Genomic DNA, 121,544 nt, shown 5'->3' with positions numbered 1-121,544 from the left:
GCTGTTCTTCAGAAGGTGCTTCCCCGAAAGTATTACATAATGCAAAACTTAAAGAGTAAATATAACAAAATGGACCATCAAAACAGAGAGAACAGATATGAGGGTTAAGATTGTTATTAACTTAGTCAAATAAACTCACCCAAGTTGAAGATCAAAAGTTTAATCAATAGATTAAGAAAAAAAGCTACAGGACCAGTAAGTAGCAAACACAATAGAGACTGGTTACCTCAAAGGCAGAAATGTCAAAAGAAGAATAGGATTCGGAAAGCACATTTGTCTTGTTAGTTTTACAAACCAATGAATGGCAGTAATTAACTACTGCTCTAAGATCTGTCAAATTTGGCAATGAAGGAAGAAACTGTTCCTCTTGTCAATTTTACAAAACAATAGCTCTAACTAACTAGCCTCCAGATCTCCAATGTAAAAGTCATCAATCATGTCAAAGACTCGGGTTGCATGTTGTGGCCTGACAAATGGAAGATTGACAAGATGTTAGGAAATTCACAGCCATACCGATATATTACACAAACATAAAAGAAAAGAAAACGGAAATTTTGGTTGTGATCCAAATTGTGATCATGAAAGACAAAATTCAACCAAGTGTTGATCATACAATTGTAATTATCAAGAATATGTATTACACTTTGCATGGAATTCTAAACAGAACAGAAATGCATCATTTTTTATTTTTTATTTTTGTTGATAAGTTGAATAGCAATGCATCATTAAAAGAAAGATTATATATAAGTACATATTTGGAGGATTATGAGAGAGATCGAGATATTTCACAAGGACAAGAAGGTAAATCAAAACCAGTGAGACATTTTCTTTCGAAATTCTATGGAACAAGGAAGATAAACAGGAAAAAAAAATTGTTTCCTACTGCCAAAATATTGGGGTAAAGTAAAATTCTTTAGCAAAAAAGGATGGATACCCATAAAACCCTTCGGTTGAATCATCGCCAGCATGTGCTAAGATGGCATCACCACCTGGATGTTCCTCTACGTATGATGTAACATCAAAAACCTACAGTAAAGGAAAAGAAAATTGGGCAAGTAAGAGAACGAGTACAGAGTCCTGAATGCATTAATTTCAGGTAGTTTCAAGTTTCAAATGAAGCACCAAACCACAGTAAAAGGTAAGACCTTGTCCTTGATGATGATCCAGCAATCAGTTTTCTTGTTATGCAAAGAGACTTCAGCTTTACTGTAGATTTTGGATGCCTAAAAGCAAAACAAAATGCATAGTTGGACGGTCATGAAATAGTCATCGAATGATTAAAGGCAACTAAGAACATTGAGAATTTTTCATTTTTAGGGTAAAATGCACCTACACTAGCTGTGATTCAACATAGTTCTATTGACATCTCCTAGGTTTACAATTCCTCTAATCACACTCTTTCTAGTGTCCAATTGTTCTAATCAACTAATTTCATCCACTTTTATATTAAAAGCTTCAACAGAAATTAGTCGTATGAGATGCACGAGACCCCACAAACACTTATCCACATCTTTCTCTCCAATCACACACACGTACAATATCCATTTTTTTTCAAATGACTAATTAATAATGATTTTAACAGAATGCATTAAACCATAGAGGGGATAAATGCATTTTACTCTCTCTTTTTCCAATGAAGAAGTACATAAGAGTAACAGACATCTTAATTCTATACTTCAGTACCGTACCAACAATGGAAGACATGAGCAGTTTAGTATATAGCATGTCAATCAAGGTTTAATGCAGTATTGCGTGAAGCTCAGGCTAATGGAGCTCATGCATCTTCATCAAATATGGATCTCTTCATCTAGAAATCAAGTCTATCCCACTTAAGCAGCTATGAACATGGAGCAAGCTCTATCTGAACATCCCCCTCCGTCCTCCCTCTTTTCCCCTCACCACCTCTCCAATGACAAATCTTGACACAATGAAGTTGGTTTACTCACTTCCTTTACATCAATCCTAACCTGCTTCTAGTCTCCAACTCAAGCGTATTATAAACGAGTCAGAGTTTACATTGTTTCATATAAACAAAAAAGAGGGTTCTAGTTTTCTTTTTTCTAAATCCATTTTGAAACTTCAAATTTCTTTTAGTTGGAACCTGCAAAAACAAAAACTTCGCCAAACCAAGCCTAAACAACGCATCACCTTAACTTTTCAGACTCCAAAAAAAGTAAAATGCTAGAGCTACTACAAGCTTCACTACAAAATTTATGCAAACTAATGCGGCATCAACCGTAGCAACTGCTACATCAGCAACTTAAAATTTTTGTTTCCGCGTAAGTTTTTATTAACAAATGCTACACCGCTGCGCTAGTTTGTAAAAAATATGTAGAGAATTTTGTAGAGTCTGTAGCAAAACTCTCAAAAAAAAAAAATAACACATGAGATAAGAGTTAAGACCCAAAATGCTTTCTATCAACTTCCTCGGTTTTCTCAACAACCAAACAGAACATCAACTCATATCATTTAAGTATAAATCTGAAAGAATTAAGTCTGAAAAAGAAAAAAAAAGAAAATATATATATATATATATATATATCAAGAAAGATTAATAACTTATGGAGTGTTTACCTTCTTATTGCTAGCATTTGACTCAACTTTTTTCGAAAGACCTGCAGTAATTTTTATTTACTTTTATCGAATCAAACATGATGTACACAAACATTACAATTATCCTACATGATTGTGTTCAGTCACAATATAGAGGGTAAAGAAAATGAAAGTGATAAGATAAAAGAAACAAGCAAGCTTACCAGATTTACGGTCTCGCGGGATCAAAATTAGAAGTCCCAAAAAGACACTCAGAATCAGTGCCAGTACAACTATCATCATATCGTACAGCTTAGCTTCCATCACATTTAAAACGAATCAAATAAAAAGCATAATACGAGAATGTGAAAAAAGCCTAAAAAGACAAGCTTTCAGTGTAGCCAAAAACTAAATCTAACAGATATTTTAAGATCAAAAAGCAATATTATTTTAAATCTCCTGGGATTTTCTTTCATATCTATCCCAATCATCAAGTTTTAATTCAAATATTGCACATACACTATTTATTTTTTTGATAAGGCCTTTTTACTATTTTCAACCAGCGGTACCCTCAAGTTCAACGTTTTACTCAATACCCATTATTGCCAGCCAAAATCCAAATACACAGAGCACCCAAAACCATCCAAAAATTTAAAAGAAAAAAAAATGCATTATTGAGTAGGTTTCTGGGTTTATATATAGACACATAAACAAATAGAATTACTATAAAGTAGATTTCGATTCAAATATATGGGAAAGGTTTCGCATTGCAATTACCAGAGTTAGATGGCTGTCCTGGCCGGCGGGGATCGGAGGTGGCCGGTGAGAGTGAGACAGTGGTGTTGGGCTCTCAGCTTCTGCTCGTATGTGTTTCTTCTCAAATTCGCTGGCTCAACAGTCGCAGAGTTTAGAGCATTACTAGCGGCTTCCCTACAAGGAATCTGTTCCATAAATTTTAGAAAAAATTTTAAGAAAGTCAAAAAAATCATCCCACAACAGGTTCCCTACAATTATCTGTTCACCTCCCATTTAATTGTTTATTCTAAAAATATAATCTCTCTCTTACTTTATCTCTTTCTTTTCTTACTTTTAATTAAAGTAAAAGTAACAAAATAATATTTTAATGATATAGGGAAAAATGAAAGGAAGCTGCTGTAGGGTATTTTTTAATCGGGAAGCAAAAAGTAGTTTTATTTCCTACATTTAGAGAAAATGAAGAGAAGGGGAAGGGAAGCTGCTAGGAATGCTTTACACGTGGGCTTCTCCTTGCACGGAATGACAAATCTACCAGGAGTGTACAACAGTTGTAAACAGTTGTAATTGTACAACTATTGTGCACAATTCTCGAGACATGGGATTCCAGGTGCCATGTCTCTAAGAGCATTCCTAGCAGTTTCCCTTCCTTTTCCCTTCATTTTCCCTAAATGTAGGGAATAAAACTACTTTTTGCTTCCCTATCAAAAAACACCCCACAGCAGCTTCCCTTCATTTTTCCCTATATCATTAAAATATTATTTTGTTACTTTTACTTTAATTAAAAGTAAGAAAAGAAAGAGATAAAGTAAGAGAGAGATTATATTTTTAGAATAAACAATTGAATGAGAGGTGAACAGATAATTGTAGGGAAGCTGCTGTGGGATGATTTTTTTGACTTTCTTAAAATTTTCCCTAAAATTTAGGGAACAGATCCCTTGTAGGGAAGCTGCTAGTAATGCTCTAAGACCTTGCATAACAGTTGTGCAAGAGTCATTTTCCATTTACAAGTGGGGGCTGATACTTGCACAACAGGTTGTGCACAAGTTGTTGTGCACCAAACTTTTCTCAATCTACAATTGTGCTCGCTAAATATTTCCTATAAAATTTTTTTACTGGCGATAAAGAAAAATTAAGAAATTGTGAAATACAAATTATACGATAAATGTTAAAATGAAGACTCATGATTTGAGTAATTTTAGAAGTCTCTCATGTGTCACTTTTGTGTCATTCCAAAAGTGAGATAGCTTTTAAAATCACCATTTGATTAAAATTTAATAGTAATCAATCACAAGTCCAATGGTGATTTTAAAAGTTACCTCATTTTTTGAAAGACACAAGAAAAACTTTTAGTATTACTTTGTTTTTCTTGAGTCTTCAAAACTAATATTACTCCTTTTAACATTATCATTGTATCAAAATTCAATAATAATTTATCCTATAAAACATCAATTTTAGGAAAATTCAAAGAGAACGCGAATGTTCCTTTCAGCATTACTCGTGAGTAAGGTTGTTTGCTCGAGGCTTTTTTGTCTGAACAAGTAGCTTGGGTGAATTGATACTATTTTTCAATTATAACATTACCATTATTCATTATAATAATTTACGTTTAAGGATTAAATATATTTTTAGTAGTTATGTGTTGCCTCGTTATCAGATAACAAACTCGTTTGTAAAAGTATCATAAATTGTTCATGTGGACGGACATCTTATTAATGTAATTGGTACTTTCACCTATGTTCCATCTAATAACTTAACGGCATGTCATGTGCTTTGACTTAATAAGTTTACATTCACAGGCAAAAACGACCATAATAAATTTCATTATAAAGAAAAAGAAAAAAAAAAAAAAAAAAAAAAAAAAAAAAAAAGGTCTAAATGAGTAATTCTAGACACCACCATACTCATATCCTTTTTGTGCCATTCCAAAACCGATGTGATTTTTAAAATCATCAATAGATCAAAATTCGATAGTAATTTATTACAAATACAATAATGATTTTAAGTTTTGGTGAAATACAAGAGGGGCATGAATATTAGAATATAACTAATAGCATTACTCAATTCTAAATACCTAAATTTCACCTTCACATGAAAGATAAAACTAACAAAAGAGAAAACTCTCATTTTTTTTTTTAGTGTTGTGCGACACTCCAAAAGTGAAATAAGACTAGAGCTTGGACGGCACTATTTCACGTTGTCACTGAACTCTCTCTTTCTCCACGAGAGTCATTAGAAGATAAAGGGCAAAACAAATAATTTTGTTGGGACAAGAAAGAACTGATATCACTGGATTTGTTATAAACTAAACCAACATCTATAGTACTCCGTAAATATCGAAGTATCAATTTTAGTGTCAGCCAATGAACCTTGCTGAGGTTAACTATGTAGCGACTAACAACAATGACTAGGTGTAAAATATCTGGACGAGTACACGTCATAGCATACATCATGCTTTCAACTGAACTAGATTAAAAAAACATGTGACTTGAATTGTTCCTTCTCCTCCTCCTCACTCTATAGCTGGAATGAGCAAGTAAAGTACTCATTGGTTTAGAGTTATGCATATCAAAACGTTCAAGTACTTTATCAATGTACTTTTTATATGACAAATACAATTCTCACGCATTACTATCCCTATGAATCTCCATCGTTATACTATTTTTTCACAGCACTCGAATCCTTCTTCGTTTCAAACTCCGCACTCAACATATTTCAATCTTATACTTATAGTGTAAGCATCCAATCTATTACAACATAGGCCCAAGACGGTAGACCCATAATATTACATCTCATCACACAATTTGGGGGAAACCCAAGTTGGGATGGAGCCTAAGTAATAACAAGACCCATTACAGATAGGGGCCTCTTGGGCTTTATACAGTATTCTATATCAATAGCAACCATATTGGGAGAGCTCTGCCACAGTCTGAGGGTCCCCATCTCGTAAGCAATTAATGGGAGGTATAGTCAAGGTTTCCTGATTTCCATAAGCATTCCAGCAGAATGGATCATCCACCAGTTCCCCTTCATATGGGAGAAGCTCCACGTCCGAAAGTGTGATATTTGTGCAAGCAACCGTGTCACTGCATGCAAAATGTATGGGGGGACTGCGCACATCATAGGTGCCCTTTATGTTCCTGAAGGCCACGTCCGTGACATATACAGCTGAAGTTTCGTTTAAGCAAGCCTTTGACAAGCAATAATATTGGTCTATGATTACGCAGTTCATTACGTTCTCCATTTGGATGCTGTCGAATGATATGCCTGTTACAGATCCCGTCCCACCTTGCCATGTCTTGATCCTCAGCCCATTGTCTGATTCCTTAATGACTACGTTACGAACTGTTATGTTGGAAACGCATGCCCGAGAATTGTGCACTCCAAGGCTTCCAATGCTGCATTAAACAGAGGAGACTAAGTCAGGCACGCTAAAAGAGAATGAAGTCACTTGGTGATTTGGGGAGCCTCGAAAAAGCTATATATATATATATATATATGAACTTCATTATTGGATTCTAAATTATTGTCTTAAGTTGATCAGTGTTATTCCCCTCTATTATATGGCTATGGCCCATGGCCATTTCAGAGTTCCATTGAAATTACATATCTTTTTACCTTTTTAATGTTTCCTTTCTCTCTTCACGGCTTTAGGAGTGAACCCCATAAATTGGGAAACAAAAATCGTTGCTTCTCTCTTTACTTCCGTTGGAAAAGGCATTGTACTCCTAAATAAGTTACCATAGTTCCTCTAGCTAGTAGCATGTTCCATTCTCAAGTCCTCCATACATGTGCTCAAGTCACGATATTATACCACCTTCCTGCCTTTTCCAACGGAAGTAAAGAGAGAGAGAGAAGCAACGATTATTGTTTCCCAGGCCAATTGATGGGGTTCACTCCTAATTCCTAAAGCCGTGAAGAGCGAAAGGAAACATAAAAAAAAAAAAAAGAAAAAAAAAAAAAAGAGAGTAATGCTATTGCTTTCTGTATGACAATTAAAACAATTTCAACTGTTAAAGCGATTATTAAATGATGCAGATGCTGCCTGGCTTTTTGGATAAGATAATGAGTGCCAATCTCGCCTGTTGCTTTTCGTTTTTGGCTCTTTTATATGGAGATACCTCCAAGATGCTAGTGGATCTATTCTAGTGGTCACAAATTGTTTTTCCTTGAATATGCTTTCAGATGAGTTGAACTAAAAAAATGGTATTGTTATAATATTAATTAAATTATTAAAGTCATTCATTCATATAAGCTTAATTAAATAATGATACTAGAGCAAATTTTACTTGTTGGAGCATCACTTATTAAGAGAGAGTTTGAGAATATTAATTAATTGATTATATCAATCATTTCCTACTGACTTAAACGTTTTGAATAATTTAACGTGAATCACTGAAATTTAGTGAGACTGAATTGCAATGAATGCAAAGTAGCTTAACTCAAGCAGTTCAGTTGGTAGCTAAAAAGCAGGATTTCAGCTTTCAATTTGTATAAGAAAAAGGATGAGCACCTTATCCCGTGACTAGGCCCGCAAGTGACACCCTCGATGTCAACATCTGCGCACCCAGGTCCGATCGAAATGCAATCATCACCTGTTTAAATCAAATTGCATTATTACATCTAACACATAATACTACAAGGCATGCATACAATAAGCCAAACTGAGTACGAGCTAGAGACAGGATTATTGCCCTACCATTGCTAATCATGGAGTTGTATATTCCAACAGCCTTAGTGTTCTCAATGTGGATCCCATCGGTATTGGGGCTAAGTTTAGGCGAAGATATGGACAGCTTTTCTATCAGTACTCCATCACAGCCATCGAATTTCATATGGAACTGAGGACTATTTTGGATCCGTAAACCGCTGACCACCAAATTGGAGCTCAAGAAGAATCTAATTAACTGTAAAAGAAAGTAAATAAGATTGAAATTAGGACGGTTAAAAATATCAACTTTGTTAATTAAATATCTGAATTGGGTTTTTGATGATTCTACTTACTGCAGGGGAGTCGCATGGTCCTGGCATTGTCGATCCATTAGGACCCTGAAATTGGATATTACTAGCATTTTAGTGACGTAATATTTCATTTCCGTGGAAAGAGCAAACACATATAATTGTGTTAAATCACCTGTTTTTACAAATTCCTATTTAATAAGTAGGGCATATTTAATTGAAATATAAGTGAATTAATGGGAACAAAATTCGAGTTCAGGACTTTTAATTCTAATAACATGTTAAATTATCGCTTTTCTCAAAAGCTTCTGCACATAAAAAAATAATAATAATAAAAAATAATAATAAAATAAAAAAGAGAAGATAAATTAATACTGAAAAACTTTCACATAGATGGCTCACCCGGTGTGGCTTGCATGGGAGAGCCCACCACTCCTGGCCATTCCCTTCAATGGTTCCTTTCCCTGTGAAAGTCATCTGGTCAAGTCGGTAAAACACAAGCCATTGCTTACGGCTATCCGCTTTCGGCCAAGAATTTGGTCCCTCCGGTGGCATTAGGACCCCATCCACCTTTTCACAGACAAAGCTTAGTGTTAAATAGTCACTTATATATCTAAAAGGATAAACCGATAAAAATAGCTAGCTAATTTAATCATTAGAGATGAATGATGGGGAGAGTGCTTAAACTAAAGACATTTGTTACTATACCATATTAAATTATTATTATTTAAAAGTTTAAGCCGATAAAAAAACCTGTATAGGCCGAAATTTTGTATATAGCATTCTACTGAATGAAATGAGCAGAAGAACGAGGAATCTTTGTTCGAATACTTACTTGAAATACAAGTCCTGGCTTGCATGGCCCTGAGAAGATTGTTGAAGTAATTTTGAAACAATAGTCTGCGGGAGCCAGGACCACTCCCGATTCTACTGCACAAGCTGCTTTCCATGCTGCTATAAATGCAGGAGTGTCATCAGCAGAACCGTCTCCAACTGCCCCAAAAGATGTTACATCGAAAACACAGCCTGTGTTAGAATTCCCGGGATCATTTGGGTACGGGTCAGAAGAAACAGGAGGAGTAACAGGGGATGAACGCTTTGGAGGTTCAGGGGGTGAGGCAGGGGAGCTTTTGTTCTTCTCCTTCTTGTGGTAATGGGATCTTCCTTCCACATTGTTTGAGTTCTCGAAGATAAGGCTCGCCGTGACCCAAATGACTAATAGCGTGCGAGGAAGGTCCATGAGAAGCAAAGCTTTGAAGGCTTATCTGGGTAATCTTCAACACTCTGAAGAATGTCTGTCAATGTTTCAGCAGGAACCACCACAGAATGCTGGCCAAGTGTTCCACTGAAAAAGTGACAAAAACGTTCAACACTCGGATTTCTTATTGCAGAAAAGTTAGAAAACTAATGGATGAGAAAGAAGAAATAGAGTTAACTTCTAGAGGCCTCAAATAAACTATCCTGGCAAGGACCAGTTGAAGCAGAGGCTCTTATTTATACTCAACGAAAAGTTTCTCAGAAGAACTGTTCTCATGCATAAGGTTGACACGTGTCAAGTTCAGGTAGACTAAAATGTTATTGTCTTTAGGAGAACGGTTGGAGGCTTTTGAGTTTTGAAGGGGTTTTGAATCCTGGCAGAGTAGTGTTTGTTCTTAAGTGGATTTTTATCTCTGATCTCACTTTTCTTTCTCTCATGCTACTCTCCTTATTTTGCTTCAGTGCCATGTGGTCCAAAGATCTTATGTTTCTTTTTCCTTTTTCTTTTTCATTTCTTATATCACTTTCTTTTTCTTTTCTTTTTTTTCCTACTCTTCTTTTTTAGTGGCTTGAAGCTGTGAGGAATTGCATCTTCAATAGTACTTTGCTCTTGTGAACTGGTTTGAGGCTCTTATTTCCTAGAAAAGGGTGCCAAAACCAAATGTGTTCTTCATGTCCTCGTATCTTGAGCTGTGATGTCATACGAGGCATCTCTCCTTTGCACTCTTTTCTGTCTCTCCCCCCTCTCCCTCTCTCTCTCGTGAGCTAATTAACTTAAGCATCGAATATTGATTGAGATGTTTTATTCCCACAGGACATTCTTCTGAAATTAATTAAGGCAGTGTAAATATCACATTTACCATCAATCTATATCATAAACCATATTTCATGTGATACCAATATATATTATTGCTGTTCTTTCATGAAGTCTTTTATTGCGAAGAGAGAGAAAGAGATCATATGATACTTTGAATATTATGTGGGGATGAGAGAATAAAAAAACAGCGCAGTAGCAAATGGGTGGATGTGGAGGTTTTAACGTAAAAGCAATAGGACTCGTGACTCTTTCTTGTTGTTTTGCCTCTTGTGGCCATGGAACTATGGAAGTAGTAGGAAGCATGTACGTACGTATAGTAGGTGCGGGAGTGGGGACAATAGGATTAAACCGCCCACGGGTGAATCCAAACCCGATGGGCCCATAAGCCAGAAACCCCTCTCTCATGAAAAGGCTAGAACCTTTCCAAACAAACTTTAAAATCTCACGTGACTCTTCAAACCAACTATACACACAACAACAACAACAACGAAAGCAATGAAAGAACTGAATTCACCTGAGTCACGTTACAGGATTCTAGGGAGCTTGGGAATTAGCTTCGGTCATGACCATGCAAAGCCAGCCAATGGTGATGTGTTGCAATAGCATGTTTTTTTTCTATTCAAATGAGAGAAGGGAAAAAAGGAGATTACAAAGGAGCGTATTTCCCGCTGTTAATTCTATTGATCGAAGAAAGAAATGTTCAAATTGGTTGTGAAAAAATGTGAATTGGAAGAGGCTTTTTTATAGGGGGGGTTAATTGTTATTACATTTTGCTCGAGAAAAGATGGCCTGGTAAATGCATGTGTTTGTCTCTGTCTGTCACGTGTACACTCTCACGGGCGGTTCCTAGCTGTGATTGAGAATTTGGAGTGCACTTTTTCTGTTGCCTGACACAAAAGAGTGATGATTTTATGTTTCATGGTCTTCAGCTACGACACGTCGGATTCAGCTACATGCACACCACGTACGCTCTCTCTTATTGGTTTCTTTTGGTTGTGGGGCCCGTCTGGGTAGGCTACGAGTGGGGCCTGCCACCCGTTGTGAACTTGTGATGGAAGAGAGGGAGAGAGAAGGGTCTCTTCTCGAGCAAAATTCACATGCTGCTATAAGTTGATTTTGCTGAAATTTGAGATGACCATCTCTAGATCCCTCTCTCGCTATGGGAAGATGGAGTGGCGGCACGTGGCAGCTGGGATTTCACGGGTTGGTGTTTCTGTGTCACGGGTGACAGAAGGATTACGTACTAATTACGGGATTATTAATCTTTTAGATACCCTAAACTTGTACTTACAAGTTACAAGACAACAAAATAGAGACAAATTTACAGAGACACAGCATAAAAATAGAGGGCTGGGCGACGATCACGAAGAGATATTTGGTGGTCTGATTTTATTAAATCCCGCACCTATTTTTCAAAGCTATTTTTGTTGTATATGTTGTAACGATTGTTCTAGTTAACTGCAATACACATAATACGAGTAATTTGATGCATTTGTCTTGCGTATTTGCATTTTTAGTGTTTATTTATGTAGTTTAATGTAATTTTCTTTACACGTATCTATAAAAATAATAATAATTAAAAAAAAATGAGGTTAAAAGAGCAAAATACCTATGGATTGCAAATTAGTAAACCTTATGTTAGTGAGAACTTGACTCGAATTCTATCCCTAAAACGAGCACAGCGATTGATTTTAATTTTCATTAATACCTCATACTTGTTTGACTCTTGGGTGAAAACTTGTGCTCAATACAGCACAGCCATGCAAAATATGGGAGTGGTTTGGTAAAATGTTGTAACATTCTATTCACTTATCAAATTAATACTGATATTTTTCTCAAAACAAGTTAGCTAATTAATGGATTTCTCAAAACTTTAACATCATTAACTCATTTTTTAACACAAACTACAAAGTTCTTCTCAAAATTAAACTACTTTTTTTAAAAAAAAAATAAAACACAAAATATTTTTTCAAAAAACAAATGTTTAAAAAATGGAGATGTTGTGCGGTGGTCACTGCCTCACGAGTCGCGGGCATCGGATGTGGCCGCCGACCAATTCTAGTAGCCCTATAGTGGCCGCTTGTTAGACCTGGCAGCTACTTCTAGGACAGCTAGAGCACCGCCACAGTGGCAGCACCGTCGCTATAGTGCTACCATTTTTGAACGTTTTTATGTTGTAAAAATAATTCTCAATTTTTAAACTTTTTCAAATCGCTTCTAAAAATTTATTTAATCAATTTTCAACATTTCTCAAATGTGACTTTTACCAAATCAATTTTGAACTTTTACTTTTTTTGTTTTTCAAAATCCAAAACTCAAAATTATAACAAATGAACTATAACGTACCTTTTGTCTTCAAGCCGTTGAGGAGCGTGAAGCGCAAAGAATGCCAAGTACTATTAAACTGATTAGTCTATTAATGTGGAGGCTCAAAAGCCCGTGATGCATCAGAACCACTTACAATTGGGCTTCGTCTGTGGCCCAGGGCCCACATGGACGTTGTATAATGCGTACACGTAGGGAACTTTAAAAGTACAATAAAATAAAGCCTAGCTAGTGTATGAAAACTTTAATATAGTATCTACTGAGCTGCGGCCGCCGGCAGTGGTGTGAAGTAGAAACAGGCGGACAGGAGGACGGCCAACTAGAACAAGCAGCAACTTTTGCTTTGTCCAGTATGACGCGCGTCCTTCTTCATCGGAAAATATGCTTGCATGTTGTCCTTTTTCTCTCACCAGCATATGCGTACAGCATATATAATGGCTTAATTATGACTGAATCTCAAGGAGTTGGCTGAACTGTTAACGGCTTTGAATTTGATGGTATTTCATTATTTCTATCAATTTTAAGGTTTCATTTTTATTTTTTATTTTTTAGTGTAACAATTTTTGGAGGCCACGCTAGTAACGAAGTCAAGTCTTACCTAATTTGTGTAGAAGATACTTAACAAGAGTTTAAAAATTTGTCCTTTAGGTAAATATACAAAATGACCCTGTCTTTAAGATTTTTCGTTATAAAAAATAAAATAATAGACAATGGCTATGCTCATAGTATTGATTGTCTTCTCTTCTTCATCTTGAAGGTAAATGTAAACGGGTGTATTGCCATTTAACACCAATAGATCATTTACTTCCAATGTGACGAGGGCAATTGAAAATCAATGGAGATGCATTTGAGCTTTTCTTAGTTCCCTCGTCAAAATAAGATATCACTAGCCCAACCCTAAGGGGTGGCTCAGATGGTTAGGACCTAGGACGGTATGGTATTTTTCCCTTCTAATCTCAAGTTCGAGTCTTGATGGGAGCTACTTTTTTTTTGGAGCAGCCACCCCGACATAGCCCATGATTCAAGGCCTCATTTCTATAGTGGCATTGAGAATGGGGCAAAAGATGAGTTTATAGATCTTTACTAAACCTCTACGCTCAGCTATGCTATCACTATGTGTAGGCCAGCATATTCTGAAATATTGTTCGGCTACAGGTGAAATAGGATACCTCGTATAAAATAAAAAAAAATATCACTGGCCCGCTTCAAGTGGCCGAGCAAATTCGGTGCACCCTTGACTCTCCTGGCACACCTAGTAAGCTGACACGTTGCAATTACAAGTAATGAGCATTGTCGGTCAAGCCGGGTTATACTCGGCATTAAAAGTGAAATATGTATGATAGAATGATAGGGATATAAATATCTGCTTTTTTGCCGTTTAAAAATGTGAACAAGCTATAGAATTTTGCTGCAGGAAGTAAAAGAAGGGTGAAGCTAGCATAGAAGTTTATGTATAGCTTGTGCACAACCTTTATTTTTAAAACCTACACGTGTTTTAGTTCAAATTCCCTTCCTATTTGAGTTTAAGCTCAACTGCTGCTTTCTTTAGGAAAAAAAAAAGCCCTACCTTATGACCACCTGGAAATTGATGGAGACCTCCTTTTTCTTTTTATTTACGTATGAGAAAAATAAGAAAAATAAAAAAGAATAATAATAAGGGTGAGGCAGCCCAACAAATACTCCAACAATAAAAAACTAAAATCCTATTGAGAATGAGTCAAATGAATTATCTGAGCCATTGAATTATTAGCACACTGACCAAGAAAGATGTCGCCTGAAACCACAATTTTTGTGTGTGGAAAATTAAGAAAGAATTAATACAAACGAGTTGGAAGGATTTTCCCGTTACGATGGAAACCTAGGAAGACAAAGAGAAACCAAAATGTCAAGAAAAATTGCATGAAAACCTTTTGACCCCATCCTATATTTATAGAATGTGAAAAAAATAAAGTGACTTTTAAATTTAACATGCATGTGTGTAACGTATAACAAAATATTATAAAAGTATAATTTAAATGACACAAATATTTTATTAATGAAGTGAAAACTCAATTAAGAGAAAAATTGCATGAAAACCTTTTGACCCCATCCTATATATATAGAATGTGAAAAATAAAGTGACTTTTAAATTTAACGTGCATGTGTGTAACGTATAACAAAATATTGTAAAAGCATAATTTAAACGACACAAATATTTTGTTAACAAAGTGGAAACTCAATTAAGAGAAAAAAAAAAAAAAAAAAAAAAAAAACTCTTCAAGGCAGCCAAACACAGGATATCCACTATTCAGAAGACAAAACTAGTTACAAAGCAATAGTACTTACATACCCTTACGTAGTGGTCGTACCTTGAACTCTGACGTGTAACCTAATACGAACGCATCTCAACCAAGTCACTTACTTGAAGGGATATTTAATAGAATCATTACCTTATGGCTTCTCCCAAAGATAGACTTCACACGAACACAGTAACAACACTTCGGCAATGGGTTGAGAGCAACCGGATCAGCACAACAACTCCTAAAATATACTCTCTAAGCACTACGGAATTCAATACCAAATTCTTACAAATTACATGCCTAGAGACCTCTATTTATAGGCTACAAAAGACCTAAATCAAGTCTGAATCGATTTTCTCTAGGCAGCGTCCGGACGGTAGCTAAGGGTGTCTAGACGGACAACTAGGAAATCGGCTTTCTAAATTCGCTAAAATTCTTTCCTGAATAGAACCGCATCCGAACGGTGTTGCCCTAGCATTCTGACGGTTGCACTTCTGTTGCATGCAATTTTCATAATAAGGACTGAGCGTCTGGACGATTGTAAATCTTTTGCACATCTTGCCTTATTAAGGATAGCGTCCGGACAGAATAACCATGTCGTCCAGACAATTATAACTGTCTTCCCATATATGTGTTTGGAAATGAAATCATTTTACTTGTCGAACACTGAAAGGTGTCCGGACGTGTTGTTGAGATGTCCGAATGGATGCAACCTGGAACAATTCGAAGCTTTTTTACACGTATGGGAGTCCGGACGAAAAGATCTCGTCGTCCGAACGGAATACCACGTCGTCCGGACGGATGTAAGTGATTTGAACTTCACTGTCTTGAATTTTGCATAGAGTCTTCTTGAAGCACATAACCGAAGTGTAGACACTAGACTCTGAATATAACAGTATTCCTGATTAAAAAGCAACATTATATAGAAGTGATATTGTCCAACATAATGCAGCCAATCACAAACTAACATAATGCAATGCAACTATTCACCTTGTTTTTCTATCATAACTCTTCATGGAATTTATCACCTTCCATGTAGATGATTTGGTGTGGGGATGACCACAATTGTTATGGTGTGATTATCCCTTACACCATCATATTCTACTCACATTATGACATTTAGTGATAAACTTACTTGAGCATGATTACTGTTAAAATATATGGAAAATATATATATTTAAGTCAATGAGCTCGATGTAGCTCTTTGAGCTAATTCGTAGTAGTGGATGTAAGTGTCTAACAACGAACTACCTGTTAAAAAAAATGATATATAGAGAGATTTGTGTATAAATCTAAAATACGAGAATAAAAGTGGAAGCAAAGAGAGAGGAAATAACACAATGAATTACAGGTGGTTCGGTGTTAGACACCTATGTCCCCCATTACGAATTATCCATAAGGGTTACATTATTCTCATTAACTTATTTGTCTACAATACAAAAGTCCTTATTTATAATGTTTAGAGTAAATACAAGTAGGGTAATCAAATCCCACTGATTTGATTACAATCCCAATATTTGATTACAATTAACCTAGAAATAGGAGAATATTTCAATATTAACCAAATATAGAATATATGGAAAATAATATATGTTTTTCCATATATTCTAACATCCCCCCTCAAATTCAAGGTGGAAGATTTTTGAAGCTTGAGTTTGAAATAGAAAACAAATGCCAGTGGTGAAGACTGAAGGATGTTGCCGAAGGAGACAAGAGGCTGGCGGGTGGAAGGCTAGCAACGGCAGTAGGTGACAGTTGGTGATGAAGACTGATAGCAGGGTCGACTTGGGCCAAACACCAAAAGGACCGACAACGGGCTAAAAATTGAAAATGGGCTGAAAACGGGCCAACAATGGGCCAAAAACTAAAAGGAGTGAGCCCCACTTGGGCTATTGTCAAGTTGGCGCACCGAACTCGACTCGCACAAGGCACACATGAAGTGATCCACATGTTCTTCTTCTTCTTTTTATTTTTATTTTTTTAATTTTAATTATTTTTTAAATGGACTAACTGCAGGCCAATAAACCGAAAAGGGGTCGACTAGGCCAAAAGCTGCAAAAAGGGCCAACAATGGGCCAAAGACCGAAAATAATGAGCCCTACTTGAGCTGATGTCGAGTTGGACTCGAGCATAATGCGATCCTTTTTTTTTTTTTTTTGAACTAAGGTTGTACAAATGGGGTGGTTATAACAGTTTCGTAACCGACATCCGCTTTTGAAGGCTATTATAAAGAATCACTAACCGCCTAGGGTTGAGGAGTTAGGGACTTAGCGGTTTTAGTGATAGGGGTAGGCGGTTAATAACAGCTAACCACCTACCCTTATATATAAATAATAAAAATATTTATATTATATATTTAATATAAACAAAAATAAAACTTTGATACACAAAATGATGTATTTATTTTTATTAAATAAATAAATAAAATCTTCCATCTACTATATTTTAATTTTTTTTTTCTCTCTTTGATACCAAGCAAAGATTATACTTGGGATCCCAGTTTATTATCAATATCTTAAAATCTGCAAAAAGTTCAAATACCTTTGAGCCTTTAAATCTAAGATTCCGGTGCCTTATTCAATTTTTCCCAAGGTTCTATAGTTCATCTTTAAGGTAACAAATTAATGGGGTTTGATAGAAATCTCATCGGCCAAATGGGTATTTGAATTAGTAAGTTTGTTATGTAACTTATACCATTTTTTTTTTCTTTTTCAAGTTCATTTATGTGTGTGGATATATAATTATTTACACTTTTCTTAGTATATATTGTTTACTTTTACAGATAATGAAGGATTACAGTGCATTTGTCAATGGATACAACATTGATTCTTTCAATTACTTATATGATAAGCTATTCTTTTTTTAGAAAAATAAAAATTTAAAACAAGTCAAAAAACCAGCCCAAAAGTCCACATATAAAAAGCGGTTATCAACCACCGGTTATAGGATTTAATAACCGCTAACAGCCTAAGTGGATGGTTGTTAAAATTCATTAACCGCCTTAGGCGGTTGCGATTATCGGTTATAACCAATAACCGCTAACTGCAACTGCTTGTACAACCTTACTTGAAACCCACTGGATGGATTTGGATCTGGTGCATGCATGTACACTATAATTCTCGTGAGCTTGGCTGATTTGAGTTCTAATCTGGTGTGGGCGAGTATAGGAGAGCTTGTGAGCATGGCTAATGGGCATTATTTGGTGTGGGTGGGTCCATCAAAATGAGAGTAGGACCCCTAGATTGCGATCCAGTGTGGCACGTGCTGTAGAAGAAGAATATACATGCGGGCTATGATCCAATGTGACGCACACACTGGTGCAACTGCGGGCTAAGATCTTGTATGACACGCAAGAGGCATGACGAATGAGCTTGGGCGCGTGTAGGCGCGTGAAACAACTATAGTGGCGTGTGCAGGCATGCAGAGGTACTTGGAGGTGTGTGGAGAGTGTGGCTTGTCAGAAATAACCTTCTTAGGGTGCATGAGGGCTCCGGATGTGGTGGTTTTTGTTGATTTTGGCGGGCTTGTGTAGATCTCACACATATAAGGAACAATATAACATAAGGCCTAAAAGGCTGAGATCTGAAGAGGACAGTGGATGATCGACTGTGAAGGACGCATGCAAAAACTCTGTATTAGTAACTACCATGTGGAAAGCTTGAAAAATCGAAGGACAAAGCTTGAGTCCACAGGAAAGTGGCTTTGATTTCAAGTTGAGATTTGTGCAGAAATTTAAAATATGAGAATAAAATTGGAAGCAAAAAGAGGAAATAATACAATGAATTATAGTTGGTTTTGTGTTAAACACTTACGTCCACCGCTTCGAATTAACCCTAAGGGTTACATTGTGCCCATTTACTTGTTTGTCTACAATACAAAGGTCCATATTTATATGGTTAAGAGTAAGTACATGGTAATCAAATTCCTATTATTTGATTACAATCCCAATATTTTATTACAATTAACCTATAAATAAAGAATATTTCAATTTCAATCAAATATCTAACAATTACTTTGGTACCAATAATTATTCCATATATGCCAACTCTTGTATATGATTCTACTATATCAACGTAAAATCATGATTGGCTTATATTTGTGCACACTTTGTCGCTAGACTCATTGTCTTATATGACTGCACCTTTTACCTTATGCTTTACCATTGAACACATATTAAATGTAGAGAAATATTACATGTACTTAAACTTTTACAAAAAGAGCCTTACTCATTGATGTGGAGCTTATTCATTGGAAATGATCAAAACAATTAATAAAAAAAAATGCTATGGGTACCAAGGAATAAGCTCCACATCATCTTAGTAAGGCTTCATTTGTAAAAGTTTAAGTACATATAATATTTCTCTTAAATGTAACTTCATTTCACTATATTTCAAGCGAAAGACATCAAATTTTTTTATTTATTTTTTTTGTGGTTAGGAACATAATTTACACTCATTATTCCACAATCGATGACTTTAGTCGTACATGAGTCCATGTGTCGACCTGCGTCGAACTTTTGATCAAGTACTTAATCTAAAGTCATTATTCATGATTTTTTCCTTGATACACTTTTTAGCGTCTTTTACACTCTCATAGCATGGATATTACACTATCTCAACAAAATTCATTTTAGTGGATTTTACATTTTATGTGAGATATAATACATGTACCTCATTAGTGTCATTTCACTTTAATTGACCAATTATGTTCCCTTTTAGGCATAGGTGTATGTAATCGTTCATCCAGGCATCCTCATATCTGTTTGACTATGCGCTAATCCATGTAGCTATCACTTAGGTATTTTTTAATCTCATTGGCACTATGTGCCCTTTGAATTTATCCATAGGCCAAACCTTGGCCATAGAATCGACCGCCATCTCTATTAAGGTAATAAATTCAATTTTAATTTCACATTTTTGCAATATATATTGAATATATGGATAATTTAAATCCATGCGTTTGTTGTTTGAGTTATGTGCTCCACTTGTTAAAGAGTTATGTCATATGCCTTTAATAGACCAGTTATATCCCTTATTAGTTATAAACGTATGTGTCAAGGCATTCTCATATCCTTTCGACTATGCATTAACCCACGTAGCTATCGCCTAAGTATTTCTTAATCTCATTGCCACCTCTTCATTTATCAAGAAGCTAAATTTTGGTCATAGGATCGATCATCATCTCTGTTGAGGGAATAAATTAAACTTTAATTTCACACTTTTTCCACTATATCTTGAATATATTGGTAATTTAAATCCACGTAATTGCCCTTTGAGCTGGTTGTCACAAAGTACATTGATTGGTCTGTCCACAAAACATTTAATTCGGATTGCATTACTTATCGCTATCATGTATGATGCATACTCATTTTCCATTGTAGATTTATCAACACAATAATGTTTCTTGCTGAACCAATGAACAATAATTCCATTAAACATAAAGACATAACCACTAGTTGACTTTATGTCCCATGTATCTCCGGCAAAATCTACATTTGTGTATCATGCAATTTCTAGATCACATAATCTAAAGCATAAACCCATATTGCTAATGCATTGCAAATATCTAACTATTCGCTCTACCGCTTGCTAATGTGTCTTCTCTCGATTTGACCAATATATGCTCACCAATCATACTGCATGACAGATGTCAGGCCTTGTCCTTGTCATGATATACATGATACTACACACAATTTGTACATGGAGGATTGTTTCCATTTCTTTAATCTATGTCTCATCTTGAGGACACATTGTCTTGCTGAAGTGTTAGCCCTTTGAAACACGTGTATTTAAAGGTTTACACTTATCAATCCTAAACCTCTTAAGTATATTTTTTCAAATATTTCTCTTGATCCAAGTATCATAATTTTGAATTTTTGTCCCTATAAATCTGTATTTCCAAGACATACGTGGCAATATCCATATCTTTTATTTCAAATTTGGAGCCAATAATAATTTTGTTTTGTTTATCAATCCGGACAATTTATGGTCAGCGATATGTCATCTATATATAATGACAATATGGTCAGTTTGTCATTGCCCTTCCATATGTAGACACAGTGATCTAAGAAGGGGTTAAGGGCTTTGATAGACTATACATAGGAAAGCTATGATTATATATATAACACGATTTTTCTTGCATTAAAATACCAGTGATTGTTACCATAATTATACATCACAATTTATTTGAAATAAACTACATTTTTTTTTTTTTGGCATAATAGCAAAAGCAATACATGTTATATTTGTGAAAACTCACGTTTGATACTCATGGACTTCTTTTCCATATTCGTTGACTTATTTTCCATGTAATGGAGGCAATACATGTTACTTATTTTTTAGGGTTAAATACTCCTCTAGTCCATGAGTTTTGAAGACTTCATTTTTTAGTCCCTGAGTTTCAATTTGCATCACAGATGATACATCAGTTTTGGAAAATGACCAAATTAGTACCTCGGTTAACTTCTTCGTCTAAAAACTAACGGTCCGCCACGTGTCAACCCCAGAAGTTGACACGTGACACTATATAAAAAAATTAAAAATTAAAAATAAAAAATCTTGCAAAATTAATTAAAAAATTAAAAAAAAATTGAAAAAATTTTAAAAAAAAGGGTGGCTCAACCACCCCTTGGATAGAAAAAAAAAAAAAAAAAAATCGGGAAGATCGGTTTTGCCCTTGGGGGTGGCCGAACCACCCCCAAGGGCCACGGGGGTGGTTCGGCCACCCCAAGGGCAAAACGGAAAAAATAAACCCTAAAATTTAGAGGGTTTGGCCCTTGGGGGTGGTTCGGCCACCCCCAAGGGCAAAACCGATCTTCCTGATTTTTTATTTTTTATTTTTTTTGTCCAGGGGGTGGTTCGGCCACTCCAGACCGGCCGGCCACCTCTTTGGCCAAAATGGGGGTGGTCGGCCACCCCCATGGTGGCCAAGGGGGTGGCTCAACCACCCATTTTTTTAAAAAAAAAAATTTAAAATTTTTTTAATTAATTTTTAAAGATTTTTTATTTTTTATTTTTAATTTTTTTATATAGTGCCACATATCAATTTATGAGGTTGACACGTGGCGGACCGTTAGTTTTTGGACGGAGAAGTTAACCGAGGTACTAATTTGGTCATTTCCCAAAACTGATATATCATCTGTGATGCAAATTGAAACTCAAGGACTAAAAAATAAAGTCTTCAAAACTCAGGAACTAAAAAGGTACTTAATCCTATTTTTTATTGTAAAACATCTCGGTGTTTTGCAGTCTTGCATGTTGCCAGATGGTAGAGTGAGAAATTATTTGAGATGAAGAAACCAAGTGAATGGTTCGTATTGTCAGGTTGGGTTAGCTAGTAGGAAACTGTTTATGTGATAGATATGTCTGCTTGGAAGCTCTTAAGTCTATAATTAATGATACATGTTATGTTTCAAGATTTACTGATAGAAATCTCAGATTATTTAATTTCGCTTTACGCTTTAATACACTATAATAATTAGAGTAGCATGATGAATTCGGTCAATTACTAGTCAATTGATTTGATGACACCAATAACACTCAAAGTTAAGCTAATATAATTATTTAATTTTGTAAGCGTTACAATATCTAACAGAGTGGCATTTTTGTCACAGTCTTGTACTTGAGAAAAATACATATATCTTATTCAAACTACCATTCAATAGTCAATGACCCCCAAGAACTACTAATTGTGTTAATATCCCTCTCAAACTACCATTCAATAGTCAATGACCCCCAAGAACTACTAATTGTGTTAATATCCCTCTCAAACTACCAAAACATGTCAATGTTCCCATAAGACCAACAAAAAGACAAAAATGAACATAATTTTTTTTAATAAAACAAAAATGTCCTTATAAATTAAAAAAAAAAACTAAAACTAAAACTAAAAAATAAAAATAAAAACTATTTTTTTTTTTCAGAAAATAAATTAAAAAAATGAAGGAAAAAAGGAAAAAAAATTAAGAAAAACCAAAATTAATAAAACAAAAAAGAACGAAAAATTGAAAAAAAAAGCGAACAAAAAAAAGCATTATTATTATTACTATTACTATTATTATTTATTTATTTTTCGATTTGATTTTTTGTATAAATTTATTATTATATATATTTTTTTTAAAAAGTTTTTTTTTTTAAATAAATAATTTTATGAAATGTATTTTTGTCATTCGGAAGAACATTGGCATGTTTTGATAGTTTGAGGAAAGATATTGACACAATTGGTAGTTTGGTGGGACATTGACAATGACGTGACTAGTTTGAATCGGTTAGGAATCACGTTTCATGAAACGGAGGTTACTGGTTCGAATCCCCTTTCTTCATTTTGGGTAGACATTTAAAAAAAAAAAAAAAGACAGAGGTGATAGTTTGAGAGAGTTACATGTATTTTTTCCTTTGTAGTTTGATGTATTTGTGACACTTGTCACTTTGGGGGATTTTATTGAAAATAACTGGTAGTTGAGGGGTTTTTGTATATTTTTCCAAAAAAAAAAAAAAAGAAGAAAAGACCAAAAACGGACCGCCGATATATGCCACTGACTCGGGCGCCTTCGTGTAATTATTACACAAAAGAAATTTCAAACGACCGGCCTATATATGCGTTTCGCACAGGCTCACACACGGTTTCTCTATTCTATTTCTCTCGTTCACGCACAGAACTGTCAATTTCGCTAGGCCTCTTTCTGTTTACAGGTGACAGATATACAAAGCCTTTGACATTGAACAAACAAACCCTAAAGTTTTGATACGAATTCTCAGACTTCTATGGCGATTCTCGGGCCTCGATCGTCGTCAATTTGTGGATTGATCGGTTTGTAAGCTCATTCCTGTTTTAGCCGATAGTACGAATCGGCTTGATTCGTCACCATGTTCGAGGCTCACGTACGGCTCTAAATATAATTTTTCGTTGTTTTATGGCGATGATTCTTTTGAATTTACCTTTGATAGTTTGTGAAATTTGACAAAGAGCTTGAATTACTGCATTGTATATTACGTTTTAAATTGTTTTCGTTAATTTTTGGTGTGGTTGTTGTTTGGATATTGGCATATTGCTAAGTGTTTATGGAGTTTTTGTTTGGCAATGTCTTGCGATTGCTTCATTTTCTTTTAACTTTGAAATATGCTATCATTTTTTATCTGTTAATTGGTTGGTATAGCTTAATCTTACTTGGTGATTTTGAAACCGGAGCAACTTAGCATCGGGAACTGATTTAGTGGGGTTTGAAATGTTTAAACATTGTAGAGTAATAGGAAGTGACTCCTCAGTTGCATTGGATACACTAGCGTGCATGACGAGGGGCGTGAAGGTTAAAATGAACCTAAAAGTCCAGTACTCTTTGACTGAGAATAGTTCAAGCTGAATTTGGACTAAACGTCCCGTTGCAAGTGTTGCTATAGGTTTTTGTTTTTCAATGATTTGTCAAGACCAGTCCGATACATTTTAGTGGAAAGGATAATTATACTAGGCGATTGCAAGTCCGATCACACTTTCTGGCTCAAAGACACTTCAAATACGAACTATTTTGCGAAGATGAGAAGGTTGGAATAAATGAGTGGCAAGACAAGAAAGGACGAGATTTAAAATTGGTGCAGTTTTGAAAAGTGAAGAGTAACTCTTGTGGGAAGAAGATAAGAGAATTGTGGCTGAAATGTCTGGGTTGTGTGATATGCGTAAAGATGATCAGTGGTTACTCCCTAGGGAATAGAATATTTGGAAACAACGGGCAGATTTCCCTTCTATTATGAAAATTTTGCAATTGGGATCAGAATTCATACTAAAGTTCAAATTGTGAAATAGAGTTCTCCCAAATGCTTACCTGTGTTGGTTATTTGCTAGCTGATATGAAAAAGACTAATGAACCGAGGTGTTATGAGAACTTGAGTGGGATCACAGTTTTGCCCCTTAGTGCTGCAATGAGAATGCACATCAAAGTTTCTCTGTTGGGAATTTATATCGCAATAAAAGGAAATCGCCTTCTCAATCACTTTAAATAGTTAGGTACACTTAGCTCCTTTTGCTTTCTTGCAGTCTTGCTTAGGCTCTTGTAAATGTAGCCTGCACTGCCAATATTTAATTGGTTTTAAAAAGGTTGGGTGAAAGGTCAAGAAGAATTTACCTTGGTTGCATAGTTTTTGGGTCATACAATCAACTTTTCGCCTGCCAAATTCTCAAATCTAGATTTGGCATGTGCACTATAGCACTAGTTTTTTTTTGATAAGTAATTGCAATTATATTATAAAAAGCGCAAAGGGGCGCAACCCTTATACACGGGAAGTATACAAGAGAACCTCTAAAAGGGACGAACAGAGAATAAATTTAAAAAGTCTACATAAGTAAAAGCACTCAAATTATGATAGGGCGCTATCCAAAAAAATAAAGTATTGAGCAACCGCTTCCGTAGCTCCACCATGGATGTCTTTACATCTTCAAACAGTCGAGCATTCCGCTCCCTCCAAATACACCACAGCAAGCACAAAGGAGCTAACCGCCAAGCCTCTATAGCATGACCACCCCCAATCGCCGCCCCCCAACTATTCAGCAACTCCAACACCGTTCGTGGCAAAACCCACTCAACCCCAAATAAAATAAGGACGTAGCTCCAAAGAGCCTGGGCGACCTCGCAGTGAAGCAACAAGTGATCAATAGACTCCCCACTCTTCTTACATAAACAACACCACTCTATAACTATCACCTTCCTCTTACGCAAGTTATCATGCGTCAAAATTTTGCCCAAAGCAGCTGACCAAACGAAGAAGGCCACCCTTGTTGGAGCCTTAACACGCCAAATGTTCTTCCAAGGGAAATACGGATCAAATGGGCCATCTTTCCTAATAAGCTCTTTGTAGAAGGATCTCACCTAAAAAAAACATTTTTTAGAGGGATTCCACACTAACCTGTCACCCTCCCCAAACTATAGCACTAGTTATACCATACAATGATATTCCTTGGATAATCCCAGCTACATAAAATTTTAAATACAATGATATTCCTTGATACTCACTAAAAGGTTTGCAAACATTTGGAAATAAAATTTTAAATTTCAAAATGCATGTGATACTTCTCGAATGCTTATAGATATGTAAAGGACACACCTTCACTGTTAGGATAGTCCCTTTTAAATTTTAGGTAGGAGTTAATTATAACAAAAAAGAATTTGGGTTTATGGTATGCATTTTGAATTTAGGTTTTATTTATTTTATTTTTTTCTTTGGGGTTCTTTTGTAGACTCCATATGTACCTAGGTTTCTGTGCCCCTTTTGGCTCTTTTAAATATATTTGATCAATTATCAAATAAATTTTTTCCTTTTGGTGTTAATAGGAATCTTTTTCTTGCAAAAATTAGGAAAACTTTATTGTGCTTAATTTACTTTGAGACACAACTACATAATATTTAACAATGTGACACATAATTTCATAAATTGTACATACAGATACATGCATAACATTTGATCCTGGTGTCTAACAAGTTTTTTCGGAGTCTAGACTATGTGCTTGTGCTTGCTAATCTCTTCTGATTTTCTTCGTTTTCTCTTCATCATCATCATCTTGTGATTTAAGACGAGTTGTGCAAACAAATTCCTATTACATCGTTGTTCTGGAGTTGTTTTACTTAACTTTTCTTGGAAATGTGGATAAAATAGTTGCTTATGATCTTTGTCTGTAGGTTCTGCATTTGCTTCGAAGGTACTTGGGTGAATATGTCCATGGGCTCTCAGTTGAGGCTTTAAGAATCAGTGTCTGGAAAGGTTTGTCCTCCGATCTTCAGTGTGCTTGTATGCCATGGTTTACTGTTCCTTTTCACCTCTTCCTTTAAGCTAGGATTTCAACAATTTGAGTTGTTGTTTCCTGTAGAAGAGGAAACATTCCTCTAATGAATTCCTTGGGAACTTCTATAGTAAATGGAATATACAGAATTTTGATCAATCAAATATCGCAAAGACATTTGAAACTTTATATCTTGTATTTTTTTTTTGTCAAACAAAACATGTTTACTGGATATGTGAAACATGCTGGAATTCATTGGTACAAATGCGTTTTGACTTGTTGCTATGGCATTGGCTGACAAAATCATGTCAGCTTGGTCAAGATTATTTACTTTTTTGAAGTTAAAGATTTTTTTTCCCCCTTATGAAATGTGTCTTATCCAATTTTCACAGGTGATGTTGTTCTCAAGGATTTGAAATTGAAGGCGGAGGCTCTCAATTCACTAAAACTTCCAGTCACTGTGAAGGCTGGTTTTGTTGGTACCATAACATTAAAGGTGCATTTGGTGTTATTGCTTGCACACTTGTTTTTGTTTTCTCCATTAATTCTATTTTTTAATCATTCTTTTAGTTGGTAGAATTATTTGTTAAGTATTTTCAGATGGATGAGCATTGCTCTTGTCTTTGTAATCTGTAATTTGTTTTTAAGCCATAATTATTACATGGCTGATATAAAATGTACCAAATCGCAATCCTTCTTATAGAGAAACTCATTATATTTTGCTGTTTTCACATTTGGTTTGATAAAGTTTCACTTAAAATTAATTTTTCATGTTGACTGCTGTAACATAAAAAGATAATTGTTTTTGTGAAGAGAAGTTTTTGTCGCGGGGGAGGATACTTTTGATGTCTCCTTTGGCACGTTGTTAGGTTGTTCCTTCACATTACTGATAGTTGTCTCCTCTGGCACATTGTTAGGCCGTTCCTTCACATTACTGATAGATACATAGAAATTAAAAGTTTTTTCTCTTATCAGCATATTACTATCGTATAAAAAATGTGAATTTGAAAGTTTATATGCATTATAGATTGAAATATTCTGACCCTTGTGAAGAAAAGATTTTTTTATAGTGGGGAGAACACTTCATGTGTCTCCAGCCCTTTATGCTACAATAACAGGATTCAATGAAATTTCTTTTTAGGTTGTTCATTCACATTATTGATGGTACTTAGAAATTAAAAGCTTTGCTCTCAAGTCTATTACTATTGTATACTAAATGAGAATGTGAAATTTGAAATATTCCAAGTCTTTGGGGAACTTGAAAAATGTAAGAAGCACCCAAAGACGGTGTTGTCAAAGCACTGCGAGCTGTCACAACATCGTCAAATAGAGAAGCATCCATCTAAGCAGCTTTGCCTACCTTCGATCTCCGGTGATATCTCAACACCGATTTGGACTCGAACGGGTAGATGGGACCCCACACTTCGACATTACTGGAAGAGAAAAGCGGAACCTCTTTCCCAACATAGCCGCCCCCAAAGAAGAGACACCGAAGGAACTTGACCTAACTTTAGAGAAGTCGAGTGCCGGAGAAAACCCATCAGAATCCGAATCCACCTTAACAGCAGCATCCACATTCTGACCAGCTCCTGACGAACACCCAAAGGGGACACCCACTGCTTCTAGAGGCGGAGCAGAGGCAGAGGAGGCTATCGCAGAAGGGGACCCAAAAAATGCCGAAACAGGACCAGAGATCTCCGGCAACGACATACCTGGAAACGCAAAGGCTTTCAAGGGAGAGGAGGCGTGCATAGAAGACTCTGGAGCAGAAGAATCCGGCCTAGACCCTGCCGGCAACAGAAGAGAAGCCGCAACTTCTACTGCTCGTTCTGCAAATCCCTCGGAAACAAGCGAAGAGAGATCAGTGGCTAACGACGTGTTCAAGCAAGAGCTGGCACCTTCAGGAGGAAAGGGCAGCGGCCTCGCAGGAGTGTCTTTAGGACCTTCAGACATTTCAAAACTGGTTGGAGCAAACAACCTGCCACCCATGGCAATCATCGTCGTCACCTCTGACCTTTGAAGACCCAAAACCCAAAGAGAACTCAAAACCTGCTTTGGGATCCAAAGGGAGCCCTTGACTCGTAACCTCAGTATGCTTCTTAGTTTTGGGCTTCGTTACAACCTGGCCTAGGCGAAAACATTTAAAACTGAAAGTGGGTTTTAGACCTAGCTTGAAAGCAAACGAACGACCCAACAACGATCCGACCCATCATCCTCACTAGAAGGTTCCTCCATGTTCGCAGATTCAAACGAGGCAAAATCTTCCTAGTTGATCCTGGTGTGCCTTGGGCAGAGAGAAAACGTGCTGGATGTTCCTTGCCCCGCGGTTTCAGCAACAAGTCCTTGCCCAGTGGTTCCTTCTCCATCACAGAGCAGTCTGGCACCAAACTCACCTCCTTCGAGGCTGTTGGTCTCACCGCCGGGATAAGATCAAGGTCACGCATCTCAACCAGCGGAAATCGTAACTTGATAGGGCGACAAGCCTTTGACCTCACCACCTTCGTGAACGACGGTAGAGCGCCACCCATAAAATAATAATAAAAATAGTGGAAAGAATACATGTGGTGGCCTCGGTTTGTTGATGCGGATCCGAAGTTGAACCTTATCTAGTTAAGATTGAGGCTTAGTTGAGTTCAGTTTAGCTTTGTATACTTTTAGCTAGGACTTTGGGGTATTGATGGGTCGTGAGCGTTTCAATAATAAAATAAACCACTTGTAATAGAACAAACCTTTGTAGGATGAGAGCCCCTTTGATAAGGATAAGTTGTAAAACCTAACTTTTACAGCCTCCAATAAGATATTGACACATTATCCAATCACACAATAATCATTAAACATGAAAACACCGGAACCTTTTTCTCCAGAGATTATTCATTTTTCACTCTTAATTAACCCCTTTCCTGTGTTTGTCTTCCACATCGAGAGAAACCAAGAGAGAGAACAACTTTGCTCTTACCGGTGAGGTTGAGCCGCCATAGTTTCTTCTTTTTTCTTCGATAGACTAAATAGAGTTTATCGAGTAGAATTGTTATAAGTAGAATCTTAAATAAATACAACTACTGTAACAGAATATCAGAGTGTAGGGACTCCTAAACCCACTTTCGAGAAAAAAACTTACCACCTAGGAATTATAACATGAATCAAAAGCTATAGGTTTATTTGTGGTAGGACTTAGGTATGGTATTCTCGTGTTTATGAAGCTATCTCCTTTGTCTTTGACGTCTTTTGTTGTTTTCGGAACATATTGCTGTTTTTGTTTATAGGAAGGTGGTCTTTGGAATCCCATCGCTTGTTTGAATATTCAAAACTTTTCTTGATCATTTGCTTGTCTAAGATTTAAAAGACAAAGGTTTCACTTTCTAGAAACCTATAGCGTTTGTGGAGCAAGTTTACTTGTGATTTGTGGCACTTTCAAGAGGTATGACCCGGGATCTGAATCTGTCGAGGGGTTCCATTTGCTTGTCATGGTTGATTCAGAAATAGGCCTAATTTTAGGCGACATAGCTGAAGAAACTGTCGCTAAGAAATTCAAAACTACAACTTCTACTACATGTATCTTTGATTTCGCGGTGGGAGCATTGTTTAGGCAATACCCTTTATTCAACCTTGCACGTTGGCATTGCAATGAGGGTTTACTGTCTAAAATCGTCATTTTTTAATTTGTTAAGGATTTGGTGTTTTCATATATATTATATATATATATATATATTTTTTTTTTTGTTTTTTATTTTTGATGACTTGTCTACTTATAAGTAGTTGCTGTAAAATGAGGGGTTTACAACCCATCCTTATAGAAGGTATTCTCTTGCAGGATAGGGTCTATGTGAGGGTGTCGAATCTCAAGGACTGTGGGCTATAGTTAAGTTACTAGGTTAACTTTAATCTAATTCAGAAAAGATATTTGATTTTGGTTTTTAATTGAAACTAAATAAAAATATAAAAGTAAGATAGCATAGAGAAGATATAGGGGATTGATTTCATCACTAACCTCATAATAATGGTAAATTGCATTTAACATGAAAATTTCACTTACATGAATGATATAACTCGTGTGTTTGTCAAGCACCCAACGATGTCGTCAATAAATTTCTTTTATTAAGAAATAAGCATAGCTTATCTTTCGGTAAGGTATGAATGCTTCACCTAAACTAGGGTGTAGAACAATTCACCTTTCTTAGGCATGAGCTATCAAATCTCCTAATTAGCATATACGCAATCAAGGAATAAGCATAACTCATCTCTCGACAAGTATAAATTGATTTACCTAAATTAAACTAACTAGGGTGTAAACAATTTATTCTTGCTAGGCAGGGCCTATCAAACCCTCTTGAATTGTGTCTATTCATACCATTGTAAAATCATCGTTCACATAATCACAGAAAATATGAACGTTGAGTTCAATCAAGATAAATAATTTTCTAAGACAAGATAAAAGGTTTATCAAAATTGAATATAACCATTAAGAAATAATCTCAAGATTAAACAACCATCATTCATAGTCATAGAATTCCCAAAGAAAAACACAATTACTCCATCATTACTTGAAAAAGGGCTATATCAATACCCTGGATGAGTTAGCCGCTCATGGAATTGCTGGAAATTGTCTTTGTCAGAGAGAAATCCATCCCAAGAAGCTGCTGGAACTTTGAAGCACTTTTCTCCCTAAAACTAGCCACTAATCCTATTGATTTCTATTCTCTATTGTGGCATTCTCTTAAAGCATGACTTAAAGGTCTATTTATAGAGTACAAGAGCAACCGCTAGTCCAATTCGTGATCTTCTAGGACTTCTAGTCCAAGTAGGAAAAGTAAAACTTCTTTCATTTTTTGATTTTGACTTATTGTCAGTTTCTGCTGCACGATTGCGCTCGATCCCATTTAGTTCTGAGCTCGAGCTCATGTTGCACTCGAGCCTATCTTGAGGTGCACTTGAGCGTAGGATGTGGATTGAGGTCTGTGCTTGAGCTTCCTGATGTGCACTCGAACTTGATGTTTTGGGTAATGCGCTTGAGTTCAGTGTAAATTGCGCTCGAGCTCATTAAGCTGGGTGCGGCATTTGAGCGGTTGAGCCTAGGTAAGCTGCGCTCGAGACCTTTGCCTTGTAAAATTCTGGATTTTGCTTTTGCTGCTTTTGAAGCTTAAAAGCCAAAGAAGTATTTGTGTTTTTCCTTTAGGTCCTGATAAAAACAATGCAAAACATCATATCACAACTAAACTAAGGGCCTAACATATGCGAATTAAGGGGCTTGAATATGCAATATTCAATACTCATCAGGTATCATGCTTTGAACTCATTTCTACTGGAATATGTTCTAAATTAATTATGTAGACTTATTGGTAAAGGATGGTGTACTGATGGTGCAGAGTTTTGTTAATTTCAGTTTTTTGTCATCATATATGTTTCATGTGTTCTCTTGTATACTTTTTCTGTGTGCAAGGGCTTTGCCTCTTCTTCTAATAAATTATTGTTATTATCCATAAATATTATATATATACATATAATTTTTTTTTTTTTTTTTCATGTTTTGGATATGGATTTTGTAGGGAGTTATGCTTTATGAGAACTGTTTGTAGGAACTCAGTTATTGCCTAATCTAATTTCAGCTTTCCCATAGCACAAAAAAGAAAATGGAAACTCCCAGAAGTCATTTTCCCCCTCTCCTTGCTTTCTATTTTTTTTGATAAGTAAAAAGACTTCATTAATGAAAGCGTAAGGCGCCCTTAGGTACACAGGCAATATACACAGGAAAAACCAAAGCTAACCCACAAAAACCCAATAGAACCAACAAGAACAAAACAACCCATCACCCACCAAAGAACAATACAACCCACCACCCACCAAAGATAACCCAACTAACAACAAAACAACCCACGACCCACCAAGGCGCACAAACCTACAACAAGTGTGCCTTGCCTTTCCTACTCCTAGAGGGATCTTTCGCATCACCATAATTGATGGAGCTATGCAGGTTTAGAAGCTCCCTTTTTCCTTTAGACTTTTGGCGCGCAATCATTTTCTCCCGCTGAAACTCTTCTTTCATGGCAACCCTAATTGCCAGGGCCTCCTCCCCAAAAGCCCCTTCCAATGCCCAAACCAAGGGCAAACCATCCCAATAATCATCTTCCTCCTCCTCCTCCTAAACTACGATCTCCCCATTAGGATCAAAACCGACAGGCCAACTCTGAGATTGGGAGAATCCATTTCCCTCAACGGAACAAGGAAAGATGCCGCCACTCGGAGGAGAGGAAGGACCAACCACCCCAATGTCCTTGACCTTCCGCGGCAAAACGGGAGGGACAGAAACAATTGGGGCAAGATTAAGAAAACCTTTCCTAAAAAGCCCCTGTTTAGCTGGAGTCTGAGTCTTTTTTTTTTTTTTTTTCGCATGAAACTCTCCACCCGTTTCCTTAAAAAGAACAGGTTTTGCGGACAGCTTTGAGGCTACCAAAGAGTCAGATAACAACCCATCATTCCTTACCACAGTCTGCCCTGCCCTGCCCTGATCTCCCTAGCCCTCCTGTAGTATTGCTTAAAAGGGTGGCTTTGCAACAAGGGGGAGGGGGAAGAACGAAGCTTCTTCCCCAACTCAGAGGCCCCTGAGAGAGAATGAAAAGAAGAGCTCTTCCCTCTCCTTGCTTTCTTAAGAAATTATAAATTATGGAATGAACTTTTGTTCTCGTAGCTCTAATTAACTAACTGCTAACACTGCCTTCTATGACCCGTATTGTGTTTTAAGTATATAGATAATATTTTTGCACATCAACACATATAAAAAGATCATTTTTTTTTTGGTAAGTAATAGCAATTTATTGAAAAGCGCAAAGGGGCGCAACCCTTATACACGGGTAGTACACAAGAGAGCCCCTAAAAGGGTCGAACATAAAATAAATTTAAAAAATATACAAAAGTAAAGACACTCAAACTATGATGTGGCGCTATCCACAAATATAAAGTATTGAGCAACCGCTTCCGTAGCTCCACCATAGGTGTCTCTACATCTTCAAACAGACGAGCATTCCGCTCCCTCCAAATACACCACAGCAAGCATAGAGGAGCTAACCGCCAAGCCTCTTTAGCATGACCACTCCCAATTGCCGCCCCCCAACTATTCAATAACTCCAACACCATTCGTGGCATAACCCACTCAACCCCAAGTAAAATAAGAACGTAGCTCCAAAGATCCCGGGCGACCTCGCAGTGAAGCAACAAGTGATCAATAGACTCCCCACTCTTCTTGCATAAACAACACCACTCCATTACTATTACATTCCTCTTACGCAAGTTATCATGCGTCAATATTTTGCCCAAAGCTGCTGACCATACGAAGAAAGCCATCCTTGTTGGAGCCTTAACATGCCAAATATTCTTCCAAGGAAAAAATGGAAGAGATGAGCCATCTTTTCTAATGAGCTCTTCGTAGAAGGATCTCACCTCAAATAAACCTTTTTTAGAGGGATTCCACACTAATCTGTCACCCTCTCCATGACGAGTCGAAGTGGAATATAATCGGTCGAAGAAAGAAAGGACCATATCCATCTCCCAATCCTGGATTTGTCGCGTGAAAAGAACATTCCACTGAATTACACCATTATGGACCACCAAATTATCTGCCACCAACGCGTCTTTGTTCCTTTGTCTAGTAAAATATTGAGGAAAGGAACATGCATTTTAAATACTCCTTGCATTTTGTGTAAACCTGGTCACGTTATGATTTAGTAAGATTTGTGACTTAACATTTATAATTCAAGCCAATTTTTCTAAGGATCTACTTGATGTCTATTCAAGTTGTGGCTATTGTGAAGTTTGGCTTAGATTTGTTCACAATGGGAGATCAATGTGGAGGCTTAAGGATAATTATATAAATAAATTGAAAAAAATTGTTGGAAGTATTACATAATTAAACTTTCATTTTCTTGAATTCGGAAAGTTTATATAAGGATGTCACTAATTTATGGAAATCTAGACTGTGCTTTTAGTTTCCTAATGTGCTTTGAAATATGATGTTCATGGTCTAATTTTTTGAAATTTCTTTCATTTTATTTTTCCCTTTATAATTACAGGTTCCCTGGAAAAGTTTGGGCAAAGAACCTGTGATTGTTCTCATTGATCGTATCTTTGTTCTTGCTCATCCTGCTCCTGATGGTCGGACTCTCAATGTAGGATGATATTCTCTTTGATGGAAATAATTGCTCTTGTTATTGCTGATAACTAAAGAAAGGTCAGTCACTTCTTGTCTGAGTTTATCTTGTTTTAATGCTCTTTTCAGGAGGAGGACAGGGAAAAACTTTTTGAAGCGAAACTTCAACAAATTGAGGTAAAATGCTTTTGTACAGGTGTGCGCATGCATGCGTGTCTGCTTTATATCTTGTAAGAGGAACTCTAGGCTGTTTGCCATATTTAGGTTTCGATATGTACCTTATAATTTTGGTTCCCTTTCTGTTTTACCCTCAGAAGTATACAATAATGAAATTGTATTTGTAATAAAAAAGTTAGTTCCTGTAAAATAGTGACTTCTTGATTGATGTGGTTTACTATTTGCATTTCAGTGTTTCATGTCCAGTTACTTGTCAAAAAAGTGTTTGATGTCCAGTTGAACTTCATGAGACTTTTTGTTTGTCTACCCCTAATTCCTGTACTCTCTACTACTTGCCTTCTTTCATGGCTTGTGTTATTTCTTGGAGAAACTTCACCTGTAATTGTATAAATAATTTATATGCTCCCTTTGTTTTTTCCTGATATTTTTTTTAGGTAAAGAATTTATTTGAGCAGCGATAGTTAGTCTAAAAACTTTAGATCTTTGTTTGTGCAAAGTGTATGTTTCTCTATGTTGTCAAACACAAGATGCTGAAATTATTATATTGTCAGAATGAGGTGAGAACAAATGTGATCTCCGCCTCTTGATGTCTAATAAAAAACTATTATATGTAAGACTGTGATATCTCTCTCTCTCTCTCTCTCTCTCTCTCTCTCTTTCGCTCTCTGCCCTAGGAGTGGCGCGTGAGAGCGCGTTACGCTAGGGGTTTGCCCTGTTTCGCCTATCAGATATCCGGTTGCTGTGCGGGGAGAGTCTCTTGAGCGTCAGGTGTTTGTGGGTAGAAGTCTCTTGCAAGTTTTGGCAAAGCAACCTCACAGCTTGGTCATAAAGAGAGGTTCTGCATCCATAAGAGATCCTTTTCCAAGAAGTTTGCGTTTCTTTGGATTTCAGCCATGTGAGGTGTGGTGGTGGGCTGTTGCGAACCCCTTCGGGGGTTGTCGTGTGAGGTAGGGCATGGAGAACCGATTCTTTGTGGAGGCTAAGTCCTTCATCTTCTCGGTGGTGGAAGGGTCATTTGAGTTGAGGGTGGCGGAGAAGAGGAAAGGATTCTCAAAATGGATTCGGCTGGGCTCGGGATGCGTTGCTTGGTTACTGTCGATGGTGGAAGAGGTGTTGCAAAATCCGGGCTTCGAAAATTTTGTTAAATCTTTCAGAGAGGGCTCGAAGGTGACCATCGTTCGGAGAGGTGGGAATAGCTCCGACCGGTTCTTGGAGGTGGCGGTGTACGCTGTGGGTGGTCGGAGAGGGATGATTGTATTTTCTGAAGGCCGTGACGGGCGGGGTTGGGGGCGAGTTTCTGGGGAGTTGAGCAAAATGTTGGTTTTCTTTGGTACCTCGGTGTTGTCGTCTTCTTTTAGTGGCGTCCCGGTGGGGAAGAGTGTGGGCAAGGCCACGGGTGTTTTGTCGTTCTCAGAGGTGGTGGGCTCGCCGGTTGTTGGCGAGCCTCTGGTTCAGAAGGCGGCGGTGGTCTGGTGCGAGGCGGAGAAGATCTTTTCGCTGGATCGGGAGCGGGAGCCCTTCCGGCAGGCGGTGGATTGTTATGTTTTGGAAAGGTCCTCCTTCGGTCCTCTGGGTAAAGGCCTTGCGGTCGAATGCTACGCTCTAGAGAGTTCCTCTCCGGGTAAGGACCTTCTTGCGTGTTCCAAGAAGAGGGATGCAGTCGATGTTGCTGAGGCTGCAGGTGACGTTGCAGTGCAGGAGTTGGGGATATTCAGGAAGCTTCTTGATATTTTTGAAAAGTGGCTTCTTTGGGCTTGTGCGCATAGGTCTCATTTGGGCTGGGTTTCCTCTGATGGGTTGAAGCGTAGCATGGGCAGGACTAAGTGTTGCCTTGGGTTGGGCAGTATGCGTTTTAGGGCTAGGTCAAGAAGGGTGGGCTGTAGGTCTTTTTCTAAAAAGACCAGGAAGTCGGGTCTTAGAAGAGTGGATTACTTTAAGAAGGCTAAGAAATGTGGGTTAGCTCCCCATCTTTGCCACCTAGGTGTTTCTACTTTTGTAGACTTTCTTAATTTATTAGTTGTTCCTCCTGTTTAGGGGCTCTCTTGTATACTTCCCGTGTATTAGGGTTGCGCCCCTCTGCGCTTTTTTATTGAATTTTAAATTACTTATCAAAAAAAAAAAGAAATGTGGGTTAGCTCCGGTTCATGGATCTGACGCGGGTATGAGTTATGTTCCTTCGGGCTTGGGTGCCCCGGGGCCGGAAGTTGTGGGTTTTTCTTCAGCCTCTCTTCCGGAGTCAAAAGAGCGTTCCTCTCCCTTTCCTCCGGTTTCTTCTGCCACAGAGATTCTCGGGGAAAAGTCCTCTACTCCGTTCAGTTTTGAAGCTCCTAACGTGTCGTCGTCGGCCGTTACTTCTGGTTCCGAGGGCGTTGGTGTCTCTGTTTTGGTGAGGTCAGCTCTGGGTGGGGATCCTCCTTTGTCGCCTTCGTCTGAGATGGCTCATTCTCCGTCTCTCTTTGTTCCAGCTCTCAGCGTTTGCTCTTCAGGCGCGGATGCTCTAGGTGAAAGGCTGCGTTACTCCCTCCCTGTGATGTCGGAGTCTGACGCGCCTATTTACCCGTCGGAATCCAAGTTGGTGCTTTCATACTCTTGGAAGAACAAGGTTGGCAAATTGGATAAGCATCTGCTTGCAGAGGCTCTTGAGACTTTCAGTGCTCCTAAGGAGCTTTCCAGGCCAGTTTGTGGGGTTGTCTCCAAGCCCTTGTCAACTCGTGCAAAGTCTACGGCTGCTCAAGGCGAGGGCTATCAGCCTATCCTTCAGCGTGGCTTCCTTCTTCCAAGCGGCGCGGCTCTTCCTCTGTCAGAAGTGGGAGTGGTTCCACTCTTTTCGGTCCAGTCTGTGCTTGGGTGCCCGACTTTAATGTCTTTCTCAGAGGTGGGCAAATCTTCGCGGGGACGTGGTTTTGAAGAGATTGGTGATCCTCCCGGGGCAGCGATTGATCTTAGCTTCTGTGTTAATACTTTAGGGGTCTCCCACGAGGAAAATGTGAAGGGCTTTGTAGACTTCATGACTCTAATTGATGCGGAACATCGTCTAGAGGCTTCAGTTTCCTCTTCTAAGTTTAAAGGGAGTCGTGAAGTGAAGAATTGAGAGTGCTCGATTAATTATGATGCTAGAGGTTTTGGTTCTAGTAGGGGCAAGGCTAAGCGGCCTAATGTGATGTATTAGTCTCGGGGTTTTGTGGGCTGGTTTTGTAGGGGTTTTGTGGGTTTCCTTCTGTTTGGGTTTTTCGGGTGTTTTTTCCCTTCCCCTCTTTCCTTTTTTGGTGTCCTTTTGTATACTTCTTGTATGCTTAGGGGCGCCTTTACGCTTTTTATAAAATTCTCTACTTACTTATAAAAAAAAAAGCATATGGTGAATGTAAATACAAAGCACATAAATTAATAATCCAATCAAGCAAAATTGTTTATGGCCTGTAATTTGCCTCCTATTTGGATTGTGTGTTATGGTTATATTGAAATTCCATACTTGTGTTCAGGATTCTTGGTCTTGGATTAAAAAATATGCTTTTTTACTATTGCATATCGGAAGAGACTTTGCAGCTTTGATCCTTGATAAAAGTTTTTAATGCTCTTTTTTTTTTTTGATAAGTTAAAAAATAAACAAATAAATGTATGAGCAGATGAATGCAAAAACCGTATAGGGTGAGACGGCAAATGCAAGCATATCTGCTCCTGTCAGTACCCTAAAGCACTGATAACAATTTCAGCAACGAAAAGGGCTGATTGCGCTACAAGCATATGATCAAGCGCATCAGTGATACTGACTGATTGCCTTCTTCAACAAACAATCTTGTCATTTCTACAAAATGCAAATAACTTGACCCAATAAACCTAAACCCTAAAAGCAAAAGAAAGATTCTTTCAGAAGATGAAGAAGCTGATCATCACAGCGGGTGATAGTTTTTAATACTCACATATTGCATGCAGGAAGCAGAGTCAGCAACCCTGGAAGCAATATCAAGGTCAAAGCTAGGAAGCGTAAGCTTATAAATTCAATACTTCTTTTAGTGTGTGAATCAATGATTATTTAATAGAGCTACTTTATACTTGTTAGGTGTTATTATTTATTTTTTGCATGCCTTGTCATATTTCAGTAGACCTTGTTATGTTTATGATTATTATGATTATTATTTTTTTCTATCAGAAGTAACATGTAGGCCTTGCTGATTATATATGCATTGGCAATTTCTCATCCAAAGACTCTTGTTGGGTGAAATGCTTGTCGTTCACATTGTTTAGATTGATGTTCATGTTATTCTCTACTGTGAAACTATATTTTTGGGGTTGTGTCTTCTGATGAAGCCATGAAGTTCTCAATCAGGTGTTGGGATTTAGGAGCAAGATCTTTTGCCCAATTTTTTGTATTCCTCTATTATATTTTCTTCTTGGTTGTTTATTTCTTTGTTTCTTTTCAGCTGGGAAGAGATGTAGTTGCAACCCACTTGTTAGTTCTATATTTTGTAAAACAAAAGAATCACTGCATTTTTTTTTTTTTGTTTTAATTTTTATTTTGGCGTGATTTTGTTTCGTACTGTTTTGTATCGATGGTTGGCATTCACCCTTATCTTTTTGCATCTATTGTGGATTACTTTGGTTTGCTATGGTAGTCTTATGGAGTATGTTCTAGGTGTTAATATTAATATATTTTTTTTTTGATAAGTAATTGCAATTTATATAAAAAAAGCGCAGAGAGGCGCAATCCTTATACACAGGAAGTATACAAGAGAACCCCTAAAAAGGACGAACAGAGAATAATTTTAAAAAGTCTACATAAGTAAAAACATACAAACTATGATGGGACGCTATCCAAATATATAACGTGTTGAGCAACCGCTTCCGTATCTTCACCATAGATGTCTCTAAATCTTCAAAAAGCCGCGCATTCCGCTCCCTCCAAATACACCACAATAAGCACAGAGGAGCTAACCGCCAAGCTTCTTTAGCACGACCACACCTTATCGCCGGCCCCCAACTATTCAACAACTCCAACACCGATCGGGGGCATAACCCACTCTACCCCAAATAAAGTAAGAATGTAGCTCCAAAGATCCCGGGCTATTTCGCAATGAAGCAACAAGTGATCAATAGACTCCCCACTCTTCTTACACAAACAACACCACTCAATCACTATAACATTTCTTTTACGCAAGTTATCATGCGTCAATATTTTGCCCAAAACAGCTGACCAAACGAAGAAAGCCACCCTTGTTGGAGCCTTAACACGCCATATATTCTTCCAGGGAAAAGAAGGAAAAGATGGGTCATCTTTCCTAATAAGCTCTTCATAGAAGGATCTCACCTCAAATAAACCTTTTTTTGAGGGATTCCACACTAACCTGTCATCCTCTCCATGTCGAGCAGAAACGGAGTATAGTTTCACAACCCGAACCTAAATTCGGGTTGAGGAGGAGTTTTGCTGAAGTTTTGAAATCCTCTCTACCGAAGATAGAAGAGCCATTTGGTCCTTCCAATTCCACTATTGCTAGGGTCCCGAGGTGGCTTGCTGGTCCTGCACGTGCTGGGGCTATGTCGACATATACTGATAAGGAGATACCCATCCAAGCCCGTGTGAAGTCTTCGGAGAAGGGTGATCGTGTTTAGGAGATTTCAACGGAAAAGTCATCTCCGGCGAAGGATAATCCTCTGAAGACAGCTCCGGTGTCTCATTCTGATTTGTTGGGAAAAGAGTATGCTTCAAGCCTATGGGGTAGGGTGGCTGGCTCAAGCTCCCCTATGTTACCCTCTGCTTCACGCAAGGTTCATTTCGGTGATTGCCTCGATCTTTGCAGCATCAGGAAGACGTTGGAGAAGCTACATGTGGAAATCGGGTATTGTCTGAAAGGTTTGCACCTGCTGGAAGATGATTTGCGGGTAGTGGACCTAAGCTTCACTGTCCAAGCCATTTATCCAAGACCTAGCCTATATCATTGGGCTCAAAACTTCACCGGTCCAAATCCTCTAAGCTTTCAAGCCCCTTGTCGGCCCGAGGTCCTTCAGAGTCAGTCCATCTCTCAAAAGGTAAAGCCCCTTTGTTTTTTCCCATTAAGAAGCCCAAGCTTTTGGTTAAGGCTAAGGCGGGTTCGGTCCTTCGCCCCATTCCAACTCCCCATTTCTCGCTGGACGCCGGTGCTTCTACTTCCGATGTGTAGTCGGCGCCGATAGGCTCTAGCAATTCGACATCCGCGTTTAGACTCGGTTTCTCTGGCCGGGTTTATCAGCGTCGGAAAGTTCGAAAATCTTTGGCTGTTTGGAAAGTCAAGCAGGGACAAGCCAAACCGGTGGCGGGTTCGATTCTGAGCTGGGAGAAGGCTGGGCTTATTTCGATGGTTGGGAATGAGGCCTCTTCGGCTTCTGAGAATGTGATGTGGGGTGGGAGAGAAGAATCGGAAGCCTTGCAGTTAGCCATAAGACAGTCGGAGGAGTCAGCGATCGCATTTCCAGGGTCGGTATCAGATTGCTCTCGTTAGTCTGGGTTCGGCTCACATGAAGCTAGAAAGTCTTATCGAGTTAGAGGAGAAGGGTTCTGTCGTAGAAGAAGGATCTTCACTGCTTTTGTCGGAAGCTGTTGGAGGTTTGTTGCTGGCTCCTCAGATTTCCAGTTCGCAGGTGTATGCTTTTTTGGGGAATTCTGAGTTTGGTACAGTATTAGTGGATCAGAGGCAGGAAGAAGGCAACTTCGAGCTGGTGATTTGTTCCAGAGAAGAGGACAAAGTGGGCTACAAAACCGAAGCATTTTCGGTGGGATCTCTAGTGGGAAACCGACTATGGGAAGGTACAAGGGACACAATGGAGGTTGGGGGGTCTTCTTTAAATAACTTGGTGGCTGAGGAGGGAGCTCATCTTGATTGTTCTTTGAATTTGCATGACCATCTTTCTGAAGGCCTCTTGCTACAAGATAAAGATAGGGATGTTCAGGGGGAATTAGAGAGATGTGAGCCGATGGTAATCACACCATTGGCTGTGGAAGATGGAGAGGGGCAGAGGGTGTCACCTAGATGGGTGGTGAAAAGAATCAAGAGATTTTATCCAATTATAGGGCTATCTTGTGGTGGTTTGGAGGACAAACTGTTGGCTGTGCTTGAAGAGATTGAAGCTGCCAGAGACCGCGCATTGGCAGCACCTAAGACTAATTACTTGTCTTCACAAGGGGCGAAAGGGCAGAGGGAATTAAATAGGTTGGCTTGGTCTATCAACTATGAGAAGAAAGGGGCTCACTCTGATAAGGGCCGACATAAAGGTAGGGCTTCATCTCGTCTCTATGAAGTCTAAAATATTTACATGGAACGTTAGAGGGCTTAATGCGATTGAGAAAAGATTGGAGATTAGAGGGCTTGTAAAGGAGTGGAAGGCGGATATTGTGTGCTTGGTGGAGACAAAGATGGATGTTATCTCTAGGGAGGTGGTGCGAAGTTTATGGGGTTGCTACCATGTTGATTGGTGCTATTTGGGGGCCAATGGAGTGTCGGGTGGGATTCTGGTAATGTGGGATAGAAGGGTGGTGGAAAAAGTGGAGGAATACGTAGGTAGGTACACCGTTGCTTGTTCATTGCGCAACACTGGAGATAATGTAGTTTGGGCTGTTGGGGGTGTTTATGGCCCGAATGATGACAGGGATAGAAATGATTTGTGGATTGAATTAGCTGGATTAATGAGCTTGTGGGAGTTGCCTTGGTGTATTGGGGGAGATTTTAATGTGGTCCGTTTTCCAAGTGAGAGATCTAGTGGTGCCGGCTATTCCGCAGCTATGGAAGAGTTTTCAGACTTCATTTTCATGCAAAATTTGGTGGATCTTCCTCTTGAAGGTGGCCAGTTCACTTGGTCAAATAATTAGGAAGATCAAATATGGTCTAGAATTGATAGATTCTTAGTTTCTCCAGAGTGGGAAGAAAGATTTCTTGAAGTGATTCAGAAGAGATTGCCAAGACTTCTATCCGATCATTTTCCTTTGTTGTTGGATTGTGGGGCACCAAGAGGAGGTAACAAGTACTTTAAGTTTGAGAACATGTGGCTGAAACATGAGGGTTTTGTTAAGCAGGTTAAGAATTGGTGGTTGTCTTATGAATTTTCTGGTTTACCTAGTTTTATTTTGGCTAATAAATTGAAGGCTTTGAAGAAAGATTTGAAGAAGTGGAACATAGAAGTGTTTGGTGATATAGGGAAGAAAAAGAAAGAATTATTGGAGGGTATTCGAGAGCTGGATGCTATTGAAGAATGTCGTAGCTTAGAGGAGGACGAAAGGGTTCGTAAGATTGATATGTCGAGAGAGATAGAGAAAACTCTTCTTTTTAAAGAATTGAATTGGAGACAAAAATCTAGAGCTTTGTGGCTGAAGGAAGGGGACAAGAATACAAATTTTTTTCACAGAGTGGCAAAACTCACATTGTAAATTCAATCAAGTGAACTCTTTGAAGATCAATGGTGAAATTTCCAAGAACCCTGCGGAGATTTAGGAGCACATAGTCTAGTTTTACAACAATCTGTACTTTGAGAATTGTTCTTGGCGACCAAAGGTGGATGACCTTTCTTTCCTATCCATTGATGATGATGAAAGTATTTGGTTAGAAAGAGATTTTGAGGAGAAGGAGGTGTGGGATGTGATCAGGGAGTTGAACGGAGATAAGGAACCGGGTCCAAACGGCTTCACTATGGCATTCTTTCAGAAGTGTTGGGATATTTTAAAATATGATATTATGGTTGTTTTTGCAGAATTTCATTCTCGAGGTAAGTTTGAAAAGAGCTTTAATGCTACTTTCGTTTCTTTGATTCCTAAGAAGACTGGTGCGATGGAGGTGAAAGATTTTCGCCCTATTAGTTTGATTGGTGGGATTTACAAGATTATATCCAAGGTCCTTGCGAACAGATTTAAATCTGTTTTCGGCAAGATTATCTCCAACTCACAGAATGCGTTTATTGGCGGTAGACAAATCTTGGATTCTGTGCTTATTGCTAATGAATGTGTGGATAGTCAGATTCGATCGGGGGACCCAGGACTCCTGTGTAAGCTAGATTTGGAGGAGGCATATGATCATGTGAACTGAGACTTTTTGCTTTATTTGTTGTAGAGATGTGGTTTGGGGGAAAAATGGAGGGATTGGATATGTTTTTGTATTTCTACGGTGAGATTTTCTATTCTTATAAATGGAACTCCGTCCGGTTTTTTTAGTAGTTCTCGTGGTTTGCGACAAGGAGATCCTCTTTCTCCGTTGTTGTTCGTGGTGGTTATGGAGGATTTGAGTCAGATGCTGACTGCCGCATTGGATCAAGGTAATTTGACAGGGTTTTCAGTGGGTTCCAGGGATTCCGAGGCCTTAGTTGTGAATCACCTTCTGTTTGCTGATGACACATTGATCTTTTGTGGTGCTCAAGAAGAACAAATTCGATATCTAAGATGTATCTTCTTATGCGTTGAGGCAGTTTCTGGTTTGAGAATTAACTTAGGAAAATCAGAAATTGTTCCTATTGGTGAAGTAGAGGATGCCGAAGAGTTGGCTAATCTTCTTGGATGTCGGGTTGCATCTTTGCCTATGACTTACTTGGGTTTGCCTTTGGGTGTCTCTTACAAGTCCACTTCTATTTGGAATGTTGTTATTGAAAAAATGGAAAGGAGGTTGGCGGGATGGAAGCGAATGTATTTGTTGAAGGGTGCCCGGTTTACTATTATTAATAGTACGCTTTTCAATATTCCTACGTATTATTTATCTTTGTTTCCTATTCCAGTGAGGGTGGCTAATCGTCTTGATAAAATTCAAAAGGATTTTCTTTGGGGTGGCATTGGTGACGAGGCCAAATTTCATCTATTGAATTGGAACAAGATTTCTACTCTTTTGCATGTAGGGGGGTTGGGAGCTCACAATTTCTTCCAGTTCAATCGAGCACTCCTGGGTAAGTGGTTGTGGAGATATGGTAGGGAGAGAGAGGCTTTATGGCGATTGGTGATTGATGCCAAATTTAAGAGTCTAAAGGGTGGGTGGTGCTCGAAAGAGGTGTTGGGTTCTTTTGGAGTGGGCGTATGGAAATATATTAGGAGGGGGTGGGAGAAGTTTTGCAATTTTGTTCGTTTTGAAGTGGGGAATGGATCACATATTAGTTTTTGACATGATTGGTGGTGTGGGGATAGACCCTTGAAGCAATGCTTTCTAGCTCTTTTTAGTATAGTGAGGAACAAAGATGCGATGGTGGGGGATAATTTGGCTGTTCATAATGGTGTAATTCAGTGGAATGTTCTTTTTACGCGTCAAATCCAGGATTGAGAGATGAATATGGTCATTTCTTTCTTCGATTGACTATACTCCGTTTCGGCTCGACATGGAGAGGATGACAGGTTAGTGTGGAATCCCTCAAAAAAAGGTTTATTTGAGGTGAGATCCTTCTATGAAGAGCTTATTAGGAAAGATGACCCATCTTTTCCTTCTTTTCCCTGGAAGAATATATGGCGTGTTAAGGCTCCAACAAGGGTGGCTTTCTTCGTTTGGTTAGCTGTTTTGGGCAAAATATTGACGCATGATAACTTGCGTAAGAGAAATGTTATAGTGATTGAGTGGTGTTGTTTGTGTAAGAAGAGTGGGGAGTCTATTGATCACTTGTTGCTTCATTGCGAAATAGCCCGGGATCTTTGGAGCTACATTCTTACTTTATTTGGGGTAGAGTGGGTTATGCTACGATCGGTGTTGGAGTTGTTGAATAGTTGGGGGCCGGCGATAGGGTATGGTCGTGCTAAAGAAGCTTGGCGGTTAGCTCCTCTGTGATTATTGTGGTGTATTTGGAGGGAGCGGAATGCGCGGCTTTTTGAAGATGTAGAGACATCTATGGTGGAGTTACGGAAGCGGTTGCTCAACACGTTATATATTTGGATAGCGTCCCATCATAGTTTGAATGTTTTTACTTATGTAGACTTTTTAAAATTATTCTCTGTTCGTCCTTTTTAGGGGTTCTCTTGTATACTTCCCGTGTATAAGGGTTGCGCTCCTCTGTGCTTTTCTTATATAAATTGCAATTACTTATCAAAAGAAAAGAAAAGAGGTTGATCAATTAAATAAGGTCCCATTAGATGTAAGTGAAAGGTATTATAATCACGAGAAGCTTTGATTCTTCAAACTTTTTAGCAATTGATTCCTAACTCCTAGTAACCGTAGCTTTTAGGCGGTCGGTGTATGTGCCTACTTTTTGTAATATTTTGAGTCTACCTCTTCCTTTTCTTGCCTTATAGGGAAAAAAATACACATACCTCCTTCAAACTAACACCCAATTTGCAATGTCAGTCCAAATTAAAGATTGCATCAATGTAACCCCTCTTCTTCCTTATTTATTTGTTTTTAATTTTTAAATTAAGGGTATTTTTATCATTTGGGGGTGCATTACAAATTTTTGGTAGTTTGGGGGGAGGGGGGACATTGCAAATTGGCTGTTCGTTTGAAGGGAGACTTTTCTCTTTATTTATTATTTTTGGTATGATGTTTGTACCAACCAACTTCAGTTTTTACTTTTCTTCATGCTCATTCGTATTTTCAGAGTGCTTTAGTATGTTTCCTTTGAGCTTGTTCCTGAATACTTGTATTTGTGCGAAATCATGGTGATATATACAGATTTTAGTGTTTCACTTCTTCTTCTTCTTCTTCTTCTTCTTCTTCTTCTTATTTATTTATTTATTTATGTATTTATTTTTTTCTGGTGCAGCCACCTCCTGGGAATTCTTGGCTAGGTTCTCTAATTGCTACCATCGTTGGAAATCTTAAGATATCAATTAGCAATGTACATATTAGATATGAGGATTCTGTCAGGTTGGTGGATATGTGCTTTTTTATGTTTTAATGTTTGGTCTTTGGTTGATGCTTGAAATCTTTGTTTATCGATTAATTTGTTTTGTTTACCAATTTAATTCTATAATCTTCATCTTTCTATGCATGTGATAGCATACTTCTTATCTGTCTGCTTTTCAAAACAAAACTGTTTTCCATGCAGTAATCCAGGAAGTCCATTTTCTTCAGGCGTTACTTTGGCCAAACTAGCCGCTGTTACGATGGATGAGCAGGGAAATGAAACCTTTGACGCTAGTGGTGCTCTGGATAAATTGCGGAAGGTTAGACTTGCCTTCTTTCTTTGTGAAGTTTCTTTTACTAAAATAGTTAAGTGAAGAGCAGCATATGACATTTCCAATCTCTGATATCAAACTAATAATTACTTTAGCATCTTTCGAGACATTCGTGTAGGTCAGAAAGTAATACTTAAAGGAGAGAACATTTTATCTAGATCGACATTAACTATATAGAGATTTTTATTTTCACGGGCATTGTTTATGTTTGTCTTGAAGACATGGTTGAAAAATTGGACATACCTCTCCCAATTTGATGCTTAAATTTTGGGGAAGATACATTCACTTCAGAGATGTTCCTTTTTAAACAGACTTTTCTGTGGGGTACAAAACTAACTATTTATTCATCGATAATTTATGCTCCTAGTACACATATATTATGTATATATATGGAAAGTGAATGAAATCATTTGAAGTGAAGTCTTACTATAAGGTATTATCTAGTCTTATACATTCTTCTTTTCCTTGGAAGAGTATTTGGAAAGTTAAGGTTCCTCTGAGAGTGGCTTTCTTTGTGTAGACGGCGACTTTAGGGAAAATTCTAACTTTGGATAATTTATGCAAGAGGAATATTATTGTGATGGAGTGGTGTGATATGTGTAAGACTTGTGGAGAGTCCATTGATCATTTGTTCTTGCATTGTATGGTTGCTATAGAATTGTGGAGTACGATATTGCAGCTGTTTGGTGTTGTGTGGGTTATACCGTGATTGGTGAAAGAGTTGTTGGGGAGTTGAAGGGGGCAAAGGGGCAACCGGTTGTTGGTGCCGATTTGGAGAATGGCTCTGTTGTGTTTGATGTGGTGTTTATGGAAGGAATGGAATGCACAGAGTTTTGAAGATTGTGAGACTGGGCCGATTACCTTGAAGAAGTTGGTGATACAAACCTTGTTTATGTGGAGAGTGACGCTACAGTCTATGTCTGCGTGTTCTTATTTGGATTTTTTAGATTTGTTTTCTTCTTTCTCTTTGAATTTGGGGTATCATATATACATCCTGTGTACTTTGGGTTACGCCATTCCGCGCTTTTTTTGAAATATACTTTACTTATAAAAAAAATATATATCAAAAGTGAATGAACTTCATTAAAAAAGCAAATGACGTACTTAAGTGCACAAGAAGTATACAAGAGAAATATCTAACCATAAAAGGAAAAAAGATCAAATAAGTCATGAAAACTAGAAATATGGAAACACTCATCGGCAACCATCCATTGGTATAGGGTATTGAAGAAGGCTTATAATTCCACTACTGTCCTCTCATTGTCTTCAAAGCTTTGATCGTTTCTTTCTTTCCAGATACACCACATCAAGTAAGGAGGTTTCATAGCTTGATCGCAGAGACAATGTCGTCGTTCAGTGCCCTGCCTGTCTCTTCTGGTGAGGTCAGTGCCCCACTTGTTGTCGTTCACTATCCATCTTCAGAGGTGGATAGTGAAGAGGACTACGAATGCTAGGATGGGGTTGGGGATGATAGAGATTTCTCCCTTGCCATGCGTTTGGACTAGGGTTGGATGGATTCGATGAGGGAGCCATGTGAAGGCGATGTCACCTTAGAGGATACCACCTGGACGATAAAGGGTAGAAGGGAGCTTCTTAATTTAGAATGCTCCATCAACTACGATGCTAAGGTTGCATCCACTTGGCGGGGATAGGCAAGTCTCACGTTTTCTAGCGTTGAGTGCCTTGGAGGGGGTTTTGAGCTTTTGCTGTTTTGTGGGTTTTGGGCTTTTAGGGTGTTGGGTTTGAGGGCTTGGGTTTCTTGCTTGTTTGGAGCCTCTCGTGTATACTACCTGTGTACTTAGGAGCGCCTTATGCTTTTCAATAAATTATTACCTATCAAAAAGCAAAAAAAAGTAAGGTGGGATCATCTTACAAATAGTTTCACTTTGAGGACTACCACACTGCCCTCTCCAACAAGCGAATAAATCTATTTGTCGACGGGGCATGACCCATGCAACCAAAGAAACCGAAGGTAGAGTTTGACTAGGCACTAGCTATCTTGCAATGAAGTAAAAAGTGGTCAAAGGTTTCTCTACTCTTCTTGCACATGCAACACCGATCTACCACAATAATTTGCCTATTTTTTAAATTATCTAAAATAAGGATATTTGCTAAAGCGGCCGACCAAGCAAAGAAATTTACTCTCAAGGGGGCCTTACTTCACCAAATACTCTTACTAGGGTAATGATTGCTGGGGAATTAAGACACTATAAAATGATCTAACATCAAATAACCTTCTCTTGATTGAAGGGGGGACCTAACAAAACTTGCCCTCACCTCCCTGTCTCAAACTGATGGAATACAATTTATTGAAGAACAACATAAAGAGTTCTATCTCCCATTCATGAGCCACTCTTATGAAATTAACATTCCACTGAGGAAAGTAGATAACTGAAGATGATCCGGCACAAAGGCATCCTTAGAGTATGCAATGGTAAACAATTCTCGGAAACGCTACCTTAAGGGGCTGCTCCCCACACCACACATCATGCTAAAAACTAATCTTTAAACCGTCACCCGCCTCGAATCTCATATGGTTCAAAAACTCTATAACCTCTTCCACCCAGCCAACTGACGCTCAACCTTTTCAATAATGCCATCCCAACTAGATTTAGCCTTAAAAGAAGCACCCAACGGAAGACCTAGGTACTTCATAGGCAAAGAGGATACCTTCCAACCTTCTCAATTAATCATATAACTCAAAAAAATCCAGAAGATTTGAAAAACAAGTGGAAAAAGAACTGATACAATCCCTACTAAAGTTAGACCAACTCTTCAACAGTTCAAAATCTGATGAGATGGTCTTTAGAACAAAGGGCTTCTTCACCACCAATTAGTAATGAGTAGAAGATGAGTTAATGAGTTCAATCCCATATGGTTGTAAGTCATATTAATCAATCAGAATGTCTGCACTCCCTTGAAAGCTTATTGTTTGTTAACTATATTGACCCATTATTGCTTCCTACAGTCATCGATTATAATTAGGACTACTTTATGTTTTGTGGCTTAAATGTGGGTAAATTTGTTGAACCAGGATCGCTTCCTGATATCATCAATGAATTATTCGATTAGACGATAGACGTGAAAAAAGAATTTATTTTTCGTTCTTAGAAGGACTTGATTGGGGGTGAGAGAATTCTTTTTGATGACTCCTCTCCTTGAAGTGGCTTCATTTACTTCAATTCCTAATGTTTTTTATTTTGTGAATTGTGGATATTTGCATATGTTAAGATTATGTTGAAAAGCAAATTAATACGTGATGCATTATGCTTTTTAAGCACACTTAGATCAAATTCCACTTCTACTTTGGGGATCTAGTAGCACCTTCGGCTCATGAATCATGATGTAGGTTTTCTTTTATGTGTGTAATTAAGGAACTAAGCTTATGGAATTATGCAAGGAAAGTTTTTAGTTTGCTCATGTTTTGTAGCGTGTGTCTGTGTATCGATGAAGTCTCTCTGGATCATCCTATTTATCGTTTTACTTGATTATCATGAGCAAAATTATACGGGCTGATGCATATAATTTCTTGTTACAGTCATTGCAGCTTGAGAGACTTGCCATGTATCACGATTCTAGTAGCCTTCCTTGGGAGATAGATAAGAGATGGGAGGATTTCAGTCCGAAAGAATGGATCGAGGTTTGTTCCCAATACTATGACAATATTATCCAATGTACTTAAGTAGTTAACTGCATTTGCTTTTGGTACATAGTAAAAAGTGTCAGCCGTTTGGTTCAATTTTTGCCACTTTCTTCTCTTTGGTTTCATGTTTCACCAGATATTTGAAGATGGTATAAAGAAACCTGCTGCTGACCATGGAATGTTGTCTAAGTGGGCTATGAATCGCAACTACTTGGTGTCACCTATCAATGGAGTCTTGAAATATCATCGCCTCGGGAATCAAGAAAGAAATGATCCAGAGGTTCCGTTCGAGAAGGCCTCTCTTGTCCTAAGTGACGTCTCCTTAACAATTACAGAGGTGTTGAATGTCGTATTCTTCAATCATTTTGTCACGATTTTATTTCTACCCATTGCATTTCCAGTTCAGATATGTTTGCTTGTGGTAAAAACAAGTAATATATAAAAATTGCTTCATATATATATATATATTATTTTTTGGTTAATGAGAGGAAAGAATTGTTTTACTTTTGTTTGGTACCTCTAGGACCTCTGTCCCCTCAATGGCTCACTTCCTCTCTTTATCTATCTCTTCTGAACTACACTATGATACTCATAAGAGTTTTGAATAGTATCCAGAAGACCTAGTAACTGATGTTTCTCTCTACTCTCATAAGTAGCGCGTGAGAAGCTGGGGAGGCACGTGAGGAGTGTAGTGTAGGAGTTTTATTCAGATTTTACCATGGGTTATGTCGGATTTTTCTACGTTGAGGCGAAATCCTTCGAAATTCGATCTGAGTTTAGTGTTGGGGATGGCATAAGGTTAGCAGAGAGGAGCAAAGGTCTCTTCAGGGCGGTGTTCTTGAATAAGTTAAGTTTAGGAGATCAATGGAGGAATTGAGGCAGGGCGGGGAGATATGAGACTTTTGCCGGACTTTCCGGGTGGTTTCTATGGTGTATATCCTGCAATGGAGAGGAAATGCTGATAGAAGATTTTTGGAGCTGTTAGAATATGGCTATGGTGGTCGACGGACATGCGTGAATTTACTAGAGGGACGAGAAGGTAGCGGCTGGGCCAATTGTCTTGCACAATTGAGGAAGTTAGAGAAATATTTTGAGAAGAAAGCTGCTGGGGGGAAAATAGGTGGAAAGCTACCAATTGCCCTGAGGAGGGTGACGAAGCCGGCGATTCATGACGGCCGAACATTTGCGGCGGTGCTGGTAGGGCAAGGCAGTGAGTTGGAAAACGGAGAATCAAGCAAGGGCACTTTGGAAAATTCCGGAGAGCAACCCATGTCGATTTTGGCAAGAACGGAAAAGAAGGCGACGGATATGGCGGGAGGAGATCGCATGGAGATTGCTGGAGCGCAATTCATGTTAAACGGCTCTATGGAGAGGCAACTACAGCTGGCAAATTTTAAATAAATGCTGGTCAGAAGAAGCTACTAGATGGCTGGGTTTACTCGAATTGGGCCTGTTGAGGGATGAGGCCAAGCCTATCGAAAGCCCAAGACAAGGTCAAACAGACAACGAAGTGGGTCCGGAAGGATTGGGCCTTAAGAAGCAGGACCAAAATGTGCTCAAGGCTAAAGGAAAAGAAATAACCCACTAGGAGAACTGTGGAAGTTCGGTGATAACTTATAGTTGCCGGACTCAGCCCAGGCAGATGGTCCAAACTGGAGTGACGACTGAGATGCTGGCTGAAATTGTCGAGCAAGGTCAGAAGACGCCGATGACGACGCTGGAGGTGGTTCCAGAGCTTATCTGTACCAGGTCTGAAATGTTGGGGAATAGTGCTGTGCGACTGGTGAAGATAATGGAGAAAAATGGGGCTGAATCAGAGGGTATCGATGGTGTCACTGGGGGTTTGAGGAAGGCCAGAGAGGAGATTATACTGCATGAGAACCATGATTCCTTATTCCTTATGTACAAGTCCTGGAGTGGCGGAAATAGAGAAGTTGGAGGAGCAGATTCAAGATGGAGGTGAGACTGGCGTTGCGGGTAAGTACCAGCTAGTTTCTGTTTCGAGTGTTGGTGTAGGAGAGGATAGGGATGAGGGTGATCAGGAGAGTGAGAGTCCGAGGAAGGCAGAAATTGATTTTGGTTTGGGAGAGATAGAATCCCCGAGCAAGGGAATAAAAGTGCAGGGAATTAGTGGGGAAGTGGCTGAATTAGGGTGTGAAAATGAATTACGGGAGGAGGGTGAGGGAGAGAATATTTTAGCTTTGGTGACCCGGGCAGATGATGTTATTGGGGGAAGTGAGATGCTGGATATACAACCGTTGGCAGTTTTGGAGGAACAACTAAGAGATGACCCTATGTCCACAGAATGGGTGATTGAGAGAGTTAGAGGTTTTTGTAAAGTTGTAGGAATGTCTTGTCCAGGCTTTGAAGATAAGTTGATGGATTTGTTCAATGATATTGAAGCACATCGGTATTCCGATAGGGTGAGGCACGACAATAATTTGAGGGCTACATTTGGGAATCGTGGACAACGTGAAGTGAAGAGGTTAGAATGTTCGGTGAATTATGATGGGAAAGGAGGTCAGTCATCTAGGTTGACTAGGAAGGGGAGGGTTGGCAATTGTTAATGTTGAAGCCAAAGATAATTTCATGGAATGTACGAGGCATGAATGAGCTCGAGAAAAGAACGAAGATTAGGGGGTTGTTGAAAGAATGGAAGGTAGATAATGTGTGCTTACAAGAGACAAAAATGGAGGTAATTAGTAGGGAGGTGGTCTATAGTGTTTGGGGTTGTGTTTATGTGGATTGGGTGTATTTGGGGTTCTAAAGGGGCTTCGGGAGGCATCTTGTTAATGTGGGATAGAAGAGTAGTCGAGAAGATTGAAGAGTATGTGGGGAGGTATGTGGTAGCTTGTGCATTCCGTAGTGTGTCAGTAAATTTTGATTGGGGTTTTGCGGGTGTTTATGGACCTAATGATGATGGTGATATAAGAGGGCTTTGGGATGAATTGGCAGGTTTGAGGAATATTTGGGAGATGCCTTGGTGTATTGGGGGGGGGGGGGGGGGGATTTTAACATCGTTCGGTCTCCGAGCAAAAGAGGGGGGGAAGCGAGATCATCTCAAGCTATGGTTGAGTTTACTGAGTTTATTTTTGAACAGGGTCTCATCGATATTTCTTTGGTTGGGGTGAGATCCACTTGGTCAAATTGCCGCACTTGGTCCAGAATTGATTGATTTTTGCTATCTACAGAATGGAAGGAATATTTTCCAGATGTGTCTCAAAGACGTCTACCTCGTATTCTTTCGGATCATTATCCTTTGCTTTTGGATTGTGGAGTCGGGAGACGTGGTAGGGGGTCGTTTAAATTTGAAACTATGTGGTTGCAAGCGGAAGGATATGAGGAGCAAGTGAAGAGATGGTGGGGATCTTATATGTATGAAGGTACGCCTAGCTTTGTGTTTGCCAGTAAGTTAAAAGCATTGAAAACTGATCTTAAACAATGGAATGAGGAGGTGTTTGGGAATGTAGGGGTTCATAAAAAGAAACTGGAAAAGGGTCTGTGTGAGCTGGATTTGATCGCAGAGGATAGGCCGTTATCTGAAGAAGAAAAGTTCAAGAGAGAAGAGTTTTCTAAAAACTTTGAGCGGCATGTTTTTCTTGAAGAAGTGAGTTGGAGACAGAAATCTAGGGCATTGTGGTTAAAAGAGGGTGACAGTAATACCAAATTCTTCCACCGGCTGGCTAACTCTCATAGAAGACATAATACGATTGAGGCTCTAGTGGTGGATGGACAATTGACTGATGATAGGACAGTTATCCAAGATCACATTGTGGAGTTCTACAAAAAGCTGTACAGTGAGCAATATCAGTGGAGACCAAGGGCAGATGATTTATCTTTTCATTCCATTGATGAAGATGATAAAATATGGATGGAACGTGAGTTTGAGGAAGATGAAATTTGGGCGGTAATTCAGAATTTCAAAGGCGATAAGGCTCCTGGGTCTGATGGTTTTACTTTGGCATTTTTTCAAAAGTGTTGGGAGATCTTGAAGACTGATATTATTGCGGTGTTAAAGGAGTTTCAAACCAGTGGAAAGTTTGAAAAGAGCCTTAACGCTACCTTTGTGTCGCTGATTCCAAAGAAAGCTGGAGAGGTGGATATCAAGGATTTTCGACCTATCAGTTTAATAGGTGGAATGTACAAAATCATGTCAAAGGTCTTGGCAAATTGGTTGAAGTCGGTGTTGGGGAAGGTTGTTTCCCATTCTCAGACTGCTTTGATCAAGGGGAGGCAAATATTGGATTCTGTTTTGGTGGCCAAGGAATGCGTGGATAGCAGGATTCGATCTGGAACTCCGGGCATTTTTGGTAAGTTGGATTTGGAGAAGGCGTATGATCATGTAAGTTGGGAGTTTTTGCTTTATGTTTTGAAGAGATGCGGTTTTGGGGAGAGATGGCGTGGCTGAATTGCTCATTGTATTTCTACTGTTTGTTTTTCCATAAATATCAATGGGTTGCCTTCAGGATTTTTTCGTAGCTCACGGGGTCTTCGACAAGGAGATCCTTTGTCTTCGCTTTTGTTTGTGTTGGTGATGGAGGCTTTCAGTAGGATGATATATGCAACGGTGGATAGTGGGCGCCTATCGGGGTTCTCAGTGGGATCGAGTACGCAAGATGCTATGATGGTATCCCATCTATTATTTGCAGATGATACGTTGATCTTTTGTGATCCTATTGCTGACCAAATCCGAGACTTGAGGTGTTTGTTGCTTTGTTTTGAAGCAGCTTTGGGCTTGAGAATTAATTTGTCTAAATCTGAGATGGTTCCGGTAGGTGAGGTAGGAGATGTGGAGGAGTTAGCTAGTATTCTTGGGTGTGGTGTGGCCTCACTTCCGTTAAAGTATTTGGGTCTGCCGTTGGGTGCTAAGTATAAAGACGCTCATATGTGGAATAGCGTTATTGAGAAGATGGAAGCTAGATTTGCGGGGTGGAAGAGGTTGTATTTATCTAAGGGTGGGAGGTTAACTTTGATTAATAGTACTCTTTCAAGTTTACCTACGTATTTTCTGGCTCTCTTCCCTATTCCAGTGGGAGTGGCAAATCGTTGGGAAAAACTTTAGAGAGACTTCCTTTGTGGTGGTATTGGAGATGAATTTAAATTTCATTTGGTTAATTGGCATACGATTTGTTCTTCAAAGGTTTCGGGGGGACTAGGAGTGAGAAATATGGTTATGTTCAATAAAGCTTTGATGGGTAAATGGTTATGGAGATATGCTTTGGGGAGGGATGCTTTGTGGAGAAAGGTGGTGGATTCCAAATATGGAAGTATGGGGGGTGGTTGGTGCTCTAAGGAGGTTGGGGGTTCTTTTGGGTTTGGAGTTTGGAAGAGTATTAGGAGGGGATGGGATGCTTTTGCAGCTCATGTGAGATATGAGATCGGGAATGGTTCGAAAGTTCTATTTTGGCATGATGTTTGGTGTGGGGAGATTCCTTTGAAGACTCTTTTTCCAGAATTGTTTCTCATTTCTAGAGGCAAGGATGCTTGGGTGGAGGAGAATATGCAGAGACAAAATGGCACAATTCTGTGGAATATTTTGTTTTCTCGCCCAGTTCATGATTGGGAGGTGGAAGCAATTAGTAGATTTTTTGAAATGTTGTATACTCTTAAAGTTAGAAGTGAGGGAGAGGATAAAATGTGTTGGATTCCAGCGCGAAAGAAATCTTTTCAGGTAAAGTCTTACTATAAGGTTTTATCTAATCCTATTCAGTCTTCTTTTATGTGGAAAAATATTTGGAGAGTTAAGGTCCCCCCTAGAGTGGTATTCTTTGTGTGGACAACAACTTTTGGGAAGATCTTAACTTTGGATAATTTATGAAAGAAAAACATTATTGTGATGGAGTGGTGCTATATGTGTAAGATTTCTGAAGAGTCTATTGACCATTTGTTTCTGCATTGTATGGTTGCTATAGAATTGTGGAGGACGATTCTGCAAATGTTTGGGGTGGAGTGGGTAATGCCGCGATCGGTGAAAGATATGTTGGGGAGTTGGAGGGGGCAAAAGGGTAATCGGACTTTGATACTGATTTGGCGCATGGCTCCATTGTGTTTGATGTGGTGTGTATGGAGGGAACGAAATGCACGCTGTTTTGAAGATTGTGAGACTTATTTGATGAACTTGATGAAAATGATGCTACAAACGTTGTTTATGTGGAGAGAGAAAATTCAGTTTATGCATGAGTGTTCTTATTTTCAATTTATTGATAGGTGCTCTCTTTTTTCTTTGATTTAGGGGCTTCATGTATACGTTCTGTGTATTATGGGTTGTGCCCCTTTGCGCTTTTTGAATATACTTTACTTATCAAAAAAAATCTTTCTCTTCTACTTCTTCCATATTTTTTTTGGCTTGATTCTATGACAGAAAAAATGAAGTGCAAATTTCTTCTTTTTTAGTACATTCTTGGTATGCAAATGCAGTTCCTGAATCAACTTTTTACTTGGTTTCACACAGGCACAGTATCATGATTGGATAAAACTGTTGGAGGTTGTGTCAAGATACAAGACATATGTTGAAGTTTCTCACTTAAGACCAGTGCTGCCAGTTTCAGTTGCTCGTCATCTATGGTGGCGGTATGCTGCTCAAGCTGGCCTGCAGCAGAAGCAAATGTGGTAATATATGTTTAATTCTGTAATTTAATTAGTTAATCCATGTTGAGGAAACGTGGTACATAATAAGAAAATGTCCAGATCTGGTGCATGTTTTCATCATCTGTGGTTGGGCTGTACCCTGTGCTTTAAAATGTATTCTGATTTGAATAGTCATTTCTAAAGTTGAATCTGACTTTACACCTGCTTCCCCAACTCAGTTACCGATTCTCGTGGGAAAGAATTCAGCATCTTTGTCATCTTCGTCGGCGTTATGTTCAGTTGTATGCTGTTTCGCTGCAACATACGTCAAATGTTAATAGTGAAGAAATTAGAGAAATTGAGAAAGATCTTGATTCCAAAGTAATTCTTTTATGGAGGTACGCAAATTAGTTTCCCTGGCATTTTTTTTAATATAGAGTTGATTGTCATTGCGACGAAGGATATGTGTATTTCACTTGCTACACCATGATACGTTGCTGAATCAAAGTTGTCAAAATTACCTCATTTCTTTTTCCAATATGTTTTTCATTTCATTTTTTCTGCTGTTAGATAAATAGACACATGCAGAAATGTACACATGCTTAACATTCAATTGTCTATATAGTTTTTTATTTGATTCATAATGGGAAAAGGTGAGAAGCGAAGTTATCTAGGTTGAACAACAATGAGCCAATGAGCTTTGAGCTCAAAGTGCGTTTCCTCCCTCCCTATAGAATGGGATGTAGAGTGAGATTGCGTGTTCAAGACCACTAGATGCGAGTGTAAACTTACGAATAAAAAACATCAAGTGCAACTGCATAAAACCCTCCAAGTCAAATATTAACTTTCAAGGAAATCGTCCTCACTATAGAAGTGGAAATAATAGCATCTTATGGCTTCGAAATTTGTGGTGCGTAGGCATAACATGTTCGAAATTTGCGATGTATTTTCTTATGCTTTGAAGCCACATTAGGGTTGAGGATCAATTTAGGAAAATCAGAACTTGTTCCCATAGGCGAGGTGGAAGATGTTGATAATTTGGCTCACAACCTTGGGTGTCGAGTTGTGTTTTGCCGATTACTTATTTGGGTTTGCTGTTGGGAGCTTCTTTTAAAGCTACTTCTATTTGGAATGGAGTCATTGAGAAAGTGGAACATCGGTTAGCTGGTTGGAAGAAATTATATTTGTCTAAGGGTGGTCAGTTGACTCTTATTAAAAGTACTCTTTCCAACATTCCTACGTATTATTTGTTGTTGTTCCCCATTCTTGTGAGTGTGGCTTTGAGACTTGGGAGACTACAATGGGATTTCTTATGGAATGGCATTGGGGATGAGGTAAAATTTCCTTTAGTAAACTAGCACACAATTTGTACTCCAATTAAGGAATGTGGTTTGGGAGTTTGAAATTTGATTCAATTTAATCGAGCTTTATTGGGGAAGTGGATGTGGAGGTTTGCTTTGGAAAAGATAGACTAAGAAAGGTTGTGGAAAAGATAATCTTGAAATCTCAAAATGCTTTTGTGAAAGGTAGGCAAATTCTTGATTCTGTTCTTATCGCTAATGAGTGTTTGGATAGTCGTATTAAATCAGGTGAACTAGGGTTGATTTGCAAGCTGGATATTGAGAAGGCTTATGATCATGTTAACTGGACTTCTTACTGTATATGATGAAAAGATGTGGTTTCGGAGAGAGATGTTGTTCGTGGATAGCGCATTGTATTTCCTCGGCACATTTCTCTGTATTGGTGAATGGCACCCCTTATGGTTTTTTCAGCAGTTCTTGAGGTCTTAGATAAGGTGATCCTCTGTCGCCTCTCTTGTTTGTCATTGTGATGGAAGCCCTTAGCAAGATGTTCGTTGTTTCTATTCGCAGGGGCTTTCTATCAAGGTTCTTAGTGGGTTCTGGTAGCAACGGGGTGTTTAATATTTCTCATCTGTTGTTTGCAGACGATACTTTAGTCTTTTGAGGGGCTAATCCTGATCATCTCCACTTTCTTCAGATTTGTTTTGGGTAATTGATCCAGGATCAAATTTTAGGATGATGTGTGGTGCGGAGAGATGCCCCTCAAGAAAGTTTTCCCAGGTCTGTATGACATAGCTTGCAACAAGAATTCGTTCGTGGCAGCTCATTTGATTCTGGAGAGCGGATCTTTTCAGTGGGATGTCAGATTTATTCGAGCAGCACACGATTGGGAGGTGGACATCTTGACTTCTTTCTTTACCTTATTGTATTCCATTAGTCTAGATCGTGATGGGGAAGATAAGTTTTGGTGGTCTCCTTCTCGCAAAGGTAAGTTTGATGTTAGATCTTTCTATAAGTCTCTTGCCTTTAAGGAGACAAGTCATTTCCCCTGGAAAAGTATTTGGCGTACCAAAGTTTCCTTGAAAGTGGCCTTTTTCGCTTAGGCGGCAGCGGTAGGGAAGATCCTTACATTGGACAATCTCAGAAAGAGGCGGGTCATTGTGATTGATAGATGTTGTATATGCAAAAAGAATGGGGAGTCTGTGGATCATCTTCTTCTCCATTGTGATGCCGCTTGTGTTCTTTGGAATGCCATCTTTAGCCGCTTCAGTCTTTCTTGGGTTATGCCTCATCGGGTGGTTGATCTTTTCGCTTGCTGGTGGACGGGTGGTCGCTCTCAGAGTGCGGTTGTGTGGAAGATGGTTCCTTGTTGCCTTATATGGTGCCTGTGGAGGGAACGCAACGATAGCAGTTCGAGGACAAAGAAAGAACCATTGAGGAGCTCATTTCTTTTTTATTTTATTCTTTGTACTCTTGGACGGCTGCGTTTCTTGCCCCTCTAGTGATTAGTTTTAATGATTTTCTTGTATAGTTTTCTTCTTCTTCTTAGTTGCCGTTCTTGTATACTACCTGTGTACTTGATCGCTTCTTGCGCTTTTAATGAAATTTCTCTTACTTATCAAAAAAAAAAGAAAAAGGTTTGCTTTGGAGCGGGAGGCTTTATGGAGATTGGTGATTGAAGTTAAGTATGAGAGTTTGAGGGGTGAATGGTGTTCATCAGAGGTTGTGGGGTCTTATGGTGTGAGTGTCTGGAAATATATTAGAAGTTGGTGTGATACTTTTTATAAATTTGTGCACTTGGAGGTGGGGGATGGGTATAATGTACAGTTTTGGCATGATCTTTGGTGTCGAGATAGTCCACTGAAGCTTTGTTATCCAGTTTTGTTCAATATTGCTTGATTTAAAGATGCCTGGGTAATAGATAATTTGTCTGTGCTAGATGGAGTTGCACATTGAAATGTTGTCTTTACGGGCCTTGCACAGGATTGAGTGGTGGAGATGGTCATTTCTTTTTACGAGCGGTTGTATTCTCATCGGTTTCGGCATGGAGTGGTTGACTGGTTAGTTTGGAATCTCTCTAAGAGGGGGCATTTTGAAGTGAAGTCATTCTATAAAGCCTTAGCTGGTCAAGAGGTTTTCTCATTTCCTTGGAAGAGTATTTGGCATGTTAGGGCTCCGTCAAGGGTGTCCTTTTTTGTGTGGATAGTAGCCTTAGGAAAGATCTTGATGCATGACAATCTGCGTAGGCGTAATATAGGGGTGGTTGAGTGGTGCTGTATGTGCAAGAAGAGTAGGGAATTCATTGAGCACCTCTTACTTCAGTGTGATGTTGCATGGGATATATGGAGCTTTTTTATATTTTATTTGGGGTGGAGTGGGTTATGCCGCGACGGGTGCTGAATTTGTTAAGTAGTTGGGGCAATTCGTTGGGTCATTGTCAAGTTAAACAAATTCGGAGGTAGGTTCCTTTATGTGTCATGTGGGGTCTTTGGCGTGATAGGAATGCTCAACACTTTGAATATGTAGAAATTCTGGTGTTGAAGTTGCGTCGAAATGTGCTTATTACTTTATTTGTATGGTCTCGACTCATCATAGCCTGAGTCGTGTTACATTTGCAGAATTTTTAATTTCATGCTCTTTTGTTTCCTCTATTTAGGGGCACTTAGTATACTTTCTGCGTATTAGGGTTGCACCCCTCTGCGCTTTTTAATGATATGACATTATTTATATAAAAAAAAATTAGAATCCTTATACTTAGCACCCAAAGGAAGACCCAAATACTTTATAGGAAGTAAAGCCACACTGCACCCAAGAATGCTAGCCAAATCCTCCACATCCTCAACAATACCTATAGGAACAATCTCGGATTTAGACAAGTTGATTTTCAGCCTTGAAACCGCTTCAAAACATAGCAACAAGCATCTTAAATCTCGGAATTGTTCAACATTAGGCTCACAAAAGATCAAGGTGTCATTTGCAAATAACAAATGGGACACTATCATAGCCTCTTGATATCTCGAGCCCACAGAGAACCTAGAAAGACGCTCGCTTTCCACCGTTGCAAACAACATCCTACTTAAGGCCTCCATCACCAACACAGATATTAAAGGAGACAAAGCGTTTGGGTGTTCAATTTTTGAAATCTGAATTCAATTCTTATTTGGTGCGCGAATTTCGAGGCTGAAAAAAGATGTTTGGATGATGAGTAAAATTTAAATTGTATTTGAAATCATGTTTGGGTGATAGTTGTATGAGAGTATTTTTTCACGGATAACCATGGTAGAACATGATTGGATGTATAAAAAGTTGTGTAAAATGATTGAAGTTATGAAAATTAGTGTGGAATAATGATTGAAATAATTATTATTTAATATAAATAAATATGAATCAATTATTTATTTTGCTTTTTTATTTTTTATTTTTATTTTTTGACATTTGAATTTCCATCCATGGTTATTTTACAAAGGTCGTTAGATACATCTAATGGCCTAGAATTCTTTCCAGTTTTTATTATTTAAAAAAGCAAAAAAATAAAAAAAACTTGCGTTAGAGGGTCATCCACGCGGGTCTAGAGTATTCCATGAAGGGAAGTCCCTTAAGAAAATTTTCCCCCATTTCCCAAATCTCCCCCTCTCCACCGTCCCCCTACTCCATCGGCCGATCGACCGCCGCCCACCATGACGAACGACCACCGAACAATCGCCACCCACCAAGACGAACAGCCACCGACCGCATGCCGCAGATCTCCAGTGGTTTGTCCGACCCTTGAGTGCCAGATCCAACCACGAGCATCGGTGGTTCCTCCAACCCTCGAGCGCTACATCCGATCACGAGCACCGAAGATCTCGTTGCTCCAAGTTCCGCCGGAGCTGATGCTTTGATTGACACGGGAGCGACTCAGTGTGATTCTTTCGGAAGGGACGATCAGTCGGTGGAAATCTGAATGAATCTTTCGAAATACTTTGTGAATTGGTCGGTTGAAAAACTCAAATGTATTTGGTGAAGAAGAAGAAGAGATTTGACGCCCTTTTTTTTTTTTGGTCATTTGAAATATGCGTCTAACGCTTTGGTCGACGAAAAAACGTGCGTTGGAAGAGCAAATCATGCGTTTGAATTCGGGATGAAGTTTAAAATTTGAATAAAAAACGGGTTTAATTCGGGGCAAATTAGGTTTTTATTCAAACACCCGGCCCGCCTAAAAAAACCCGATTCTTTAGCAAAAATAATCTTGATTCTTTTTGCACCCAAACGCACGCAAATGATCCCCTTGTCGTAGTCCTCGAGAACTACCAAAAAACCCTGAAGGCGACCAATTAATGATGATAAAAAAAGGGACAGTTGAGATGCGATGAGCTATCTAACCTTGCCTTCTCTCCCCAAAACCACATCTCTCCACAAGTAAAGCAAATACTCCCAATTAACATGGTCATATGCCTTCTTCAAATCCAATTTACAAATAATACCTGGTGCCCCAGAGCGAAGCCGATTATCCAAGCATTCAGTAGCCACCAAAACAGATCCAGGATTTGTCTCCTCTTGATAAATGCAGTCTGAGAATGTGAAACAATCTTCCCCAACACTGACTTCAATCTATTTGCTAGAACCTTCGAAATGATTTTGTACATTCCACCTTTGTGCTAAAGAGGCTTGGCGGTTAGCTCCTCTGTGCTTGCTATGGTGTATTTGGAGGGAGCGGAATGCTCGACTGTTTGAAGATGTAGAGACTTCTATGGTGGAGCTACGGAAGCGGTTGCTCAATACATTATATTTTTGGATAGCGGTCCATCATAGTTTGAGTGTTTTTACTTAAGTAGAATTTTTAAATTTATTCTCTGTTCGTCCCTTTTAGGGGTTCTCTTGTATACTTCCCGTGTATAAGGGTTGCGCCCCTTTGCGCTTTTTAATAAATTGCAATCACTTACAAAAAAAAAACATTCCACCTATTAAATTGATAGGTTCAAAATCCTTGATCTCCACTGCTCCGGCTTTCTTTGGGATAAGCGAGACAAAAGTAGCGTTTAGACTCTTCTCAAATTTTTCACTTTTGTGAAATTCTTTAAGAACCGCCATTATATCAACCTTTAAAATCTCTTAACAATTTTGGAAAAAAGCATAGTAAAGCCATCAGGTCTTGGTGCCTTATCGCCTTTGAAATTCTGCACTACCTCCCATACTTCTCATTCCTCAAACTCTCTTTCCATTCATATTCTTTCCCCATCATCAATGGAAAGAAATGCCATAGTAAAGCCATCAGGTCCTGAGGCCTTAGCTTTAATGATTTTCTTGTACTATTTTCTTCTCCTACTTAGGTGTTTTTCTTGTATACTCCCTATGTACCTCGGTTGCGCTTTTAATGACATTATGCTTATAAAAAAAAGTATTGGATTTTTGTGTTCCAAGTTTGATAATGCATATTTTCCCTTATCTGTTTCATTTTCCTTTTTGCATATTTCTCTTGTTCACTGCATCTGTATGCACTTCGTTAATACCTTTTAGTAATTGAAGGAAAATGCTTGATACACATACTATTCATGTAAAAACCTAGGGATACTGTATGATATATTTGGTTCTTTCTTGGCTTTCATTTGTTATTTTTGTCAAGAGTTTATTTGTGTTTGAGGGCTTTGCCCTTCTCTTTCAATAAAATTATTATTCACCAATTTTTTTTTGTCTAGAGTTTATTTTTTCCTCTTTTATTTAGGGTCCTCTCAATTTTCTTTGACTTGTAATCTCTATACCTTTTTGATAAAAAAATTTTCATCCGAAAAAAGAGAATATGTCTTTTGATTTTCTATTGATTTGTGATTAGTGCATGTATCATATAGGTTACTTGCACATGCCAAGGTTGAATCTGCGAAATTGAAGGAGGCAGCTGAGCAGAGGAGGCTTAAAAGGAGAAGCTGGCTTTCATTTAGATGGTATGTGGGGACTGTGGTGTTGCTACCATTTCTTGGAAATAAATTGTGTTGTACTGTGATTGTTTTTTGGTTTTGTGATGCTCGTAATTTCTTGTTCACCTTTAGCTTTACTGAAACTTCTGGTTGTAGCTTGTGTTCTTCTATGCTTGGAAATTCATTTTAGTTTCCTTTATATCTTAGGCGGGCACACTCTGAGGATGACTCTGTTGGGGATGCTTCTAAGGAATTACAGTTAACAGAGGAAAGACTGACTAAAGAGGAATGGCAGGCAATCAATAATTTACTAAGCCATCAGCCAAATGATGAGTTGATGTCACATTCAGGAAAGGACATGCAGAATATGATCCAATATTTGGTAACTTTATCAATCGGCCAGGCTGCTGCTAGGATCATCGATATAAATCAGACAGAGATTGTTTGTGGTAGATTTGAGCAACTTCATGTGTCTACCAAGTTTAAACATCGCAGTACCCACTGTGATGTGTTATTGAGATTCTATGGTTTATCAGCGCCTGAAGGTTCACTTGCACAGGTTTGTTCCTTGTAATATCAGGGTCTGATGGTCTTGTTGACAAGGTTTTTAAGTTGCTGATGCAATAGAAGTGCTTTAGATTGAGATGTAATTTTGAAAAATTTCCATGAGTTTTAGTGTTGATCTAAGTGTGCAAATTTAACAAATTGAACTGTTTTAAATTGTTTATTTTCGGACTTTTTTGTTCTTTACTACATTTTCTAAATTATCTTCTGTGCATCTTTTTTCTTATTTTTGCTGGAGATAGAGTTGATGCTGTAATTAACATTTATATATTGCTCTTTATAAATTCCTCTGTAACACAATTTGTATTTTTTTGGTGCACTCATGTTTTCAGCATTTATTTTGCAGAGTGTCTCTAATGAGCAGAAGGTGAATGCATTAGCTGCTAGTTTTGTACACTCACCGGTTGGGGAGAATGTCGACTGGAGGCTTTCAGCTACAATTTCTCCCTGCCATGTTACGGTAATTTGTTAGTTTTCAAGAGAGGGAGTGAGAGTGATATGCGCTTCCAACAACATGCTTTAAGATTTAGTTGCTTACTCTGCTCGCTGAGCCTTTTCTTTTATAATACCCCCTTTTTTGACTTTTTAACTTAAGAATATATGTAGTATCAGATCTCACTCCAGAAAGGCTCATTATGAACTTCACATGCAAAGTGAAGCAGTATTTCCCTGAGAAAATCCACAAATTACATTTTGGTTATTAGAAGATATATGGAAAGCCATACACATTTTCTCTAACCTTTCAAATTTTTGCTTTTATTTTGCTTGTAACATAGCTAGGTGGAGAAATGTTCACTTTCCTTGTCTACCCATATGTGGCTTGATTTTATTGTTGTGTCTCCCTACCCTATTCTTTAGTCTCATAATCTTTTAAGGTACTCCATTTTTTTGATATCAAATGTCAACTTGTAATATTTAATACGTTTGGGAGCACCTTGTATATTTGCTGCTTCTCTTTTTTCATTATGTCTTTTCCTTTTTTCACCTCCCCCCACCATTTTACCGTCCCTATTGTATGAAACTTGCCAAATCCTTGTGGGTTTGCAGGTTTTAATGAAAAGTTGTGCGCGCTTTTTAGAGTTTATGAAGAGAAGTAATGCAGTTAGTCCTACTGTTGCATTGGAAACTGCAGCTGCTTTGCAGGTAATGATGTCAATATGTATTGCAAAATGTTCAATATGGAATCAAAATGTTGTTAAACTACTTCTAATATTCAATGCTAAGGGCAGATGAAGATTGAGAAGGTGACTCGTAGAGCACAGGAGCAATTTCAAATGGTATTAGAAGAACAGAGCAGGTTAACACGTGTTATTAATTGCTCTGTGTTTGTGTTTTTGCTCTTTTTATTTATTTTCTTTCTTTATCACCTTGCGTCGTCCTTTTTTACCCATTGTGCTTTATTTCCGTCTGGGGTAACAATTTATTTGCACTCATTCCATTCCTATTTCTGCTTGGTGTTTCAGGTTTGCACTTGACATTGATTTTGATGCCCCAAAAGTTAGAATTCCTATCAGAACTTTTAGCTCTGCCAAATGTGATAGCCATTTTCTTTTGGATTTTGGTCATTTCACGTTGCACACCACGGTGTGTATCTTTAATAAGGACTTTTCCAATTTCTCATAGTTGCATTTGCTTTGCCTGAAATGATTAATTATTATTGCAGGAATGTCGGTCGGATGATCCCAGGCAGAATCTGTATTCTCGTTTTCTTATATCTGGAAGAGATATTGCTGCTTTCTTTACAGATTGTGGTTCTGACTGTCAGAACTGCCCTTTAGTCTCACAAAACTACAGTAGTCAGCAAATTGTATCTTCTATGCCAGAAAAAAATGACAATTTCTGTCCTCTGGTTGATAGGTGTGGAATGGCAGTACTTGTTGATCAGGTGTAGTTTTTTCTCCAATTCTGGCATAATTGTCATTGATTTGTATATACTGCTTGAGACATTTGCTACTCTGGATGTTATTTTAGTAATGAAAATTCATGCTAATCGCACTTAACGCATCTGTTTATTGAAGATTAAAGTACGTCACCCGAGTTACCCATCAACATGCATTTCTATTCAAGTGCCAAACCTTGGCATTCACTTCTCACCTGCGAGATATGGCAGACTTATGGAATTGCTAAACATATTATACGGTACAATGGAAACCTGTGGTCAACCTACTGTTGATAATTTCCAAGCTGAACTTGCTCCTTGGAGTCCTACAGATCTTGCTACTGATGCTAGAATCTTAGTTTGGAAGGTATGTTCTTAATTCCCACGGGAAACAAGCTGGTTCAGTTTTCACCTTGCTTATCTATCTCATTTCAATTGTTACTAATACAATTTATTTATTTTTATTTTTAAATTTCAGGGGATTGGCAATTCTGTGGCTGCTTGGCAGCCATGTTTTCTTATGTTGTCAGGTTTATATCTTTATGTTTTGGAGTCGGAAAAGTCCCTGAGCTACCAGCGAAGCACAAGGTTTTCCTTCTCCATATCTCTTTCCTCGTGTTTCTTGAATATTGATTCTTTCAACTCGGTGATTTGAGAATCTTAATCTTAGGTCCTTTTATCCTCGAATTGTGTTTTATCTGATCATCCTTTCCCTTTGCTCAATATAATCTTTTTGAAGGTTTTAGACACTTATTGTTGAAGATGGAAACTTCTGATATGCTGTGATTCTATGATTTTCTTGCCTGATATTATTCCTATTATTTCTGATTGTAATCTGCAATAAATACCTTTCCGTAATAGTTTGTATTTCTATTCTGTTTAAACCCCATGTAAACGTATGAAGAACTATGGTGGAATAAAACACTTTTCTTCTTCTGCCAAATTTCTCTTCTTCTTCAACTGATATCAAAGTAAGATTAGAATATTTGCAACCACTCCAGAAAGAATTTCTCGTATGGCCGCTGACTTCATCTGTACGGATGTTGGGTATGATCGGGGAGCAAAATGAGGACATGTTGTTTTGGGTATGATGGGAAACGGCAAGGTGTACAACAGTTTTTTAAATGGCACATTGTCTAGCTCTGGGCCAAATGACAAGCTGTTCAGTAGCGGGTCAAACGACAAGTCGTTTAACCAAAAAAGAAGAAGAAGAGATGCTGCTTTGCCTTTGATTTTGATGGCTAAATTCTAGTTTTTCATTTTACTGCTCTTTAATCTCTCTTGAGCCCAAGTGTTGTATATTGGAGCTATTTGGTTGGATGTTTGAACTCAAGATGTCTGCAATGAGTCATACCTCATAAGCTCACGAAAAGAGGATAGAGTCAGGTGACCTCCCATAGTGAGAATCAACTCTCTAAATCACAACTTTGAAGTTGGATGGGCTGGATTACCTTTCTTGCTTGCAATCAGCCATGCGGTATATTCGGAGTTGAGGAAAGTTGGATACATGAATGGAAAAGTGTCTGAACTTGAGTTAGATGATCCTTCTTATGATAAGTGGGAGGCTGAGAAACCCCAAGGGGTTGGCTCAAGTGGTAAGGGTAATGGTCTTTGTGGTAGTCCCATGAGGTTTAAGGTTCGAATCCCCTTAGGTACAAACAATGGGAGGAATATTTTCCAGATGGGAGGAATATTTTTGCTATCTACAGAATGGGAGGAGTATTTTCCAGATGTGTCTCAAAGACGTCTACCTCGTATTCTTTCGGATCATTATCCTCTGCTCAATTCCAATTCAAAGGCTCAATCTGCTCTAGTAAGTGCATCTCAATGCAATCCGAAAGGTGACTCCAGGAGTCAAGATAGTGGCAAGGTAACAGATGCGACCTCAGATTCAAAGGCTCAATCTGCTCTAGTAAGTGCATCTCATGCAATCCGAAAGGTGACTCCAAGAGTCAGGATAGTGGCAAGGTAACAGATGCGACCTCAGATGACAAGGACAAACTTTTTGATGACCACTGTAATAGGTCTTGACATACTCGGGAAACTTGTTTGTAGACTTCATGGTTGTCTTATGAGAGGTGGCGGGGGTTATTCAGAAGGAGAAACTAGGCCTCGTGCCAATCATACTTCTATGGTAGAGACGACTGTTTCCACACTAGATTCTAGTTCTACCTTTGCTGATACGGGGGTCTTTAGCAAGGAAGAGGTAGACACAATTCATCGGCTTATGTCTGGATTGGAAACATCTGCCACTCCATCCTCCTTTGCTCATACAAGTAATTTAGCCATTGCTCTAGTAGGATCAATGAGAGACTCATTAGTAAGTGGTTGCTGTTTGTCCTGCTCTAGCACAGGAGCAGGGACAGGTAAAGGACTACTCATAGAAAACTTCTCTTCACTCGTACTCTCCCTTTGAAAAGGTGTTTGAGTTGAGGCGAAATATGGTTGTGTTTCAAAAGAGGTAACATCCATTGAGACAAAACGTTTCCGCGATGGAGGATGATAACATTTGTACCTCTTTTGAGTAGGAGAATAACCCACAAAGATACATATTAGGGTATAAGGATCTAACTTACACAACCAAACACCTTTGGGGAGACCCTTTAGGAAGTAAAGAAAGGTGGGGACAACACCTCAAGACATGAGAGGGCATCATATTGATGAGATATGCAGCGGTGAATAAGGCATCCCCCAATAAGATTTGAGAACATGCATAACAAGCATTAAGGACCAAGTTACCACCGCTAGAAGATGTCGATTTTTCCACTCAGCAACGCTGTTCATCGACACAAGTGGTTTGATGGATAATGCCATGTTTACAAAGATATGTACCGAGATACCCAACATATACTCACCTCCATTTTAATGATGAACAATGTTGATAGAGGTATTAAAATGGGTCTGAATCATTTTCTGAAACATCTGAAACACGGAGAACACATCACTTTCATCCTTTAACAAATTCAGGTGGTCCGAGAAAAATTACCAATAAAAGAAACAAACCACCTCTAACTAGATAAAGAAACCACTTGTGAACGTCCCCACACATCATTATAAACTAGAACAAAAGCGTTAGCACTTTTATTGATACTAGGAGAAAGACACACGATGGTGTTTAAGTTCACTAGTTTCACGCTGAAACTTAGAAACAATATTATGCAAAAATAAAGAAGGAAACATGCATTGTAATAACAAAAAAGAAGGATGCTCTAATCTCTAATACCAAAGCCTAATTCTAGCTGCAACGTCTTCTGCTCGAATGTGTGATAAGCCTGTGTTAGCCGACCTTGTGTCTAAGGCTGGGAATCTAGGTAGTATAAACCATCCCTCAAGCAATCACAACCAATCATCCTCCCTGTGGCTAGGTTCTATAAAAAAAGAGAATAAAAGATGACTCGACAATTTAACTAAAAGATGATACTCACAATTGATAATAAATTAGCAGCTAAATTAGGTAGATGAAGGGCATAAGGCAATGATAGAAATGGAGCCTTTACCAGATACTGGCGATAGAGAACCATCAGTTATTCTAACTTTTTCCCTACCGGAACAAGGATTATAAGAAGAAAACATGGAAGACATACCTGTCATATGATCGGTTGCTCCGGAGTCAATGACCCAAGGATTGTCAAAGTGAGTAGAAAATGCATTCAGCCAGTGGCTAAATTACATCTATGAGTGAAGGAGGATGCAATAGCATATGTTTCTAATCGAGAAATAAGACCGTAAAAGTGTGTTTATCTCTTCCTTGCTAAAGACTCCCGTATCCTTTACCTATCCTTGCTCCTGTGCTAGAGCATGACCAACAACAATTGCTTACTAATGAGTCTCCTACTGATCCTACTGATGACTCATATGTGTCGCGTGTGGAGGAGTTGAGAGTTTGTTGGAGACACCAGAAAGGTCGGACTATCCCTGATGCTACTTTTTTTTGACAAGTAAGAGTAATATCATTAAAAAACGCAAAGCGCAATCAAGTACACATAGAGTATACAAGATAGGCGGCTAAGAAGAAGAAGAAAACAATACAAGGAAATCATTAAAACTAAGCACTAAAGGGGCGAGGAACGCAGCTGTCCAATAGTACAAAGAATAAAAGAAAAAGGAAATGAGCTCTTCAATGGTTCTTTTTTTGTCCTCGAACTATCTATCGTTACGTTCCCTCCACAAGCACCACAGAAGGCAACAATGAACCATCTTCCACACAACCGCTCTCCAAGAGCCACCACCCGTTGTTGGTACTTGCCAAACATCTGGCCCTGATTCAGGTAATACTACTTCTATCCCTAATCTTTTTTTTGATAAGTAATTTAAAATTCAATAAAAAAGCGCAGAGGGGCGCAACCCTAATACACGGGAAGTATACAAGAGAGCCCCTAAACAGGAGGAACAACTAATAAATTAAGAAAGTCTACAAAAGTAGAAACACCTAGGTGGCAAAGATGGGGAGCTATCCATAGATATAGCGTGTTAAGAAGACGCTTCCTTAAAACTACCATTACAGTCTTGACATCTTCAAAAAGCCTCGCATTCCGCTCCCTCCAAATGCTCCACAAAACACAGTGAGGAACTAAACGCCAAACATTTATTGCTAGGCCATGCCCTCGAAAAGCACCCCAAGTAGTCAACAAACCCATCACCGATTGTGGCATGACCCATTCAACTCCAAATAAAGAAAACACAAAACTCCAAAGCTCACGGGCGGTGTCGCAATGAAGTAACAGATGATCAATAGACTCCCCTTTCTTTTTACACATACAACACCACTCAATAACCACAATATTCCTCTTTCGTAGATTGTCATGAGTCAAAATTTTTCTTAAAGCTGCAGTCCATACAAAGAACGCCACCCTTGTCGGAGCCATAGCACACCATATCTTCTTCCACGGGAATGATGGACCTTCTTTCCGACTAAGTGCTTCATAATATGACCTTACTTCAAAATAGCTCCTTGACGAGAGGTTCCAAACTAACTTGTCACCCTCTCCTTGTCGAATCGGAGTGGAGTACAACCGCTCGAAGAAAGAGAGCACCATCTCCTAATCTAAACTCTTTAATACCTGTTGTTGATGATATGAATCTTCCTATTTCACAACGCAAAAGAGTTTAGTCATGTACTCACCATCCAATTTTAGGAATATGTGTCTATTCATAAAATTCTACAGGAGGCACTTAGTAATCCAGAGTGGTGGGAAGGGATGCAAGAAGATATGAAAGCCTTTCACAAATACAATACATGGGATCTTGTTGAATTGCCTAATGGGAAGAAGGTAGTTGGACACAAGTGGGTGTTTATTGTCAAGCATAAGGCCGATGGTTCAGTGGAGTGATACAAGGCCAGACTTATTGGAAAAAGTTTTACACTAACCTATGGAATTGACTATGAGGAAACATTTGCCTTGATAGGAAAGATGAGCTCAATTCGAGTCCTACTTCAGTGGCAACAAATCTAGATTGGCCTCTGTGCCAATTTGATGTGAAAAATGTGTTCCTTCATGGAAATCGAGAAGAAGTATACATGAAGGTTTCTCTTGGACTTGAATATTCATCTTCTAAGGGTATAGTGTGCAAATTGAAGAAGGCTTTTTATTGTCTAAAACAATCTCCAAGAGTATGGTTTGAGCGATTTTCCTGTTTTATGTAGAGATTTGATTACAAACAAAGTGAAGTTGATCATACACTTTTTATCGAACATTTCTCTCAAGGAAAGGCAATGACTTTGATTGTGTATGCTGATGGTATTGTAGTACCAAGAAATGATGATGAGGAGATACAGAGCTTAAAAAAATCCCTTGCAAACGATTTTTAGGTATTTTCTGGGCATTGTGGTATCGAGTCAAAACATGGTATATTTATTTCCCAACGGAAATATATTCTTGATCTTCTCAAGGAAACAAGTATGGTCGAATGTAGAGCCATTGATAATCTAGTGGTGGTGAAGGTTAAGTTGGGTGAAAGTAGTGAGAGTATTCTGGTGGATAATGGTAGATATCAACAATTGGTTGGTCGGTTGATCTATTTGTCTCACACCTATCCCGACATTGCATATGCAGTTAGTATGGTGAGTTAGTTAGGGTGTATGGAAACATATAAGGAGGGGGTGGGAGAAATTTTGCAACTTTGTTCGTTTTGAAGTGGGGAATGGATCAAATATTAGTTTTTGGCAAGGTTGGTGGTGTGGGGATAGATCCTTGAAGCAATGCTTTCCAGATCTTTTTAGTATAGTAAGGAACAAAGATGCAATGGTGGCGGATAATTTGGTGGTTCATAATGGTGTAATTCAGTAGAATGTTCTCTTCACGCGACAAATCCAGGATTGGGAGATGGATATGGTCTTTTCTTTCTTCGATCGACTATACTCCACTTTGGCTTGACATGGAGAGGGTGACAGGTTAGTGTGGAATCCCTCTAAAAAAGGTGTATTTGAGGTGAGATCCTTCTACGAAGAGCTTATTAGGAAGGATGGCCCATGTGTTCCATATTTTCCTTGGAAGAATATTTGGCGTGTTAAGGCTCCAACAAGGGTGGCTTTCTTCGTATGGTTAGCTGCTTTGGGCAAAATATTGACTCATGATAACTTGCGTAAGAGGAATGTTATAGTAATTGAGTGGTGTTGTTTATGTAAGAAGAGTGGGGAGTCTATTGATCACTTGTTGCTTCACTGCGAGGTCGCTCGGGATCTTTGGAGCTACGTTCTTATTTTATTTGGGGTTGAGTGGGTTATGCCACGAACGGTGTTGGAGTTGTTGAATAGTTGGGGGGCGGCGATTGGGTGTGGTCATGCTAAAGAGGCTTGGTGGTTAGCTCCTCTGTGCTTGCTGTGGTGTATTTGGAGGGAGCGGAATGCTCGACTGTTTGATGATGTAGAGACATCTATGGTGGAGTTATGGAAGTGGTTGCTCAATACATTATATTTTTGGATAGCGCCCCATCATAGTTTGAGTGTTTTTACTTATGTAGACTTTTTAAATTTATTTTTTGTTCGTCCCTTTTAGGGGTTCTCTTGTATACTTCCCGTGTATAAGGGTTGCGCCCCTTTGTGCTTTTTAATAAATTGCAATTACTTATCAAAAATAAAAAAAATAAAATAAAATTATGCATTTGCCGTGTGAGCATCATATGGAAGCTGTTTATCTGATCTTTTGCTACTTAAAATCCTCACCAGGTAAGTGACTGTTGTTTTCTCGATAAAATCACTTGAAAATAGAGGCCTATACAGATGCAAATTGGGTTGGATCTAATATGGATTGACGGTCTACTTCAGATTATTGCACATTTGTGGGAGGTAATTTGGTTACATGACGTAGTAAGAAACAATCAGTAGTTGCTAGATCTAGTGCGGAAGCAGAATTTAGTGCTGTAGCTCATGGAGTGTGTGAAATGTTGTGGTTGAAGATACTATTAGAAGAGCTTGGGTATGATTCTAAGGATTCTATGAGACTGTATTGTGACAACAAAGCTACAATTAATATTGCTCACAATTTAGTCCAACATGATTGAACCAAGCATGGTGAAATCGACCGACATTTTATTAAAGAACAACTCTGAGCGGGTGTAATCTGCATGCCATATGTGAAGATGGGGGAACAATTTACAGATATTTTGAGAGAGTGAGCATTCAATATTGCTTTTAATTCCGCCTTATGCAAGCTAGGCATGCGAGATATCTTTGCCTTAGCTTGAGGTGGAGTGTTGAACATGGAAACTTTCGATATGCTGTGGTTCTCTATGATTTGCTTTATTCCTATTATTTCTAATTGTAATTTGCAATAAATACCTTTCCATAATAGTTTTTATTTCTGTTCTATTTAAACCTATGTATACGTATGAAGAATTTTGGTGGAATAAAACAATTTTCTTCTGCCAAACTTCTCTTCTTCTTCTTCTTCCAAATTTCTCTTCTTTTTCTTCTTCCAACTTTTATCTAATTTGTATTTCATTTTTGGGATATTTCAGCATGGCTGGCAGACAAGTGCATGAGGTTCCTCCAACAAACATTGGTGGTTCACCATTTTGTCTTGCTGTGAGTTTTAGGGGGATGGATATTCAGAAAGTAAGTTTAGTTATTTTGAAGTCATGTATATATATGTGGTTTGATGTTTCATTCACATGAATCCCGATTACTCTTGCCTTTTAGAGATTTTATTTGGTAGACTAAGAGGTGTGCTGTTTTCAATTCTTCACATGCATTACTACTGAAACTGACAGTATGGTCTCTTTCAATTACTGCATCACACACACCCAAGACACCCCCCCCCCCCCTCCAAAAAAAAGCATTTACAAATGTTTATTATTTCTAAAACATTCTTAGCCATCATTACTCATTCATTTGCTGATCTTCATAAAAGTTAGCCATTGTAGTAGAATTGATTTTTTTAGGCCAACAGTTGATGCTGATTTTGATTAATTTGACTTAACTGGGGATTTCAACTTATAGAGATTAATTTTTTGTTTTGCTGGAAATTTAATATTTTGGCAATTAGACGATGTATGAGGTGTTTCATGATCAGATATGCCCTGAAATTTTAGCATGCTTAAATACATAGTGAAAGGCTAATTTTTGGGGGCGCAAAACAATTCACTGTGTCTATTATTTGCTCTATTTTTGTGCATGGAGCTAGGATTTGTTTTCTTCCATGCATGTGAAAAACTTATGTTATGTTTTTCCAGGCTTTGGAATCTTCTAGTACTTGGGTTGTAGAGTTTCGTGATGAGGAGGAAAAAGTCACTTGGCTGAAAGGACTTATACAGGCCACATATCAAGCATCTGTATGATCTAAAATCATTTTTTATTTTTTATTTTATTACAGTTTGCATTATTCATCCTCTTGGGGCTTATTACTGAAAAAGGTAATTTTGTATTTATGCTGCATGTAGGCACCTCCATCAGTTGATGTACTTGGAGAAAGAAATGATTGTCGAGCTGAGTTTGGTGAACCTTCCACAAGTTTGAAAACAGCTGACCTTGTTATTAATGGGGCATTGGTGGAAACAAAGTTATTTATATATGGAAAGGTTAGACTTGGTGCACTTATTTATAATGTTTGTCAGATTTAAAAACTCCATCTTGTCAAAGTATCTTTAGGGTCTTCACCTAATTCATGATTTAGGTTATTTTTGCAAATTGTCAACTACTTTTCTTTGTTCTGATTGCTTCTAAGGCTTACAGATTGTGGAATTTGGTATGTCATATAATTATGCAGATTGGAGATGAAGTTGATGAGAAACTCGATGAGACTCTAATTCTTGAAGTTCTTGCTGGTGGGGGAAAGGTTTGTGCAGCTACTTTCTTTTCTATTACAAATTTTGCGTCCTTGTTGACAAAGTTGGAAATTTTTAATTGGAATAATGTGTTCTTCTCACTCATGTAACCTAGCTTGGCTGAAGTGACACATGGGAAGTCAGAGGAAAATAAGTCACTTTCAATTTTCAAGAGGAGAACATCTGGGAAATGGATCTGGGAGAACTCCCATTGTTCTTGAGTCTATGTTAAATATATTAACGGCAGAGTATAGCCCAGTTGCTGAGCTCTACGTTTCAATTTTTATAAGGGAGCAGCAATCCTATTATATTTAGCTATATTCTCTTGTTTTAGTGAATTCCGAAATTGTGGAAGTCATACTAGACAACAGTAACATTGTTTTGCAAGCTAAGTACCAATACTGCAGAAGAGCAGAAAAGCCCCATCCTACATAGAAATGTAATAGGAAAAAAAAAAGGTCAACACGGACTTTTTTTTTCCTGAACAAAAAGGGTGGACAGGGGCGACCAGATGTGGCTTCTTTACCTGGGCGAGCGAGACCATAGTAGCATCTCCTCTGCTGGGACCTCAAAAGGAGGGGTCTAGACGGTATGCAAAGAAGGGGATCGCAGACAGTCCCTCAGACATGAGAATTCCTATTGTGGGAGTGGAACCCATGTCCTAGTGTTTACCAAACCACTTGGGGATTAACCTGGGACCGCTAAACCACCACCACCGATGTTGGAAAAAAACAGGGACTTGATTCTTCAATATAGGCTTCCCTATTTGACCACCAAGCCAGCCTTGTGTGACAGATGCGTGGGGGCAGGTGGATTTTCTTACTATTGGGACATGTACAATATTCGTTACCGCATTATCTCAAATTGATTTGTATCAGCCTGAGCACACTGGCTTTTGCATGTTTTTGCTTCATTACGCCAGTGAACCAGCAAATGCGAGCCAGCAAAGGAATACCTTCACATCATTAGTCTCTTTTCAATATAGCCTATTTACTGGAGGACTAGTAAGGCGTAGTTAAATAGGCTATATCTTTTATTTCTTGCCAAGGGACTCGCTAAGGTGCCAGTTGTTATAGTGCTATCTTTGAATAATCAGTAAGATAGTTGTTCTCTTTCTGACTTTAGAATAGTAAGTCAGGGAGCTTCCTTGGTAGCAGGATTGAGATTGGGTTTTCTTTTCCCAGACCTGCCCTGTCAACTTTTGAAAATAACCCATCAGTTCTTGCTCGATTTGTTTGGGTGATATGAGAATGTGAGAATCCTTTGTTGATGTTTTGATTGAAGTTCATATCTGTAGCCTAAGGTTGCGTGTGTCTGTCCATTTAGATATCTTCTAAACATTTGTCAGCCTTATATTTGATGTATATGACTGTATTTTGTATGTTCGCTTTTGAAGTACAGAAGTTCGGTTTTGACTTACCATTTAGCTATTCCTCTCTGGAAATACTTTTTGTTAAATCGTCTACAGTTACAGCCGGTTCTTCAATCATCATGTATATTTTTTCAGTAAAACATTTAGGCCATTTTTGTTTTACAGGTTAACATAATATGTTTGGAAGGTGACCTAACAGTCAAGATGAAGTTGCACTCCTTGAAGATTAAAGATGAGCTTCAAGGTCGTCTCTCTTCATGTCCGCAGTATTTAGCTTGCTCTGTGCAGAAGAATGCAGAATCATCTGCTTCCACTGGCCCATTTGATCCTCATGCAAGGGAGATGTCTATAGTCCTTCCTGAGGAAGACGAAATTTTCAAGGACGCTTTGCCAGATTTTATGTCTTTATCAGAAACAGGCATTTATTCACAAAATATGGATCTAGCTCATTGTGGAATGATGGGGGACATCAATGACCCTGGGTTTGAGTCTTCTGAAGCCTTTTCTCATGAAAAAGATCTGTCAAAGGGAAAGGGCATTTCCAGTGAGATCTTTTATGAAGCAGAGGGTACTGATAATTCAGATTTTGTATCTGTTACCTTCTTGACAAGGAGTTCTGGCTCGCGTTATTATAATGGGGTAGATACACAGGTACCTAAGCTGAGCATCTTGGACTTCAAGTCTAGACCTAACGACATTAGTTTGCTACCCTAATTTTTTTAATTTAAAATTTTCAGATGAGTATTCGCATGTCCAAACTAGAATTCTTTTGCAACAGACCCACCCTCGTTGCTTTAATTGATTTTGGCTTGGATATAAGCTCTGTGAATTATGCGGTAAGTGGCAGTGACATAACAGAAACTTCAGAAGATGAATCTTTGATGAAGAAAGAGAAGACTGAAGATACAGGACATGTCAAAGGGTTGCTGGGTTATGGTAAAGGTCGCGTGGTATTTTTCTTAGGCATGAATGTTGACAGTGTCTCCGTGTATCTTAATAAGGAGGATGGTTCCCAGCTTGCCATGTTTGTACAAGAAAGTTTCCTGTTGGATATTAAGGTAATTCAAATCTTGTTATTTTCAACTTCCTTCAGTATTTCTTTATTCTGTTTTAATATTGTTAAACATGAATTCTTTTTGTGAACTTCATAACCATTTGATGATAATGTGGATTTGGCACAACTGTATTTTCTTTGTTTCTATTCTTACGTTTTTTCTCCATTGCTTAATGAAATTTTCATTTATAGTTCAGGGATATATATATACATATATATATTTTAAAGATCTCTGTTCTCTTCTATACCATATTCTTCTGACTTGATTTTTTTTTTTTTTTTTAAATTTATTTGATAAAGGTCCACCCAAGTTCTCTTTCCATTGAAGGCACATTAGGAAATCTTAGACTCAGTGATATGTCTCTTGGAACAGATCACGGTTGGGGTTGGCTCTGTGATATACGTAATCCGGGGGTTGAATCTCTTATTAAGGTCCATTATCCTCTCTTTGATGAGCAACTGATGCATTGCAGGCTTCATTGGTTTTGTTCTTCTATATTTATATTATACTCCTTTTTATTGTTCTCAGAAACTTGTTCTTTCATTTTCTTTTCCAGTTCAAATTCAATTCTTATAGTGTTGAAGATGATGATTATGAAGGATATGATTACAGCCTGTGTGGCCGACTTTCTGCTGTTCGCATTGTTTTCCTCTATAGGTTTGTTCAGGAGGTACATTTCAAAGCTACTTGTGATTATTTAAGTTGAGTTAGTGTGGTTTTGTTATCATTTACTTGTTAAGCAGTGTTAACCATTCATAAAGCTTTTTAATTGATAGACATTCAAGATTCTCTTGGTTTCTAGTTCTTTTAAATACTTAGCACAAATGTTTTCCTTAATTTTAATTTTTAATTTAAGATATTTGCTGTATTTAATATAAAATTTTTTTATGGAGACATGCTTTCTGCAGATAACAGCGTACTTTATGGAACTTGCTACCCCACATACTGAAGAGGCTATCAAACTTGTTGATAAAGTTGGAGACTTTGAGTGGTTGATTCAGAAATATGAGATTGACGGAGCTGCTGCTTTAAAGCTGGACCTTTCACTTGACACACCAATGATCATCATTCCGAGAAATTCAACGAGCAAAGAGTATGTAGATCTTTTTTGCTTTTATATATGACTACAAAGAGTCTGTTGATCTGCACATTAGTTCATATATGGTGTTTATTTGATAGACTTCTAGGTAGCATTTTTTATGAGACTGTTTGACACCTGGGAATTTCAGAGGGAAGGGTATTAATTACAAGGTTTGAAAAATGTCTTGCATGAAAATTTTAGATAATACTTTAGGCTATTTGAATTGGAGTGACGTGGAAGTTTTGCTCGTAAGGACTGTGGTGTTGGCAGGGTGGTATTGGTGGTGGTGACAATGGTATTAGTGACAGATATGTGGTGGTGGTGGTGCTCACAGCTATGGGGAGGCGATGAATTGATGGTGGCTGTAGTGGCAATGCATTGGTAGTTTTGGTGATGTTTATGGCATTGGCTAGAATATGAGGTGGCAGGTGGTAATAGATGGCAGCTGCTACGTGATGGGTCATGGTGGTGTGGCTGCAGCAGCCATGAATGATGGGGTCAAGGTTGGAGTAGCATTGTGATGGTGGTGGGGTTGTTGTTGCATTGGTAATGATGGTGGTGTTTGGCAGCGAGATGGTGGGTGTTTGTTGTGTAGCATTGATATTGGTAATGGTTAGTGGCAGTGATGGTGGTGTTGACAATGATAGCAGCATCAGCAGTGTTCTGGTGGTAGTGGCAATGTTGATGGTGATATAATAGTGGTGGCCTTGGTCATGATGGCAGTGGCAGGGTTGGCAACCACTGCTTCCTTACGCGAATGATTTGGAAAGATCCACCCCTCTTTTCATAGTTTTGATTGGTGGGATTTGTGCTTTCCATAGCCATCCTCTCAAATTTCCTCCCAAGATTTTGGAAAGTCCTTTCCTATTGACCCAACCAATTCCCAAGTTCCTACACTCTTTCATCTAAATGCACTCTTATAGTTCTAATTTCGCTTAATGACTGTATAGATAAGCACAGTTTTTTTCCGAAAGATTATGCATAATCACATTTTAGTTTGTCGAAGGAGCATGGTTTGTAAAATTCTTGTAAATTATTTGCTCACCATGCTCCTTAATTATTATTTATTTATTTATTTTTTAAATTTAAACTTAGGCTACAAATTGTAGTGGCACTAAACTTTTGTCTTACGGATTTATTTGGTTATGAAACCCTTTTCTTTTCCTCTTTTCGTACTTCTTTTTGTTCTTTTTTCCTTATTGGGTGATTTAAAATTTGCGGGAAATAGATTCTTGCTTTTTTTGTTTTTTTGAATGGATATTAAGTTTCCTAAACTTAAACTTTTGATGTTTAGTTGTTGAGTGTAACTTTTGGTATTTTGCAGTTTCATTCAACTTGATCTGGACCAGCTTCAGGTGACAAATGAATTTAGTTGGCATGGCGGCCCAGAGAAAGATCCTTCTGCTGTCCATATTGATGTTTTACACGCTGAGGTAGATAGATATATTTTTTTATTTCCTAGGTATTGCAATTCTAAAGTTAACTATTGTTCACATGAGCATTATTGCAGATTCTGGGGATCAACATGTCTGTAGGGATCGATGGGTTTGTAGGTAAACCTATGATTAGGGAAGGCCAAGGATTTGATGTTTATGTGCGCAGAAGTTTGAGAGACGTGTTTAGAAAAGTCCCAACATTTTCTCTAGAAGTGAAGGTAATATTTGTGCTTAAAATTCCAGTGACTATTCAATGTCTTGCTTCTCATCTGGTGGTTTAAGCATCTTTAGTATGCCTTGTGGTGGACTGTTGACATTATTATGGTATACTTTGATATGCGTAATATCATGTGAACAAGGGTCAAGACCTGTAGTTGCCAGGCATATATACTTATCAAAAAGTTCCCAGGCATATATTACATCTTGTGTATGTACTTGGTTTCTGTGGGCTTCTTTGCTGAGAGAAACTTTTCGGACTGAGCCCTTGACTCTTATTCCCCCCCCCCCCCCCCCCCCCTCTTTTGACCTATTTATACTCTATTTCTCTACAGATTCTGATCTCAATCTGTTTACTATTCGCTATGTTGTTTTCATACTAGAGTAGAAGAATGTGTGCGCAGATCTGTGGTTCCTTTGGGTTCAATAGTTTCTTCAATGGACAAACACTATACACATTGTTCCACTGTTGTAGAAGAAAATTAATTTGTCCCTAGTGGCCTGGGATATCTTTACAGCTCAAGATATTTATTCCTTGACTCAGTTCAAGCTGGATCTTACTTGTATTTATGGTACTTAAAATATCTTTGGGTTGCTTGCCTAGATCTGTCGGTTTTATTAGTTGCAATGCGTTCAAACCTGTCCCTGTTCTTGATGTTGTATGCTTTTGGATTAAGTTTTGGTGCACCTTCAAAACATCATAAGTTGAGAGTCATGAGTCCTTGAATCCTCCTCACCAAGTTGTTTGACAAGTATATCAATAATTAATTCCCTTTTTTTTTTTTTTCCTTTTCCTCTCCTCTCTCTCTCTCTCCCTCCGCAAGCGGTGGTGTGTGTAGGCGCGTCCCGCTAGCTTTCAGCCTCAGATCGCCATCATCTCTCTTCCCCGCTTTCTTCGTATAGCTAGACTTGATTCTTTCCCTCTGGCTTGAGGTTGCGGAGTTCTTGGTTCGTCCTCCGTGATGCGGTTTTTCGGAGTTTGACGCTTGAGGCCAGTCACGGAGCGCAGATTTGTCGTGGAAGCTAAAGATTTATTTTTTTGGCGAAGTTTGGAATATCAGATCTTCGTTTGGAGGAAATAAGGAAGTCTTTCTCAGGGGTGGTGGTTTTGGGCTCATTGTGTTCCGCTTGGTTGGTGGCCACGGTGAAGGAGGCGCTGAAGTTGCCTGGGGTTGAGGACTTTGTTAAGTCTTTTCAGGAGGATTCGAAGGTGCTGATTGTTTGGAGAGGTGGATATCTGCCCGATAAGTTTCTGGAGGTGGCATGTTTCACAGTTGGTGGCCGGAAAGGGTTTATTTGGCTCCTTGAGGGTCGAGAAGGGCAGGGTTGGAGGCGAGTTGCGGGTGAGCTTAGCAAGATGGTGGTGTTTCTAGAATCAACATTTGGGTCAATGGTGGTTGTAGAGGGTTCTTCGGAGGGGAAGGAATTGCAGAATTCCTTCGGTGGGCATTCTTTTGGGGTAGGCCCCGAGAAGGGTGGGGTAATTTCATCTTATGCGGAGGTGGTGCGTGGGGTGGTTGATTCTCTTGTTAAGATCTCGGCTACGCCGGTGCTGATGGCGGAGATGCACGAGTTGGATCTGATGTCGGTGTCATTGTTTGGAGACGAAGAGGATATGAGAGTGGCGGTGAACTACTTTGATTGGAGGAGAAGTTACCAGGGTTATTGGAGAAGAGACAACAGATCTAGAGTCGTGGCGGCGGCAAGGTTAGGAAGATGAAGCTGGAGTATCCTAGATTTTGGAAGAACCTTCTCAGGCTCCTCAGGTCAGACTTGGACTGGGTTTCAGCGACTGTGGCCCAGTACTTTGGGCTGGGCTTGAAGCCCAAACTCTCTCTAGGTGTCAAGAGTGCTCGGGTTGGGTTTAAGCCCATCCTGAAGAAGGCTAGAGGGTTTGTAACTGCGGGGTGTGAGCTCACTTCTGTAGTTTCAGAGTCCGGTTTGGGTTCGGGTACTGTTTCGAACCCGGGTACAGATACAGATGCGGTTTCGGACCCGGGTTTCGATCCGGGCATCGATTCTCTTCTTATTCATTTTCCATTACTTCTGTGGCTTCCTTGGCGGCTGTTTAGGAGGAGATTCTCGCTAATTTGACGATGATTAACCTCCAGGTACACGGTCATGTGGATTTGGGGCGTGGGCCAACGATGTCTAAGCCTCTGAATTTCTACTTCCGCAAGTCTAAGGCTAAGAGAGGTCCGAAGGTGGTTGTCAGTGCTGCCGTTGAAGAGTGGTTGTCAGATACTCTTGGCCTTATGGGTATGCCCCCTCTCGTAGCTCAGGTGGTTGTGGCGTTGAAAAATGTTGATGCTGGGTGGTGCAAGAGGAAGGAAGCAGGGCTGGATTTGGGTGTTGGTTCTGCTTTGGGTTTTGCTGGTTAGGGTTTTCTCTTCCTTAATCTTCTCCGGAAGGTGGGGTTCCTCCAATATTATCCTTGGAAGATTCTGTGCCTAAGACTCGGATTCAGTATAAGCGCAAATGCAAGGACATGAGGAAGCCGAAGTTGGTGTGGGTCAAGGCGAGCACGAGGTTGTGGGTTTCTCAGGCGGGGGTTTCTCAAGTCAAGCTCATCCTCTCATTTTTTGGCAGATCGCGGTGATTTGAGTTGTCCCACTTCTCTAGCTCGTTGCTTGATGCTCCCTTGGTGCTGGATGGTAGTTTCAGGGAAAGATTGGTTGAGTCTGCAGGTGGTGTCCAGCCTTTCTCTCCTTTGGAGTGGTCTTTATTATGTTCCACGGTGGGGTTTGGGTCCCAAGGGCAAGAGGATAAGACTGTGGCTTTCCTCTTTGCCCTTGATGAGGAGCATATTCAGGATGATAAGCTTGTGGGTTGAGAGCTTTAGGGGCTTAGGGGTTTGGTTTGTTTTGTGGGATGTTGTTTGGGGCTGGTTGGTGTTGAGGTGTTTGTTTTTCGTATACTTCGTGTGTACTAGGGGCGACTTACGTTGTTATTTATAAAATTTGCTTTTACTTATATAAAAAAAAAAGTATTGGTGTGATTAGTTCATAGTGAAGAGAATATTGAAACATGTATAGTGTTATTAGTTTAGGGGTTAGCTGCCCTTGCAGTCCTTTTCTTGGTCCAGTGATGTGCTCGATTGACGACATTTGTTTGTTTGTTTTTTTTTTTTTTTTTTTTTTTTTTTTTTTTTTATCTTTTATTTTATTATTATTATTTTTTTTATCATAGTTTTATTTACGAGACTTACGAATTGTGTTGGAGTTTAGTTGACTTATTTATTGAGAAGGCTGTGTGTAAGGTCCTGGTGGCATTTGCTGACAAATGAATAATCTACCACAAATGTTCTGGTCCAGTTATACATGTGCATAAATTTGACATAGTGTAGAATCTGTCACAAATTATTTGGGTTTTCCTTTAATTTATAGTGATCACTATAGTGAGAGCTAGGTTGAACCTTTTATATTATCCTATTTCAACGTTTCAGATTCCAAAATTTATTTTGATGTTGCTGATTTTATCTCATTTCATTTCTGAAAAATTTTCTTTTCTGTATGGCCCGAATAATGGTATTAAAGTTCAAATCTTTAAATTTTAAAATCCAGGATCTTCATATAATACATTTGATTCTAAATTTATCCCTTTTTTTTTTCCTTCAAATATTATGTTCTTTAAATGGTTCCCTAAATGATTAAATATGAAATTTTCTGAAACTTTCATTTATTAGCTTTCATGGTCTCATATATTGGAGTTTTTTTATTTGACTTTTTGGGATGAGCATGTATTTATGATTCTTTACTTGATACTTATGGGTGATCTTTTGAGCAGGTAGGTTTATTGCATGGCGTGATGTCTGACAAAGAATACAAAGTTATTCTGGATTGTGCATACATGAACTTATGTGAGGTACCTAGGCTTCCTCCAAGTTTTCGAGGCAGCAAATCTGGTTCAAAAGATACAATGAAGATGCTGGTTGACAAGGTCAACATGAACAGTCAAATGCTACTCTCACATACGGTTACCATAGTGGCGGTTATAGTCGACCATGCCTTGTTAGAGTTGTGTAACGGCATTCAGGAGGAGTCACCCTTAGCTCGTATTGCAGTGAGTAATTATGTTGACTAAATCTAGATGGATTTTGATCTTCATTATACATGCATCCATATATATATATGTGTGTGTGTGTGTATGTGTGTGTGTGTGTTTATAAATATCTGTGCTTTGTACTATTTGTTTTGCCTAATGTTGGCTGCTATGTACTTACCTGTCTTGTTTGTTTGGTTTTTCAGCTAGAAGGTCTTTGGGTGTCATATCGGATGACGTCGTTCTCTGAAACAGACCTCTATGTAACCATTCCTAAATTTTCCATTCTAGATATTCGACCTGATATAAAACCTGAGATGCGCCTGATGCTCGGTTCATCTACTGATGCTTCAAAGCAAGCTTCTCCTGGAGATTTTCCGTTTTTCTCAAATAAAGGAAGCTTTAGGAGAACAAACTCTGAAGCTGGTGTTGACATTGATGTGCCGATTTCGACAATGTTCTTGATGGACTACAGATGGCGAGTGTCGTCCCAATCATTTGTGGTTCGGGTTCAGCAGCCTCGAGTTCTTGTGGTACCTGATTTCCTTCTTGCCGTGGGTGAGTTTTTTGTGCCAGCTTTGGGAGCAATTACTGGAAGGGATGAAACAATGGATCCTACAAATGATCCCATAAGTAGGAAAAATAGCATTGTACTCTCTGAACCTATTTACAAACAGAGTGAAGATGTGGTGCATATGTCCCCAAGTAGGCAATTAGTCGCAGATTCTCTAGGCATTGATGAATACATATATGATGGTTGTGGAAAGATTATCTGTTTAAGTGAAAAAACATATGTAAAGGAATTCCATTCATTCAGATACCGACCAATTATAATTATTGGGCGTGGTAAGAGGTTGCGGTTTGTTAATGTCAAAATTGAGGTACAGATGCTTCCTATTTATAAGTGGTTTTTTTTTTAAAAAAATTATATTACTTGCTTGTGTGTTTCATATTGCTTACTTGCTTTTGTGTCCCCACTGTCACTTAGTTATGTCGATTTTCTTGTTCGTTTTTCTCTTTCTGGTTAGGTGATTCTTTTCGTATACTTCCGGCGTAGAAAAATATTTTTATCGTGGAGTCAAAGTATGCCTTAGATTTGGTTGCTAGTTGGAGTCCTCTAAAATGGATGAGCTGAAAGAAAACTTGTGTTTAGAAAGTGGGCCCAAAGATTTCATTTGAAGGAAAAGTAGAAAAGTAAAAGTGAATAAGGAGCTAGTAAACATCATTTTGAACTGAGCATTAAAAAAAAACATAAAAAGTTCCATAAGTGAGTATGGATGTCAGCTTTGTCTGCATGTCAGCATTATTAAATTGGAACACATTTCAATGATAATGCTAATCCCGAATAATTCTGAACCATATATGAATGGGAAACCTGTACCAATTTTTGGTTGTTGAACGTGTTTAGTTATTATCTCTCTGAGTATGTATTGTATGAGGATGCTCTCTTTTATTCATGGAGCTGTGATTAAGCTGAAGATTTACTGTTCTTGTTAATGCTGAATTCTGGACCTTTGGTCTGCAACTTGTCAAAATCTAAAGTCTGAAGAATTCCCTGAATATAATATGTACATATACATGTATGCATGTATGTATGTATGATATTTGTATGTCTATTGTGGTATATGCTATGGTGTTTAATCTTAATTTCTATTGGCATCCAACTAAGTATATGAGTTCAGTTTTGCTGAAGAGTACACATTATGCTTTACAATCATATTAAACTTGCTTGTCTGAAGATTTGGAAGGATTGTTGTTTGTAACATTTCTCTTGGATTAGCTCAATGTTCCACAGTTTAATTGATTTGTTCATTGATCCATCAGAATGGTTCTCTTTTGAGGAAGTATGCATACTTGAGTAATGATAGCAGCTACTCAGTCTCATTAGAGGATGGTGTTGATGTTACATTGCTGGACAAGTCTTCATCTAATGATGAAAAAAAGAGTATACACTACATGCATGAATCGTCAGACACCTCAAATATCTCTTCGAATTCTCAAAATGATATAAAAAGGATGCAGAGTTTCACGTTTGAAACTCAGGTGAGTGATCTTTCTATTCCAGATCTATTACAAATAAGATTTTCTTTCAACATGTTTTCTTTTTCTGTTTTACTCTGAACTGTTGTGTGTTTAATATTTTGTTTAATTTGCAACATTGTGTTCCCACATTATTTATACATAAAAGTTAGTTGTTCAATTGCTTTTATGTCCATCTCTGGTTGCTTTTTGTTCACTATTTGTATTATTTGCTTCCGGTCTTAACTTTACCGTTAAACTTTGTACTTTGATCCTTTCTTTAAAAATTTTATGCTACATCCCTTAGACAAAGCTCCGACCAATTGACTAAATGGAACTTAAACTTGTCACTAATTCCACCCCACAAAAAAGTCCCTTTAAAGTTTTTCCATGCATTAAGCCACACCTACTGGAATGGGAAAAAGGTGCAAATGATAAGTAGGCAATTGGAAAGAGTGCTTTTAATCAAACTCAACCTATATGCCCTAGACAAATAAAGCATCTTCTCACCAGCCAAACGTCATTTCATGTTTCGACAATACCAATCCATATAGATGCCACCTTATAAGAAGCTCTCAAAGGAAGACCCAAATATCGGCAAAGATACCACCTTACAACTAGGGGTAAAAACCTAGTTACGGTTACCAGTTATTGGCTAATACCACTAACTGTAACTGGGGTAGCCGATTGACTAAAATCTTCAACCGGCTTCGGGTATTTAATAATTGGCGGTTACCGGTTGGTACCCGGTTAACAGCACCGGTAACGGAAATTTTAAAAAATTGGGTCTTTTGGTAAAAATTTGATTCTTTATAGGTAGAAAAACTTCCACAGGAGTTTGAATCTATTGAGCAGTATTTTGGGTCATACGTTTACCCCTTACTGGAAAAGACTTGTGCACAACTGCATTCAAGTATCAAGATTATATAAACGCCCCTTTTGCTGAAGTAAGAGCATTTGATGAATCTAAGCGGTATGGGTCGAATTTGTATGATGTTAAGATTGATTCCTGGAGAAACAAATTCATGTAATGTTAAGATTGTCATGTAATTCTTTGAATCGAGAAGTTGGTTCACCGTTATGTGTGGACTATGTAATATCATGTAATATATTATGGGTGGGCTGTGTAACATTACAAAATTACATGTTGGTGGGCTGTATTGTTTTCATTCATGTATCTGAACCGATAAATATATATATATATAGATATATCCGGTTACTGGTTATAATCGGGTTAAATAATTTTTAAAACCGTTAACCGCTCCAATATGGGCCGGTTACCGAATGCCGGCTGGTTATAACCAGTCGGCTTTACACACCTACCTACAACTAAGAATACGAGCCAAACCTTCTACATCAACCACATCTCCAGCGGGAAGTAACTCTGATTTAGATATATTAATCTTCAACTCTGAAATTGGTTCAAAACATAAGAGACGATGCAAATGACAGAGCTATTCAGGATTTTGCTCGCAAAAAATCAAAGTATTATCCATAAACAAAAGATGAGACTCTAGAAGCTCTTCATTATTTCTCGACCCTACCAGAAAACACGATAAAAAGCCCATTATCAACAAGGATAGACATTATCCTACTCAAAGCCTCCATTACAACCACAAACAATAGAGGAGATAAATGATCCCCCGTCTCAATTCATGAGAACTGCCAAAGAATCCAGAGGGAGAACCATTAATAAGAAATACAATGAACTACCCAACCTCTCCATTTCTCGCCAAAGCCACATCTCTTCAACAAATATAACAAAAACTCCTAATTGACATACATAATCATAGGCCTTCGTCTAAGTCCTATTTACATAGCACACCAGGTTCCCCTGATCTAATTCAACTATCAAGAAATTCATTAGCTACCAGAATTGTAAGATGGGAACAAAAGTGACATAGCATATTGATAACAAGAAAATGGCATTGAAAGTTTGAAACACACACCGGAAAAAAAAAAAAAAAAAAAAAAAAAAAAAAAAAAAAGAGAGAGAGAGAGAGGAGAATTTGTTCGAATCTTTCCTTCTCTCTCCCTTTGGGGCCAATTACTTATAATTAGAAATAATCTTCTCGAACACCATTTTTAGCCTGTTTGCAAGGACCTTAGAGATGATTTTATAAACACCACCCCACTAGACTAATAGGATGAGAGTTCTTATCATCTACATCACTGACTTTCTTGGGGATAAGGGAGATAAAAGTTGCATTGATTGTCTTCTCGAACTTCCCTCGGATATGAAACTCCTTGAAAACATCCATGATATCCTCTTAACCTCCCCAACAAATATGGAGAAAGGCCATGGAGAAACCATCAAGGCTTGGGGCTTTATCACCATTTAGGGCTCTCACTACCTCAAACACCTCACTTTGCTCGTGATCTCTTTCCAACCAAGAACCCTAATCAGCACGAATGGAATTGAATGAAAGACTACCCAATTTGTGCCACCAACTGAACTATTCTGAATAAAATTGATTATAAAATTGCACAATATCCTACCTCATTTATGTGGAATCTGAAGACATGGACCCATTAACAACTAAAGAATCTATGGTGTTATTTCTTTTATTCGAATTAGCCCCCTGGTAGAAAACTTTAGTGTTCTTGTCTCCTTTTCTCAACCAAAGAGTCCTTGACTTCTGCCTCCAACTCATTTCTTCGAGGAGAATAAACCTCTCCAAGTCCTTTTAATTTTCTTTCTCTCTTTCTTCTTTTTTTTCCTACAGTAATATTAGGCTCATGAATTCCATCAAAAATATGATTTCTCTGCTTCCCAATGTTGCCAAAACCCTCTTCATTCCATTTTTTCAGATCTGTTTTGAAGGCTCTCAACTTGCGTGCCAGCACAAAACTAGAGGATCTCTGAAAACTTTAGGACATCTACCATGTTTTCACCTGATCCACAAATTCCTGACTTCAGCCACATATTCTAAAATTTAAAATACGGGTTACTCCTACCCGAAACACCACAATCAAGCATCAAAGGGAAGTAATTCGACAAGATGCTTGGGAGTCTCCTCTGAGAAACACTAGGGAATTGTTCTTCTCAATCAGGAGAGAAAAGAAACCTAACAATTCTGTACCAAGACTGAGAATCACGATTATTGGACCACGTGAAGTTCCCACCTGTAAGAGGGATGTCCTAAGACCCGAATCAAAGATGAATTCTGAAAATTCCAGCATAGTTGGGGACTGTTGGGTGTTGCCTGATCTCTCACACGGATGTCGTATAACATTAAAATCACCCCCCCCCCCCCCCCCCCCCCCCCCCCCAATACACCATGGAAAATCCCGCCAGCTCATAAGCCCAACCAATTCGTCCAAAGCAATTTTCTGTCACTGTCATCAAATCATATTTGCTAATATTGCAGACTGTGGCCTGTCCACTGTAACATTTTTATTGACCTGTTATTTTGCCACTATTCTTAGTCCCTTTGTGCTATTTTGGAAACACTGCTCTTTGCCTCTGGAATAGGTATCAGAGATTAGACAAATAATTTTGAGGAAAAAGGGTAAAGATGATGTTTCAAACAGATTGCTTACGGACTTTCTTCACCTAGAGATGCATTATAATGTTGTAACCTTCTCTTGCACTTGGCCGAGCCGACCGAATCACAGAGTGGCTTATTGGCAAGCTCCTGACAGATTGGCTAGTACATGCATGTCTACTCTTTTCTTCTACTTACCAAAACAAAAAAGGAAAAACCTTTGCTTCTACTGGTCAGTGAAACCATGTCACAGCCAGCTTTGAGCAGGGTCTTGCTGGCTACATGCCAGACCTAACTGCATTCAATTCGGTTGCTAAATTTATTGAATGAAACTGCTTATGGCTCTTAGTGGCGATCTATTGGTATCTCACACAATGCTTTAGTTGTCCTAATTAATTGCATGACATAATGGAGTCCATATCTCTAGTTTTGGCTCCCATCTTTCACTTTGCTGGTAACTTCAGTGTAGTTTTGTCAATCTGGGATAATGCTACCATAAATAGATTTCATCAAGCAAATATTTTAATTTGCTTTTGCTTGTAGTAAAAATGATACTTAATTTTGAATATTTCTCAGTTTGATCTGCCTTTTTCGAAAATTCTTTAAATTTCTTTTTCTATTTTTTTATGCTCCCAATCTGATGGTGTTCTTTTTTGAATTGCTTAATTCTGTACTTAGGTTGTTTCTCCTGAGTTCACCTTCTACGATGGTACAAAGTCATCTATGGATGATTCGTCCTATGGTGAAAAGCTTCTCCGTGCAAAATTGGATTTGAGTTTCATGTAAGAGCAGCCAACTTTCCTTGGGCAATCTTTGTATTCTCTTCTAGGTAGTGCTTGTCATAGTGCATGTGGGTGAAAAAAAAAAGAAGAAAAACTCTCTGAAGGAGTTTGAACAATTTATCTGCTCTTGCTTTTTTAGTCAACTTTGCATTCTCTCTCTCTCTCTCTCTCACACACACACAGAGACACCCACCCACCCAGCCACACACACCCACATGCAAAAACTAATTAAGAGAATTCTCAACAGTTTTCAATCATAAAATGTGCTACTTATGGTCCCTAAAAGCTGTTGTGGTTTTAGTTTGCAGTTTAATAAAAGTATAAGAGAAGTTTCATTAAGGTTACATTAGTACTTAGATACATACTGGGATAGGTAAGTTGGTGTTCTCCAATTCTAAATGTTGGTAAAAAAGGGGTGCATCCATATTTTGGAGGACACACACGGTTAGAATATTAATTTAAATGATTAAATGCATAATTTCCTATCAGCTTAAGCTTTTGAAATTACTAATGCTTTAGCATGGTATCAGAACAAAGTTCTTGAGTTCGAACCTTGTCTCTTTCATTCATCTTCCATTAAAATTAAATATTTCACATGTTGGTCTCACTTATTCAGGGGGAGTTTGAGCCCACACATGAAGGAAATTGTTAGAATATTAATTAAGTAATTAAATTCACAATTTCCTATCAACTTAAGTTTTTAGGAGAATTGGTGATTTAACATGGTATCAGAGCAGAGGTACTGAGTTCGAACCCCAATTCCATAGTTTACCCCAATTTCAGTTCAATATTGAGAAAGAGTTTGAGCCCACACATGAGGGGGCATGTTAAAATATTAATTTAAATGATGAAGTCCATCATTTTTTATCAGCTTAAGTTTTGGAATAACTGGTGATTTTACACACACATTAATAGAGATATGGATGTTGATGTTGAACATAATATGCACATGTGCAGAATATGTAAGATTTGTACTTTAGGAAGTGTAATTTACAATAACAAGAAAGAATTATAGTATGGGAAATGAATCACATAGCAAGCATCTCATATTCAAATGTTCGAGTTATTAATCACCATGAAGCACATTTCTTCTAGTAAACCATACTGCAATTGGACCTCCTTTTTCCCAAGGATCCAAGGACAATATATAACAATGATGTAGAATGACAAAATCTAGATCTTTTTGGACAGCATGGTCAATGTTCTTAATATTCTAAATGTATATGTGGTCAATGTAAATGTATATTTGGTCAATGATAAAATTTAGATTGTTTTGGTACAATTTGGTCAATGTTCTTAATTTGGTCAAGTTTGTTTTTTTTATTAAATTTTAGATAAGCTATTTTTCCATTCAAAGGTGGGGGCGCCGAAAAGATGAGGAAGAATAGCCAAGATGGTTTGGCCCTGTAGAGTGGAGACTAATTTATGAGTCAGTGAGAGAGTGTGATTTTATTCATGTTGAAAGAGTGAAAAGAGAAAGAGGAAAGAAGCGTGGAGAAGGATTCATGTGGCCTACCCCAACTCTCTCTCTCTCTCGTTGAAAACATTGTTGTACATAAAAAGGCAATTATGCTGACATCAAGGAATTCAATTGGAGAAATCCAGCTGCAAAATCTCATGAAAGCTAAAATTTTGGTTAAAAACAACAGTTTCAACCACATTCCTGAGTAGTTTGATGCAGTCTTCTAAAATTGTAGAACTTTACATCACAGAATGAATATATGTTGTTGCCTTCTGCCAACATATGCATGTTTAACACGTTATGTCTTATGTCGCGTATTTTTTCAATTCTAAGTAAAGCTTGTTGTTCGGCTGTAGTTTTTGTTAGTATAGTGTGGTCCACATTGGTGGCTAACAAATTGAGTTGTATTGTGTTCCATTCTTAGTATTACTCTTTCGAAGTGCTCATGTGAATCCCACTTGGGTTTTCACTTTAGAAGCTCCTTTTGGCGAATGAAGAGTTTGAAAAGATATTTATATGAAAAGCCTGTTTCACTTGTTTCCTTTCTCTTGTTCTTCTTTTTCCCTTCTACTCATGAAACTTGTATCTTTCTCTCAGCCTTATAGATGAATTTTAATACTGTTTTGAGCATGTTGTTTGAGAACCAATATTTCCATCTCAATTTTTTGCATTTGAGCATTTAACAGATTTTGAATGCTTATAACAGTATTTAAATTATTTACTTGAACAGGTATGCATCAAAGGAAAATGATACCTGGATTCGAGCCTTGGTGAAAGATCTCACTGTTGAGGCCGGTTCTGGTCTTATCATTCTTGATCCAGTGGATATTTCAGGGGGATATACTTCTATTAAGGACAAAACAAATATGTCTCTGATATTGACCAATATATGTATCCATCTTTCACTTAGTGCCATTTCTGTCATTCTTAATCTGCAAAATCAGGCAGCAGCAGCATTACAATTTGGCAATGCAATACCCCTTGCTCCCTGTACCAACTTTGATCGACTATGGGTGTCCCCAAAAGGTTGTTCTCATATTAACTAAAGTTTTATTGATAATAATCTACACTCTCATAAGACATCAATTTCCTCAGTGTAGTTTTCCATGTAGATTCACAAACTCTTCTCTGGTTCTTAATTGACTTTCTGGTAATTTTCTTACTCACATGTGGGAGTATATTTCTGCAGAAAATGGTTCCCGTTACAACCTTACCTTTTGGAGGCCCCAAGCTCCGTCAAACTACGTCATATTGGGAGACTGTGTGACTTCAAGGTAGAAATATGTTAAATTGATTTTTTATTTAACCCATAGTGATCTTTTTTGAAAAAAAAAATTGTTTTTTATCACAATAATTTAAGTTTTCATATGGAAAAATGAGTTATAAAAGTAATATGGTATCTTACCAGATATGGTGCAGTTTTTATTTGATTATTTTCTAATGTTTTAGATACTATCTTTCATTAAATTTGATTTGTTGTAATGTGTTTTCAGGCCAATTCCTCCTTCACAGGCAGTAATGGCAGTAAGCAATACATATGGGCGTGTGAGGAAGCCTATTGGTTTCAATCTCATTGGTTTGTTCTCTCGTATTCAAGGATTTGATAGAGGTGAAGGCCATTCTGAACTTGATAGTGATTGTTCTCTTTGGATGCCTGTTGCACCGCTTGGATATACAGCACTGGGATGTGTTGCACATATAGGAAACCAACCTCCACCAAGTCATGTTGTTTATTGCATACGTTCTGACCTTGTTACATCGACAATGTTTTCAGAATGTATACATAGTGCCCCTTCAAATTCTTGTATTGCGAATGGATTTAGCATCTGGCGTCTAGACAATGTTGTTGGAACATTTTTTGCCCATTGTTCAACTGAATGCCCTACAAAAGACAAAAGTTTTGACCTGAATCATCTACTTCTCTTGAACTCAAATCGGCATCATTCTGCCTTGAAAGAATCTGGCTCAGATTTGACCGATGATCATGACTATGGAAGTGAACAAACAAATAATAAGAGTGCATATTCATCTGGATGGGACATTGTGAGATCAATTTCAAAAGCAAGTAATTGTTATATGTCCACTCCTAACTTTGAACGAATCTGGTGGGACAAGGGTGGTGACCTCCGACGGCCAGTCTCAATATGGCGACCTATTGTGCGTCCAGGTTATGCCATACTGGGTGATTGCATAACTGAAGGGTTAGACCTTTTTATCTTGCAATTTTTCTTTATAATACTTTTTGGTTATCATAATCTATACTTCTGTTAATCTTTTCATAAGCTATTATTTACCAACATGTCTCGTCACTTGTTGTTCCTGTCAGCTTAGAACCACCTGCTCTGGGCATAATATTCAAGGCTGATAATCCTGAAATATCTGCAAAGCCTGTGCAGTTTACTAGAGTCGCCCGTATCACAGGGAAAGGTTTTGATGAAGTTTTCTTCTGGTACCCAATTGCTCCTCCTGGTTATGCTTCTCTAGGATGCATAGTCTCAAGAACAGATGAAGCACCACGCCTAGATTCATTCTGCTGCCCGAGGATGGATCTTGTTAACCAAGCCAATATTCTTGAGGTTCCCATCTCCAGATCTTCCAGTTCAAAAGCCTCTCAGTGCTGGAGCATTTGGAAAGTTGAAAATCAGGTTAAAATGAATGTTCACTGATCTAGTAGTCTGATTGTCATTTAATTTTTTGGCTTCCCTATCTGATGTTAATTATAAAATATTGAACTTCTTTTTCCTTAATCAAACATTTCTTTTGCTTATTGCTTACTTTAGGCTTTTACTTAAAGAGAGGGAAATCCTTATGTTTATGGCTATCATTTGTTTCTGTAGGCCTGCACTTTTCTTGCTCGTTCTGATTTGAAAAATCCATCAAGTCGATTAGCTTACACTCTTGCTGATTCCGTGAAGCCAAAGGCTCGGGAAAACATAACTGCCGAATTGAAGCTAAGATGCTTCTCTTTGACCGTTCTTGACAGCTTATGTGGAATGGTTTGTTTTCTAAATGAAACTTGATCACCTAGATTCTGATGTTAAGATAGTTCCCTTTCTTTTAGTTGATATTATTATAAAGTCAGAATTTGAACCATTTCAGATGACACCACTCTTTGACACAACAATCACCAATATCAAGCTCGTAACACATGGTCGACTAGAGGCAATGAATGCAGTACTGATTTCCTCTATTGCTGCATCGGCCTTCAACACACAATTAGAAGCTTGGGAGCCCCTTGTTGAACCATTTGAAGGAATATTCAAGTAATATTTGCTTTTCTCAATCGATTATGTGCCTTTTTATTTCCTTTTATATTTAAATCTCTTTGCCCTTCAATGATGTTATTCTACTGTATCTGCTAAAGGTTTGAAACTTATGATACCAATGTACACCAAGCATCAAAACTTGGGAAGAGAGTGCGTGTTGCTGCTACCAACATCCTGAATATAAATGTCAGTGCTGCAAATCTTGAGACTTTTGTTGGGAGCATTCTTTCATGGCGAAAGCAGTTAGAGCTTGAACAGAAAGCAGCCAAGCTAAATGAGGTCTTGATCTTGAATTGATTTTTGTATTAAGCAGGTTGTTTTATGTGCTTTACTAGCTCACTATTTTTGCAGGAAGCTGGTCGTCATCGTATACGTGGAGACGACCCAACTTTTTCTGCGTTGGATGAAGATGACTTTCAGACTGTGATTTTAGAAAATAAACTTGGGTGTGATATTTATCTGAAAAAAGTTGAGCATTCGGATACAGTTGACCAGCTAAATCATGGTGACTACACTTCTGTTTGGATTCCACCTCCAAGGTTTTCAGACAGGTTAAATGTTGCAGATGAATCAAGGGAAGAACGTTATTATGTAGCTATACAGATTCTTGAAGCCAAGGTTGGGACTGTGGCTAAAGTTAATAAAATACTCACGCAAACATTCATTAATTATCTTCACTACTACTTCTTGGAAAGAACAGTGACGTTTTCTATTTTTTCCAGGGTTTACCAATCATTGATGATGGAAATAGCCATAATTTTTTCTGTGCTTTGCGCCTTGTCATTGATAGTCAGGCAACAGATCAGCAAAAGCTTTTTCCTCAGAGCGCAAGGACGAAATGTGTTAAACCTTTAGTTTCAAAACTCTACAACCTTGATGCAGGCACTGCAAAGTGGAACGAACTTTTCATATTTGAAGTTCCTCGGAAGGTATCTTATAAGACAGCTTTATTTTTTGCTGTACTTTTTATTTTGCTTGTATGTTTGTTATAAGAGAGAAATGATTATAGGTAGTGGACCATCAATTTAGACGGTTTATAAGAGTGACATTGCACAAAACTATGATCTCAATGTATAAAACTATATGGAAAATTAAGCTCCCTTTTGAGCTGCTGCTCCCATGTTGGTTGCAATTGCCTCATAATATTTTTGGCTTGGACCTGATTGAGGCATCTTCATCTTAGTATCATAGTTTAAAAACGTTTGCCTTTCAGTATTGGCTTTTGTTAGTGTAGGACAGCTTGGTATTATAGCTTGGTATTTTTTTGATAAGTAATGTCAATTCATTAATAAAGCACAGAGGGGAGCAACCCTAATACACATGAAGTATACAAGAGTACCCCTAATAGGAACGAACAGAAAATAGATTTAAAAAATCTGCATAAGTAAAAACATTCAAACTATGATGAGCCGTTATCCAAATATATAACTTGTTAAGCAAACACTCCCATAGTTCCAACATCGATGTTTCTACATCTTCAAAATGCCGCGCATTTCGCTCTTGCTAAATACACCACATTATACACAACAGATCTAACCGCCAAACTTCCTTAGTTGAACCGTACCCAAACGACGCTCCCCAGCTAGTCAACAATTCCATCATCCTTCGTGGCATAACCCACTCTACCCCAAATAGAGTAAGAATGTAGCTCCATAGATTGCAAGCAACTTTGCAATGAAGTAGCAGATATTCAATGGACTCTCCACTCTTTTTACACGTACAACACCATTCAATCACCACGACACTCCTCTTTCGCAGATTGTCATGCGTCAAAATTTTACCTAAAACTGCTGTCCATACAAAGAAAGTCACCATTGCTGGAGCCTTAACACGCCAGATACTCTTCCAAGGAAATGAAGGGCCATATTTCCTATTTAACACTTAATAATAGGACTTCACTTCAAATAGACCTCTTTTGTAAAGGCTCCAAACTAACCTATCATCCGCTCCATGTCGAACCGAAATAGAATAAAGCCAAGCGAAGAAAGAAAGTACCATCACCATCTCCCAATCCTGGACTGGACGTGTAAAAATAACATTGCACTGAATAACTCCATTTTGAACAACCAAGTTATCTGCCACCATCGCATCTTTATTCCTTACAATACTAAATAACACTGGAAAACATTGTTTCAAAGATCTATCTCCACACCACCAATCATGCCAAAAAGTTACATGTGACCCAACCCCAACCTCAAAATGAACAAGATTACGTAACTTATCCCTCCCCTTCCTAATATGTGTCTACACTCCCACTCCAAAAGTACCTAACAGCTCTTTAGAACACCACTCACCCCTTAGACTCTCAAATTTGACGTCAATCACCAATCGCCATAATGCCTCTCTCTCTCTCCCTACCATACCTCCACAACCATTTCCCTAGAAGAACTCGATTAAACTGGATGAATTTGTGAACTCCCAACCCACCTGATTGTAATGGAGTACAATTCTTGTTCCAATTCACTAAATGAAATTTTGCCTCATTTTCAGTGCCACCCCATAAAAAATTCCTTTGAAGTTTATCAAGTCGATTAGCCATGCCCACTGGAATAGGGAACAATGACAGGTAATACGTCGGAAGGTTAGAAAGAGTACTTTTAAGAAGAGTCAACCGACCACCCTTCGACAAATACATCCACCTCCATCCAGTCAACCGACGTTCCATTTTCTCAATGACACCATTTCAAATAGAAACGGCCTTATAAGAAGCATCCAACGGCAAACCCTAGTATGTCATAAGCAAAGATGCAACTCGACATCCAAGGAGTTGGGCCAACCCTTTGACATCCTCCACCTCACCGATTGGAACAATTTTTTATTTTCCTAAATTAATCCTTAATCCTGAAGCTGCCTCAAAACATAAGAAGATACAGCGTAGATGTCTAATTTGTTATGCTTGCGCACCACAAAAAAATCAACGTGTCATCGGCAAACAGTAAATGATTCACAACTAAAGCATCAGAATCCCTAGGTCCCACTGAAAACCATGTCAAGTTACTATGATCCATTGCCGCAATCAGCATCCGACTTAGTGCCTCCATAACCACGACAAACAATAAAGGGGAAAGTGGGTCCTCTTGTCACAATCCACGAGTGCTATTAAAAAAACCATACGGAGTTCCATTCACAATAATAGAAAATCACACTGTAGAAATACAAAACCGTATCAAAGTCCTCCATTTCTCCCCAAAACCACAACTCTGCAGTAAATAGAGCAAGAAGTCCCAATTAACATGATCATATGCCTTTTCCAAATCCAACTTACATAGCAGCACAGATTCCCCCGATCGAAGTTGACTATCGAAGCATTCATCAATAAGCACTGAATCCAAAATTTGTCGACCGCCAATAAAAGCATTCTGTGTGTTGGAGATAATCTTGCCCAATACTGACTTAAACCTGTTCGCAAGCACCTTGGAAATAATCTTAAAATCTTTCACATCCATAGCACAAGTCTTCTTTGGAATTAGAGAAACAAAAGTAGCATTAAGACTCTTCTCAAATTGACATTGATTATGAAATTCTGCAAAAATTGCCATCAGATCATTTTTCAATATTTCCCAACACTTCTGAAAGAATGTTATTGTGAAGCTGTTTGGACCTAGTGCCTTATCTCCATTAATAACCCTGACCACATCCCACACCTCCTCCTCAGACTCTCTTTCTAACCAAATACTCTCATCCGTATCAATGGATAGGAAAGATAGACGATCCACCCTTGGCCTCCAAGAACACTGCTCAAAATACAATTTGTTGTAATAATGTACATTATGTTTGCTGAGTTTTTACATTCTTGTTCTTTTGTTTCCTCTGATTATGGGCACTTTTGTATACTTCCTATATACTAGGGTTGCGCCTCTTTGCGCTTTTTATTGAATTTTATTACTTATAAAAAGGAAAAAGAAAAATGTACTACATGCTCTTGTATCTCCACCGGATTCTTGGATGTTGCACCATTTATATTCAAAGAGTCCACATGATTGAATTTACTATGTGAGTTGGCCACCTATGAAAAAAAATTTGTGTTCTTGTCCCCCTCCTTCAACCACAAAGCTTGTGATTTCTGTCTCCAGTTCATTTCCTAAAAAAGGAGAGTTTTCTCCAGCTCTCTCGACATATCTATCTTTCGAACCCTTTCCTCCTACTCTAAGTAGCGGCACTCTTTAACTAAATCCAGCTCTCGAATACCCTCCAATAATTCATTCTTTTTCTTCCCTACATCACCAAACACTTCCTCATTTCATTTCTTCAAGTCTGTCTTCAAAGCTTTCAACTTATTAGCCAAAACATAACTTGGTAATCCATAAAACTCATAGGACATCCACCAAGTTTTAACCTGATCAACAAAACCATCCGATTTCAACCTACATGTTTTCAAATTTAAAATACCTGCTCCCTCCTCTTGGCGCCCCACATTTCCAACAGCAAAGGAAAGTGATCGGATAGAAGTCTTAGCAATCTCCTTTGCGTCACTTCAGGAAAATGTTCTTCACACTCCGGAGAAATTAAGAATCTATCAATTCTAGACCATGTTTGATCTTCCTGATTATTTGACCAAATAAACTAACCACTTTCAAGCGGTAGATCCACCAAACTCTACATGAATATGAAGTCTGAAAACTCTTCAATTGCTGCAGAAAAGCCGGCAACACCTGACCTCTCACTTGGAAATCAAACCACATTACAGTCTCCCCCAATACACCATGGCATCTCCCACCAACACATCAACCCAGCTAACTCATCCCACAGTTTCCTCTTATCCTTATCATCATTGCGCAGAGAACAAGCAATTGTGTATCTTCCCACACACTCCTCAGTCTTCTCCACCACCCTCTATCCCACATTAACAAAATCCTGCCCGATGCTCCACTTGCTCCCATATATCACCAATCCACATAATGGCAGCCTCATAGACTCCGTAGCACCTCCCTTGAGATAACTGCCATCTTTGTCTCCACTAAATATACAATATCCGCCTTCTAATCCCTTAGTAGCCCTCAAATCTGCAACCTTTTATTAGTCTCATTTAGCCCTCTGACGTTCCACATTAAGCTTTTAGGCTTCATAAAAAACGAGATGAGCCCCTTCTCCTATGTCGGCCTCTAATAGATTGTACCCCCTTCTTCTCATAATTAAGGGACCAAGCCAACCTATTTAATTCTCGTTGACCTTTTGCTGCTGGTGTAGACAGAATAGTATTCATAGATTCTGGCATTGATTGATCTCGGGCAGCTTCAATCTCCTCAAATAATGGCAACAGCTTATCCTCAGAACCTTTAGAAGATAACCCTACAACTTGATATAATCCCTTAACTCTTTCCAACACCTACCTCGGTGACACCCTAGGATGATGCCCATCTCCCACATCCACTGCCACGGGTGTGAGTGACAACGGTTCACACCCCTCCAAATCCCCCCTTATATCATCTTCTTCATACCGTAACAAAAGGTCTTCAGGTAGATACTCTTGCATGTCTAAAGAATACTAATACAAAACTCCCTCCTCTCCCACCGTGTAGACCCAATGTCCATTTTATCACCATTGCTCTCCCGAAAAAAGCACTCCCCTTGCTTCCCCACTGAAATTGTAGAGTCAAGATTCGAACTTAATACCACTACTTTGATACCATGTTAAATCTCCAATTGTCCCTAAAGTTTAAGTTAATAGGAAAAAAAATGAATTTGATCATGTTTAATTACTAGTCTGATTTCAAAAAAAAAAAAATTACTATTCTAACATCTGTATTTATATTTGTACTTTTTCATAGATTTAAATCTTCATCAAGTTTTTGTAGACTCGCCTGCATCCATCATTTTAAAGGAATTCCATATGTATTTGATGCAGGCCCCAGCTAAGTTGGAAGTGGAGGTGACAAACCTAGCGGCAAAAGCTGGAAAAGGTATCTGTTATTGGATTGTCAACCTCCAGATTAAACTTTCTTTCAAATAAAGTTGCAAAGGCATCTAGGGATTCTATTTTTGTCATTTTGTTGATTTCTGCGCTTGTGCTGCTGACTGTCATGCTCCATTCGATTTATGATTAGCAATGACATTCAACTGTCGTTTAAATTTTTATTACTGGATAACCAGTAACTTGTATATCTTCTTGCATGACTCCATCAAGTTGTCACCATCTTTTATGCTTGTATTGAATATGGAAACTAACTGTGCTTTCTCTGGAATTTTGTTGCCAGACTTGGGTTTCACTTTGTTGTACTATTCTTTTTCTTTTCTGTTTTAAGTTTTAGGAGGGTGATGTGGTAGCTTTGAAATTGATCAATATTTATCTGGAGTTTTACATGCAGAAAGATATAATGTTGCATCAAGTCTTATGCTCTGTTTGTTTCAACGTAAAATATTTTTCGGCGTTTGGCTCGTACGTAAAATGAGCAACGGCGGAAAACGGTCGGTGACTTCCGGCAACCTCGGCGTTGGTTCAGCGGAGGTCTGGCAGTGGTCCGGCGGTTTGAGAAGTAGAAGCTGAAACTCGAAAAATGGATTACGAAATTTAAAAACAGAAACCATTTTCTAAAACTAAAGAAGGTTCTTTGGTTAAAACTGAAAATATCCCTATTTTCCGGTGTTTGGTGCAAACGAAAATAATAGTTAAACTGAAAATATACCAGAAAATAGGGAAAATATTTACCTTAAAATATTTTACGCCGAAACAAACGGAGGGTTAGTGGGGTTTCTTTTTCCCCAACCTTTTACGCAACTTTGCGCTTGTCATAGAGAATTACCTGGATTTTTTTCTGTAGTAATACATTTTTTTTTAATATACTCTAATAATTGGTGCTTGAACGATACAGGTGAAGTTGTCGGGTCCCTTTCCTTTTCTGTTGGACATGGTGCAAATATGTTGAAGAAGGTAGCTTCAGTGAGGATGTTGAATCAACCACATAATGTTCAGAATATGGTATCGTATCCTCTAAGGAGAAGGGTGAGCTATTTGGTTTTGTTCATTTGTGCTTGTTTATGCAATTAGGGAATACTTATTTCTAGCTTTTGAATATTACAATTTTTGGCGAAGTTGTGTGGACTATGACTTTGTGCTTTATTGTTTGTTTTTTGCTGGTTCAGCAGAACAATGTTGAAGACATGCATGACCAGGGTTGCCTACTGGTATCTACTACTTATTTTGAGAGGAAGACTGTTGCAAACTTAAAAATAGATGCAGTAAATGAGAATGTTATTGATAGAGACATAGGATTTTGGGTTGGGCTTAGACCGGAGGGCATGTGGGAGAGTGTTCGGTCATTGCTTCCAATGTCAGTGGTGCCCAAATCATTCCAGAATGATTTTATTGCTATGGAAGTTGTCTTGAAAAATGGCAAGAAGCACGTAATTTTCAGGGGTCTTGCAACAGTTGTAAATGATACGGATTTTAAATTAGATATTTCAGTATGTCATGTGTCTTTGATTCATGGTCATGGTCCCTCAGTGGTAGAAGAGATTTTTGAAAATCAACGTTATCATCCAATTTCTGGTTGGAATAACAAGTGGCCTGGCTTTCGTAGTGATGATCCAGGGCGTTGGAGTACCAGGGACTTCTCATATTCATCGAAAGTGAGTGTGCTCAAAGAGTATTGCTTTAATGTAATGTGTTTGTTCTTATTCTTGAACTATTACTACAGTGTATATTTTCACCCTCCTCTTGATTTGTTTTGAAGGATTTCTTTGAACCTCGCCTTCCCTCTGGATGGAAATGGACTTCAACTTGGACAACTGATAAATGTCAATTTGTTGACAACGATGGCTGGGCATATGGTCCTGACTTCAACAGTTTGAAATGGCCGCCAACATCTTCAAGGTCTTGCACCAAGTCAGCTGTTGATGTTGTGCGCCGAAGGCGATTGATTCGTACAAGGCAAAAATCTCTCGAGCAAGACGGTAATTGCATGAAGAGTGTCTTTACTACCATAAGTCCTGGGGCTTCTGCTGTTTTGCCTTGGAGAAGTACATCCAAGGATTCTGATCAGTGTTTAGAAGTTCGTCCTTGTGTAGATCATCCTGAACCCCCATATTCATGGGGTTGTGCAGTTGCCGTTGGTTCTGGCTCTGTGTATGGAAAGGACGAGCCTTTCATGGATCAACGTTCACTCTATAGCCAAAAGCAGGAAACTAAGATGCCCAATTTTGCATTCAAGTTGAATCAGCTCGAGAAGAAGGATATAATTTTGCATTGTTCTAGCACTGGAAGCAGACAATGTTGGCTTAGTATAGGAGCAGATGCCTCAATTCTTCATACTGAACTGAATTCACCTGTTTATGATTGGAGAATATCTGTTAACTCCCCTTTGAAGTTGGAAAATCGACTTCCATGTCCAGCTGAGTTCACAATCTGGGAAAAAGCAAATGAAGGGAGTTGCATTGTACGACAGCATGGTATAATCTCTTCACGAAGGAGTGCACATATTTATTCAGCAGATATTCAGAAACCAATTTACCTTACATTGTTTGTTCAGGGTGGTTGGGTACTGGAGAAGGTAATAACTTGGTCTAAATATGCATGCATCCACCTGCCTTTTGTGCTTAAAAACTCAACATATGGAATTTTTACATTTGATAACCATTTTTCCCTTTTCATTTATTTATTTATTCTTTTGGCAGGACCCTATTCTTATTTTGGATATTTCTTCCATTAACCATGTCTCATCTTTCTGGATGGTTCACCAGCAAAGTAAAAGGTTTGTGATTCCAAACTTATATTTTTATGGTATATAAGGGTGTACCTGCTCTATGCATTCTGGTTCGTAAGTTTCTTAATCGGGCAGTTCTGAAGCTAAGTAATCTTACTAAATTTAATCGGGTAGTACTTAGTCCAAATATTCCTCCTCGAAATGTGGATGAATATAGGCTGGACTGAATCTTCCAGAGTGCTTTGAATCTTTATTTTTTACGTTGTTCTTATCCAACCCAAAAAGGGCCTGCTCTTTCTGGATACTCTGGTGTTTCAAGGCTATTCATCTTTTGACATAATTAAGTTTTGCATAATTATGAAATTTAACATCTGCTCCATTCTTTAGCAATAAGATTTGTAAAGCACATACATGTAGTAATTTGATATTCTTACCCGCAAGGCTTCCACAATACCATACATTTCAACATGTTTATTTGTGGCTATTCACTGCCAATGTTATGATATGTTTCACTTCTCCTCCCAAAGCTGTTCCTGTACATTCTATGGGTCTCTCTCTCTCTCTCTCTCTCTCTCTCTCTCTCTCTCTAATAAAAAACAATGTTTCTCTGCCCTGATATTTAGGCATTTATATTTATGCCTGTCAGTGATAATATTGATATGTACTATGTAGAGACAAATTATGGACATTGAGAGAAGTAACAACTTCAATACTGCCTTACGATGTAAATTTTGAATGAATCCATTCTTCATATACCCGTGCAGCTGTTTATAGTGTTGAAAAGAAACTGAAGGGAAAAATTCATGGTTTTTAATTATATATGTTTGTCCATAATATTTTTCTCTGTGACATTCCTTGGCCCTCCCAAGTATTGTATTTGTGATGAATTCTCTGCATAGTGATGAATAAAACATTTATTGCTCTAATAAAGAACACTGCTTCTCTGCCTGATATTTGAGCATTTATGCCAATTAGCTTTAGCTCAAATGGTACTTCCTCCCTTTGTAGCAAAGTGGAGGGTGAGATCGTGGCTTCAAGCCTTACCGGGTACGTGTGTATACGATTTACAGTTATTTGATGTTTCTGCCTACATAAACTGTATGGCAGTGATGTTCTTATATAGCAATAATAGTGTTAGTCCTTTAGTAGGACTGTACAAGAGTGAAGCTTATCAAAGATATAACAAAGAAGTAGAAACCTAAAGCTATACAACTTGCTTATAGGTGACTGCCGAGATAGTGTAGATAAAGTAAAACTAATCTTTAGTTTAAATCTGGATAGATTAATCTTTATCAGATGGTAAAGATTTATCTAGTCTAATAGTGTGTAACTTACCAATCTAAAAGAAGAAAGAAGATATTTAGGCATTTATATTGATGTCTATCAGTGATAATATCCTATGTAGAGACACAAATTAGGGACATTGAGAGAAGTAACAACTTTTGATTTTTTTTGATAAGTATAGAAGTAACAACTTTGATACTGCTGAATGATGTAAATTTTGAATGAATCCTTTCTTCATATACCCATGCAGCTGTGGATAGTGTTGAAAAGAAATTGAAGGGAAAAACACATGATCTTTCATTCTATATGTTCCTCCATAATATTTTTTTCTATGAAATTCCTTAGCCCTCCCAAGGTATTGTATTTGTGATTAATTCTCTGCATAGTGATGATTAAAACATGTATTAATTTCATATGAATATTTTAAATGAAGAATAGTTTTGCTTATGGCACCAATGATCTTCTGTGATTATCATATGTACAGGAGATTGCGTGTGACCATCGAACGTGACTTGGGAGGAACCAGTGCTGCTCCCAAAACCATTAGGTTTTTTATTCCATATTGGATTATTAATGATTCATCTCTGCCTTTAGCATATCGATTGGTGGAAGTGGAACCTTTGGATAAAGCAGATATGGATACCATGATACTTTCTAGAGCAGTTAAGTCTGCTAAAATAGCCTTGAAACATCCTACGAACTCAATGGACAGGAGACATTCTGGCCCAAGGAGAAATATTCAAGTACTTGAAGTAATTGAGGATACTACTCCAATTCCCAGCATGCTTTCTCCACAAGACTATGTGGGCAGAAGCGGGATTATATCGTTTACTTCTAACAAAGATTCAAATATGTCCTCAAGGGTTGGCATTGCTGTTGCTATTCGTAATTCTGAAATTTACAGTCCTGGGATTTCTCTTCATGAGCTGGAAAACAAGGTGACTTGGCTATATATATATATCACTCCTTTTGTTTGTATGTGTGTAACACTTTGGAATTGCATGAAATTTTTCATGGCATGTGATGCCCTCTGAAACTTCTCTCCAGGAACGGGTTGATGTCAAGGCATATAATTCAGATGGATCTTACTACAAGCTTTCAGCAATGCTGAACCTGACCTCAGACAGAACAAAGGTTGAACTCAATTATCTTGGCATTTACTTGTTGGTTGTATTTCTGTGATTCGTGATAGTAAGTAGATTACATTTCACAATCATGTTACTCACTCTATCCCACAATAGATGAAAGATTAAAATTGACATAAATGTTGACGAAGCAAATACTCTTTGTATAATTCCCTTAGATGGATTATGGAAGGTTGTCTCAAACTTGAAAAAAATTGTGAGTTCAAAGTTAAGAAAAGATTGGTTCAAATAAGGTTAATATGGGAAGCTAAAATGGATAGTTTTTTTTTTTTTTTTTTTTAATTTGAAAATAAATCATCTTATGTGGGACAGTTGGAGTAGAATTTTTAGTAATCAATTCTATTGCATAGTGTTTGTCATTCCAATGTTAATTCCATCCTCTACCATCTGCCATGTACCGGTTTTCAGGTAGGGTTCAAATCCCCTGATACCCGACTTTCAATCTGCATCTGACCCGATCAGGTTGGTTTCCAACCGGGAATGGGTTGGTTGGCAGAAGAGATTTTTGAAATTCAACAAAAGTCAGGTCGAAATACAGAGTAGGGGTAAGATTTTTTAATAATTTCTGACCTGACCCCACTTTTTTTTTTATAAAAAAAGTACAAAACCTGAGCAGCTGACATGCACACAACTTACAATAAATGTGTTTCTGCTACCCTATAAACATGCACGACTTCAATCATTACAGCGCATAAAAGCCAGACTAATGGCTACAACCTTCTTACCACCAATGGCAGTGATCTTCACCTTATGTTCTCACTCAGAAACCCTAGCACAGCTCCCATAGCTGCTCTGCGTCTTTCTCACTTGGTCAGAAACAGTAGCTTTTTCCTCTTCCTCAAATCCTCCTATTCCTCCCCAGTAGCTTCTTTTATTTTGATATTCTTCTTCTATTCTCACTCTTCTTGTCAACAGCCCTGGAACTACACAGCAGCCTACGAACCACTACTCGCCTTGCAACCAAATCATCGCTCTGCCTCTCTTTCAACCCTCGTTGGGTCAGAAGTCAGAACTGGGCATTCCAAACCCGATCGATTTGGTGTCCAGCCCTATTTTTTAGGGAATCTATAACATTTACTCTATCTATTCTTTAACACCTTGCATATTGGTCTATACTGATCTGTATGGCTGTACCAGGTCAGACCAGGCTGTACTGTGTAGTATTGTCTCAAAGCTTTTAAAATTAAAATAATTTTTTTCTCTTTGCCAAAAAGAGAATTAACTGAAGGATAATATAACTAATATTCAGAATGGCAATAAAGCTATGATAAAGCATTTGAAAAGCACTTGTCCATAGGGTTATACGAAGCTATGATTAAAAGGCAAAATCAAAAATACCAAATGTTCAATGCCTGAGATGCATATTGGAAAATTTGCACCCAAGGGCATGTACTATAGATGATTTTATTTGCAGGGCACAATAAAGCTATGATAATTTGTAAATCTTTATTTTTCTTGTTAGTAATGAACAACTGCTTACTGGATTTTCAGGTTGTTCATTTTCAGCCGCACACCTTGTTCTTTAACAGGATTGGTTGCAGTCTCTGCCTGCAGCAGTGTGATTCTCAGTCGGTGGCCTGGATTCATCCCACTGGTCCTCCAAAACCCTTTGGGTGGCTGTCTTCTGCTAAAGTTGAACTGTTGAAGGTCTGTTCATTGGAGTCATCTTTATTTTTGCTGGATAATATGATGGATTTATTCTCCGCAACTTATACTGGGGTTTCTTTTTTATTTCAGTTGCAGCTGGATGGATACAAATGGAGTACACCATTTAGTGTTTGTACAGAAGGAGTGATGCGCACTTGCTTGAAGAAGCATATTGGAAATGATCAGATACAATTAAGGGTAGAAGTAAGAAGTGGAGGAAAGAACTCCCGCTATGAAGTTATTTTCCGCCCAAATTCATTATCAAGTCCTTACAGGTTATATTTTGTTTTCTTTCATTAAACTTTCCCTATCCGTTTTTCTGGTAAAAACATATAGTAAAATATAAAGAAGTATTCTTTTAACACCCCGCCTTTTTGTAAAAGGCGGGGCGTTATGTGTCAGGCTCATTTTTATATGTTTCTTTGGTGCTGTAATATTTATTATAGTATGGTAGGTATTTTATATCAGTGTCGTCTGTGGCATATATATTACTATTTTAAGATGTATTTATTATGTGAGAACGCCAAATTATATTATTTGTATATTGAGGTAATTCAATCAGCTTTGATGTGTTATATCCCTAAGTTTTTAAGAAAAAATATATTCCGCTGCCAAATCTCGACTCTGATGATGTTGTAATGTCACGTGGAAATTCGAAATTTTCACTTACGCATTTTTGTAAAAGGCGGGGCGTTACAATTCTCCTCATCAAATTTTGGTGAAATTTTCTTGAACTAACAATAAATCAATTGATATCAAGAACTAATGTAGAAATAGGTCTTTCAGAGTTTTTGATTTGTTTTGCCCCCAAAGGGTAGCTCAATCGGTTGGGGACCACACCTCATGAAATGGAGGTCACTAATTTGAATCCCCTCTCCCCTCCCCTTGGGGCCAATTACTTATTAAAAAAAAAAAAAAAGAGTTCTCAATTTGTTTCTTGAAGTCCAAGTCTTTTTTTTTTCTTTTTCTTTTTCTTGTTCCTGCTTCAGTAGTATAATCAACTTCATTCCAACAGGATTGAAAATCGTTCGATGTTTTTACCCATTCACTTTCGGCAAGTGGATGGCACCAGTGATTCGTGGCAGTTTCTTCTACCTAACTCAGCTGCTTCTTTTCTGTGGGAAGATCTTGGTAGAAGACGTTTGTTGGAACTCCTGGTAGATGGGACTGATCCATTGAAATCAGAGAAGTATGATATTGATGAAACTTTTGATCACCAACCAATCGATGTGGTGGGTGGACCTGCTAAAGCTCTACGTGTTACAATTCTAAAAGAGGAGAAAATGAATGTCATCAAGATTAGTGACTGGATGCCAGAAAATGAGCCTACAGGAATCTTGAGTAGAAGGCATTCATCACTTTTATCAGAGGTTTCTGGAAATGACTTTCAACAGCAACAATTAGCATCCCTCTCAGATTGTGAATTTCATGTTATTTTTGAGCTGGCTGAGCTTGGAATATCCATTATTGACCATACACCGGAGGAAATATTATACCTGTCAGTGCAGAATCTTCTTCTGGCATATTCAACCGGCTTGGGCTCTGGAATCAGTAGGTAGGATTTGCTTGCAATTTAGTAGTTCTTCTTCAATAGCAAAACATCTTATTAGAGTTTAGGGTACCTTTAGAGTTCATAAATACACATATATGGATTAACTTCTTTCTGAATATAACTTTTTATTTTTATCTCTTATGTATACTTCATAATCCATAGTTTTAAATTGAAACTGCTAGTAGAAAACAGTTATAAGTAACACAGTGGATGTACTAGTGGCAAGAAAGATGTGATGGCCTAGATGTTGCTGATGAGCTCTCGTCTTTTAAGCATGAGGTTTAAGTCTTGGTAATTAATTGTAGGTGGTTTATTTTTTCTTTTCTTTCTTTTCTCAGAGCATACTTGCTCTATGATCTTTAAAGTTTGAAATGAGGCTTGTATGGCCACATAATCGGGGGGGTTTAGGTTATTCAGATTTGCCCTTTTTATTTCTCGTAATCCAATCGTCTGCAATCATTGAGCTAAATAACTTCCATGTTTTTTTTTTTTTTTTCAACAGGTTTAAACTGAGAATGCGTGGAATACAAGTGGATAACCAGTTGCCATTGACTCCAATGCCAGTTCTCTTCAGGCCACAGAGAGTTGGGGAGGAGACTGATTATATCTTGAAATTTTCCTTGACAATACAATCAAATGGGTCATTAGATCTCTGTGTCTATCCATATATTGGTGTCCATGTGAGCATGTCATTATTATAAATATCTTTTAGAAATAAAACAATTTGTTTCCTTTATACTTTCTTTTTATTTGTATCGATTGCTTTTAAACAGGGACCTGAAAATTCGGCCTTTTTAATCAACATTCCTGAACCCATCATTTGGCGCCTTCATGAAATGATCCAGCAGGTCAACCTCAACAGATTATGTGACACACATACAACTGCTGTTTCAGTTGATCCAATCATTCAGATTGGGTATGCAAGGACCTTTCTTCAAACTTGTAATTCGAATTTTGGTTAATCTCCACATTTTGTTGCTTGAAATTGTTCCAATAACATTATCTTTGAAATTTCAGAGTTCTTAACACCTCAGAAGTTCGATTCAAAGTTTCAATGGCAATGTCACCAAGTCAACGACCAAGGGGTGTACTTGGGTTTTGGTCATCCTTGATGACAGCATTGGGGAACACTGAGAATATGCCAGTACGTATTATGATTCTTTTCTGTGATTCTTCTCATATGATTCTTTAGTTCTGAGAAATTTCTTAGATACTTACCTTCAAACTTTCTGGCTGAATCTAAAGTACCACCCTTAATGAGATTTAGAAACAAGAGGCTTATGATGAAAGCCTTATCATTTGTTGTGAAAGCTAAGAGATGGCTCGGTCCAAATTATGTTTTCAGCTCATGATTGTTAATGTCCCTATCCCATCTGATCAGTTCAATGTGCTTGTAAGCATGGTTTTTCTGGTGGCGTCAGATTATGGGCTTATAATACTGCATGTAAACTATTTCCTGTATGCCTGTCAACCAAGCCTACCACACCAGTCATCAAATCATATCTGATAAGCTTGATTGGCTGAATCCCAGGCTGTCAGTTCCAAAATCTAGGGAGTTACACACGAGGCTTATTTTTGACAAAAAAGAAAAGATGCTGAAGGGTTCTTGTAATATTGGAACTTACTTTTTCTGGGGGTCTTGTATCTTTTTTCTGTTATAAGGAAAATCTGAATAAGAGTTACTTGTATATTTTTTTTATCAGGTCAGGATAAATCAAAGGTTCCATGAGAACATGTGCATGAGGCAGAGTTCCATGATTAGTATTGCTATTTCAAACATTCGGAAGGATCTTTTGAGCCAACCTCTTCAACTGCTCTCTGGTGTCGACATATTGGGTAATGCAAGTAGTGCACTTGGACATATGAGTAAAGGTGTGGCTGCCTTATCAATGGATAAGAAGTTCATTCAAAGCCGGCAGAAACAGGTTTGCTAATTATTTTCATATTTATTATTCCTTTCCTCATAATTGCTGCAATTTACTTATCAAAAAAAAATAATTGCTGCAATTGGCCATTTTGAATTCGTAAGATTTATAGTGTAGACTTACGGACTATATACTGAGTGCTAAAAAATACATGTGCTGGTTTTATTGTTTGCTTTTATGGGATTTTCCATAAGAATAGTTTTTCATTTGGAATGAAAAAATCCAAATATGTAGAAGCATCAAAGGAGATTTCTCAAAGGTTTTTTAGCCTATTCCACACTTGTAATGATTGGCTATATACGTCTATATACATCTACTTTGTAATGGTTGGCTATATACATCTACTTTGCGCATTCGTACAGTCTTTACCCTAATTCACACTAGGAGCATGTAGGCAAACCTCTGAGGGGATTTCTCAAGGTGCCTACTCCACATGAATAAGAGTAGTCTATATCCAGTCTACTTTGCCCGTTCCTTCAGTATTGGATATTTTCTTCATCTGTAAAATCAAGTGGTCTTCCTCTTAAACGAAATTGTGCCCTTTTTGACTTTCATTCTCGTCCTTGCAACATGTTCTTTTTGAACCTTTTCACTCTTTCTTATCGGCAAAGTTGCTTTATCTCTCTTATCTTATGCCATGGTTCCTGAAAAGGCTTTCAAAGCTAGGCTGTGGTCTTATTGGCTGTATAGGTGCTTGTAGTTCATCCAAGCCAAATGTTACACAATGTAACCCAGGACAAAGATTGTTTTGGTGTAAAGTATGAGGATAGGGATGCAGTACAATAATTAAAAATGTGATATGATGATTTTTTACATGTTTACATCATGTGGTTGGAAAGCGATAATCTTTCTTCAAATTTTAATTGATTTCAAGTAAGCATACTAGGCTTGCATTACTTTTTTCACAAATGTTATGCTAGATTAACCATGTAATATGCTGGAGTAAAGTTACCCTAATTACGGTTGCTCTTCTTGAGATATGTCCTTGAGCTTATTTCAGAAGTTACTTAAATTTGGGTTCAATTTGAAATTGTGCAGATGTTTTGCCGAGCGTACGATATTTGGAATTTTATTTTATAATATTTACTTTTTCTTTTTTAAGTACCTTTATCTGGTTTTGCATAAATTCAGTGCACGATGCGGTGTTTCTTCGCTAGTATTGTCCTTCTCTACATGTTTATAGCTATTTTCCCACTGATTAATCATCTAATGGTCTTTGAATCTGTATTCTAAATTGTTTATGTTTTTTATATTCTTTACTTTTTCTGACAGGAAAACAAGGGTGTGGAGGACCTTGGTGATGTTATCAGAGAGGGTGGTGGAGCATTCGCAAAAGGCCTATTCAGAGGCGTTACTGGCATATTAACAAAGCCTCTTGAAGGTGCAAAAACTTCTGGTGTTGAGGGATTTGTTCAGGGTGTTGGAAAAGGAATAATAGGTGCAGCTGCGCAACCAGTGAGTGGAGTTTTGGATCTATTATCAAAAACTACCGAAGGTGCCAATGCAATGAGAATGAAGATAGCGTCTGCTATAACGTCCGATGAACAACTCCTTCGCAAGAGACTGCCTCGTGTAATTAGTGGTGATAATTTGCTTCGACCATATGATGAGTACAAAGCACAGGGACAGGTACTAGTTGTTTGGCTTCCTATATGTCATTTGCACTAAAATAGTGTTATTTCCCTATTTTTTGGATTTGGTGGTGTAGGTTCCAGTTGGATCAGATTACAAGCAAGTGATATTTATTAATTGATATGAAACATTGTATTCGTTAACAAAAAGAAAATCTCATTGATTTCTCTGCAAATTTGTGAAACAATACTCATTTCCTTGTTATAACTTCAACCCTGTCCTCTCTCATTTACCATAATGTCCTTCAAGTCCCTTCCCCTCACTAAGACGCCGTTAATAGACAAAGATTATGCTGACACGACCCTCTCAAAAACCTCAAAATCCTCCTCTACCCAATTGCAACCGCAAAAACCCAGTGCAAGCTCTGCCTAGATCCAATTATAACAATGCTTCACCTCTTTGTTGAGTAACTAAAAATTTTATTTGTTCCTTGTAAAATATAAACTTTTAACTAGTGGATCCAATGAACTTAGATTAGTACACTTAAAAAGTTATATAATTTTCCAGGGTGAGAGCACCATCAGATCCTACTTATTTTGTGTGAATGTGTTTTTTTTTTTTTTTTTTTTTTTTGGGGGGGGGGGGGTTTCTCTAATAATGATGTGTCAGAAAAAATTCCATTTGTTGACTAAATATCCATTAGGCATCTGGGTGACTGGTGTATAATATCATTATTTTGAGGGAGATTAATGTGTAAGTAATAAGGGGAGGGTGGTGGTGTCATTTCACAAGACCTGGAGGAAAGTGATTGTAATTTTTCCTTGACTAAATGAAATAGTTTTTTAGTTTCTTCCCCTGGGCCCACCCCTTGGAGAGAAGGAAAGACTGTCAAAAGAATGAGCTAACATGATTCTCTATCTTCTTACAAGGTATATTTAACAGTTGTTTATAGCTAATTACTGAGACATTACACTCAAGACGGTTTATTTAGTTTTTTAATATCCCCATTGTTAAGATATCTGGAGAAGGAATCTTTTTAATTATATTTTAATTTTTTAAATAAAAAAATGTGAAAATGGACTAATTTTAGAGAGCTGGATCTTCATGCGAACATACTGGAGGTTGTATTTTTTTCTCGACCACTTCTCTCAGGACCCCGTTGACAAGATTAGCGTTTGTTAGTTAGCTTTTTTGGCAAGGACATGGGGACTTATCCTGTTTTCTTCAAGATCTTTTAGTAGTCGTAATTCTGACCACAACAGCATATCTAACCATCAATCGTGTTTGATAGCCTATATAAAGTTTTAGGTTGCGTCTGACTATGATCCTGAATCTACTTGTGTTGTTTTCATTGTGAAGGTTATACTGCAGCTGGCAGAGTCTGGTTCATTTTTTGGTCAGGTTGATCTATTTAAAGTACGCGGAAAGTTTGCCTTGTCAGATGCTTATGAAGATCACTTTTTACTCCCAAAAGGGAAAATCTTGGTGGTCACCCACCGTAGGGTCATGTTGTTGCAAGTAAGTTAGCCTGAGTACAGAAACTTTATGGTACTACCTCGCTTCCATCTTTTGCCACACCCAAGGACACTTGCAAAATGAAATTCTCTCTTTTTCTTTTCTTTCCATTTACAGCAACCCTCCAACATCATTGCTCAGAGGAAGTTCAGCCCGGCAAGGGATCCATGTTCGGTACTGTGGGATGTACTGTGGGCTGACCTGGTGACAATGGAATTGACACATGGAAAGAAAGACCATCAAAATGCTCCACATTGTCGGCTCATTCTTTATTTACAGGCTAAATCAACAGAGTCGAAAGAACAAGTTCGCGTTATAAAATGCAACCCTGAAACCAACCAGGCTCTTGAAGTTTACACTTCAATTGAGCAAGCAATGAACACTTATGGGTCAAACCTTTCAAAGGTTGGTTTCTGATGCCATACGCTATTCTAGTTATGTAATCTTTAGTTGGTAAAAGAGTATGTGATACTTTGGTCAAGGTCTGCAGTATCTTTCTATTAAATTGAATTTTAAAGGTTATGTCATGCCTATTTGTTTGAGGTTTGAACAAGATGTGAATTTTCTGATATAGATGTGTCTTACGTTAATGTTTTCTCTAGTACATGTCTTAGTGACATTCTAAAAAAGGAAAATTTTAAGTTTTCCTGCCTAATTATAACTTCTTTTTACAATGTTATTCAGGAAATACTAAAAAGGAAAGTGACAAAACCGTATTCACCAATTGCTGATGGATCCAGTGTTGAAGCCACTTGGAAAGAAGGCATTAGCACCTGGTCTCCCCCACAGGTGCCCAGCTCAGTTCCACTAAGTTCAACTTTCGGTAGCAGCACTGATCAAATTTAAAAGTCAGTACCCGTGAGGAAATATCATCCATGGCTTTCTGCTCTCATCTGGTCATAAGAACCAACCATTATTGTATTTTCCCGTACTGTTTGAAAGGTATTACCTGGTTTTTTTAATTTATGATTGTGATTACAGACTTTTTTTTTTCCTTCAATGTTTTGTGTCTGTGTGCAAATAGTGTGCCAGGTTAGGAGCTTTTGTAGATTGTGGCCCATTCTTGAGCTTCTCCCGCAAAAGAAGAAAGAATAAATACATAAAATATGCACTTTTTTGGAATTTGAGTGGTAATTTGATTAATTTGAACCAGTGAGTAAGTGAAGCTTCATGGAGTTCAGAAAATACAAAGTAATTATGCTTTTATTATGCTAATGATCAACCAATCTTTATATCACCCCTTGGTTTTGGTTCTCTAAGTCTGTGGATCAAATAAATTTGTTCTTTCTTTTTTATGGTGGAACGTTTCTTCCTGTGTGTGCAATACACTATTTGATGGCTAGAGTAATTTCCATATTTAAATTGTGTTAACCTCACCTCGTTCAATTTTATGGACCACTGCAGGTACTAAAGATTAGCAGAAGCCATTGCATAGACACTTTCCAGTGGCCTTTGTAGAGGTTCCAAATAGAATGGATGCAATACATATTACTGATATGTTTGTATTGTACAGTAAGTACCTCCTGCAATTGGTTCTCAGCAGCTTCAAAAAATGTACAGCTTTTAAGACCCTTGTATATTTGTATAGTATTTCTTGTATATGTGAGATTTAGAGAAAGGCAGCCAATTAATTGGTCATTAGAAAATTGGTTCCCATGAAGGCCCTTAATTTACTGATCAGCAAGGAAATCCCAATTGTTATACCTGTTTTGTTCTCAAATGATTACCTTTTCATTGATCAAGAGCTGTATTTCCCTTGCCTCAAACCTGAGGCATCATCCTCTTTCTATGGTAAGAAGAATCCATATATTTTATTTACTCGATAGTTCTATAAAAAGGTTGTGAAGTGACCCTTTTCCTCGATGTTTTTTTGCAAGTGGTCTTCTATTTGGATGGAGCAGTAGTCATGTATATGTAGTCGCATGTACTGCTCTGTAATATGATTATTCTTGCCCCTAGTTCTTGATTTAATTAGAAGGATCAGCTTTTTCATTTCTTTTTTCCTTTTTCTTTTGGACCACATAATCGGATACTTTTGGACCTTTAGAAAAGGGGAATTTTCAAGTAATGCTATTTGCACACCCTTAATCTTCGAGAACTATCAGTTAATAAAGTTCATAGTATCAACTCAAAAATTGCTGTGTTTGAAGACCATATGCCTTGTATGTATTTTTGCGATTACTGGGACTTGTTTCACCCTAAATGAATCCCTCGAGTGATTCAATGTCCTGTGCCTCACAAAGAGTTCTCTAGATGTGTCAGATTGTTCTAATTGGTTACGTGAATGCCACCGGTATGTTGAATTTACCAATCGGCCTCCGAAAGTCATAAGCTAGATTCAACTTTGGAGTAAGAGATGTGTTATTTGTACACGTTTTTTGTTCATACATTGTACACACTCACATTTGGTATGGGATCCATGCATGTAAGATGGGTTTCACATGTATGAATCCTATACCAAATGTGAGTGTGTGTACAAAAAAAAGTGTGTGCAAATGTCATTTGCCTTGGGAGTAATTACTTGTTTCAAGTATTGTTATGTTTATTTATTCACGTTAGATTATGAGATGCAGGGTACAATGTTATGAATCACATCCTAATGCACCATTTGGTGTTGGTTGAGTCAAGCCCGACTAGTTGACGGAATGCTTTGTAGCGCATTGAAGTATAATGAGCCTTGAAGTAACCTGTGTCATACTTCCATAAAAGCTTGAACGAGCTTTAAAAAAAATTAAGAGAAAATGATACAAATTTCTCCAATCGATTTTATTTTCAAATTTAATGGTAGATTTGAAACTTGGTTGTATGGAAGTGGTTTAGAGATGGATGTGTAACATATTCCTTCTTCATTATGATAATCAGTAGTAGTCACTATTCCTTTTATAGTTGAGCTTTGCATGTTTCCTTTGCCTTATATTTTGAGCTTCTTGTAATAAAATGGTTAGCGGATAGATGTCTAACATGTCCCTATTTCATTTTTGATAATCAGTAATGGTCACTGTTTCCTTAATAGTTGAGTTTTGCTTGTTATAGATTATTATTGGATTTTAATTTAATGATAATTTTAAAAGTCACATAATTTTTTAAGAGAAACGATGGACACAAATGAGACTTCTAGAATTACTCAAACAAAACAGGTTTTAGATGAAGAAGTTTTTGTTCTAGTTGAGATTAATGGTTGAAAACGATTTGACACTCTTTAAATCAAAGCTTTTTACCACAAAATTTATCTTAATCCACCCCATAAATGACTAGGAGGATTGGTAGGTCTCTCTTCCATTTGAAATCCAAGGGTTAAATAAGAATTAGAATGATGTGGGACTTCTTTTAAAAATACTCGAGAACCCTTTTGCCTTCTCTGAAAAACCAGAGAACATGGAAGCTTGTCCCCTTTTCCTTCCTTTTTTCCTTCATTTTCCCTCCCTTTCCTTTTGCTGCTGCCTCCCATGAGGCCCCTATCCTGCTAGGATTTTCTCAAGCCATATCCGCCTCTTTGGAGGTTCTTTATTTGCTTTCTTGTTTGCTTTTTGGATTTCTTGTCTCTACAACACAACCACCATGGATCTTCCGCTAGATTTGGATAGGGTTTTGGGTCCAAGTTTTCGAACTTAGATCTACAAGCTATCTCCAACTTCGACGTGTCACATGCCTCTCCGTTGTGCTGGTCGTCGCTTTTCGCCTCCGCCTCCACCAACACCATCCGCTCACCGTCCGATCCTCCCAGCCATGGAGCGTGTCTTGCACACGCCAATGGATGTTTCATACTCACCGGCGCATGAGGCTCTTCCTCCCGCCCAGCCTCCCCCTACCGCTATTGATGGCGGATCTACTCTTCCTACGTCGTCCTCAGCTGGAGAGGTCGTCCAGTGCTTGCATGTGGTCTACATGAGCCGGCACCGATGACTCCAGATTGGTCGGCGCCATGTGCTTGTTTACTGTTGTTGTTACACTGTGTTGTGTTCTTGGTTTTAGATTTTTCTCTTTTGTGTTTCTTTATAGCCAAACCAGACTCGTGCGCCTCTTGGCCGAGAAAACATTGGTATCTTGGAGTTCTTAGATATGATGTTTTTCAACTTAGATCTACTAACTTCAGTAAGCCTCTCCACCATATGTTCCACACTATTGGATTTTCGGTTCTTTCCCTTTCAATCCACCGTCAGTTGCTTTGTCTTCCGGTACTCACGCGTCGGAGCATGCACTCCACACGACAAAGTCTGATGCCATGCACGCTAATCTCCACCACAAGCAGCAATCAGCACTGATCCCATGTAGTAGTTATACTACCACTGATACTTTGTAACAAGTTTTATATTTTCTATATTTATTTTGTTTGCGGTTGGGTATTGGTTTCTCTAGTAGAACCATGTTTTACATCCTTTGATTTGATAATTTTTGTGTCTGTTCCTTTTCACCCCCTGCAAAGGGTTTGTTACTCTCATATCCAAATCAGTGCCCATCCAACGTTTACAAAAGGGTTGTTTCGTTGGACAGGCTTGAAGGCCTTTGCATGGGTCATGCCCCTGTTTTTCGCTGGTTTGGTTTGTTCTCCGCCTTGTGCAGACAAATCCTTGGCTTTGTCCAAGGTTGATAAGGTCGAAACCTTTTCAATTCTTCTGGAATTGAAAACTCACAATTCCCTATTTCATTACCACTTTGACACTGCTATATCAGATTGGGGCTTGTTATCCTTTTGCTTTCATATTTGTAATGGTTGTAATATTTGTTTTATGTTAACCTTTGGTATGTCAATGCCTTAGTTTGTAAATTTCGTTTTCAATCAGCTATGCTAAGGCATGTATGGGCTCTTTTTGCACAAGCTGGTTCCATTTGGGTAGCTTGGGTTAAGGAGAATTGGCTGAGGGGGAGGAGCTTTTGGCAAATCCCAATTCCTCGATCATGTTCATGGAGCTGGAAACAAATTCTTAAGCTAAGGGAGTTAGCTAAAAGGATGTTGAGTTTCAAAGTGGGAGATGGCAATGAGATTTTTTTATGGTTGGATGTTTGGCACCCGGATGGGTGTTTGTTGGATAAATATGGCCACAGAGCAGTGTATGATGCAGGGAGTTTGCTTGATGCAAAACTATCTACTGTGATAAGGAATGGAGAGTGGTATTGGCCTCCTGCCCGTTCAGACAAATTAGTTGAGTTACAAAGCAAGTTACCGGAGGTGGATATTCGGGAATTTGATCTTCCTGTGTGGCATGGAAGTACAGGTAAGTATTCTTGCGCTGACACTTGGGAATTCTTAAGGGTTCGAGCTCCTCAGGTGGATTGGTGGAGGGTGGTGTGGCATCCGGTAGCTGTCCCTAGACACTCTTTTATTCTTTGGCTGGTGTTTAAGGATGCTTTAATCACCAAAGAAAGAATGTGTAAATGGGGGTTTGAGGGTGACTGCTTGTGTCTTTCTTGCAGGGGTAGTATTGAAAACAGGTCACATTTATTCTTTCAGTGTGGTTTCAGTAGACGCATATGGAGAAATCTCATGTTTCTTTGTTTGGAGCATCGGTCTTTGCAAACATGGGATGAGATTATTCAGTGGTGCTCTACTGAATTGAGAAATGACTGCTTTAAAACCAGATTGAAGATTGTGTGCTTGGGAGCTGCAGTGTATAATTTGTGGAGGCAGAGAAACGCTCTTCTTCATAGCAAGAATATCGCAACTGAGGAAGCTTTGCTGTCAAAGATTAAATGGGAAGTAAAAACGAGAATTTTTGAGAAGGGAATGTTCAAGAGGACAAAGGAGAATTTACGGCTTGTACAGCTTTGGAATATTCCCTTTAGCTAGTTGGTTGGTTGTTTTTTGTTTTTGTTTGGTATAGCTTAGGCAGGTGTTTGCCTTTGCTTTCTTGAT

The 121,544-nt window shown here is 38.2% G+C and overlaps 3 protein-coding genes across 5 annotated transcripts; 1 reads left to right on the top strand and 2 right to left on the bottom strand.

Moving 5' to 3' along the window:
- Window positions 1–240: 240 nt before the first annotated feature.
- On the bottom strand, window positions 241–3,443 carry LOC133870434 (cytochrome B5-like protein). Of its 2 annotated transcripts, none has more exons than XM_062307894.1 (6): window positions 3,310–3,443; window positions 2,757–2,849; window positions 2,575–2,615; window positions 1,146–1,223; window positions 935–1,026; window positions 241–466 (listed from the first exon to the last, which is right to left on the bottom strand). In XM_062307894.1, exons 2-6 carry the CDS (start codon window positions 2,833–2,835, stop codon window positions 397–399), a joined length of 360 nt encoding a protein of 119 aa, XP_062163878.1. In that variant the 5' UTR covers window positions 2,836–2,849; window positions 3,310–3,443; the 3' UTR covers window positions 241–396. The 2 variants fall into 2 exon arrangements, with proteins under 2 accessions (XP_062163878.1, XP_062164653.1); XM_062308669.1 differs by having other exon boundaries at window positions 2,757–2,844; window positions 3,310–3,423.
- A 2,326-nt stretch (window positions 3,444–5,769) lies between these two features.
- On the bottom strand, window positions 5,770–9,750 carry LOC133883139 (polygalacturonase At1g48100). The gene is made up of 6 exons (XM_062322363.1): window positions 9,080–9,750; window positions 8,647–8,814; window positions 8,290–8,334; window positions 7,985–8,192; window positions 7,799–7,880; window positions 5,770–6,683 (listed from the first exon to the last, which is right to left on the bottom strand). Exons 1-6 carry the CDS (start codon window positions 9,482–9,484, stop codon window positions 6,179–6,181), a joined length of 1,413 nt encoding a protein of 470 aa, XP_062178347.1. The 5' UTR covers window positions 9,485–9,750; the 3' UTR covers window positions 5,770–6,178.
- A 13,796-nt stretch (window positions 9,751–23,546) lies between these two features.
- On the top strand, window positions 23,547–117,556 carry LOC133883124 (uncharacterized). 2 transcript variants are annotated; one of them, XM_062322353.1, is made up of 64 exons: window positions 23,547–23,801; window positions 26,585–26,666; window positions 27,078–27,181; window positions 34,746–34,841; window positions 34,952–34,999; window positions 38,930–38,980; window positions 46,676–46,779; window positions 46,961–47,078; window positions 50,629–50,730; window positions 50,870–51,070; window positions 57,185–57,342; window positions 57,540–57,698; window positions 64,427–64,519; window positions 64,700–65,051; window positions 65,403–65,516; window positions 66,104–66,199; window positions 66,286–66,353; window positions 66,520–66,640; window positions 66,720–66,941; window positions 67,075–67,302; window positions 67,414–67,523; window positions 74,892–74,988; window positions 75,606–75,704; window positions 75,813–75,950; window positions 76,139–76,207; window positions 77,734–78,219; window positions 78,306–78,626; window positions 78,923–79,054; window positions 79,180–79,293; window positions 79,532–79,716; window positions 81,029–81,137; window positions 81,215–81,358; window positions 85,143–85,418; window positions 85,604–86,278; window positions 87,222–87,440; window positions 91,583–91,686; window positions 93,879–94,174; window positions 94,338–94,422; window positions 94,642–95,349; window positions 95,475–95,793; window positions 95,986–96,144; window positions 96,248–96,411; window positions 96,513–96,693; window positions 96,766–97,032; window positions 97,137–97,343; window positions 102,260–102,314; window positions 103,224–103,354; window positions 103,498–103,980; window positions 104,085–104,900; window positions 105,025–105,101; window positions 106,822–107,275; window positions 107,385–107,471; window positions 108,974–109,129; window positions 109,220–109,404; window positions 110,145–110,684; window positions 111,184–111,361; window positions 111,455–111,597; window positions 111,699–111,825; window positions 112,385–112,606; window positions 113,879–114,235; window positions 115,538–115,696; window positions 115,811–116,098; window positions 116,378–116,635; window positions 117,098–117,556. In XM_062322353.1, exons 1-63 carry the CDS (start codon window positions 23,787–23,789, stop codon window positions 116,537–116,539), a joined length of 12,816 nt encoding a protein of 4,271 aa, XP_062178337.1. In that variant the 5' UTR covers window positions 23,547–23,786; the 3' UTR covers window positions 116,540–116,635; window positions 117,098–117,556. The 2 variants fall into 2 exon arrangements, with proteins under 2 accessions (XP_062178337.1, XP_062178328.1); XM_062322344.1 differs by having other exon boundaries at window positions 103,495–103,980.
- The last annotated feature ends 3,988 nt before the right edge of the window (window positions 117,557–121,544 follow it).

The sequence above is a fragment of the Alnus glutinosa genome, chromosome 1 (genome assembly GCF_958979055.1).
Source record: "Alnus glutinosa chromosome 1, dhAlnGlut1.1, whole genome shotgun sequence".
Lineage (NCBI taxonomy): Eukaryota > Viridiplantae > Streptophyta > Magnoliopsida > Fagales > Betulaceae > Alnus > Alnus glutinosa.
The sequence above is the reverse complement of the archived record's forward strand: the minus strand, read 5'-3'. Positions and strand labels throughout refer to the sequence as shown.

What these genes read in the sequence shown, in the direction of transcription:
- LOC133870434 (XM_062307894.1), bottom strand. Translation starts at nt 2,835, where the DNA reads ATGATGATAGTTGTACTGGCACTGATTCTGAGTGTCTTTTTGGGACTT. An exon ending in CCCGCGAGACCGTAAATCTG is followed by an intron (nt 2,616 to 2,756) that starts GTAAGCTTGCTT and finishes AAATTACTGCAG; the next exon opens with GTCTTTCGAAAAAAGTTGAG. An exon ending in CAAATGCTAGCAATAAGAAG is followed by an intron (nt 1,224 to 2,574) that starts GTAAACACTCCA and finishes TTTTGCTTTTAG; the next exon opens with GCATCCAAAATCTACAGTAA.
- LOC133883139 (XM_062322363.1), bottom strand. Translation starts at nt 9,484, where the DNA reads ATGGACCTTCCTCGCACGCTATTAGTCATTTGGGTCACGGCGAGCCTT. An exon ending in TCCCATGCAAGCCACACCGG is followed by an intron (nt 8,335 to 8,646) that starts GTGAGCCATCTA and finishes ATCCAATTTCAG; the next exon opens with GGTCCTAATGGATCGACAAT. An exon ending in GGGCCTAGTCACGGGATAAG is followed by an intron (nt 6,684 to 7,798) that starts GTGCTCATCCTT and finishes TGTTTAATGCAG; the next exon opens with CATTGGAAGCCTTGGAGTGC.
- LOC133883124 (XM_062322344.1), top strand. An exon ending in AGCTACCAGCGAAGCACAAG is followed by an intron (nt 67,524 to 74,891) that starts GTTTTCCTTCTC and finishes GGGATATTTCAG; the next exon opens with CATGGCTGGCAGACAAGTGC. An exon ending in AGCGGCAAAAGCTGGAAAAG is followed by an intron (nt 102,315 to 103,223) that starts GTATCTGTTATT and finishes TGAACGATACAG; the next exon opens with GTGAAGTTGTCGGGTCCCTT.